The sequence below is a fragment of the Pholcus phalangioides genome, unplaced genomic scaffold (genome assembly GCF_987345545.1).
Source record: "Pholcus phalangioides strain wild (caught in Gottingen) unplaced genomic scaffold, Ppha-v1.0 ptg000009l_1, whole genome shotgun sequence".
Classification (NCBI taxonomy): Eukaryota; Metazoa; Arthropoda; class Arachnida; order Araneae; family Pholcidae; genus Pholcus; species Pholcus phalangioides.
In genome coordinates, this window is record NW_028301602.1 from 3,070,061 (window position 1) to 3,214,239 (window position 144,179).

The 144,179-nt window shown below is 34.1% G+C and overlaps 1 long non-coding RNA gene across 3 annotated transcripts; it reads right to left on the minus strand.

Annotated features, from left to right (window-relative positions):
- Nucleotides 1-17,281: 17,281 nt before the first annotated feature.
- Nucleotides 17,282-108,250, minus strand: LOC149081629 (uncharacterized). 3 transcript variants are annotated; one of them, XR_016193280.1, is made up of 5 exons: nt 107,976-108,250; nt 95,080-95,160; nt 63,711-63,760; nt 27,237-27,293; nt 17,282-17,419 (listed from the first exon to the last, which is right to left on the minus strand). It is a non-coding gene; the product is annotated as an uncharacterized LOC149081629 (long non-coding RNA). The 3 variants fall into 3 exon arrangements; XR_016193279.1 differs by lacking the exon at nt 95,080-95,160; XR_016193281.1 differs by lacking the exons at nt 95,080-95,160; nt 107,976-108,250 and adding an exon at nt 78,945-79,153.
- Between the last annotated feature and the right edge of the window lie 35,929 nt (nt 108,251-144,179).

Genomic DNA, 144,179 nt, shown 5'->3' on the forward strand with positions numbered 1-144,179 from the left:
TATGCCTTGTGCTTAGTTTCAAATTATTGGGCACATTTCCAATAATTAATAAACACTTTTGGAAACTTGCAGCCATGATGATGGTGACAACTGAGAGACACTGACTCTTTTACATCACGGGGGAATTTTCCTGTAAATCACTGAAACTCTTTATAAATCACGGATACAATTTACTGATTCTGAAAATGCATTGATTCGACGTATAAATTTCGAATAATTTAGTAATATATATATATATAGAGATGCAGCGGAAAAGTGATAGAAAAACTAACCTGTTTATTAAGCGCCAAGTTTGGAAAAGATGCACTTCCACAGGACTCCATATGTCATTATGAAAACGTTTTAATATTTTTATATTAATATTTTTTTTACTAATAATATCGACACAGAAACCACGTGTTTTGTGTGAAATACGTGATGCAAAACGCCGCTTTTCAAGCTGATGATAACACGTTTCACATCTTGAAGAAGGATGAAAATATTATGTTTACATTATTTAAGATTCAAACATCGGAATTCATAGCGTGTATTACGAGAAATCAAGTGCTCTAATTTCTATAATTTACTACGTGAGGAGACGATTTTTTCGAAGAGTTCGATTTTGATTCCATTACTCGCAGCATATTAGAATATCGCTGATTACACACTATAAATAAAATATTTTTTCTCATCATATGACCGTATTTCTTGTCCTAACCGCAGTGGCATTTATGCTTTTCAAATTAGTTTTGCATTCTTGCGGTACTTAAACTGATATGTCTCCTACGTCATTTTGGAAAAACAAAATCGACAAGAAATCGGCAATGAGCATTGGTAATCAATTATTAATCCATTAGATTTCATTTCAAATACTCAGAAACTATTCTGAGATTTCAAAAGAAGCATTTTCTCACAAATTTTTGTTTGCAGAATACAAGAAAATTTTAAAGCAACTGACTACGTGCGGAGCACTTTTTCAAAAGCGTGGTTTTCATCTGGCGTGAATTTTAAAAATAAGTAAGTTTTAGAGATGATAGTTTCGACCATAATATTGTATAAAATAAGGAAATCCATTAAAACTTCTGCAACATTTCGAAAGCGTTTTGAGGTATTTTATATTATGTTCTCAAAATTAGCTCATTTTCAGTGCTTACACCAGACATTGTACACCAAAAATTACAGCATATATTTGAATAGTTTTGTTCTGTATATTGCTATGACTGTTATCTGCACAATGAACTGAAAATTTTAAGGTACACCAAATATTCTTGAAAATATGGCAACTTCCGGGAACCAATACGTAAATTTTGACAAAAAATTCAATATTTTGTTTTCAAACTGCTGTTAAATATTAAATTCTGAATATATAGCCAACATCTTAGATAATGGCAAAGCCAATATCACCTGAAACTCGTCTGAGATAATGTATAGAAATTTAGTTTCGTACGCAATAAAGCAGTGTTTCCCAAAGTGGGCAATATCGCCCCCTGGTGGGCGATGGCAGCCTGGGGCGGGGGGGTGGGTGATAGAAGTTACGGATTTAACATGGGATCCTATGGGTTCCCTTGAGTTGGGGCCGATGAGAGAAAAAAATTTCTGATGAAGAGGGTGATGGTATAAAAAGTTTGGGAAACTGCAATAAAGTAATGAAAAAATTATTTTTTCAAAAACGCGTTTTAGAACTGTTTATTGGATTTGAAACCATTGTTTCAAATTATTTAAATCAACCATACCTTTGTTTTTACTTATCGCAGGCATAAGAGTAAAACGGTTTTTGATTCTGTGTAAAAAATTCTTTGAAATCTATATGTATAAAATTTATTTTCTGTCTGTGTGTGTCTGTTCTCTTTACAAATCTACAACTTTAGACCGATCTCTGTAAAAATTTTGTATATAGTACCAAACAGGACCGGAATTGAACGATAAGCCACTTTGAAAGTTTGTCAGAGACGGGGAAATGCCCGAAACGGGCTAAAAACTGTTGGGCAACAATGGTTTATAAGCCTCAACAATTACTTTTCGAATTTTTACTTCTGTTGCCGTGGTTCTCAAACAATGTGTTTCAGACATGTTGCGGCTCTTACATTCGTTTGTAACATCTTCAATGGTCCCAGCATATGCAGAGAACCTCCTGGGCAGCGCAGGGTATTATAGCTAATAAATTTATAAAAACCATTTTCCGACAATTTTCAAAAAATTCGTCATTTGCCTCAATTGTATGAAAGTTAAGTATTTTTCCTGGAAAGTTGCGGCTCTTACGCGTTGAAGAATACTTTTAACTTTTTTTTAATTCGGCGCTTACACCAATAAACATGCACTATAGGAGAGTTTTTTCAACAGATAGCCTTGCTGATTCATTTTGACCGCGATTGTGCCGAGTTCCGTGTGTAACCCAGCAACAAACGACACAAAAGCAAAAGAGATTTCATTGAAAACCAGCTTATTGAATTAACATACAATGAATGCCGAACACACACTTGTTTGAATGAAAGAAATGATTATCAATCACCTTCAGAAAAGACAGATTTCGTAATATTATCTCAATGACTATCTAATTAGCTACACCGCCATGTGCAAAGATACGTATCACACTATTCTCTGTTGACAAAAGTCAATGGACAAAATATGAACCGAATCAAAGAAAAACGGCAATATTAATGAGGATTAAGTGAACTGGATTCTTACCTTAATATTTACATAACCCCAATAGCTCGGTTTGAAAAATCAGCCACGTTGGAAAAAACAAGAACAAAGAAAACCACATAAACATTAGCCAGTCCTGATAAGAAACCATGGCGTACAAATCCATCGAAAAGACATGAGGTAAAGGCGATGTCAGTCGTCACCATTTCTAATAACAGGACAGAAAAAATTGCAAAGAAAACCACCCATGGTCGGCGTTCGTCTCTGGTTCTAGCGGAGACAATTGGCATTGCGTGTCTCTCGAATGCGCACACGGTTTTTCGCGAAGCTCCGTTGTTGCTCACATTGTTGCATTTCTACTCTGCATTAATATGGAAAGGAGGCACACATACACCGGTAATTTCACTCAATCAAATCAGTGAAGATTATATACGGCACACAAGTTTCCCCGAAAAGAAAGCAAGAATAGAAATACGGCGGCTTTCCACTGTTATAACGCATAATTCACTGCCTGCAGCTTTATGCGTACTGACGAGTCTTCTCGCGAAAGATAGAATTACCGTATAAATTACAATATTTGCCTCTACGGATATTCATACACTGTAGAGGACCCCTCCCATAATTTTGCTATCATTCTGTGTGTAATGTGAATATTTTTCTTTTCTGTGTATGTGTACGGGAGAGAAGGCACACCTGCTGTATTTATAGAGTCAATTGTATCGTTTATACCGAGAGAAAAATTGTAGCACTTGGTATGAATGATGCTTCTTCTATTGCAAAAATAGAGGAAATATGCATAGATTATTTTTTTCTTCTTCTTTTCTCTATTTTACTTGCTTTTCAGTGCAATTTGTGTTCTGGAACTGAATAGTTGGGCTATAGAATAAATACTCCCATAAATTGCAATTGTGTTGTGTAATGAAGCTATTTTCGAAAAACGATTGCATTCTACAACGATTGATGTTTTCACTATATATAAACGGCTATATATATTTTTTTTAAATAAACGCGATCGGCACGTATTCCCAAGAGATCTTTACGATCTGTCCAGGGAATTTTTAGTGTTAATAGACATTCATGCCCGAACCCAGACCTACAATGTCAGAAGCTAGCTCCCTAACCACTGGACTGCCAGGCGGAAAGAATAGGTGCGCTATTCCCGAACTTTTTCCTCTCGTAGCACCTCTGCTTAAAGCACTTCTGTGGTGACATAAAATTACCGTGACACACTGATTGGGAATCATACTAACAAATAATATCGATTGACCAGTGAATGATTTTAAAATTGTCTTTTTGTATATAAATCTGGTCATGGGCGAAAATTTCTGACGATACGAAAGACTCGGGTCTCTCTCCTAATCTAATGAAATTCTTATGTTCTGTTCGTGTTAAGATTATTCATAAAAGTTCAAAAAAAAGGAAGTCATTCCGAATTCCTAAAAAATATATATATAAACTCCATCATGGAAATTTTGAAACTTTTTTGTTTAAATGTTCATTTCGTTCGAAGTATTGTTACAGATTGTTAATTATTTTTTATTTAAGATTGTGAATGGGCCGTGAATTTTATAATAATGTTGTGAAGTCCCTCTTTTAAAAATGCAGTTATACTTTAACATCTCGTAATAATAAGTTTAAATGAAATGATTAAGTTAAAATTAATAAATTTAATATTTTTAGGTGTTAACCTTTTAACGGACAATGTTCCCATTGGTTTTATAATCAGGAAAAAATATTTTTTTTTTGTTCAAGAAAGCCATTTTTTTCCCCTGAAAGTTCGAGATTCCAAACTTTAATCCCCAAAGTGTAAGATTTACAACACAAAAAATCCAATGATTTCAACACATATGATATGAATTTAATTTTATAAATCACCTATTTTTAAGGAAATAATAATTTTTTTTTTTAAATTTCAATGATGTTTCTATGGACATGGGCAAGTCCAGAAAACATGCAGGGAATTTTTTTCAATGAATTTTATGATTGGTATGTCTAAACTGAAGGATCAGAAGAGAAAATAAAAGGGAAAAAATTATAAAAAAAATCAATCTAAATCTGAATTCGACCGGTAAAAGTTTAATGAGGAGGTTCATTTTACGCATCTTTTTTGTTTATTTCCAGGAGAATGTTAATAAGATAATTACAGAGAATAAATACCCAAACGTCTTCCCAAATGCTATTCCACTTCATTCTATCTAATGTAAAACTCTCCTTTCATTTTCAGTAAAATCTGCGTAACTACAGCACGTTTCAAGTCAACACTTCACAGAAATTCCTTAGAGAAATAAATGTTTTTTTTCCAAATTAGGACTGTTGTGGGGGGAAAAAGACTGTTTTTTTTTCTCCCGAATATGATCCACGCATTTCGTTTCCTTTGTCGTGATTCGAACCATTTTCTTGGGGTGTTCAAAAACAGAAGCCGATTCCAATTCTTCTTATTTTATTTATTTTTTCTTTACGCGTGATTTCCAGAATCAACCCCAGCGGAAACCCGTGCGGCTACCGTGGCTTGCATTAAAATATACAGGGGTCATGAAACCGCAATTTGAACCGAAACAAAAGCCAACGTGTTATTTATTGCAAGCGCGTTCCGTGCTTTATTCCTTCGTGGAAAATGGATATATTTATTTATCCTGCCGTTAAATACATAAGCCAAATATACTCGTGTGCACTATCACAAGCACCGTAATTGCCAGGATAAAGCGTGTTTTATGTGTGCTACCAAAAAAAAAGGGATAGATAGGAAATACATATATTTGTTTATTGATTTATTTTCCATAAATTAAAAAAATAATAGTAAGTGTTTTAATATCTCATATTATTAAAATGTATAATATTGAAGAATTGAAATTGCCTGAGCAGTGATTTATTAGGCTTTATTGAGTTAATTTTCAGCTCTTTGCGACTGATTCTATATTAGAGGTCTTCAACCTTTTTCCTAGTCGCGAGCACTACCTGGACCCATAATCAAAAGAAGAGCACCCTTGCGGCAAGTTTGTGATAAGTATGCGTGCAACCGGGATGATTTTAATCCTTGAATGCAATTTGTGCAGGTGTTTAATTAGGATGTTGATGTGGTGCTCGCGAGCACGATATTGGACATGAGTGTCGATCACTCTGAATGATTCAGGAAGCACCGCGGTGCTCGCGAGCAACGGGTTGAAGATGCCTGTTCTACACCAGGATTTATATTCAATATGTTTTTGCTGATTTCGAGGGATTCTAATGAAATTGTAAACATTTTACTGTTGATATTTTACTTTGTTTATTGTTTAAATAAATCAAATACACTGATCAGAAAAATGACACGTGTCTGTCACATTCGGAATTTTCCCACGGACGAGCTGGCTTATTTAGTATAACTGTCAATTGGTATGATCTCGTATAATTTCTATTATTACTGAAATTTTGAATTACAGTAGGAACCCGATTGTCCGAGCTAATGTGACCGGACATAACTCCGATAATCCGGACAATAATCCCCAATTTTGGGCGTTAGATGAAATAAATAAAGCCATTAATGGTGTAAATTACGTTTACACAAAAGTGATCTCTCTCAAGCATTTAAGAGTGTTCGATGACAAAATACACTGTAAAAGTATTTTTTGAAGTACCCCCACACATGTGTAATCCTTGAAATGCTGTAAATTGTAAATATATTTTAGTATTCCATATAACAATATACTTGATTCATTTGATCATTATATTGCGCTATACAGTTATTACAACAAAATTAAAACTCCTGATGAATTTTCTTATGCGTCTACTGCATGGAGTCCCAGATCAAGGGGTTAGTGCACCAACCTCTCGGTGAGTATAAAAAAAGCTGCAGTATTCGGAATCGGTAATAAATTGTAGGTTCTGGTCTAATTAGCCTGCGCGTTCAGAAAATGACCGTGATGCGACAAAAATGATTTATAAAAATTTTATACGTTGAAACGGGTGTAATGTCTCTCTTTAAACTCCAGCCTAATTTTCCATCACGTTCGGATTGTAGCGCGCTTCTATTATTAATATCGTTTGAGCATATAACGCTATTTTTTGGTGACATTTTTCACCTTATTCAGAAGAAAAATTAATTTATTTCATCAGAAAAATCTAGTCTGTTTTTATATCTTATTTCATTATAATTACATATGGTTTTTCTTTTTAGTTATTTCCCCATAACTGATTTTTGCGTGGATTTGTGTAGTAAAATATAGATTTCTTCTGAACAATTTTGAAAAAACTTTACGCGTTTGGAAAAAATAAGTATTATTTCCGATACATCAACATTAAAAAAAAAATCAACATCGAGATCAGAAGTATTTACGGAAAAACTCAGAAAACAAGTTGAATTTTTTCCAGACTGTGTAGTAATTTTTATAGGTGGGCAGTGGCGTCGGAGCCGGGATCCCGATATCCATCGTCCACGGAAATTTGTAGAGCGGGTCCGAACACCCCAGAATTGATTCAGAAATCAAAATTTCCTTCACGAAGCTGAAGACGAGCACTCACAGGTTCAAAACACTTTCGACGCCCCTGTGGGTAAGATTTATTTTCTTTTCCAGAAATTCCGATATACCGTGAGGTTGCGCTGACCACTGGGTAGAAGGACATTTTGTGATAGCCATTTGTTTTACGTTCTTCTTGGCATCGTCTTCCCCCCTCCCCTCCGCACCGATAACAAATTGAAGTATTACGGATGTTCTATCTCTTCCCCCCCCCCCTTCATTGTTAAATTTCAAATTGTCAAAAAACTAATTTTTAAAGGGTTTATGAAATTTATCTTTGGAAGAGAAACTTATTATATAACATATAGAGAGCAGCGTTTCTCAATCTTTCTGAAGTCAAAAACCACTATAATGTCTGAAGCAATTCGACTGATAGTTAATAATAACTATCAACATGTTGATTCTAATATTTTTAATACGTTCACTCATTTAAAATGTTATGTATAGGAACATTTAATTTAAAACATCTTATAAAAAAAGTTTCGTCAAATAAATCAAGTTAATAAAAATTTACAAACTTTTTCTGCAAACTTTAATAGAATTTCAAGCCGTTTGATCGAGAGTCAATTAACTCAACTAAAATTTTTATCTGCGATTAACAATTGATCGATTAACCGACCCAATTAATCGATTAATGGAAACAGCCCCAGTGTAAAGTATTTTTAAATTTTTACAGGTGGTCAGAATGGGAGGAAACAAAATGTTGCATTTTAGTCATATGACGCAGGGCCCTCTTAAGAGCATCATAAGCCCCCGGACAAGTGATTTTTCTGATGCCCTACCAGGTAAATTCTTGGGAATTTCGACCAGATCTCCTTTTTGTGACGCCCGGGTGGGCCCATGACTTAAGACGGCACTGATATGACGTTACATTTAATTAGGAAAAAACTATTTACTTTTTAAAACAAAAATTGACGTAACTTTTTCTAGTTTATTTGAATAGTTATGAAAGTTATATGGTGTAAAGCGAATAAAAATTCGACGGTGTCGAGAGGTTTCGACTTTTATAACCAGTTGCGGATGAAATGTCACAAAGGTGGAAACCGATGAAAACGCAAAACTGTCCTCTGTAAACGTAGGGACTCTTGGTTAACATTTCTAAAAGCACAGTATCTACGAAAAATTTGTGAAACTATTCGAAGAAATTGTGATATATGCTTTTTAAATGCAACGAAAGAATCATTTTTGACCCTGGTTATTCTTTGGACACCTGGAACGAATTCGAAGAGATAGGCGGGACTGTTTAATCAAATATCCCCAAACTGACCAGATATAGTGCAATCTCTAGCTTCAATTTATTTCAGTTTCTTTGAAATTCTTTTATATTGAAAACTGTTCTGTGATTTCGGTGTGAATATAAAGCCACATACATTACTGATTTCGAAACAAACCCTTTAATGAGGACAAAATTTCGAATATATCTGAAAGTCAGCTTCAAAGTGCAGAAAAGATCAGAAGACATTTCGAATAATGGTGCTGAAGTCTTAAAACCATTTCCTTCACTTAATAATTCGTAAGAAAATATCAGAACTTTCAGGACGACTCTCAATGTTATTTCGTGTACAGGGTGTCCTGTAAGTGCTAATGCGGCCTTTATCTCATAACCATCCGTCGTAGAGGTAGGATTCCAATTTAAAAAATGCCCAAAAGACGTTCAAAAATTACCCTGTACTAGTTTTGAGAGTGAAAATATAGTGTGTAACAAAATAAGAAATTTAAAATTTTATACGGTCCCCCTGCCCTGTAACTCCCAATCAAAAATTTGTTGCCCTGTCTCTCCTGAGGCCAACAAGAAAAAAAATCCCAAGTTTCTCAGTACAATATTCGCTGAGATATTCGAATTCAAAAATTGGAGTGAAGTTAAGAAAGTACGTCATAAATGGGGGAAAGGAGCGTTGTCCGTTAGTTTTTGCTGTTCTTTCGTAACTTCCGAATGACTTCTGACTTCCGAATTTAAATATCTTAGCGAATATTTCACTCCGGAACATGGGATATTTTCTGTTGGCCACAGGAGATCTAGGGCAACAACTTTCTTACTGGATCTTAGAGGACAGGGAGTTTAAAAAATTTAAACTTCTTTATTTTTGAGACCCACTGTATTTTCATTCTCAAAATTGGTGCAGGACAATTTTTGAACGCCTTTTGAGCATTCCTCAAATTGGAACTATACCTCTACGACGGACGGTTGATGAGATAAAGGCCGCATTAGCACTTGCAGGACACTCTGTACACTCAGCGATGATTGAAACACATCAGAAACATCTTTTTCCCATATATCATTTATTCGTGAATATATATCCTTAAAATTCAAGAAAATTGGTGATTTCTATCATTTGATGGGAAAAATATTATTTTACAAATGAAGTCACGAAACAGAACACCAAAAACAAAAATGTACACAGGGTAACAAAAGAAAACATCATGCCCATGATAAAGCGGTCCCTTTACGGAGACACCAGGCTACTATTCCTTTTCAATCACACATTGTCAAACAAAAGATCTTTTTAAAAAATGTGAAAGAAAAGACAATCCATTCATTTTCCAGATTTCGATCAAAATCGTTTCCCTTTTTTTTTTCTCCTACTTGTCACTTTTTGAAAGATTTCTGTTTGCATTGCATCTCAGCCGTGTAAGATTGATATCATTCGGCAATATTCGAAAGAAAATACTTTCTTTTCTTCTTTTTTTTCCCCATATGAATGTTCAAGACAGAAAATAAAGAAAAATAAAATTATACACGTGTAAAAAAGGAAGTTGAAATAAGAAAATATAAAAATGTGAAAATGTCTAGGTTTTTGTCGCGGCGAATTCTCGGCCGTCTATGACAGTCAGACAGACAGAAAAAGTCGTATTAATTCGGTTGCGCCTATTTTACAGCATAGACATGAAAAATTCATGATGGACGATCCATATCCATCCCTTATAGCATTCTTATTTCTTTTTTGAGCCATTGAGTCGTACGTGACCCACCGATGCCAACGTGTCAACCCATTATTCGGACGAATATGCTTCTTTTTTTTTTCTGCGCATATGTCGTCTCTTTTTCTTTTACCAATATGCTTAATTTTTGTGTTTTTTTTCCCCGAGAGTCCATATGCAAAAAAAAATTGGGCAAGTTGCTAAGGTAACTACGCCTTAACAATAAAACGGGTGTGGATTTTCCTAGAAATGTTCGAGACCTTCATTTTGACCTTTGTCTAGGTTATATATATATATATTTATTTTTTTTTTTAATGTCTGGAAAGTTTTCATACTTAAGTATTATCATGCATACAAATATAAATTTCATGGCTATAAAAATTTCACTGTTTGTAACATACGGTTCGAACAATATTCCGGATCGAATGTATATAAAAAAATATTTTTTCCCGAAAAAAAATTTGACCTTTTTTTTCTTTTTCCCTGTATAAAATATATTCACTATAATATTCAAGATAAATGTAATATTCAAAAACCCATGTGTTGTCTGTCATATTCGTTCCCACGCTGATATTTTCTATGTTCGAGGAGGAATTGTTTCGATTATTTTTGCGCATCTTTTTGGTGTGATTGATGATGTTCTCCAACCTTTGTTTGAAATAATATGGAGGTGTGGCCATCTGTTGAACGATCAAATAATTACCATTCGTAGGAGGTGCGTCGCGTGTAATAGTTTAACTGAGAAAAACACACATGCGTAGAGAATATATTATTGACGAGAGAAATTGATGCAAATGAAATTTATTTTTTCTTATTACTTTTATTTCAAAGCATAATTCAGGTATTTAAACCACGTGTTGATGAGATGTGAGATTCTGCAGAAAGATCTCGTTTTATATTGCAAATTATTTATTTTCAAGATTGGAAATATAGGCCTTTCATAAATATTATTTGGTTATCCCAAATGGATTAACAATTCAGATACAAATATAAAGGCACGCAACAGATAAAACGATCAACGAGGTGGCTGAAAAAAGATGCCCATAAAAAATTATGGTTGTCTTATTCTAAGTATGGATATAGCTTCTCGATTTATCCCAATATGTTTATCGTATTTCTTTTTAAACGTGCCAATCTTGTTAGAATTCACGACCCCCTGGAGGTAAACTATTCTATTTATTTTTCCTAATAAAGAAAAACTCCCTATGATACCACAATCTAGAATTGTCTCTCATTATTCTGTTCCCTCGTCGAAGCAGAACTCATGGTCATCCTGTCGAAAATTTTATGCACTTCAATCATATCTCCTCCCCAGCCCGACACATCTGCGCTCTTCCAATGTGAACATTTCAAAATATCAAGTCTCTCTTCATATCTTAAGCCCCGTGTGACTCCAAGAGCACTCGTAGCTCTTCTCTGCATCCCTTCAACCAATTCCATGTTCCCCTGTAAGTATGGTCTCCAAAACCTGACAATGCACTCCAATCCAGAACAAACTAAGCCCCGGAAAAGTGGAAGGATCATTTTTGAGACCACGAAGAGACTTTTTTCACAATGAAACGATTTCGGTTTTTTGACCACTGCTTAACAATGCTCATAAAACCTACGCCGCTTGTCAATGAGGATTCCCAAATCGATTATCCTCCTAGTTGCATCCGGAATGACACCACCATTCAACTCGTAAGTGAAGCATGGGGTTTTCGAACCAAAGTGAGCGACCATACAACGGTAAACATGATGCTCTATGGAGCATCATGTTTACATCCATGCGTCAATCCTGTTTAAGTTGGTCTGGAAAAACTCCCTATCACTTTGACATCCGACTACCCCCATTAGCTTCACGTCATCTGCGAATTTGTTCCCATTTCCATCGATGCCCTGATCCAGTTTACCGATAAAAAGTGAAAAATAATGGGAACAAGAATACTTCCTTGAGGGACTCCACTTGTGACACCTGTCCAAGCAGAAATTTCCCCGTTCACCATAACTCGCTATGCCTTATCTCGCAACCACGATTCTACCCGATTCAATAAGTTTCCCCCGAGTCCCCGATCCCACATCTCATGTAAATGCTTCAAGAGTTTACCGGGTTGGACACAGTCGAATGTCTTCTGGAAATCAAGATAAACAACATCTACATTTTTGCCCTTACCCAAAGCCTTAGCGTTAGTCGTGTGATCATAGAAGCAAAGGAAGAGTTGGTTGCACGTAACTTCCCCTTCCTGAACCCACGCTGGTTTTACGACAATACGTTACTCTCGGCTATCCATTTGAACAATTGCCTTTTGATAATAATTTCCAAAATTTTTGAGAGGGAGCTCGTCAAACTCGCTGAACCACACGGTTTCTCTACTGATCATTTCTATTCACCGACGTATATAATTCTCCACAAATGCAATTTTTTTTCTGGACACTATCGAAATCTCGTCTCGTTGTGAGATTCGACTAGAGATAAACAAAGTCATCTATGTTGGTTTTGATAGTATTGAGTCAGAGAACGGTTTTCCTCTTAGAGATGGTCAGATGTCTGATCAAAATAGTATATATATATATATATATATATATATATATATATATATATATATAGATAGATGTGATATACATCTTAACCTATCTCATAAAATTTGTTTTTGCTGAATAAAGGGAAATAGGGTTTCAAAGATTAATAGGTTTTCGAAAATATTGGCCCTTTCCCCGTAGTGTGTCAGAAGCATATCTATCATTCACTACAGATCGATACTCGCACCTTTTCCCCCCTATTAGTTTCACTAAACTTTTTTGGCCAATTTCAAGATTTTTTACGATTTCACCCTTCAAGACATTTCAACATTCCGATATTATTCATTCATTCCATTCCGATATTAATACTCGAAGCTGAAATTTTTGTATTTAAACTTTAAAACTTCGTAAAATCATCAAAATATTGATTTACGTGAAGCATCGTCTGCATAGCTTTCAGAAATATTAATGCAAGTTTGAGTAACATAACTTGAATCGATCGACTCAATCAATCCGATTTCAATTTCCTAAACTGAATTATAATATTATGCATCAAATTTTGGAAATTGACTTGATTTACTTGATGATACCGATGAGATGTCCCATTCACAGTATGTATGTATCAATTATGTTCCTATACATAACAGTTTAGTTGAGTAATCACATTTATTTGAAAAATGGGGCATTTTATCGATACACAAGACGACACGCTAAAATAATTGAATCATGATTCAAATGTATTTTAATTAGTTTTTTCAAAACAAAAAAAAACCAGACTGTTTTTAACCAGACTCCTGTGTTTTGTTTAAATTTGCCAAATAGGTGCGTGGAATGAATAAAAAAATTAATTAATGTTCCAAAATTTTCGATTAACGATTTAATTTTTTTGATTAACTCGATAAAAAATTTTACAAGACATTAAAAAAAATTTCGATTGAATTTTTGTTACAAATACAAAGGCCGCAACAGACAAAATGCCCAACGAGGTGGCTGAAAATAGATCCCCATAAAATATATAGCATAACAACATACTCTTTGTGTGTCATAAATAATGCCACACAATTGCCCTTGAAAACTCAAATCAATCAGCATTCAACATAACCAATTTTTATTGCTTCTCATTACTTATAGAAACATCAAATGCCTAAATTTTATTTTTTGGAATTTCGGACATTTCACAAAAATATCCCAAATGCACTCTAATATATGCTGGCATCTCAGTAGATTTTATCTTCCCGTTTCTCTATGAAGTATCCTTTTTAATATAATGTAAAAACGTCACATCAGTAGTTGGAACATGTCCCTACCAAAAACGCATGTTTAATAGTGGAGAAAAAATTCTACAAAAATATAGTCAAGCAAAAGTATAGGCTGCAACGGTTTGAGCCACCAAAATAAAAATTACAAAAAATAACGGATGGCGCATTATAAACTCGTGATTATACACAGTTTATATATCCATTCCATATCCGAAAGTTTCTTATACCAAACCACGTCTAAATACTAATACTTTGCTCTGATCGGTCTCTTTATAATTTCGGACCTCCGGTGACCGATTTTAAATTAATAGCCGTAACAGGAAAAAAATAAGTAAATAAAATATGAGTTATATTTAGCAAAAAAAAAAAAAAAGCGTTTAAGTGAAAAACGGTAACATTAATTGACGAGAAATAAAATTGCCCGTCATTTTTTCCCCTCTATCTTGGATGTAATATTGTGACACGATGGCAATTGGAGAAGAAAAAAGAGAGATGGCAATAGATGTGAGGGTTGTCGTTAGAAATGATGCGTCAAACAGCAGCAGCATCCTGTCATTATGAGGATTGCGCCTTTAGTTTTAGGTGCGTCGAAGCCGTTTCCACAGAAATATCGCCACGCACCACAGGACGCGACTAAAGGGCGACATCGGGATGGACATGGCCCATTCACTGTATTACAGTACTTACCTACCTGCCGAAACTGAAATAATTCTGGCGCCAGTTTTGTACGGATGAAGATCTGTGTTCACGTGAGGGTAACAACGAAGCTTCTTTGCCTCTCCGATAGTATGTGTGTGTTGTTTCATATGTACATATGCAGCGCATACACATTATAATACATGTGAACCCCTCACCAATTTACTCACCACAGCCGACCGCGTCCCCCGGGACCCCTGGTTTCTCACTATTGGGCCGTCGGGATATTTTACACAGACAGTGCGCAGACCGTCACGGTTACGGTCTGAAGAATAACGGCGGGAGACACTTTCTCTTGGATGCGCGTCTTTTTTTTCTATGTATTGTGTGTGGTGTTGCGCTGCGTTCATTTCTTATAATTTCCTTTTGAACTGTTTCTTAATCTTTTGTTTTCTTTGAAAGTGAAACTAATTCTCGAAAAACGCAGAAAAACTTCTTTTTTTCCCTTTTGACTTCTAGCTTTGGTTCGACCATGAAATTGAGATCACGTGCATTTTAGATGCACCGTATTCTTAATGTAATCTCATTAGAAAGGGGGAACACAAACTATTAATAATTATTCCAACCATTTAATTAATTAATTAATTCAAACCAAATTTCTAAGAAAAATGGAGTCCATAAATCTTTTATCCCATGAGTATTTTCTTTACATGCTCTCAAAAAAATGTTTTTGTTATTTTCTTTCAATAAGAACTTCAATTACGATTTAATAAGAATGTAATAAATATTTTCATTAAGAATGTAATTTCGATTGCATTTCCGATTAAAGGTAATTATAATTCTAATAAAAATAAGAAGAATTACAAAATAATTAACAAGAGTATTAATAAAAATTAAATGATAATTTTAATAAGAATGAAAAATTTCAATAACAATGAAATAATAATTTTCATAAGAGTTTCACAGTGATTATATACTGTGAATATTTTGTTTTAATAAAACTTCTAAAAATATTTCATAACAATTATAAAAGAACTTTGAAGGATTTTATTAATAATTTGAATTTGAATTGAAATTTTTAACAGTGAATGAAAATGCCAACAGGATATAATTAGAACTTTGAAGTGAGAGTCAATTTTAATGAGAGTTCTATAAGAAAAAAAACTATTATCAAGAATTTTAATAATTTAATAACTCTTCAAGAATTCAATGAAAGTTTAAAAATAATAAGTTTTAAAAAGAATTTATAAAAAAAAGTTCAATAACAGAAGGGAAAAAGTCAATAAAAATTTTACAAGGATTGAAGGGGAACTTCAAAAATTTTCCGTTTAATTTGGATAAAAAATTGAAAATGGATTGCAGAATTATTTCTTACCACAGTCAATGCCCATGTAAACGAATACCATTATAGCGAAAAAATCTTGTTTTAACAAAAACTTTTCCAATCCCCAGATAAGATTACGTAGAAACATTACGAAAATCTGGAATTCCTTCACAACGAAATTTCGTTATTTAGAAGTGGTTTCTTCGGTCTTTTGTAGTTCGTTATACCGAGATTCGACTGTATTTTCTTTGCTTAATATAAAAGTAGTATTCATAAAAATAAAATAAAAAATTACAATTTATTGTCATTTCCCGTTTTAACGAATACCGTTATTGTGAAAAACCCGTTTTAACAAAAACCTTTCTAATCTCCCAGATAAGATAGGGACAACGTGAAAATCTAGAATTCCTTTATAACGAAATTACGTTATTACGAGGTGGTTTCTCCAGTCTCTTGGAGTTCCTTATAACGGGATTCAACTGCATTTAAAAAAAATTAAAAATTAATCATCTAAATTTATATATATACATATCCTCGTTTTAATTTTTTTGTTTCTTTATAGATTTAAAGAAAGTCATTGTAATGTTTGTTTTTGAAATTCAAAATTTAGCATAATAAAACAACTTCAACTGCAATATTGTGGTTGGACGATTATCTTTGGAGACGAAGAAAAATTACGTGTAGACCAAAGTGAGTCCATTTATATTTATTATTGATGAAAAAATTAAACACGGAAAAAAGTTTTAAATTTTTATACTTTTCCACGGTTTAAACGTTGGCTATTGTGACAAGCATATCGTAATTTGCATTTCGGAAAGAATACGGATAAAAAATTGATGTATTTGAAAGCAATCGCAGAGAATTCATATCTAAGAAATTCATTTAACAATTAAATTACTAAAAATTAATATTTGAAGAATTTCATATCATATAAATACCTAATTAATTATTTTTGTTTCATCAAGCTGAATAAGCGGATTGCAATCAGAAAAATAAATTTTGTAATGATTTCCCTGGTGCAATTATTATTTTTTTAATTTAATGGAAAAGTATAAAAACGATGTGTGTGTGTGTGTGTGTGTGTACAGTATGTTAGAAAGTACACTACATATATACTTTATCCGTAACATAAATGCCGAGGATTAAATCAGTTCAGTTATACAACGACAGATGGCGCGCAGTGACCGCTTAATGTTACGTGAACAGCCTTATAATTTTTTTCTCATTCATCGTACATGTATAAATACATTTAATTATGATAAGGAAAATATTTGAAAATAAAAATAAATATTATAAATTTCCTTTTTTTATTCTTTTTTTGTGAAAATATATTTTTTCTTTTTCTGTGAAAAATGTTTTTTTTTTCTTTCCTGTGAGCCAGTTGTCTAAAATTCTTATACTTTTTCTTGAGTTTATATAGAAACTAGTTTTCTAGCCCAAAAACATAATATGCACATATTGTTTCGTTCGTTTGCAAAATAAAAACAAAATACACTTGAAACAAAAATATTTTATTTACCTAAAGTTCATATAAATACGTAAGAATTCAACTTTTATGAAACATAAAAACAAAATCGAACAGTGTCGTAAAAAGTATGGCGGCCTTGTTTATCCCATAGAAACGAAAGGTGATTGATTTCGTTTAGGACCAATGTATTAATTCAATTCTGAAAAATAAAACAAAATTTTAGTCATTTTACATTTCGAAAAAGAGTGCGATAAGAATTTACCATAGGCAATACCAGGCTTTTTTTAAAATATAGTTGTAAATATCTAGTAAATTATCAAGCTATAGTCATATAATGAGCCAAATAATTTTTGTAAGAAACATGACTCAAAAAAAAAGTGATACCGTTATCTTCAAATAATAATTTATTTACTCGAAGCACAGTTTAAATTTATTTTACTTTCCAGTTTCAGATGTATGATTATAATTGTAATTAACTGTGCGTATTGGATTTTTAAAGAATAATAATTCAAATTAAAATTTATTTGTTCATCTACATGCATTACATAGTGTACACACGTATTGTGATAGTATTCACTTACATAAGAGGACTGTAAATAAGATTGCATATTATGCTGCTAACGATTTTGTTTTTTTGATTCGGCATGAATACCGAATTTGAGCGCATGTTTTACCACTTATTTGAAACTAGAACATGAATAATGAGTAAGCTAATTAAATGTTATTTCTATACGTCATTCGAGATTCTTTGGTGCCAAGAAGAACAATATTTGCCTCAAGATAATTATCGCAGGATAATTATGACCTCGATTGGAAACCATGCAGTTAATAATGTGGTAATACAGTACTCTACATTGTTAATTAATGAAGTATTTTCAGAGATATGCTATATCACATTTGGTCACTTTTAACCTATTGGGTCAGCATTGACCATTATGGCTGAATATCTGTGCACATATAACGAAATATCTTGCAATATTGATAGAAAAGCTTTCGAAATTCTTTTTCGGTCAAAATTTCATCGCTTAGTTCGGTCGGATATCAGTCGGATGTGAAAAAGAAATTGTGGAAAAATAATGGAACCGATAAAGAACTTTAAGCATGTTTTTAATTTACTGTTCAACAAAGTATGATTAAAGTATTTTTCTCATGCTTCATTAAAAAATAGAGTGAAAAATATAATTTTCTGTCATTGCGTGGAAAAATAAACTATCTAATCAATATGCGAATTTCTGTTTCCTACGCATGTAGAAGCAATATTACCCATAGCATTATGAAGATTAGTCACGAAGTCCCAGACCCACAGTGGTAGCCTTACACTGCTTGGCACTTCTTGAAGAACCTTTTTAAATAGGCGAACATCTCCCTTAAGTTTTTTTACATACGGTGCTATTCATATATCTGTGCTTCGTTTTTCTACATCATATGAGTATTTACGGAATTATCTTGCACATATACTTTCAATATTGCATATTATATTATTATTATTATTATTGTTATTATTTTATTTCTATTTATTTATTTTAATTTTATTTATTTTATTTTTATTTATTTATTTATTTTTGAGGATTGAGCTTTTTTATTGAGTTGCAATATGTATATGTATGTAAATATGTGCAATAGCTAAAACTGGCGAATTTTGCTGGTAGAGCCAGGACTATGTACGGTATGAAAGAAATGAAAGAAAAGCACTATAAAGCAGAATTTTTCAGGCAAAATGTAATCAATATTTCCGACACTTTATGGTTTTAATGACTTGGTTGCTAGGCAGATGAGTTTACGGTAAAGTTCATGATAAACTTTCTTGTTTTGTTGATAGAGATCATTTGCTAAAATGTAAAATTGAGAGCCAAATGTTCATCTAAAATCACTTGTTCAGTAGTATTTCTATAAATATTTTATCTGTGATGACATCATAGCGCTTGTACATTCCAGGAGATCGAAAATAGCCCATTCTAATAACCGCAGACCTATCGGTACCGTTTGGCGGTAGTCATAATGTCATGTTTCGCCATCATTCGGAATTATGTAACCGCAAGCACGTATTCTCAAACTTCTGCAATATATCCGGGAATAAGAAATTCTCGTACATTGGTTGAATAGAAGTAAATATTTTTGGAATTTTTTCGGAGAAATTTTCCTATCAATATTTTGTGAATCTCGCCGAGAAATAAGTAATGGGACTGGATTTTTTTTTAGAAAGCATTACATCTCGACGGCTTTATCTCGATAACACTATGATGAATGCGTGATTTTTTAAACCCCCTTCCTTTCATACTAGTTTCAATTGAAAATTATTTGCCAAGTAGATTCGTGATGTAATAATTTGATCAGTTTCCCCTTTTGAATAATCATTTTAAAAATTAAAAGAATGTCGAAACAAATATTGATCATGGGAAAAATTATTTAATTACCTGACATTGTTACATTAAAACTGCAGTTCAAATTTCCAGAGTTTTCTTTCATTGAAGTTTGGTGAAAATTAGTAAAATTCGGTAAAATCTGGCGAAAAATGTTCAATTCGTTTCATGGTTCAACATTTTTCAGTATTATTTGAATTAATGCATTAAATCACATTCAACCTTCACCTACTGACGATACAACCAGGTTAGATAATCTGTCATATAACTGTACAGTCGAGCCCCGTTGTAGCGCCAGCTCCGCTTACCACCACAAATTTTAAGTGAACAAATCTTCTATATAGGGATTATAATGTAAAAAACCCCGTTATAGCGCCAACTCGTTATAACGCCAACTGTTGTTTGGATCTATAGAAAGTATATGTGTCATTTTTCCAAGAAAATATCTGCAACATTTCTTCTCCCGTCATTTTTTTTTCTGAAACAGTTGAGGAATTTTCTATTTCTCATTCCATTGTTATTATCAATCAATATGACAATAGTTTAGAGCAAATGACTTGAAAAATAAAAAATTATGTGTAGTCAGGGGATCTCAAAAATCACATTGAATACCTGAATGCGTGTAGGAACCAAAATAACCAGTGTATTCAACGAAACAGATTTCTTGATGGCGAAAGTACAAAAATTGAAGGTACTGCACAAGTTTTTCCAAAGTTGGTAGGAGAAGTTTTCAACAGTGCATATTTTTACTCACTGGCAGGGCCATAAGTAGGCTAGGACAACCGAGGCTCTGCCTCAGGGCCCTGAGCAGAATGGGGGTGGGGGGCAAAAAATTTACACTTATTTTGCTTAATAACAACACTTTCAAGAAGGGATTCAGGCAAAAGTCTTCCCTGGGGTCCCAAAAAGGCACAATACGGCCCTGCTGGCTGGTCATTACATTTCCTGTACAGTCATCTTTCTTGATTTGCTCTATTCAAATTATGTTGACAGGTGTTGTTCTTTCAATCTCTGAAAAACGGGAAATATGTGATTATTAAGCCAATACGGACTAAAAAAGCAATGCCGCCATTGTTTTCCTTTGTTTATTTTGTTTTTGTACTTATAAAATGCATCGATATATTTATGCAGAATTAAAATAATTTCAGACGTAAGTGTGAAATATGTATCTCTTAAGTTTTAAATCAACAAATATTTAAGTAATCGCACAGTTTTTAAAATTTTACTAATTTTCTCATCTTAAAATGAATGTGTGTAAAATCGGTTATTTTATTTATGGAGTATTACTTTTATTAACACTAATAAGACACTGCGATACAGTAGTAAGACCCGATATGCACCAACTGTGGAGGAAAACACAGTGCAAATTACAGAGGCTGTTTATCGTGCCCCACTAGCAAAGGCAGAATGGCCAGAAATGAAAACACGACAAGACGTCCAGATATACCAAGAAACAGACCAAATATTGGTATGCATAATCGTGAAAATGATAGACAATCCGACAAGTTGAGACCAAGTCACAAATCTCAATATAAATCTCAAGATGACCATGATGATGACTGCTCAAGCGTCAGTTCAGCTAGAGGCTGGCCCAAAGGAAGGAAGGGAAGGTTCAACGAACCTAAAAGGACTTCTTCTGTACCAACGGCCGAGGCAGTGCCAACTCATGATGACGAGAGTGTCGTGGTCCAGCGGTGTACCGACGAGATGGTGCCTTTTGCCAAAATACTGAGGTCCCCTCCTCGACGAAGTGAATCACCGGCAACAGCTGTTAGAGACGTGCGGGTCTCCAAAGCAGCTTCCAATAGCAGTAAAGTAAACTGCAATGTGGTGAAACCAACAGCTTCGAATCAACGATCTGACATGTGTGGTGGCAACCGTGTGGAAAAAGAACCCACGAAAATAGCAAATAACGATATCAATATGAACTCTAATAGCATAATTTTCCCGATTCAACAACTAATATCTATTACGAAGGACTGCTTTCTGAAAATCCTCAGAGCTACTTCAAACGAGGAGAAAATAGAAATCTTCTTCAACTGTTTTCTAACTGCAGCTGAACACTTATTTGCTTCAACACTCACAAATGTCTAGTACACCAAATGTTGTGTTGCATAACATGAAGATCATGGCTTGGAATGCCCAAAGCTTGGTCTCTAGCATGACTGAGTTCAGGGACATCCTTGACACTGAGGGTGTTCACTTGGCACTGGTGGGGGAAACTTGGCTTCGTCCTTATCACACTGCCAAAGTAGCAAATTATGACTGTATCAGACAGGATAGAAGCTTTGGTCCAGGAGGAGGAGTAGCTATATATGTAAAGCGACACATTAATTATGATATTATTCAGCTACCTCCCTCGACACAATGTGAGGTAATAGCAATAGAGATCTACGTAAACAATCAAAAAATTAGGATAGGAGTGTGCTATAAACCTCCGAGAAATGCTATAGACATTCCACTTTTTAACGAATTTTTCAATTGTCAGTACCCAGTGATAATGTGTGGCGACATGAATGCTAAATCCTTTCTGTGGAACTCGTACTCTACAAACACCCAAGGCAGGGTGCTCGAAAATTTTTGTATCAGAAAGAGCATTCAACCTTATGCACCATACACTCCAACTCATTTTCCTGACCAGGCTGGCCAGTCACCAGATATTCTTGACATAGCGCTTGCTAAGAACCTTACATTTACTATGTCGGTTCACGTTCAACCTGTCACGGATTCTGATCACAACCCTATATTTCTGGTAGCGGATTTCAATATTCCTTTTATATGTAAACCAAAGAAAATAGTGATATGGCCATTATTTAAGCGAAAGCTGGCCAGAATCACCTTGCCTTCCTTCACGGGTGGCAATATTGATCAAATTGAATCTGACTTATTGTTTCTCACAGAAACCATCACTAACACTGCTAAGGAATCCACCCGAGATGCTCCCACTAATAATCCACTGGGTATTCCCCGCTGGATTAAGGAACGCATCAAATTAAAAAACAAATTTAGGAGGAAATGGCAAAGAACGTTAAATCCGTACTACCAAGATAGATACAGATCTATAAAAAGAGAAGTATCCAGAGAAATCAAAGAATTTATGAGTGAGCGTTACTTCAGCTTTTTACGTGAGGCAAATTGTGCTGATGGCACGTTATACAAAGTGTATAAAACATGTAAGCCCACTTATTCGAGGATTCCTCCGATTGTCGGCACAAGCGGAACAGTATATAGTGACAGTGATAAAGCGGAAATATTTGCTGACACATATGAGAGACAGTTCTCTCCATGTGATAACACTCCTCCTCAGCTTATTGCTAGTGTTGACAGAGAAGTTCAAGTATTCTTTAGGGATATTCCCCCAGAACAACCCTCTGCTTTATTTCCTACGAACACTGAAGAAGTAACAAACATTATCAAAAACCTCAAAAAGAAAAAAGCACCTGGTCAGGACACCATCACCAACAACACTATCAAGAATCTCCCCGAAAATATGGTTCGCCAGCTGGTCAACATATTCAACGAATTACTTCGTACAAACCACTTTCCGGCAGAATGGAAACTCGCTAAAGTTAAGGTCATCCCCAAAGCTGGACATGACCTACACTACCCACAGAATTGGCGCCCAATCTCACTTCTCAGTTCATTAGGGAAACTTTTTGAGAGAGTGGTAGCCATCAGACTACACAAATTTGTAGAGGACAATAACATCATCGGTCCAGAGCAGCACGGTTTCCGCAGCAAGCACTCGACCACCACTCAATTATTGCGGTTCGTAGAACGAATTCAAGAAGCCAAAATTTATAAAGACACTGCAGCAGTAGCCTTTTTCGATTTAAAGAAATCTTTTGATAAAGTTTGGCACAATGGGCTGCTGTTTAAGATGATTCGCATGGGAATGCCGTATAACATCATAAAATTTGTGAGCAATTATCTCGACTCGCGCTCCTTCCGAGTACAGATAAATGACTCAATATCTAATTCTAGACAGATTCGTTCATCAATAGCTCAGGGAAGTGTGTTAGGTCCTATCCTACACAATTTTCATATGAATGACTTCCCAGTTGCCCCTAAGGGTTTCACCGCTCTTTATGCCGACGATAGTGCCCTTTGTTGCACAGATAGGGACCCTGGCAAGGCCCTTTCAAACTTGCAAGAAATGGTAAGATTGGTCGAGCGCTGGTGTGTGCGAACCCGTGTTGAACTGAATGCAGATAAAACCAAATTCATGTGGTTCACTAACAAGTCCTCATTACCACAACAAGCACACATAGAGGTACAAGGAGTTATAATCAACCCAGTCATTCACAATAAATATTTGGGGGTGATAATGGACAAGAGATTCAGTTTCTCCCGGCAGTGTGTTGATACCATCCGTAGGGCGACCGTGGCCTCGGTCATGCTCAACAGACTAAGCCACAGGCACTCAAGTCTTTCAATTCGAAATAAAATTATTCTGTATAAGATGGCAATTAGACCGATTCTTCTGTATGCTGCGCCTGTCTGGTTGTTCTCGAAGAAAATGAATATCATCGCTCTGGAGAGATTTCAGAACAAGACTCTGAGGAGATACACCGGACTACCTTGGTACGTTAGAAACGTTAATATCAGACGTGATTCCGGAGTGGCTGATGTAACGTCATATGCAAAGAAACTGGCAAAGAACTTATTTGATAAATTGAACGATTCTGAATTTCCACACCTTGCGGAGATTTCATCATACGACAGTAGACACAAAGCACGATTAAAAAGGCCAAAAAATTTTCTACACATGCCTCGACCTGTGTTGCCAGGTCTATGAACATTTGAAAACTTTTGAAAGAAAAAAAAAAAACAAAAAAAACCCCTTGGGTCTCAGGTGAACCTACGTCTTCACCCACCTTATTAGAATCTAACTATCATTGCAAAGCGCACTACTGCACAGGAATTGGCAGAGTCATGATGAAGGGGGTTTGATGGATTATAACTATCCATTGGAACCCCGTTTCACCAATTACGGTTTTCGGTTTTCGGTTTTCGATACAGTAGTTCATAATAAATGTGTGAATTTATGAAAAGAAACCTCTCCGAAACGCTATTCCGACCATGATCCGATATAACACCAAACTCGTTATACCGTACTAACTAATCGCTTTAAAAACATTATTATTTTTGATAATTTAATCCTTTATTTAGCAGCTTTGACTTCAGGCAACACACACACACATGAGCTTCTCTTTTTCTTTTCTTTTTTTTCAAATGAAGTTGTATATTTTGAACTCGTTTCGGCATTGAATCGTCTAAGCAATTTCTAAACATTCAATTTTTACTTGTGAGCTGTTCATGGAGTTTTTATAATTACCAACACAATGGCTCCAAGGTACACGGCTCCTATTTCTTGACAAGCCAAGCAAGAACGCTTTTTTCACCCTTGCATTTTGGAGGGTAAATATCATGTGTGAAAGAGACGTAATGATAGAAAAGTAAGTTGGCAAACAATAAAGTGATATTTTTAAACAACTCAAATCTTTCTATAAATCATATAGTTTGTTCTCTGATATGTGCAACATCCCATATTTTTCTAAATATTGCAACGGAAGACAACACCGGCAAGTATAGTGAAGTGATAGTGTGCGTGTCTCTCATCCCGTGATCTGGTACAAACAAAAATTACGTATTTTTCAAGGAGCATCTGGGTGATTCACCTTGTTCTCTGAAATCGGAAATACGTTTGGTACTAATTTACATATTAGTTTCTGGCACTAAACGATTACTAGAGTACTCAATTGTTCTCTCCCATAACGATTACTTTTACGAATGTTTGAAGAATAATTCAAATATTCCTAAGTACGTATTTCTTTGTTAAGCCTTTAACAAACTGCATGACAATAAATATTTTTGTGATGTAATAGCATTCGGGGTACCTCGTTTGCTTAATATAACCCCTCAAAAGTTTTCTCCTCTGAATATTCCAATGCTTGTTAATTAAATAGTTAAATTACACAATAATTATTTATTACCAATTTCTTCTTATTCTTATTTTCATAATGTGGTAGATGAAAGGTTAATACCAAGAATAGCACTCAAAAATATAAATATACGATTGCTGTACGGTCGAACTCGTTCAATGCAAGCATCATGCTTAATATGTACTAGCATTTTAAAAAACACCTCTAGTTCATTATTTGATTGCATTACGAAAATGATCTGGGGGTCTTCTTCGAGTTACGAATAATCCTTATTTGTTTGTTGTATTGTTATGAATAATCTTTGTCATTCTATAGATGAAACATGACTACCTTGTTCTATTTTTGTAAAAAAAGAGGAAAATATATATATTTTTATATTACCACATATATGGGTCTCCTTCAAGTACAGGGCCTTATATTGCCGCATCTGTCGCACACCCCTGAGTCTCTGGTCAATTTAATCGAATACTAAATATGTATGTTTAATAAACAGCCATGGTGATTTATAGTGCATCTATGGTGCAAAAATAAAATCAAAACAACATAGGGTCCAGAGCCATGTCTGCTCCTCCCCGCCTTGACGTCAGTTCATGACATCCTTGGACAGTCATCGGTCAGCTATACATACATATAGCTGGCCGATATACACATTAGTCCAATGCCTGAGCGAGACGTAAAGCATGTGGAGAAACAAAAATTTCTAATTTTCCTCTGCTTTTCTAACACGGGTTGATCTGAAACAAAATCATTCACGTCTAACGTCATCCGGTCAAAGCAAAGTTAATGCATGGCGAAAGCAATATCTCAGATGAGATCACTTATTTTCGTCTAAATGGGGCTTTAAGGGGGAGGTCGACTTTTTTTCTGATGATAACTAATACTGAGAGTTAGAAAATTTAGAAAGCGCAATACTTTTGAAATTCTCAATGCTCAAAATATCAAAGATTTATAGATTATGTCCTTTGAAATTCACTAGTAAACTTTAAACTATGTTAAAATAGGCATTTATGGCACGAAAATTTCAAAAAAGACGTTTTTACCAAAAACGTTTGAAAATAGGCAAAAAAAAAAAAAAAAAAGAGTCATTTATGGCATTTTGCGTGAACATCCGGGCTCTAATAATAACACGTACTGGTTGGGTTGTAGTGGTTTTCTGAATCTGGCCCGTAGATTGCTCCCTCAGGCAAACAATCGTCAGGGGTCCACGAACTTAGGGAGGGTCCTCGATTCAATAGATGTGTATCAAGAGGATTTTTCAATCAAAGTTATAGTAGTGACAAATTACTGCAATATTATCTTATACGCAATCGGTAAATGTTTTATTATTATGTTTTATGATGCATTTCTAATTCACACACACTCACAGTAGGTTAGTCTCATAAGTGTCCTAATTTTTAATCTTCACCTATATGACTGACTAGTAACGGTTATCACGAGCAAAAGCGTGACTTTTACACCTCTCGTAAGGAGTTCAACTGTCTAGGGGACACAACAGGGACACATTCATGTTGATAAAAAAGGTGGATGAAATGAAAAAAGATTCGTAACTTAAGCATTTACATTTTTAATGCTGTAAACCCGAATTTAAATGAATAAATAGCAAAAAAGGTGAAAAGCAATGATTATTAATGGTTTTTGTATATTGTAAAGTGTTATAAATATTCATTGAATAAATTTATATCAGAGGAAGAAGGAATGGAATTGGACTTACATGAATTGGCATGCTAAAACTTGAGGATAATCTTGAGAAATATTCAAAGGACACTTTCTAAATAGAAAAAGAAGTAATTTTCTATTATGCTGATTTATGAAAAGATTTATGCTGATCTAATGAAAGTTATAAATGAATCAATTTATTTTATCGCAATTAATTTTATTGATAACCTGAAACACACGATTACGACAACATACACGATAATATCATTACATACATCATTCAAATATTGATCATGTGCAGTATAACGCAAATTTTTCTGTAGTTATAATATACATATTGAAATTTGTGAGAAAAGAAACCATGTCTTTTACAAATATTTACATACACTAATTATATATGTTACCGTTAAAGTGTATATTTCAGTTATTTTATAGGATAACTAGTCATTTCATTATTAACTGATCAAGTCGGTTAAAATGTGTAATCATGGCCATAACTGGAAGGGAGAGGACCGGGGGGCAACTGCCCTTACGTGCAGCAGTTTTAGGTGGGAACAAAGAATACGATTACAAAATAATCGAATTTTAAAGCTGTGGTTGCGGCAAAATAATGTTTGCTCCGGGCGGCAAAAATCATAGTTACAGCCCTGTGTGCAATAAAACAATTATTCCGCACTTTAAATAGTTATTCTATAAAAAAACTAATGATAGACAGTCAAAGTGTAAAATAAACAATTTTACTGAATTATACAGCATACAACTTATGTTACGGTCAAAGTCTGAATTCATAAATTCAGTAGGGATGAAAGTTAAAAGAAACAAGTTTACCTTTCAGCACTACTGAAAGCATATGCAAATGTGTTTCTTTCAAAATTTTAACGGAGAGTAGAATATAACGGATTTAATACTTCAACTGTAACACATACACTGATGTTCATAAAAAATGCAACATCAACAGAGACAGTTACTGAATGACTTACTCAATCACTTCAATAAAAACATTTGTTAGCAAGAATATTTTCATGATGTAAGGTATAAACCAGCTTCCCAACCTTTTCGTTCCAATGCCCCCTTTTTCAGAATATTTTTTTTTCTTCTCATTCCCCCCCCCCCCCGAAACATGAGCTAACTCGTAGAATCCTATGATACAGTATACCCATACCATTGCCACCCTGGACGAATTCATTGCCCCGCCAGGAAACGATATTGCCCACTTTGGCAAACACTAGTATGAACGAATTATATTTTAAGGCTATAAAGCCAAAAGGAACATAGTGAGTTTTAAATTTTGTGTCCAGATGACGGTGGTAATGATCAATATAGATTTCGAACAGATCTCCAATGTACCATTTGTACAACATTATTCCATACAGATTGAATGCATAAACCTTCTAGCAATTCTTTTCCAACACAGGTTCGATGGAGAACATATCGGCAGAGGCGGATTTAAAAACGGGCGTGCCTCCGGTGCGAAAAACCGAAACTTCACATTATTTTCTAATTTAAGGGCCCAATATTTCCTTTTGCGCCCGGGGCCTCAACCGACTTTAATCCGCCACTGCATATCGGGCCAAATGCATACGAAGTTTTAATCATCGTTCATGATATAAAATTCCATGCGCCGAAAATTTCTGCTATTACCGATAATTTTTTCTAGTTTTACATTTTCTCTAAACAGCAATGCAGTTACGAGAAGAAGAAAAACCGTTTTCGCGCATAATCTGTGGAAGAGGGAAGCAAAGGGCTCCACTATAAAGAACACTCGATTCATCAACATGTGCATTATTATGCTTAGGGTTGTAAAATATTGTGATGTAGCAGCAATGAGTAGTGCAATGCAAGAAAATATAGTGTTGCACGGAAAAACTAAAAACTTTGCTTTTGAGTTGTTATATTATACACAGATAGTTTCGAATCGCGTTCCCGAACTAGCTGGAAACCAAATGTGTTACGCTTCAAATCTAAGTAAACGAACTGCAAGGAAAAGGCCATTGAAGATAATGTTGCAAACAAAACAAGAGAAAACGGTTTACTAGAATCTGTATTTCAATATATGGATCGGCATATAGTTCGTGAAAAAATTCTCATAAAAAAAAATAGCTGGACGAAAGTGAGCATTTGTACTCGGTTTGGAATAGGTTGACGTGCAATATAGTAATCTCGTTTGCAAGTATGAAATAATGCGTAGAACCTCACTTGACAAATACAATATATCAGCGTTTCTCAACCAATGGTCAGCGAACAAGAGCTGGTTCTTAAAAATGGGACAGGTGGTCCACAAGCAGACATGAAAATTAAATTATGATAAATGAAAAATCTTGAGTTTTATGCTATTGATATACATGATTCACACATAGATCTAAGGAAAAGATCACACTGTCAGTCTGTGCCGCGTCAAATAGTTTCTAGTACGCTGCATCATAGGCCTACTGCATCGAAATAGCATTAATTTTCTTTGAGAGTCAGCGTAGAAATGGGTATGGATCAGTTGCACTTAGGGTTTCTCGAGACAAAATTTTCATCCGCGCAAGGTACCATTTCCTCGCCCCTCTGCAATATATAAACCGAACTAGTAGAACAATCACAAAAAGTCGCAGCTTTATGATGAAATTCATCAAAAAATTTGTTTTTCTATATGAATCATTTCATGTAATATTTTCATAGTTTAAATTTTAGACATAATATTGCTTTCTGAATAATTCTACAATTATGTTTTTTACTTTATCCCTGATTTGGCACTCTCCTGCAGCGATACCCCGTCCGGGTCCCACAGACCTCAAGCAGCACTGATTGCACTGGAAAGTAGAATGAATCAATATGAATGCTAAAACGGAATGAACGAAATGTTCATTCATCAAAAACGGTTAAAATACTTTTAATAAATAGTAATATAACTCCTATTTATAATTTCCATAACAATTACAGCCGAGAAATTGGGGAAAAAATTCAAAACGAATGGAGTTTTATAGATTTTGCAGCGCTCGTAAACACATCACAGGAATCAATGTCACAAGAATGTAAATCGAAGAAAATTTTGTAATTTAAAGGTATTTATAGAGCAAATCCAATCCCACGAACGCTTTTATTTCTCTAGCTCTGAAAATCATATCAAGAGGTGAGTATAAGTAGTAGTACCACATTTGATTTATTTCTTTCCAACACTATCAAATTCACCAGGCAACAATGATTAGTGAAATATTCATTTTCTTCCTCAATTTTACATGTTACAAGTGAATCATACCCAAGGAGGACTGGTCGAAAGACATACTTGACGAAAGCGGTTGTTATGTTTTTCTCAAGCAAGGTCTCTCCCGATTTATACGTAAATGTTTCAATTAACGTTTAGATAAGAGAAAAAACATCCAAACGAGGGAATTATAAAATAGGAAAAAAGTAGTAAAGTGCAAAAAAAGCGACCTTCACCTAATTTAAGGCAAGAGAAATCCTTCAGGCAAAAAGCAACAATTTCTTTTCTTTTGCGTATGAGTGTGTGTCTGACGCTTAATCGTCAAATCGTCGGAAAATTTACAGAAGTGATTGCGCCGTTTTATTTGTTGAATCTTTGGGCGTTTACTTTGTTCTAATGAAAGTATATTGAAAAATAAATAAATAGCAAAAAAGCAAGGCTTTCTCTCTTCTTATAAGAATAAACCCGAACCATCAATTCATTCGTGACGGTAATGCAGAGATTGTTTTTTCTTGTCACAAACCGTCGGCAGAAACAGAAAAAGAGAGGAAACACATCATAGTCATGATAGTGATTGAGATAAAGAAAAGAAGTGCGTCGTAATGTTATATTATTTTATAATGTGCCTGCGGGAGGATATACGCGACTTGATACGTCTCATTTCGGTGCGAACTGTGTGGTAGACTCGTGAATTGTCTTTTTTACGTTATGCCTTCAACAGCCCAAGTCATCATTGAGACAGGTCTGTGGGACATAGGGGGAGGGGTGCTCATTACCAATGCATTTTTCACTATCATTGAATTGTTTAAAATATATACATGCAGATTATGTGATCTATAACTTTGAGGTATCATTGAACATTGTTTAGCGGTGGTCAAAAGAATCGAATAGAATGGTCTGTTTCATTTCGAAAAAGGTCAACGCGTTTTAATAAAGTCATTCTTCCGTTTTTCCGAGGCTTAGTTCGTCCTGGACTGGAGTATGCTGTAAGGTTTTGGAGACTATACCTAAAGAGGGGCATGAACTTGGTTGAAGGGGTGCAAAGTGTTCAAAATTTTCAACGGGATGGATAGTTTACCCCGGGGGTAGTAAATTCTAACACAATTGACACGTTTAAAAAAAAAATACGATAAACATGTTGGGGTAAATCGAGATAATATTTTATCATGTATATATACAGGGAGATTAAAAATTCAACGCGCACAATTTTAGGGGAGGAAGAAAGCACAAAACAGAATATTTTCTTTTTTTTGTGCATAACTGTGGATGGTAAGAACTTTTAGCACTTGTTGTGAAACTTAACGTGCACACGTACTGCATTCGTGTAAAGTATCGCTAAACAGTTTTTCCACCCATTATTGTCTTGTTATTTCTGCATCTTAATTTATCCTCCAGCTGATCAGGTTGGGGTTTCCGGTTATGCATTCCTATGCGATTCTGTTTTGTTTTTGTGCTTTCTACCATTTGATCATTTTTGTCGCACCGTAGTCATTTTCTGCACACGAGGGCTAATTAGACCGGGACCTACAATTTATTGCCGATTCCGAACGGCAGTCAGCCTTTTTTATACTCATCGAAAGGTTGGTGCGCTAACCCCTCGATGGGGGACACCCTGCTGTAGCATCTTTTGCTGTGGTTATGTCGTCGTTTCTGTTGTACCCCTGTGTCAGGAAAGTTTCTGACAAGGAGGACGAACCGTGTATCGAACTAGCGACACCTCTAAACATCCTTTAGTACTTCAGGCGAGTATCTCATCGACCTGGGCTACCACGCCCGTGTTTTTTACCTCCCCTAAAAATTTGTACGTTGAGTTTTGAATCACCCTGTATAGGTTTCGTTTTTATAGTTGCATTTTTAATTGGGGGTTGCTGTATTTTAGGGAAATATATGATATAAATATTTTTTATGAGCATCTTCTTCTCAGACACCTCGTTGGGCATTTTGCCTGTTGTGGTCTTGTATTTGTATCAGTAAACGCAGTAAAATCTACAGGTAAATCCACCTTACATAAGCATATGGAAGAAACAAGTCTTTAGGTCGCAAGTCCTCACCAAAAAGAAGGAAAACCTTAAAAACTCTTTGAAGACTCTTACATACGGCGTACCAAGACTAGACCTTCTGCTAGCCTACCTAAAGAATCGGACACATCTTCGACTTCAATCTTATCAGATTATTCACCGCCTATTACTCGAAGCAAATCCCTACTACGGAATAGACTGACAATGTGAACAGAATTCAATAACCTCTGTATTATTGAGTAGATAATAGTAATGCATTGCATCTCTGATGACTAGCCATGTATGACTGGGTTATCTGATGTAAGCATTTTTGTTTGTATTTCTATCTCTGAAATGTTTGGAAATTATTGAATGTGTATGGGATGCACATAAGTGTGTGTGTATTATTTCATTTTAGACATATTGAAAATAAGTTTCCCGATAATGTCTTTTCCGGTTAGAAATCCCGTAGAATAGGGATCGAGAAATCATACGGTAAATTAATTAGTAAATGCGTGAAGGGATCTTTTTGGCACTACTGGATGCTGCACAATGTCTCACAATCGATATGCATAAAATTGATTTTCTGTCTGTGTGTTATGTTCTCTATACAAATATACAATTTCAGATGTATCATCGACAAATTTTTCATGTGACCCAACTTGAACGATAGGCTACTTTAAATGTTTGTCAGAGCTTGAAGTGGGAAAAAAACTGTCGGTTAACAATGGTTCCTGGGCCTCAACAATCACTTTCGAAATGCTTACTTTGGTTATCGTCGTTCTCTAGCAATGCGTTTCAGACATGCATATTGCATTACAATGGTTTGTCACTTTTTATTCCTCAGTAATTGAAGAAAACCCAGGCAGCGCCGGGTATTATAGCTAGTTTTATTATGAAGTTCAATTTCTACAAGACATGTTACCCTACTTAAAGGAATCTTAATGTTGCGATAAGGACTTTTCAAAACAAATACATAATCATGATTATGTAGAGAGTTTCATCACAAATAGAAAATTGATTTTATTAGAAGCCATTTGGATGATTTTAAAAAATGGGACGGACGTAATTTATCACAGTGTGTTTCATTGTCATAAATTAATATTTTCAGAAATTTTATGGAAATTATTAGAATTTTTTTTGCCTGATATGTACTTACACAGTTTATACAAGGGTTTGATAATTTCATTTTCTTTAAACCAGGGGTTCCCAAACTTTTTCCGACAGCGGTGCCCCTTTCCATAATCAATGCTGATCCACGGTTCTTCAGAGCACACAGTTTAACAAAAGATCACTGCGAGAAATCTTTGTCAGGAGCGTCACGAGTGGCACTCAATTTGAGAACCCGTGCTCTAAACCTGAATACATGACTTATATTTCATTGATCTGAACAGCCTCTTGTTTGTTAACTCGTCGACTAAATTATGTTAAATTGATTCAACTCGATTTGAATGTTTCAAAAATAATACGTATTTTCGGATAAGCAGAGTCGTCTCTTGACGCATGGACATATCTTCGTGCATTGTCGAGATGTGATCGGTCTTGATCACATTTGAATGGTGAAATACATTGCATAACGATGAACGATTGTGGTGAGCTTGCAGGACGCCAGTACATTGCTTAGCCCAGATGCCCCGCGTTCTTCTATTATTCTAGGGATGATGATTAAAAATAGCACATGACATTGCCTAAAATTTTTTTTTTACAAATCTTGATTATGACGAAAAACTTATCTAATATATTCACGTTCAATTAACTACATATGTGCATTTCATCAAAATATTTTATAAAGAATGTACTATGAAATTTGCATTTGTTAGTACAGATACTTTCGAAAATTTCAATTACGTAATCAGCTGTATTATGTTCAACTTCGTCGGTGTTAAACATCATGGTATGCTTCCATGTTCTGAGTAGTAAGTGCAGGTTTTTATTTTTGTCAAACTTTAAAAAAGCAGTTTGGGACTATAGTATTCATCTTTTTCCCTGAGATATTTTTATAAATAATTTTACACGCATATCTCTTCTGGCTCCATGTCAAACATGCATTTTTGTTTTATTTTTTTATCTTAAGGTTCATTCTCTTACCAATCTTGTCTTTTAACACTTCTAAATGAGAATAAGAAATAAAATAAGAAGAAAGCAGAAAAAGATGCTGCATGGTAAAGAGAGATTTCGGAGCAATTATACGACACAACCCCTGGATCCTCCCCTGTTGACACGGGGCAGAAACTTTCTTTTTACTTTTTCGCTGTGTTTTTTAGATTTCTACGAAAGCTGTCTCTCAGTCTGGACATATGATTGCAGGTTAGAGTCCCGACCGAAGGCAATTGTCGTTTATTCGCCCTCTAGGCTATTACATACTGTGCTTCTTCTTTTCTCATTTGCCTCTCATTTCTCGTCTCTCCTGAGAATTTTACTACACCTCTCTCACAGGTTTTCTTCTCTTTATTATTACTATTTTTTTTTTCTACTTTAACAACCTGTAGTGTAGTTTCTATTGCACTATACTACACGACTCTTTTTTCTCTTTTTGTTTTCATTAGTACATAATTTCTTTCTTTTATTTTTCTGTATGACATGAAATTATTTTTCTTCTTATTTTTCTAGGAATCACCAACAATGACGCGTCCTCAAGTGGTTGGGACGGGAGATTCTAATCGCTATTTTTGTAGGACAGGTGAAGAATAGAGAATATGACGAATTTGACAGAAGACGATGACGGTGACGACTGTGACGTGATCTGGGTGATGAAGGAACAACGACGACGAAGAAAAAGAATGGGAAAAGAACATTTTTAAATGAAGATGACTTTTATCATGAGAAAAATCCTAAAGTAGAAAAAAAATCACTTCGTATCGCGTGTGAAAATATTCCAATTTTTTGAGTTTTTAGGGAGGAAAAACGTGACTTCTCTAATAATAATTTAAGTAATAAAAGTAAGCTACAAATAACTAAATTAAAAAGAAAGATCTTATATTTTGTAAATATAAATCGGCAAACTTTCGCCGTTTTTTTAAGGTTTGAAAAATTCAAGGAAATGGGCCTTTGGTGGATACTATGGAGAGATTTGAACTTCTGAGCCGAAATTAAAAAGAAAATCAATTTTAATTTAATTTTAATCTCGAACATTTTTTGGGGATTTATGTTTTACAATTGCTCACCTACCGTGGATGACAGATTTTTTTTCAGCTACAGTAAGCCTAATGCCTCGTTATTTGACGTTCAAATTTGTCAAGACGGCGCATACGCACGTATATGATAATGTTGTCGGATGCCATTTATTATTGGTAATATTATTGGTTTTGAGCTGAGTTTGTGTTGCTTTGCGTCAATTTTCTATTCCGCATTCATCAAAAATTAAAAAATTTTGTTCATCGCTCACAGAATTGTTAAGAAGCAACTGATATTTTCCAGTCGAGATTTATAAATGAATCTAATTACGGAGTAGAGGAGAAGGAAGTAATAATTCAGAAGAGAAGCACAATTTTGTTAGAGCATAGAGAAGAAAAATCATATACGAAAACAGCTGTTTTGTCGTACTATCGTATCAATAGTGTCTGTAAAAAGCTTGGTTTCATTAGAAGAATGACAAGGAATATTCCACGGATTATAATATTATTATTTTGATTTTTAATCTTTATGTCAGATCTATTCTCGAGTATGGATGTGTGATTGGAATCCTTACTATAAAACGATTATTGAGAAGATTGAAAAAGTACAAAATAAATGTTTAAAATGTATATTTCTCAAAGTTCATGGTTCTAATGACCATTTTTCTCATTTATAATTCGGCTTGCTTTCAACGTTTCCACCACTGAATCTAGAAGGAATTTTTTTATTTTTAAATTTTTTTACAAAATTTTGTATGCAGTCAGTTATTAAGTGAACTGATTTTTCATGTACCACATTACATCTTTCTTGCATTGCTTTTCTTAATACAAATATTTAAAAAAAAAAACAGTCTTCAAGTTTGCGGAATCTGCAATAGCATTGATTTAGATATTTTTTCGAATAAAATTAATATTTTTTTAAAAAAATAAAGGGATGATGATTAAAAAATAGCACATGACATTGTCTGAAATTTTTTTTACTAATTTTGATTGTGACGAAAAAATTATCTCACATATTCACGTTCAATTAATTACATATGTGCATTTCATCAAAATATTTTATAAAGAATCTACTATGAAACTTGCATTTGTTACTACAGATACTTCCGAAAATTTCAATTACGTAATCAGATGTATGATTTTTTTCGAATAAAATTAATCTTTTTTTAAAGAAAATATTAATTCTTGTTTATAATTAATGTTTTTTTCCTATTTACTACTTCTTGCGTGTTTTTATCTTTATTATACCAATTTGTCTATGTTTCATTTTTATTTATGTTTGTTGTTTATCTATGTTTGTTTGCGTTATTTCTTGTATGTTTTTGTAATTGACTATGACTGTTTTAACGCTCAATAAAAAAAAATATTTACTTAAAATTGCAATTAACGATGGAACGCAGAACTGCAGATCAATCACGGATGTTTGTGCAGAGTATGGCATTCGTAGGTTAATGGTGAAAAATTCTGCTTGACAATAGATTATGAGTACTACTAAGGTTTTCACTGAGGCAATTAGAGATTTCATACAAAAACTCATCTTCCCATATTAAAAGCATAATAAAGCCACACATCAGCTTTGTTAGAGAAATACATGTGATGAAATATATCCAGTAGGAGGCCTACTACTACACTTCTGAATACACTAAAGGGGAACAACTGTACACACATCTTAACGCAACTTAGTGCAAGTTACGCTTCTCAATGCAACATAGCTGTACAAGTGCTTAGTACATTATTATGCAAACGTACATTTACAGTAACAGATATTTTAACAACAATAAAAGAGCCTAATACGCTAAATCAGAATTGTATCATTTGAATAATCGGTTTCTAATCAGTGCGCCACGAGAGCTATGTAAAAAGGCAGAATTAAAATGAGAAATATATATATGTAATTTAGTTATTACGCCATAATCATTTACAACATTTAAAACAACCAAAACATATGTGCCGCCGAATTTAGTAACATGCTTTGGGACACTGAATTATTACAGCAAATTAAATGTCATATCAAATGCCACATCTAGAAATTAGATTCTATTCCGGTTCTTTTATACGTACGTACTTGAGATCACAGAAATCGAAGTACATAATTACATAAGTAGTGTTTCTTTAAATGTATACGTAAGCTATGGTATATGCATAGAGCATATAATTATTACATACGAGGAAGATAAAATTGCGATTTCAATACGTAATGGGACATTAATTTAATATTATGAGCTAAAAATGACGATTATCTCTATCCTGATGAACATTCATTGGTTGAGAAAAAGTCTATTGATTTTTATAGATGCGAGATACTATTCGGATATCGAACATGTAATCCATCATCATTATGACTTCATTTACCGGATGTTGAACAACCATTAATAACATTTTTATTTCTATTTTCCGGGAGCGGTCATCATCATGTCTTTAGCTCCAAACCATACAGAAGCCGATATGCAACCGAAATACACGCTACGGGAAAAGACTCTTCGAGTAAAGGGCTTGGCCATCCGTCACCACCATCAAAAATCATTTTACACCTTGTTGTGTGTGGAATAAATATTTATAAACGAATTCCTTTTACCATATGAAGTTCCTGATGGTTATGAGAGCCAGAAAGAGGGAGAGAAAGTGGAAATCAACCCACACCCAGTTTTGCAGCGATAATCCAAACGATAGGCAATGGCAATTCGGGCTCAAGCGAATCGGAACCGCCTCGTGTACCATTTATTTGCCAAAGAACACCCCTCATAGGTTGGATACAGCCAAAACCAGGGTGTGGTGTTTTTTTATTATTGAAATAAAGACAAGAAGGTCGGAGGAGGGAAGGTAGATTGTGATAAAGCCTAAATGGTGGGTTTAATTCCGTTTTGGTTTCATGGATTCAGATTTGCAAGGGACGGGAATTATTAGCACTGATGCTCTCTGTACCATGATGATGGTCATGAAAGGTGGCTAGAATCTAGAACCACCATCATCATCATCATCATGGCCACGCAGAGGTAGGAATAATAAAAAAAAATTCACATGGGCTCATTACTAAGCTTGCTACAGCTTCCATTCGAGTCCTCGGACCGGCACAATTAAATGGTAGCGCCAATAACAGATCTCATTCGCTTATTTTCTATGTGTGTCTCTACCCTCCAGTAGTAGCGTAGGGCTGCTATCTCTCCTCCTGTATATTTTTATTCCACCATTGTGATTAGCCGGCGTAAAAATTGCGGCGCCGTGATGGCGGCGCCTAAAAAAAAATAGTACTTTGATTGCTCTGGGAGCAACATTTGAGATTCATGGCACATAACGATGCAATAACAACAACAACAGCAAGAAGATCAAGAAGAAGGCCGTGGAAAGAAAAGTAAAAAGAATAAGAAATGGTGAGACGTGATCGTGGAAGAGCTGCCAATAGAGGAAACAACAAAAAAAATGTATATCATATATATATGTACAGAAAGAAGCTGGAAAATTGCGGCATTTGTGGCCATTCTGCACGACCTCGTGTACTTACTTGTGCTGGAGAGAGAGCGACCCAAAGTCGAGAAAAAAAGAGACGACGAAAAGAAATGGACGGCAAGAAACGTGCAAGAACTTTAATGTCCCCAGAAAAATAATTGAGGGATATATTCATTCTTTTCTTTTCTTCCTTTTTTCCAAGCTTTTCTTTAAAAGCAATGCGGCATTTGCCTTTATTCTTCTTCTTTTTTTTCTTATTCACCTTATTATAAACCAAGGCTGTGTTGATATGCAATTCGAGTCCCAGACATCGGATGGAACTGTGTAATGGTGCATTTGGTTCTAATGTGCTAGACATGTTTTTAGGACCTTGGACAAATTCAGAAATCTAGCTCTGAAACTCGACTTTAACATGCGGCACCATACCATGGTGTCATTTGTGGAATAAAAATTCGCGTGTGTATCATGTAACGAGGGGATATATTGGCTTACGATATTTATGTCTCTCATTAAATATCATAATATTTATTGAATCACGTGATCAAAGTGATGAAAGGTGGCTCCATCTCTTGACGAATTTTTTTTAATTACATTAGAACTCGCTTATTACACTTTAAAAAAAAAACCGTCATGGGAAAACGTTTCAAATGGGAAGTTTCAACGAGTGTTAGTGAAAGTTGGGATCACAAAAATAAGTCGTACTGAGTAGGAAAACGTTCTAAGTGGGAACGTTACAAGCGGGATCCACTGTGTGCATTTCCTTTCTTTTTTTAAGAATTTACTAAGGAATACACGGAAAAAATTGAAATTAGATGGAATATTTTCAATAACACTTCAGGGAACCCATAACCAATTTCATTGTAAGGCTTCTCTATTATAACCTTCCATATTGTGACAACAATATAGAATTTGGAATAATTATATTCCAGGACAATATGGAAGAACTGAAGGATTAACTGAAATCGAAAGAAATTGTTGTCACAATATGGAAACAATAAAATTTCTTTCGATTTCAGTGAACGGGCCGTAATAGCCGCCATTATCCATATGTGCCTCTTCTTTTGCAATTTATTTCCTATAGTGAAGCCATGTGTAAGAAAAAAAAAGTTCCTTTGTTCAGTCCATGGTGAGTTTCTTTCAACCGACTACAGTCACAGCTCCTCGGCCGAAAGACTTTCACAAGGGAATGGAAAAGAAAAGTACCGTATATAATTTGTAATGCACATCAAACAATTCCATTCTACCTCCTCATAATTTCTGAGTGAAAAAAAAAACTTTTTACCTTAAAGGGAAAATAATCCTGTTTTAGCACAATTGGAAGAAAAAATATATACGATTTAACATGTTGAAAACTTCTTAAAACTTGTTTTGAAAACATGCTATTATTAATATAAACGTCATTCAATAATAAACGCTAATATTCGTGCCGGCACTATTTAATAAATGGCTCTTAAAGCAGATTAATGTCAGCATTACTAAACAGACTGATAATAGGCCTATAGGGCATGAGCGGAGATACGGGGAGCATGGGGGGCAATACCCCATCCCCCCATCGTCAAAGGTGGATTCGACTAATATAATGTAGATGTGCATATATTAGTTGACATCATCATCATCATCATCATGCCCCCCCCCCAGCAATAATGACCGCGCCCCGCCCCTGACTTCCCAGTCTATCACCGTCTATAGTATGGGGCAAAGCTGCACAAATCGCAAGAAAATCTAGGTGCCAGAATAATTTAGGCGCTAAAAAAAATTTTTGCCAGAAGAAAAGGTAAAAAAATAATGCTTCTCTCTCTCTCTCTTTTGACTTTTTCAAAAAGCTTAGTAACCCTCTTTCATGTTGGAAAATATGCTGCTATACATTCCAAACATTTTGTGCTGCTCTCAGCCTACAATTTAGTACCTAAACAACAACAAAAACATTTTAGCACCAATACCAATCGCCATGGTGACCCGGCACCTGGGATTTGTCCAACCCTGCTGTATATAGAGATAGGGATGTGCAACCTCCATCCCGCTGGCTAAATACAAATCCACAAAGGGGGTTCTATCCGGCCATTAAAGGATTTTCCAGTAATGTACCAATTCTTGCAAGACGATAAAAGCCTAGGCAAACCATATAAAAAGTACGGTAAATCGGGATTCATACATTATATCACCAATTATCGCAAAGAAAAAAATTCAATTAAAGTTCTAAAGAAACAGCCAAAAAAAAAGTTTCGAAGGCAAAGTAAAGGTGCCAGCTATCTCTAAAATTTTTGGGAATTACCAATGGCGGGGGATGATGTAAGTCGTAATGGGTGGAAATGTAATTCATCAAATAAATAAAAAGTATATGTTGTTGTTGACAAGCATGTGAGATGAATATATTTATATGTGTGACCACAATTAATTATGATAGTTATAATTACCATAATATAATTTATAAGTCACAAAAATAATTGTAATTCTCGATTTCAAAAATTCAACTGAGCCTCGTTGAAAATAAGAGAAAAAACCGGATATTTCATCAAAAGTTGGGATGGCTAAAATTACGGGAATATCCAGTAAAATGCAGGTCATATGGTCACCCTACCCATACAAGTTTCTGGCCCGCGAGCAGCAGAAATGCTGTATATCTTGCCCGCGGACAAAAAAGATTATGTATCCTTGGTATAAGTGTATTGGCTCCATGCTCTGAATTCAGTAAAACCTGCCTATAACGGTACTGTAGGGAACTAGAAAAAATATTGTTATAGACAGGTAACGTTGTAGACAGTTTGAGCATCTGCGCTATTTCCTATTGAATAGAAATTCCACCGGGGCGAAAGAAAATATCGTTATTTATCATTAGACTGAGGTTTCACTGTACATTACAATGGCTATAGGTTTAGAGCAGGGAATATTTATTATTCAATTATATCATTCAAACACATAGTTACCTGGTTTTCGAAACTTAATTTAAATTAGTAAATGCAAACGCAAAGGCCACAAAAAATATGGATGTCAAATATAACCAAAATAGAGAGGGTAATAACGGGTACGTCCATTATGAGCAGTACCCATGATACTTTAACAATTTGCAAAATTAAAAATATACATGGGTGTGTGGTTTTCACGTTCCGTCATTTGTCATGTCAATAAGAAAACTAATTTCTTGTCCTCTTTTTTTTTTTTTTTGACATGCAAAATTCCACTGCGTATAAAAAACCGAAGTTGAATCGTGCGGGGTGTGTTATACAGTTCATAATCACGCGATTTATCGCTTAATAACTTACTGTAAGATTTTAATAAAAAATCTACCTTTTTGCCTAAAACAAATAATATAGTGGATCCCGCTTATGACGTTCTCGCTTAGAGTGTTCTCCCGCTAAATACAACTTATTTTCTTGGTCCGAACTTTAGAAAATACACAACGAGATTTCCCGTTTCAATCTTTTTCCAGTTCGCAACGTTTTTTATGGCGTTTTTTTTTTTTTTTTTTTTTTTTTTTTTGTGTGTGTTTGTTTGTTTGAAAAACGTTATAAGCGGGATTCACTGTTTATTTCGCATGTTAGTAAATATGTTTTATGTATAAGGAAATAAACATTCGATTTGTAATTCGATAACTTATTTTATGAGATTATTTAAAATTATATACTAAAAATTTCCGAGATTCGTAAATTAAAAAAATCCGTCAACAGAATATTATTACTTGTTGTTTTTCTGTATCTCAATTATCTTTTGGTTACTTTAATTTTGGAACTTTAATGGGAATATGACGGGAAGTATCATGGGGTATAGTGTGTGCGCGCGTCCGTGCGCGTCTCTATACATTATTTCTCTCAAAATAACGAGTTTTATAAAAAAAAATATACATGTATCTTCTATATGAATTTTATAATTTTTATTTCTAACACATATTATAATTGAGTCATACATCCTACAGCGTGTTATAATATAATTATATATTTGTCGAAATTGCTTCTCACGGGCCGGATAAAATTTTCGTTATAGACCAGATTGACGGCCCGGCCCAATTTTGAGCACCCATGCAATAATTGATCGACTGATCATTTATCTCAAAAATTTATTCAATATTATGAATTTTTTTTCATTTTAACATGGGATATTAATTTCTCTCAACGTTTTGGAAGAAATTTAACTCTACAAATAAGAACCAGATGGATTTAACGATAATTTTTCAAGTTTATTATGACGTTATATGTTGGCGAAATATATGTACTTAATATTTTATTTAATTTTACTATATGATTCAACCAACATCAGTAGCTGACCTATGAGTTCAAACATAATGTAGGTCTATACATTTGATGTTGTTTCCCGCTATTCATCCTGGAATGAAAATAGTGGTTAAGAATAGTAATAACTCTTAAATTTCTATTTTCTCCGTTTTATGGAGGAAATCGGTTACGTACATTCATCATTTTCCTCATTTTATTTTTTATTGCCTTTTGTAAAATTTCGTACCTAAATTGGTACAATGATGGACATCCGTCAGTCATGTGCGGGCAATGAAACTGCTGAAAATCCCATTGGTGGCATTCATGGTGCTTTGAAATCTTTCACAATCTAACTTCTTATCCTAATTTTTCAATTTTGAAGATATTTGTTTTTGTAAGGAAAAAAAATCCTAAACGCGTTGTGAAATTATAATACTGATATTTATTCTTTTTGTGAACAGTGTGATTTTCCATCACGGTCATGTTAATTGCATTACAAGCTATCAATTAATGGAATCGTCAAATGTCTTCGGTTGCATTTAATCGCGTATTCGTAGCTCGCGTTTATGAGTTTATTTATTTATAAAATATTGCTTGGCTGTAGCCTATACAAGAGCATGCGGTAGTGAAATATGACAGAGTATAGAGATGATGGTGAATGTCAGAAATAAAATCGGAAACTGTTGTGCAATCAAACAATGTTTGATGCACAACATGATGGGAAGTTGTTGCAATCGGTTATTGTTCGAGGGAAGAAACTAGATTTGTATGAAACAAGCTCTGTGTGTGTGTGTGTGTGTGTGTGTGTGGATTCAAAGATGGGTTTCAATTTTTGGGAATGATTAATTCTAAAATGAAATTTGTAAAATAATTAATTCTAAAATGAAATTTGTAAAATAATTAATTCTAAAATAAAATTTGTAAAATAATTAATTATAAAATGAAATTTGTAAAATAATTAATTCAAAAATTAAATTTGTAAAATAATTAATTCGAAAATAAAATTTTTGGAAATGCTCTATGGCAGTGTGTGTGGTCTTCAACCTTTTTCCAGTCTCGCGAGTACTACCTGTACCCATCTTCAGAAGAAGAGCACCCTTACGGCATTGCGTGAAATGACGATGATTTCAATCCTTGAATTAAATTCCTCCATGGTATTTAATTGGAACGTTGATCAAGTGCTCGCGAGCACGAAATCGGACTCGAGCGTCGAGTAATCTGGGTACTTCAGGGGAGAACCGTGGCGCTCGCGAAAAGGAAAGAAATGTTCCTTTTTGAAAATAAGGTTCTCAACTTGTTAGTTAAATAATAAATCCTATCAACGTGAAAATCGCTATCGTGTTATACCTGAAACGTCATCTTCACCGGCTTCTTATGGATAACGGAATATGCAAATGAAACGGGTCAATTTTTCCAATGACCCAAGATTTTGCCTGATTGAAAAGTTAAGTAGTAGTTTGCAATTACAATGAATCAAGGTTTATACGTTTATGACATCATCGTTCTTGTCATCAATATCTCGTACATTAATTTAACAATAATGACTTTCAATGTAGAAGTGATCGAAACAATAATATGAACACCATGATCGAATAAAAAAATATCACATTGCCTGCAGAGAACTTGGCTATTCGATTTTGAAAAAAAAAGTAAGCTTTCACAGTGATAAATTTGTTGCTTGAGAGTTAAACAACCCTGGTTTAAATCATGTCTAACGATGATTTGCTTCAACCCAGTATTCCAAGGGGATGATGTCGTCTCTTTAATGGCAGGACGATAAAACCTGCAAATATAACATAAGATCCTATTTGTTGCTGCAGAGCAATTTTTCTGAAAGGGGGACAATGAGACATGATATGATGTGAACAGATTCACCCCGTATTTGTCGTAATCACATGAAATGATAAATTGAGTCATGAGAATCCATTCAGGGTTTTCGAAATAAAATCTTCTAATTAGAAATATAGGATAATAATTTGAAATTTATATAGCGATGTGGATCGTCCATTTTTTGCCGTCATAATGACGACGGACGGTGAGACGGAACAGTTTTTAGGACTCTGATTTTAACGGATTGTAGTGAGAGACATTCGTTAAACGGGATGATGTTCAATTTTTCCTTTCAAATTTTTAAGGGTAGTTTTTTTTAATTCATATTAGACGGAAAAAATACAGAAAATAAAACATATGAAGAGAATAAAAACCAAGCAGACCGAAGAACACATATTATGTAGAGAGATATAGATGGCTTCTTTCTCAGACAGAGATATCAAGGAAACAGTTATTTTCCGGATATTATGCTGAGGTGAGCTCGGAAAGAAAAGTCATCACGTCTCCGCCGGGACTCGAACCCATGCCTCTTGCATACCGGGCAAGCATGCTACCATCTACACCACTGGAGACACATGAATCGGCCTTCCTAATTTCACGCACTGTGTCGGGACTTTTCTTTCCGAGCTCGCCTCAGCATAATATCCGGAAAATAACTGTTTCCTTGATATCTCTGGCTGAGAAAGAAGCCATCCATATCTCTCTAAACCGTCCCACCCGGGTTCCATTTCCTGAAGTTAAGAGAGGCTACTAATGCCTCTACTTCAGCGCCTCACGACACAGTGCGTGAAATTAGGAAGGCAGATTCATGTGTCTCCAGTGGTGTAGATGGTAGCATGCTTGCCCGGTATGCAAGAGGCCTGGGTTCGAGTCCCGGTGGAGACGTGATGACTTTTCTTTCCGAGCTCACCTCAGCATAATATCCGGAAAATAACTGTTTCCTTGACATACTATGTAGTTGTTACAATAAAAGTTACTACAGGTATTAAAACGCCACAACGCCTGTTGTGGCGTTGTATTTGTATTTGTAAAATAATTTCGATGTAAAATAAGACTTATTAATCAAAATTAAATGAAATCAAAGTTACATACAACAGTTGTTACTAATAAAACAAATGTTAATGAGGGAAAAATTAATTAAATTAATAAATAAATACACAAAGAAAAATGAATAAAAAGAAAAGGAGAAAAAATGACAAGACAGAAAATAAAAATATAATTTAAAATAATTTGCTTTGCCTTTAAAGCGTTCCCGTTTCTCAAATAGATTGAATAATATATAGTCACAATACCACTTACTAGCAAAACTCTTCTGAAGAAGCATTTTAATTATCTCATCCCAAACTCTTTACCACCTGATATTCTTTTATTGCTAATTTATTATCTTTCAGAAGACACGTGAAGCAATATCTTTTTTCAATCAGTGGCATCGAGAATTTCTTTTGATTTGTTCTATGCTCCTTAATCAGTAAAATTATGAATATATTTGATCTTACGCATTGCAACGTTATATTGATTTTTATTATTTGCACTGATCCGAAAATCATGCAATGTATCTATATATATAACATTGATTTTTTTTTTCTGTTTGTGTTTGTGTGTGTTCTCTATACAAATTTACAATTTTAAATCTATCGCCACCAAATTTTGCATATATACCAAATGGGACCTGACTTGAACGATAGGCTACTTCCTCTCAGTAACTAAAAAAAACCCTGGCAGTGCCGGGTATTATACCTAGTATTTCATATAGTTGCACTCCCCTGCTGTTGCCAAAAATACTATAAATCATGCGAAGCTTTTGTTTTGAGATTTCATTTATTTTTCTCTTATTAACCCTGTTTCCCAACCTTTTTTGTCCTATCAACCTATTCTTCCCAAATTTTTTCTCTCATCGCCTCCCAACGCAATCTAACCCATAGGATCCCATATTATACCCGTAGCTTCTATTGCCCCCCTGGAACTTTAAACAGGACAAGAAACAGCAGCAACTCTTTAATGACCAAAAATTCGAGTTGATGGGAGCGTTGGCTCATTTCATTAACATATTCCGGTATATCTTAAAAAGATGATTAGTAAGGTGGCTTAGCATGATGGTACCGAATTTTAAATTTGGATTGGAGACCAATCTTATAACTTCTTGGAGCTCATACTGAAATGAGATAGTTTTGTATAACGGAAATTGTCATGAACATTATTTGAGCACTGTTTGTGTTGCATTTTATGGCAAGTTTTTCGTTTTATAGCACCACCTGTGAGTTAAAAAAAATTGAACCACCTGTGAGTTAAAAATTGAATTTTTTTTAAATTTTTCACACAACAACAGAAAAATAAGTAAACTCCAGACAGCATCTTTTTATGTCGATTGGTTGAATTGTTATTGATTTTTAAAATGTATCTAGGACTTCTCGTCCAGCCCTGATTAGCACGTGAAAAAGTGACGAGACTATATTGAGATTTATTGATTTATGAATTTATTATTTTTCCTTACTTTACTTTAATTTCAGCATCAACCAATTTCCATTCCTTTTAGAGGCTCTTCATTGAGCACCCGGTATATCTAACCTATCGAAGTACAGTAAATGTCCGCTGTAATGAGTACGGCTTACAACGAGAATCTCACTATAACGAGTGATTTGCAAGTGATTGTCAAATAGCTAATGTTTAAGGTACAAAAATATTCGGTTAAAGCGAGTTGAAAATTAAGAAGCATTAGTTATAACGTCAAAAGAATATTCTATCTTTTGAGAGAATTCTTTTGACTGTGCTATAGTCTTTTCCTTCTCTCCCCTTCGAGAATAAACATGAAAACTCTAATCATGACATGTGCTCCTCGTAAAAGTTTCTGAGGTACTTCTAATAAAGGAAATAGATACATAAAATTCATTATATATGATTTTACCTTTCTACCAATTCTGTGTTTCCATGCTGTACACATGGAATATGGGCTTACCGTATTTTATTCAACTTTTGTCTCTCCCAGTGACAGAAAATACAGGACCAGAACGCAGTTTGAAGTTGTTTTGAAAAGACCGGAAAATCGTATCAAAAAAATAACTTTCTGATTAGTGAAAAAAATTTGACTTGTTCAAGAAGCCATAGAAGTGAGCAGTGATATAATAATTCAGGTTTTCGACTTCAGTTAATAATTCAGTTAGCCGACTGAATCACTTTGATAATACGAAATTCTACGCACAAATGCCTCGGAAAATCAACTGCTGTGCAACTAAGAATCAATATCCTAACTAGAGAGTTCTGTTCATTCGTTAATATTAGAAAGGAATGATCTAAAGACATTTTAATGAAGTATCAATTTTATAACCAGACAGAGCAAAAATTGAAATTCGCTCATATTCTAGAAATCAGTTACAACAACAATTTTTCTTGTGATCTTGTGTGAACTGTCGTTATAACGGACTTTTACTGTAGTGTGTCCATTCAAAAAAGAATAGTGTTATGGTTCAGTGAGGAGCTCATTTTAGTGAATAATTGGTTTCACCAGCTCTATAATCAAGAACTCACTCAACCAAAAAAACTCCCTTTGTTAATTAAATTGAAGTATTTTTTTGCGAAATCTAAAGATATTATTGGGAAATATTCGTGTTAAGCCACATTTGGTTGAGTGGCTATTGGCAAAACGATAAAGGTAGTTCCAAACAAACAAATAAACTGTACATTCTATGAATAAAATAATTTTCCCAAATGCACCCAAAAGATTCTATTAAAATTAATGACAACTATAGTCCGTTTCAGGTAACTTTGCAGTGGAGAGAAAGGTAGAGAGTGTATTCCTTCGCCGCAAAATAAAGTTCCCATAAATCGTAGTTTTATGATGATCATTTATACAGAATATTTCAATTTTTTTAATGATTTCGAAAAATAATGAAAAAATATCGTTTTGAACCGATGTTTCTTCGTTTGAAATTTTTAAACTAGAAAAAAATATTTTTTACCATTATTCAAAAATCTATAGCAACCACAATGACATTTTGGTGCGATACCCTAGAAATCGTCCATACCTTACCGAGGCAGCGCATCGATACATTGGTTAAAAGGCTTTTGTTGCCATAGCAACGAGTGATGAGGTTCTCTCGTAGCTTCCTCTTCACTGCAAAGTTAACTTGAAACGAACTATAAATCTCATACACTTACATAAAGTGAGTATGTGCAATATAGCTATCAACAGCATTCAATTGTTTTTAACATCATTCCAATTCACATCAACCTCTAAAAAAAATTATGATAATAGCTGTGCTTGTAATCTAAAGCACTCTGAGAGAGCAGACGGAAAATAAGGGAACTTTATTGTTCCATTTTTCAAAAAAACGTGAACAACAAATTTTTGTAAGTGGGGAAACTCTTTAAACGGGAAAATTCGAAGGAGTGGTTCTCAACCAAGAGCCATATTGCGGTATACTGGAATGTTCTAAGGGGGCTACTGTAGAGCTTTCGTGAAAAAACTTAGATGTAAATAAATGAATATTTGAAGTTAAATATGGTGGGAAAAGCTTGTGATTGTTTTCAGAATCCATGAGAATTCCCCCATAGAACCCAGCCCATCTTACCACATGGGCCATGGGCATCATCTCCATAGGAGGCCTACCTGATGAGATCTGGTACTATCAAAGGATGCAAATATATAAGCTGTCCCTTATATCTGAGTATGAGGCTCCCAGAAAACTTTTTTTACACGGGGACCCACGATTTTGCAACGACCAACATGGGAACCTCCTCCCTCACCACTAGAGGGAGGTCCAACGATATTTTGCCCAGGGGCTGATGGATCGACTTCATAAAATTTTTGTTCACTATAAATATACTGAAAAGTCAATTCAATAAGCAGAAAGTTTCTCGTTTCTGGATGATGGGATAGGGGGACGTAAAAGTTTTGGGGGGTTGCACGGGAAAAAACAAGAAAAAAACAAGAAAAAAAAAAGTTGAGAAACACTAAGGACCACAAAAATAAGTCTACCAAGCGGGAAAACGTTTTAAGTGGGAGCAATATAAGCTGGATCAGCTGTAGTTTTACACATTTGGCATCGATATTTTCATGAGCATCTTTTTTTCAGCCATCTCGTTGGGCATTTTGCCTGTTGTGGCCTTTGTGTTTGTATTCGTATTTATACAGTAGTATTATGTGCTATGTAATTATGGTTTCCCATGAAACGCATATAGGGTGTCCAAAAGATTTTTTTTTTTTTTTCATTTTTACCGTTAATTTTAGAGCAGGTGTCTTCAAACCATGTCCCGCCATATTGACGTTGAAAAGAAATCGTGTGAGATGCTTTTCAATTCATCGGTAACGCTGCACATTAGCACCGAGTTCAGGACAACGGGAGGCACAACCATTTTATTTATTGATTTTTTGGGGAGTTGGGGCTCCTGATTTCGTACATTTCGGGACGGAAAAGCCAACACCCAAAAAATTTTAATAACTTCATGGTTTCCAGAAATTCTGAAGGAAAAAGACATCAATGAGAGAAATTTTTTTCAGAATTATTGAGAACATTATAATTTCCGAATTAATGAAAAAATGTGATTCAAGAAACGATTTAAATTAAAATTCATATATACAAATACAAATACAAATACAACGCCACAACAGGCAAATTGCCCAACGAGGTGGCTGACTTAAGAACATCATGGATCCCCGAGCCCCTACCTACTACACCACACCTGCACCCCCCCCCGCGGAACCCCCCAACGAATCGGTACATGCGGGGATGTGCGTGTACGTGTAGTGCAACCTGACGTAAAATTTGTTTCTGTGTAATGCTTGTTATGTGTAGTGCTGTCATCTGCCCCCAGTTTTACTAACTATGAGTGAAGTGTTATGGTTGAATGATTTACTGTTGTAGGACTGTTGCTCTCTGTGGCGAGACTTTTTAACGGGGAGATCGGCTCGCATTTGCGCCTTGAAGTTGGGAACCACAGAAAACCAACTTCAGCCGACCACCACTGTGGGGTTCGAACCCGGATCCTCGCATCACGAGTCCGGCATATGGGCAATGAAAGAAATAATTTTACAATCGATGAAAACTTGTAATTGCTGAAAAAAATGATTGCAGAATTACTGAAAAAAAAATGATTTTAGAATTAAAGAAAAAAATAATTCCAGAAATAATAAAAAATAATTCCAGAAATAATAAAAAATAATTCCAGAAATAATAAAAAATAATTCCAGTATTAATGAAGCAATTATTTCAGAATTAATGAAGCAATTATTTCAGAATTAATGAAGCAATTATTTCAGAATTAATGAAGCAATTATTTCAGAATTAATGAAAAAAATTATTTCAGAATTAATGAAAAAAATTATTTCAGAATTAATCGGAATTAATGTAAAAATAATCCCAAAAGAAATAGTCCCAGAATTATTGAAAATTAATATTCGATAAAAGAAATAAGTTAAGAATAAATCATAAGTTCAGAATATATAAATAAGTATTCAATAATTTAGGGCTTCTATTCAACCCGTGGCCCGTAGATCGTTAGTTAAGACGCCGAGGCGCATTACATCAAGTCCTTTGAATACCATCGCGTACAATTCTAAATACCATAGTAAAATTTGGTGGCCCGCAGGCCTAATGGAAGATTCAATTTCGCCCGTGTTTGTGAAAATTTGAAGACCCTCATCTTAAAATAAACTTTCAATTGCGAAGAATGTTTCAAATATTATTTGATAAATTATCCGAGAAGCCATGTAATTAGAAAATATACATAGAGCGAAATCTAGCCTATGTGTTTTTAGGAAATCTTATCATTATTATATCCTCTGGTCCTCTCTCTCTATTCGTCATATCTATTAAAATTATTCACTTGCGATCGATCGACATTGGCTGTGTAATGAAACGTTGAATTTTTTTCATTTCAGGCAAATTCAGGAGCATACGCAATGTAATATTGATGAATATTTTTTAAGCAATATCATTAGTTAAATAATTAAGTTTGCTTAGAAATTTTATCATTTGTTGTTTTTGTTATGTAAAATAGTATAAGTAAAATGAGGTAAAGAAAACCCAATATTTAATATAACTTATATTTCATAGATAGCAGCAAAGAATCCAATGTACTTATATTATTAATGGTCGAGTGGTCAGAAATTGTGAAACTTGGACATGAGGACGCATGCACGCGCATTTTCGGCTATGTTCCTTACTTATGTTTACAACAGATGGCGCCACCACACCAATCGTGAACAACAATGGATTTTTTTTCACCAAAACAAAACCAATTTAAATATGTAACAGTTTTCATGACGGCTTTAATGGGATGCTTATCAACGGAGGATACAATGGAACCTCCCTAACGAGTACACTCTCTCTCTCTCTCTCTCCATTTGCGGACACCTACTGTTAATGGATACTTTTTTAAATTATGTCGACGGGCCTCAATGCAGTATACTATTAACGGGCACTCTTCGTTGGTGGAAAAAATTGTCGGTGTCCCATGGGCTCCGTTATTGAAAGAAGTTCCACTTTCAGTCATTGAGCATTTTGTGCTCTACCCATTTTATTTATATCCGAATTGAAGAAGGAAGAAATCTTGTGATACTTTGATAAATTACCACAGGGCCGTCTTATATATAACGCATGTGGCCCCGTCAGCGGCCGAGAATGCCCAGTGCATACGGGAGCAGGTGTTATGATAAACAGCAAGTGTCGTTTGAGCAAATGCCTCATTTTTCCACGCGAGAATTCGTGGAATACTTTCTCGGTTATTGACAAAAGCCACATAATTTCAGGAACATCTGATTCGGGCTTGTCCACATTGTATCCTTGCCCACACCCCCGGAGGCGGACTTGGTTTTTCCACCTGCAGGTTATACAAATTTTGCTGTCCTTCACCCATTCTATTCTAGTTTTGTCCAACACTCATTTCTCCAAACCGCTCTGGGCTATAATAGTTCACTTAGTTCCCCTCCTAACTATAAATACATGTCTGAGTCACTCTTTTGGTCGTTCACATGGTTTCACACAATCTAGTCATTGCTTTGGTCCCTCACTCAACAGATAGATCATTACTTATCACTCATACACTTGCACACTGTTTCGGCCGCTGAATGATCCTCTGGTTGGTGGGCGCTCGGGAGAGCTCGTGGTCGCACTGGGGTGTTTGTATTGGCGGGCAGGAGTGGAGTCCTTTGTTTGCGTGTGCGATTGATCTTGGGACCAACGCGGGGAAAGATATCATAACCCGGTGACCTTTCAGTTAGAAATTCCTTGGAATATAGACTGGGTCACCATTTGGTCAGGATGTTAGGATGATGTTTCGGCCACTCACATGCTTGCACACTCACTAGGTCAGGGGTTTCCAATAAAAGACGTCTCACGGAACCCTTGATGATAATACAGCTGTTCCTCGTGCCATGTCCGAGTGGAGCTCGTGTGTTAAGACCCTCGATGTCCCGTAAAATTTTGCTCGTAAATTCTGCAGTTCAAGAATCTTCGCTATCAAGCATATTAACTAGTGGATGAAAATTTCCAAAAAATACCGTTTTTACAACTTATAAGTCCTTGATGAAATGAAAAACGACATTAATGAACTTCCGGGTGCTTCTGGTTCGAAAATTCGATGTGAAAAAATGTATTGTCTCTATTTCTAAGGTATCCCTCTAAGTTGAAAATACTATTTTCAAAGAAAGTATCGGCTTTTATGTTTTATGAAAGCCCTACTCTTTGAAATTCCAAAATTCAAATACAACGCCACAACAAGCAAAATGCCCAACGAGGTGGCTGAGAAAAAGATGCCCATAACAAAAAAACATGGATGTCATATATTTCAAAAATTCAGCAACCCAATTAAAAACAATAAACAATATATACAAATGATAAAATATTATACTGTACAATACTCATAAAGAATATTATGGTTGTCTTATTCTAACAACCATAATATTCTTTATGGGTATTGTTTTGTGTTTGTTTTGGCCTGTTTTGGCAAAATAGGCCTTGTTTTTTTTATATAACGCCCAGAACCTAAGTTACGTTCACTTTAATGTTGCGATTTTACATACAAGTAATGCAGAATAAAAACTTTGAACGTGTTTTAAGACTGCTATTTTTAACATTTTACTTGAGTTTGTGATATGATTTCTACAAATCTATTCATTGTATCATTACGAAATTTTAATTTGATATTTTTCTATATATATTGTTGAGATTATGAACCAAAGTCTAAGGTTTATCACACATATTTTTTGAATTACAGTGTTTTATAGACGAAATGTAGAATGAAATTTCGAAAAATTGATTCGTACAACAACCTGAATGTGACTTATCAGCATATCGTGCAATCCTTTAATTTTGATTCATAACCTGAAACATTACTTGCTGAATGTACTGTAAAAATCACAAAACATTTCATTCACAAAATTTTTTGCAATCGCGTTTCGAATATTATGTGAATTTTGCCTAAAATATGACATAAAAATGACCTTTCTCATAGGAAATTACACAGGTAGACCAAAATTTATCACTGTTTTCATCATTTCAATACACGTTCTATCACAAAAATGCTATTAAAGTTCACTCCAGCACCATTTTATAGAAAAGTGCCTTCGAACGTGGTCGGATACCTTAAGTTGTTAGTCATATCCAAGTGGTCTGGATTATTTTTTAAACGACACATATTTCTTATATGATTTCTGAACTTTCATCAATTCAGGAATTATTTCTTTCATTTTTTTTCATTATTTCTTTCATTTTTTTCATTCTTTCTTTTTTTCATTTCTTTCTTTTTTTTCATCATTCCTTTCTTTTTCGTTCATCCATATTTTTTATGGACATAATTTTTTCAGCCATCTCGTTGGACAATTCGCCTATTTTGACATTTGTATTTGTTCTGGATTTTCATTAATTCTGAAAATATTTATTTCATTAATTCTGAAAATATTTATTTCATTAATTCTGAAAATATTTATTTCATTAATTCTGAAAATATTTCTTTCATTAATTCTGAAAATATTTCTTTCATTAATTCCGAAAATATTTCTTTCATTAGTTCTGAAAATATTTCTTTCATTAATTCTGAAAATATTTCTTTCATTAATTCTGAAAATAATTCTTTCATTAATTCTGAAAATATTTCTTTCATTAATTCTGAAAATATTTCTTTCATTAATTCTAGAACTATTTCTTTCATCTGTTCTGGATTTTCATTGATATGCTGAAATTATTTTTTCAGTTAATTGTGAATTTTCATTTATTCTGGAATTATTTCTTTCAGTTATGTTAAATTCGTCAGTTTCTAGATATTTAATTAGTTTCTGGAATTGTTTCTCTCGTTAGTTTAAAAATTAACCTCAGTGCTGAAATTTTCATCAATTTTTGTCGAATTTACATTTAATTTTTTTTTATGGATAATTGGCATTATATTGATCATTCCTATATAATCTGAAATTATACATGCCGATTCTCCCCTACAAAATATATGAAATCGGGGCAAGGGGGGGTCCTAAACATTTTCCGGTGCACCGAAATTGTTGAGATACACCTGTCCCCAATATTATTTTCGCCCCTGGCAACGTGTCTGTTAAGGGCGGCCTTGTGTTTAGGTGTCTTATATTAGCAGCAAATGTTATATGCCAAAATGTTTAAACTTTTTATGGAAAAAATATTCTAATTAAATCCCATATCTTCATCTAAACTTTTTTTTACTTTTTTGCTCATAACGTGCCGTGAATCGATGACAGCTCATGTCATCAAATATTTCACGTCAATGTCTAGAAAATACGAAAAAAATAATAATAATATTTGAAAAAACAATGGCATCGTATATTTTTTCCCCAAAGGAAACAATGACGTCGATACAAAAAATACTCGGAACATCTGCGGTGAGTAATGCATATTTTGAAGAAAAATTATTTTACCAGACACGTGTGTGTTTGTTTCTTCTTCTTTTTTTTTTTTTTTGAAAATATTCATCTGCAAAATCTGTTACGACTTCCTCATTTTTTTTAGAAACAAAAGATTTTTATATTTTTATGGTAAGCAAATGTTCTTAAAATCAGAATTTCCTCTATTTCACGCACACAAAAACCTCAAAACTAAAAAAATATGTGGCAGGAAATCTTGTTGCAGGTGTTTTGAATATGAAAATATAAAATCTACGTGTTTCTCTACTGGCTTATAGGAATACCCTTCGATCCCCGAACAATGCATATTTATTTATTTATTGCTATTTTTTTCGTATATTTTTTCCTCATTTTAATTTCCCATTGTATTTTGATTTCATCACATACTCAAAGAAAGAGAGAGAAAATTACACAGAACGCTGTGTATGGTGATACTGGTGTAATTTAAAACTAGTTATTATCAAGGAGCGCAATCTTAAGAATAAAAATAAAAAGTTTTTATTTTTATTTTTGCCATAAATTGACTTTGATTTGTTTCTATTGTCCTAACGACAGAGATTGATAAGACTAATTGATTTTTAATTACGATTTGAAGTTAAAATTTAAAAATTGCGAACTGAATATTCAATTGAGCATAAAATATTGCATGTTATATCTCATCGACGAGACGCAAAACAACTCGAATTGAAATGTGTTGAATCAGTTTGCTTGCGAAAGCGTATTCAAGTGCAGTGGGTCCAGTGTTATTCGAAAAGAATAATTTTGAAGAGTAATTTCACCCCCACAAAAATTTTAAGTGGTAGTTTTGTAAAATGAGGAGTATTTTTTTTTAAGGAAAAAAACAAATAACTGCATATTAAAAAATTATCTTGAAAGATTATATCAAAACTTGAAAAATTCTTTTCAAACTTCAATTAAATTTAGAGTATGATCGAAATTTTGATGCGTGAATCACGCATCTAGACGATCTAGACGTATATCAATCAGAAGACTGACAGGCAAAATACGAAAAAGCTGAAATCATAAAATCATGGATAACGTTATCAGTCAGGTATTGTTATCATTTTTCCGGAAAACGTAGCAATACCATAACATGGGGAAAAATTCGGTTATAGTTATCGGGACTTTGGATAATGTTATAAACAATTTCCCATCGAAATTTTTTTTTACACATTTTGAATGTGTAACCAAACTAATTTTCCCCCCGTAAGTTAGTTACCGTTATCAGTCTGCAAGACTATGTAGGAGATAAGAAGTTCTCTCCCATTCCCCTTGTTGACAAACATTTCAGTAGTTGATGTCGTAATCAGTTCGTAGTATTCACTGAGATCCATATACGTGTAGAGCTGCTTTTACAATGTCGTTCCTATAAGGGAGGCAAATGTATGGCGAAAAAAAAAATTCCTTCAGTTCTTGATCAGTTTCTTTCAGTTGATCAGGTTAAATTTCTTTTCACGAGAGACTTTTTCTCAAGGAATCTATGAAACGCATTGCACATTAAAAAAGTACCGTAACTCATGATATGCATTAGACTGTTAACGCATCAAAATGACTGTGTGAATAAAAAAATGCACGATTTTAGCTTTTAAAGGAAGGAAAGAAAAAAATAATAATAACAATTGAACAAATTGCAACCAATTGTAGGTGTGACCAACCATTTGACTTTAATATTTAATTTTTGAAAAAGCATTTGTAGAAGTATAAAAATTAAACATTTATTTACAAAAAAAGCGAAAAAAAGCCGGCATAAATGTATATGTTACTAACGGGTAAATATTTTCACTGCATGATCTTCAAGCAAATGGATTCTTATGCTCTTTTTCTAATTGTATATGTCTATTTTAAATACATTCCAATTTCTCTGATTTCAGGGATTCAAAGGAAAATCCACTGCCCAAAAATATTAATTGAATTTAGATAATGCTTTAAAGTATTTCTCACTTTGCTTATTTTATTTTTGTGGGGGGAAATCCTAGTAAGAAATATATTCATTGAATTAAAATTCCTCCAATGATGAATAATTTGGGTGAAATTCATCGATTTGGGTCAACCTGATATTAGAAAAAAAATCAAATAAATGAACCACTCATCATCATATGATTTTAACTTAAAATCGGATAAATTGTCACGCTCTACATCAAAATAAGATGTAAATCAAGCAAATCAACAGCTCATACTAACTAGAGCAAATATTGATTAGTAAAGTATCAATCATTTGATAAAGCCGTTACGATTTTCGAAATGAACAAATGAATGATTGAAATAAAGTTGTCATTAAATTTCAAAAACCAAAAACACATAAATTTCGAGCACTAAAGTCTCAAATGAAACTTAGAATATTTAAAATAAAAAATAATTATTTTTTAATCAACTCAAGTTCAATCAATGGAGTAATTTCTAAGTAGGAGAATCTGAAAGAAAATCAACCGAAGAAAAATTAATATATTTTTAATTTATACATTTTTTCCGCTTTTTTACGTTCAAAATTTAAAAAAAAAATCCGGGCACACAATTGAATCCATTAAAATGCTGTTTTATAAATATGCTTAAGATACTTAAAACAAATTCGGTCAGACAGAGAAAATTTTATTGTATTTTTCTTATCATATGTGTTTTTTATACTAATAATGAAAATGGAAGAAGTTATTTTCGAATTTATTTTTATTTTTGAAATCAAATAAGATCTCTAATCCACTAAAATCGAATTCTACATGCAACGATGAATTCCTTTTTAAGTCGAGCAAAAAAAAGAAACAAAAAACACCCTGAAAAATATTCACATTCACGCATGATATGTCTTGCAATTCATTGGCCATTTCCAAAGGTATAAAACTTTAAAAAAAAGCAAAATGGAAAAAGTTCGATAAGCTGCGGGAAATATCGCACGTTTCATAGACCATATCTCCATTAATAGGATGAAGAGAGACGGCTTGAAAATATTTCGCTTTTTTTTCATGTTTTTATAATAGCGATTTCAACTACAAACAGTTCAGTAAAAGCAATTTTTCGTTTGAAAAACAAATTCAAGTGATACCCTATTCTAGCATTTTCATTACATCAAATACAACATATTATCGAACCATTATATCTAATGGTACATCAACTTTCTGTGTTATCTGTAAATCCTCTAATGTCTCTGAATAAACAGCCATCAAGTGGATAACGTTCTGTTGAATTTTATCTCCTCGCTATTGCAATTATTCAAACTTCTCCAATCTAGGTATCAATTCTTTTTTTTTAATCTGTGGTATTTACAGACTTTATATTCATAAAAAAAATTATAAAATGTTTTTTTTTAAACAGCTCCGTTACAGACAATTTTTCTAAACAATAAGCCTAATCTAAATTAGAGGTTTTCAAATTATGAGACGTAACTCCCTAAATAGTTACCAAAATTTCAAAAAATTTCAAATTCTTGAAATTTTTTGAAAAAAAATTCATTATCACTTCTTTTTTAAGTACCACCTCGATAGAAATACTCAATGGAGGAAATATTTTAAAGCTTACAGACGCCATTACAGAGTTAAGTTTCAAAGCCCCTGCTCTAAATCACAAAATGTGTTTTATGTTCACCTGGGATGATCAGTTTTGTTTCCTTGCGGGTATGCATGTTTCATTTCTTGTTAAACAAGTAATAAAAGAAAAATAAATAATGTAAATGGTTTTATCAAGTTATTTTCAAGATACAGTAGGCCTACATATATATGTAGTTTATTGTTTTGTGCTTTTTTTCAATTAATTTTTTTTTTTTTGTTCTAGGAATGTAGAACGCACATATTTTTTTTATTGATGAAATTTTTCATTTATCAAATTTATTCATCAACAAATATTTCACCCAGATCTGATGATATATAAATATTTGTTGATATACCATATTAGTTTGCATATCGGTGGTAGAAATATTCTATAATTTTAATGCCAACTGAGATAGAATATTAAAAACGAAAGCTTTGTCCTTTATATCCGGCATTATGAAAAGTAGAATAAGAAGAAAATTATAATAAATTCAAATAAAAGTATAAATGTAATGATAATAATAAATATTTATGATGTAAACTATTTGGTAGGTCATTTTAGCTCTAATTAAAGACAAAAAGCAATGTTTTTGAAACAATTAATTAGTTCAAAATAAATTCTTTAACCTGATACTTTAAAGCAGTGTTTCTCAACCTGGGGCCATATGGCTCCCTTGCGGTCCTGAGATATTCTAAGGAGGCCACGAGTGAAAATCAGATAAAAGGGGGAGTCATGACAAGTGAAGGGGGCCCGCAGAGAGATATGAAGAAATTATTACAATTATACATTATATACAAATTTTCAAGTGAAATATGTTGGTGGAAAAAGATTGACTAAACTTTCAGAATCCAGCAAAGCTGTCCATGAAGCAGGAGCCATCTAAACCTATGTGGGCAGGGCTTGGGATGCTCATGGAGTCCCTTCATGGTCACATATGGTACAATAATTTTTGAGTGTAAATATGAAAGCTGTTTCGATTACGTAAAGGGGCGCCCCAGAATATAATTTTGCCCGAGGAATCATTAGTGAGACGACCATGCATAGAACCCCCAGAAGAAGGAAGTTCACGGAACTTCAGCCCACGGTAAGGTGCAGACCCTTAATATGTGTCGGTAGAGGCGATTTATTGTGTAGGTTCGTTGGATCGTCCAGCATTTCGCACATAACTATTATTCCCATATAATTTGTCCCTTAAAAAAGGTGGCAATCTCCCCTTCCCCCCACTTAAATTGATCTTATCTATAAAATTTTTGTTCATTATAAATTTAGTTTGGACTAAACTTAATTCCGTAAGTATAAAGTGTTTCGTTCTTTCATGAGGGTGGGGCCCTAGGTAAGACGAGGGAGGCCACGAGAAAAAAATGTGGTTCAAAGTGGGCCATAAGCTAGAAAAGGTTGAGAACCACTGCTTTAAAGTACCGTCAGGTTAAGGACAAAAATGATATCTGAATTTCCTAAATTAACTATGATGTTTTTCGTAATTTCTTTCTTTTTTTCACTATTATTATCGAAATTTAGTCTTTTGTTCGTAAAATTATATTTTTAAAAAATTAATTTTTTTCTACTATTAGCATTAAATCAATATAAATGAAACTCCGTGCTTCATTTGATTCTAAGCCATCCCGATCAGATTGAATTTACACAATTTGAGTAAGAACATGTGTCACATGAAGCTTCAAATAACTTTATAGCAGGGATTCCCAAACTTTATTAACATCCTACGGAAAAATATAGGAGTTTAAAATATCTTGCAGCACACTCTGAATGATCTCGTATCATTAAACCACAGTAGAACAGGTGGTTTTTTTTACCTCGGGAACACGGACCACTTTGGAGAGATTTTAGAGGGGGTCTGTGTGTGTGTTGAATGTGAAAAGAATGAACTTATTGTTTTTCCACAGCTAAATATTGAATATTATTTTATAAAGGTGTCCGTGGACTTCATTTTATTGCCAAAGAAGGGGGACCGTGGATTTCGTGTTATTTTCATAAAGCAGAGGTCTTCAACTTTTTTCCAGTCGCGAGCACTTCCTGTACTCATCATCAAAAGAAGAGCACCCTTACGGCAAGTTCGGCATACGAATACATGAAATCAGGATGATTTCAATCCTCGAATGCAATTTGTGTGGCAGGTTTTTGAACGCTGATAAAGTGCTCAAGAGCATGATATCGGACATGAGCACCGAGCATTCTGGGTGCTTCTGGGATCACCATGGTGCTCGCGGGAAACGAGTCGAAAATGCCTGCCATAAAGGGTTGGCGGAACACACAAGATTAAGAACGCCTTCGCTAGGGTGCTGCGGTGCACCGTTCGGGAGTTACTATGTTATAGGCTGCATAAAAAAATATAGAGGTAGGCTATTTTTTCTCGCATTAATGAAATACATAAAGGGTAGGACCTACTTGTATTTACAGATGCACGAAAATCCTTATTTGCATGTGAAATCAAATTACGGATTTTTTTCTCTGATTTTTCTATTTTCAATTTTTTTTTATGAAGATGATATTTACTCATTCAATCCAAATACAGGTGCGACATATTTTAGGGCTAAGCTAGTTGTGAGCCCCCATGATAATTATTATATGTATTCCAGTATAAATAACAACGAGAAAAATAAAATAAAAAAGAATACACGCAGCATATAATATAATTACATGGAAACCGGTGACAGTAGAAATGGAATTAATTATTTTCAAAACAAAATCGCACCATCTAGCGACATACGCAAAATGCGAGAATCGTATTCCAATAAAATTTTATGAATAACGATACTTGAATTACAACAGAAAATACATTTATGTCAACATCCGAGACATTATATTAAAATCCTATCAATATTCTCTATGAAAGGAATTATTTAGTATGTTAGTGTATTCATTTATTTTTTTAATTCCACTTATTAAATCATATCTGGAAAAAAAAACTACAGAATAGCCTGTAGGTCAATAAACTATTGAAAATGATGCCTCGAAGAGATTTTCTCTAATTTTATCAACTATTTATATCCGTTTAGAGTTAATAAATCACTAATGGACATTATGAACATTAAGGGGTGGTGAAGTCGCATACAGACACACTGAATGTGCAGTTTTTATTTTTCTATACCTGTATCTTGCATCTACTGTTGATAAAATTCAATTTATTTTTTTTGTCACTGACAATATCATCTGCTAATCTGCATTCAATTTTTTTTTTAGCATTCCTTGTCGCTTTCTTTATCTTTCCTTTTTTACCGATAGAAGCTGACGAATCTCCTCTACCATTCTTAGAAAATTTCCAAGTACATTTTTTCAAAAAACTGAAATTATTTGACATCTAATAACTACGTTCGAATTATTCAAATCTGTTATGCAACTAGTATTTTCACAGCGGAGACTTTCAAGAAAATAACATAATTCATTTTTCCAGTTTATAATTAATAAGAATGTGTATGAATGCGAGTTATTTCTGGCATAAAAACAGTGTATATGATCAAGAATTCTAGTCACATTCTTTGATTCCCCTCCTATGAACCTTTTAAATGAACTAGAAGAATCATGAATTCATGATACGTCAAATTTGTCATATATCCGTGTGTAATAGTGTTCATATACGGACGCAACGAGAAACATGTATTATGCCAAAAATATATGTTTTGTATATATAAACCTCGCTAATCCTATTAATACATCTTAATTTATATTTTCATGCTCTCTGGAGTCTTGAGAGAAGCTCTCTTCGAGAAATTACATTATTTTGGCACATCATGTAATTCGAGCACGTCTCATCGACGAAAACGCACACACGCAGAAAAATATTATAAAGAAAGCCAAGTTAATGGCTGCCATTATTAATGCTCCGTGCCGTTACTATAGGCAACATCACCCAATCAGCGAATGTTTTGCTCGTATTATAAATATTAAAAAAAAGGGGGAAAAAGAGAAATTGTGAAAAGAAAAAGATCATTTATCATGGCGTCACTATTCCTAGGGCCTACACAGTGATGCCCGGCCCAGTCTGCCTGCGGTAAACCAACTAGCGTTGAGATACGCGGCTACCGGTTTTACCTTTACAGGATGAGGAGGCGTCTCCGACCAGGTGTAACGCACCACTCACATAGTGGCAGGTATCACCGTGGGCGGAATTTTCCGACAGGGCCATTTGCTGATTCGCAACCCCCTTCCTTGATGGCAACAGGAATTCATCCAATCTTCTACTATATGGGGAGGAAATAAAACAAAATATATCAAATATGATGGAGATGGTTTCGTTTGTTCGACCCACCCGAATCGATTTTTTTTTTCTCTGGTGGAAACGCATATTTTTTGAACGGTATGCGAGACCCACTGCGAAAATTGAATCTTGAGATAGCCTTAAAAAATTTTAATAAAAGACTACTTACGTGAATTTTTTTCTCACCGGTCCGTGACTATGTATTGGTTCTCAAGTGACCTGTAGACAGAAACATACAAATACTTAATATCACGAACCCGTACTGCATCAAACCAACATCCGAAACCTTTTATATTCAGTAAAATAAAAATAATTGCTTTACATTTTTTACGCATATTTAGAAATATGTTTGGGATACCAAGGTGTATTTGAACTTAGTGACCAAAGAATTAATGAAAATAATAAGTGAACTATGTACTTCTCTCAGATTTATGTGGAACAGTAAAAGAGAAGCCAGTAAATATTTAAACAATTTTTAACTATGTATATATAAAAAATATATCAAATATGATGGAGATGGGTTCTTTTGTTCTAGACCCGAATCGAACTCTTTTTGGTGGAAACGCATGTTTTTTGAACGGTAGGCGAAACCCACTGCAAAAATTAAATCTTTAGATAGCCCTAAAATTTTATAAAAGACTGCTTAGGTGAATTTTTTTCTCCTCTGGTGGATTTCTTATGTTCCCTTCATGACTATGCAAGTTTTATTTTCTCAAGTGATCAGAAGAAAGAAATATATAAATATTTATTATATTTATAACATTGAAATGCACTGTAGGCCTATAGTAAAATATTCTGCATCGAACAAACACGAAACCTTCTGCTGTACATAACGGAATAATCAGAATATTTCTTATTCGTGTGTATATTTAAAGACACTTAAGAGAGTGCAGGTGAATTCGGTGAACGAAATAATTACTGCAAATAAGAGGATGAACTACATGATAAATATATGAAATTTTAGGATAATTTGTTATGTGTTAACTAATTGTTTGAAAAACACTTTTTTGTCTTTAATTACAACTAAAATGACCTATTCAAATAATCTACATGATAATTATTTATATATATATTACATTTTTATTTTTATTTATGATCATTTTCCCTCTTATATGCATATAAAAAATTTATTTAGATAATGTCAAATGTATAATAAAGCAAAAAAATTTAAACAATTTATTTGTATGTAGTCCTAGCGCAGTAATTGTATTCTGATATTTTCCCGTTTAAAATAACCACTTCTAAGCATAAATACGCATACAAATCAATATCTCCAGCTCGCCGCGACGCCCTTAGGAGCCACGACACACACTTTGAGAAATATTGGCCTAGTGTATTGGATTTAAAGCTTCTAAACCTTTTACAACTGTACGAAGGAATTCACACACATTCAATGTTTTTTGTATCTAAAATTGGTTCAATCCCCCCTTTTATTTTGAATGAGGAAGTTTCTACTGAAGCCTACATATCTACAAGGTGATAATTACCTTATAGCAGTGTTTCCCCAACCTTTCTGAATACAAGGACCAGTAAAATGCATGAAAAAATTTGACGGACCATTTGTGACCCGTATTACAGGACATTCCTATAATTTTCGTTGTAAGGTATGATTTTATTTATACATTTGTTCCATTTTTCAAAAGACACTTATTTGAATTTGTAATTTTTACTAAAGTCGCATTACACACGCATCTTTTGTTTTTAATTTCTGAACTGTAAGGAGGTTGCATGATTTCACTTGGCATTTACATATCGACGGTCTAGTTAATTCAGATAATTTCATTTTTGAATTATGCACACAATGAGAATGATGGAAAAAGCCTCCGCATACCTAAACAGCAACAATTCCCAACTCTACTCTTCCCTAATGTAATTAAATCTGAGTTGATTCCCAACCAGTTCCATACAAAGTGAATCTTTAAAATGCAGGTATCTGAAAACCTAGAATTTTGAATATTTGATTTTTTGAATTAAGCCATCGATATTACGTTTCAGTTTTGAAAAGATTGTGACAACACATGTTCAGAAAGCGTCGTGAACTGGTAAAAATCTCACTTTCGCAGGGTTCACTCTGAGGCAGTTTAAAGAAAAAGTCTTCTTTACTTGCTGTGAAATGTGGATTGAAACAATGGGGTCATTGCATATCATCTGAGGGGAGATAGTTTGAAAAAAGAATAAATTATTTTTTGCTGTACCTATATATCTTGATTTTTTTTATATGATTTTACTCTGAATTCTGATGGGATGTACCTTGAAAGAAATGTGTTTGTTATTAGGTATATAAAAAAACATAAACTCATTTCTTTTTTTTCCCCCCTTCATATATTAAAAATATGAATATCGGCGTTAAAAATAATCTGAAACGTAGCTCCAACAAATAAAACTAACTGAATAATTTGCGTTGTAGGAGTCACAAAAATTTCATTCTCTCGTGAAGATTTCTGAGTTATATTCCATGGAATTATTCAAATCTTTCCAAGATTTTAGAAGATTCATTTCTTTTTTTCTTTTTTTTTTTTAATGTCTCGAAAACAGATTCACCAATCGTGTATACATCTATCTTGTTATATTGTAGGGGAAATCTCAAATTTGAATTAGTTTCTCTTTCAATCTTCTACACTTTAATGCTAACTAAATGAAGCTGATCAAAACTTCATGTTAACTGCCTACACCTTTACGTCTCTGAGACGTAGATTTAGTATTCTAGGGTTAAAATGTCAGTGACGTACGGTCAACACGCAATTTATTTACTGGTATTCTGCAGGGAACTTCTTGGGCCTTTAACAAATTTAAAAGCCAATTATCATGATTCCGTCTTTGTGACGACAAATTTATGTTTGTCTTCTTCTATAACACACACAGACACTAGTCATCTCTTATTTCACCAATCTTCGAGGTATTCATTAAAAGATTATTTATTGTTTGGTTGAAAGCCATTCCATAACTTATCGTAAGGTAATCCCGTATGTGACATTTTTCAACTCTGCCCCTTTAGTGCAGGAACCTTGACTATATTGTTTAGTAATAATTACGAGGAAACTGCTGTTTTTCTAAGATTCGGTCATTGTCGGCACATGCAGATGGAGACAATCGAGCCACCGAGTCAACTTGATAGAGAGAAAAAAAATTGCATAATAATAAGAGAAGAAAAATCTGAAACGTGTCAGAATCATCAAGCTTATCTTATCAGGATAAGCGAAATCGTCGGATTCGACATGTCTGAGGAGTTCGTAATGGAATTTTTTCCGTTCAACTTGATGGTTTGGCAGAACGAGCCTTTTTACGTCATATGTGCTATTGATAACTGGTGATGATAGTTGTTAGTGAAGAAAAACTTGTCAAATACGAAAAAGTTCAAGCGGTGATTCAAAAGTGAAGGTCTTGGAGTCCTTGGGATGTATTGAGTTGATTCCCATTACAAAAATCCTTAAATTACGTTTGTGTATATTGTTTTCGTTCTAAAATACGTGGTTAAGCTGCAATTTTCTCATTGCATCATCGCGTCTGTCTGGCCCGATCACAGCAAAAGTAAAAATTTCTTTTCTTTACCCTTTTTTAAACATGGCGTAATTCCCGTCGTGACCAAATCGGATTCACATTTGTAGACATATATAATAGTCTTTTTCTGGCTAAACTACCTACAAAATTTTCACTTTTTTTCGCATATCATCGAGGAAAGTGTCAGCAATGCGATAATTATGCTTGCCTGTAAACGTTGATAAAATAATGATCACGAATGGATGAATACTTGCGAGGTGATTCAAAATTTCAAGAGAGAAACAAATGTTACGTCATGTTCAAGAAATTTCCAATAATTTCCCAGAAAGTGGAAGAAAACCAGGGTATAAAAAAAATCCATTGAAAAAAATTGGATGAATGGCACAAGATTTATAAGAAAATTCTATACAAGAGTTCATAAAAAAATTACATGTAATAATTTTTCAGAAAAAATTATAAGTTTGTTTAACATTCTTTTTCAATATGGCAGCTGACTGTTAGTTGTAAAACGTAACCTAACTGCTTATGTTTGCATCTATTTGTTAATCACACAAAGGCACACATATATATGCATGCAATATCTTTATAAAACAGTGGGTCCCGCTTGAAATGTATTTCAAAAAACCGTCATGAAAAAACGTTGTAAGCGGGAAAACGCTTTAAACTAGAAATCGTAATGAGAATTACTTAGTCGGGACGCTCGAAAATATGTCGTACTAAGCGGGAAAACGTTCCAAAAGGAACCTTATAAGCGGAATCGACTGTAAATATTGTATAAAAATGAAAAAATTTTCAAAGGAAATAAAAAGATAAAAAGAAAGGAGTCATCTCTCAGCATAATTTCACCTACCATTTCCTACGGACACTGAAAAGATTATTTTTAATGTCTAAAAATACGTTCTTTCTAAATCATTATTGAAATGATTATTTAAATTTCATTGTTATTTAAATGTATTTGTAAGTATGTATTTTAAGTATATTTGAAATTTATTTATTTTTTTCCAACCGCGAATTATAAGAACTTTTTGTGTGCCATAGCTTTGTCAAATACCAGCAGCATTCATTGACAAAAAAAATTGTTGTGGATTTGAATTCTTGAAATTATATATTATTTTATTTTAAATCTCAAGAAAAACAAGATCACAAACTTTAATTTATCTTCCAAAATGTTATGGGAATTTATTTAATTGTACAATTTTTAATTTATAAACCATTCAAAAATATGAAACAAATAAGCAATGAACACAAATTTCGTACGCAAGAGGGTTTCGTACCCCCTTCCATTGAGCCAAGACTTTTGTGATTTTTTTTCATTAAAAAAACGATTTTTTTTTTTTCATATTTGTTTAATGGGAAACAAGAATTTATGAAAAAGAGTTGTTTAACGTAAGTCATGTACTTGTATCTATGAAAAATAATAAATCGCCAAGACACCAAACTATTCGATGCAGGGGCGTATGCAGGAATGACCTTTGAAGGGGCACAAAAGGCTTGGGGGAAGCGCACAAAAATTTTCTACCTGTGAAATTTTCATTTACAACCCTTCAAAAACATTTAAATTAACAGAAATTAGTTAGTATAGCATATAAAGGGTATTTTCTTTCGATATTTTAATTTTTTCACCGAAACATTATTATTTTTTCTTAATTTTTGGTCGGCTTTAGAACTACGTCAAAGCAGAGACGTACGCCCCTGATTCGTATGGATTATGTGCCACCCCCCCCCCAACCCCCCATGCGATGCCATAATTCAATCTTGATTCTACTAACGTAAAATAAAGTAGTTTTAAGGCGGATTGGGAACATTTACTGCTGATATGAAATAAAATATCCTAATGTATTTAATTTAAGTATTTAATATGTATTTTCCAATATAGCTTTGAACCTAAAATAATTCCCAAATACTTAAAGGTGTTTACTCTACTGACAACTGTGCACATGCAATCTGATATGATACGAGAGTATGACGGATGGTCACATCTCAGATATGACAGCCGTCATACTATGCTATTTCAAGACACCAAAATCATTTAGAGAACCAGAACCAAATAACATAAATTTAGTTTCACCTACATTTAATTTTTATTTATTATTTTTAATAAATTAAAATTGAATGTGTTTAGCGCGCGTGAAAATGCAGCCCTCGTGTATAAGGAAGGCCCTGATTTTTCGGGCTCGAAATTTGGAAAAACATTTTCATCAAAGATAATTTTTTTAAGATACAAAGAAAAAGAGACATTTCTTATATTCATCATAGAAACCGTGAAATTCCTCATCACTCTCTCATCTGATGCATCACGATCAGCTACATAAACTAGTTCATTATCACCATCAGGGTCACTATCATCGTAAATTGCAAGGAATTGAGTAATTTATTAATATCTGTAATACCATTCATTGCATAAGGAAACCCCCCACCTCCATACACTTTAAATACGATATTTATCCGGCATAATTTTCGTTATCACTACTGAAAAAGTTTCTGGAAACTGGAAAAATATTTATTTATATATTATTTATTTATACAATATTGCAGGCCGAGGCCTAAAGTAGGCTATATATGAAACCTATAGCCGACAGTAGGCCTATATAATAGAAAATATGAAATGTAATATGAGACCTATTATGACAAAAATTTAAAAAAATGTATGAGACGTGTTGTAGTAATATGAATTTTTCATAAATATTAATGAACTCTAGACTAAAATATTAACTTATCATTTCTGAGGGTGGTATTTTTAACGTTTATTAAGGGCTAGAGCGGTTTGTACTAAAATGTTCATAATAAAATTTTTGTTTGACTTAAATAGACTTAATCAATCCTATTAAAAATCGTTTGTTCATTTTTAAAGCGTTTGTATTATATGTGTTTATATTTCTGCAATTATAGGTTTGTATTTATGTAATGGAAAAAAAAAATTAATTGAGAAAGACATTGTGTCGCTTTTTTAATACTGTTCTCTATGTACGCCCTAATACTGTAGTTTACTCGTACATAGACAACAAGTTTCCAAAAAAAAAACTATGAATTGGAGCAGAAGTTCTTAAACTTCTGGGTCCGAACCCAGTTTGGATCACTACCCAATGTGTTTCTCTATTTAACTTTTTTTTTCCATTACACAAATACAAACCCATAATGCAGAAATATATACCCAAACTAGGGTCGAAAGGGCCTGTCGATATGGGTCGTTCAAATCCACTAACAGTCGGGGGGGGGGGGGGGCTTTTGAGCTATGTGTCCTGACACAAACTTGATTCGCAGGAGCTTCTGAGATGTGTAGGTCGTACAAATCCACTTATACATATATATACTCATGTAGGATTCGCAGAGGCTGCCTAGATGAGTCGTACGAATTTACTTACAATCAGCAACAAATGCACTTATTGCGTCACTAGTTTTACTGATTTCGAAAAACGAACCGTCCTATTTGTCGCGAAACTGATCTTGTTGATTTTGAAATCTCGGCTGAAAAAGGTTAAGAACCCCCCGAATGAGTTTGAGGAGTACAGATTCTTAGAAGATGACGCATAAGCAGGGACGTGCACAACGGTCACGTTTGATAGTCAAATTTGTTACACAAAGTGATTCAGAAAAGATGGGAAAGACTAAGAAGTGATAGTACGTACCACAATACAAACAACTGCCATCACAGAATGCATGGTCCAACATGAAACTCAAACGCGCTAGCGCGTTTCGAAACGACCGCTTCGCAAACGTTAAAACGGCATTCCTGTTTAAATTTATCGGAAGAAAAAGGAAAGAACACCATGCATGCAAATTAAACCTGGAGAAGAAACCGTATGCAAATCTGTGTCACAGTGAATAAAAAACGCAATTGCCAGCCCTGTGAAGTTGTTCCAGAGTGCAACCGTTCTAACAGTTGTAACGTACGGGATAGTGGCACACTTTAGTAATACTGAAAAAGCAGACATGCATTTCAGTATGGAAATACTTAGCGTATTTACCCAGGTTACATTTGCATGCATGGTGTTCTTTTTCTCCCGATAAATTTCAACAGTTTTTTTTAACGTTTGCGAAGCGGCCGTTTCGAAACGCGCTAGTGCGTTTGCGTTTCATGTTACATCATGCATTCTGTGATGACAATTGTTTATATAGGTGTGTACTATCACCTCTTAAAGTTTTTCCCATCTCTTCTGAATCACCTTGTATTTTCACGGCCTTTCGATTCCGAAACTAGTGTCGTCGAGACAAATTCACACTCTTATAATTTTTCAATTAAACTTTTCTTCACGGGAAAACAAACCCCTAAATTGCTTTTCCCCTCGTCTGCCTATGAAATTATTCAATTTCTTTCACCAGTATGCAGTTGCCAAAAAATTAAACACTGGTATATCTCATTGGATTGCTTCTAAGGGACGGCCATAACTCACTGTCCCGTGTATATTTGAATACACGTAGTATATCCATGGTAAGAAAAAAAATTATTATATACCAATTTCTTTTCTCAATTTTTTTGGTATTTTAGAAAGTACACATCTTTAAGCATCATTTCGGTATAGAATACGGTTAAATATGTAGAATGAAAAGTTTGCCACAAAGAGTTGATTCCCTTGTCGGTGTCATTTTTGAGAGCTGCTGAAATTTTACGTGTTCAGAGATGTATAAAATCGCACCCGATTGAGGGAATCGGAAATAAAACTCAAGTGAAAAACTATTTTAAACTTTGATGAATAATTTATATGATTATTGATAATAAATACAAATACAACGCCACAACAGGCAAAATTCCCAACGAGGTGGCTGAGAAAAAGATGCCCATAAAAATATAAATATAAATAAATATAGATGTAAAAAATATAGGCAAGAAATATATTTTTCCTTAATTAACCACTTTAGTTAACTAAAAAAATGTAAGCTCTAATTAATTAAATTGCTGTTTTGATGCATTTTTTCGATTAGAAGTACCGTAACAGCATCAATATACATCTGTTTTTGAATTTTTTTAAAATACGTTTTTATGGGAGGGGGAACCATAGAGAATAAATTTCTTTATCTAATCAGGTAGGCCTATTTGTTTACATTTGAAAGATGCGTGCGTAAACTGAGAATCGAAGAAATCACTACTTTGAATCATTACTGGTAATCATAATTTATCTCAAATATTGTTTATAAATTTTAACATAATTATTCAATTGATTCATTGTTGACATTAGTATTTATTAATTAGTGCATAATTAACTAGAATTTTTTTATTTATCAAGTAAAAATTTTGATCGATTATCTCATCACTCGTAATATTTTTTAAAATAAACGTTAAATCGTATCATTTTTTTAACATTTCAGAAAACATACTGGTAATGACTAGAATTAGGAAGATGAGGCATTAAAAATGGTCAAAATACGCAGCAAAAAGTCCCTAAAGTAGATACTATAAAAGGCATTTATAATCAATGGAAAAAAGGAAAAGCAATTAAAAGCTACGATATTAAGGGTCCGAAATCTGGCTAAAAAAACTGACTGCACTCACTGAATCTACTGTTTTAATAATAGATTATAATAATTTCATTATCAGCAAATTTGTTATCATAATGCCAAAAAAAAAATGTTTGTGGTCTTTCGAGGTTAGGCTGGACTTCGATTTAGTCGAACATTTAAAGTGTAATTTTCTGATATGCAAAATAATGCTGTAATTCAAGAATACTTATCTAAGAAATATAACGTTTCCATATAGAATTATTTAAAATATTTCCATAATATCATATTTTTCTCAAAAATTTTGAACATAGTAGGTTTGTGATCGGTATGCAACGATATGAAAAAAGATCTCAACGATTCTGGAGATGATTTTTGCATGTCTAAAAATTGACCTTGGGTGAATAATGTATTTTATTGAAACAGGAACATTGTATTTTAAAATACAAAGTGCACAATGAAATTGAAGCGATGATAGATGAGGCATGTTGATTGTATATAAATATGAGAGAATGAAGAGAGAGATGGAGAAGATCTTTTAAATCTCTCAAAGGGAACCGAAGCTTGACGAGAAAGTAACTAAAAAATAATCTTGATAGCGAAGGAAACATTTGAAAACCGGAAAATGTCATATTTGCGTGCCGAGTTGTCACAACCGTTGTTGGCCGACCGACCTTTCACTATCGGAAAATGTAAAGGTATAGAATTATGACTGTCAAAGACATGAGTGGGTTGTTTGTATAAGTGATAGTTTTCGCACATTTCTAGGTGTCACTGACATTTATAACTATGGGTCTGCTTGATTTAGTTGAGCGCCTACGATGACATATACACACAAATGCATAGTTTCGGCCGTCCTATTATGGATATGGATGGACAGAAGCTGCCTTTAAACACAAACATTCAAAAATTATATGTATAAATATTTTTCTTATCTTGACTTCATTTCCATTTATAAAAGAGTTACAAAGAGTGCATCTAATCACGATATTTCTCGTTAGATTCACAAAATATGATAAGAAGACACATCAGTGGAATGTATCTCACCTATCAAGATAAGTTCAGGAAATACATTTAAATGTGGCAAAGTTTTATAAAAATATTTCGATTATGATTATGATCATCCATGGCAGGGTCTTATTCGCGAGCACTGTCAATAACTAACATCAGAAGACAAGCACTTACATGATATCCTTGACATAAGCTCGAGCTGCTAACAGTTTTATACTAAACTTCTTCAATGGATTGTTTGATTAGGATATCGGCTAAATCAGGGAGAAACATGGAATACTTTTGGACCCTCAGAGTAGGCAAATTGGTCATCAAGACGACTAGAAATCTAGAAAATAAATATACAGTCGATCACGCCTACAACGTTTTTGAAAAACCATCAAGAAAAAATGTTGTAAGCGGGAAAACGCTTTAAACAGAAAATTTCGATGAGTATTAGAAGAGTTGGGACTAAGAAAAATGAGTCGTACTAAGCGGGAAAATGTTATGAGCGAAAACGTTACAAGCGAGATCCATTGTCTATTACTTCAATTTATGTGATCAAGTACGTACACAGAAACGAGAGATTGAAGCTTAATCTATAGAGTCGAACAGAGATTCGATTAAGGTAATCCAAATGTGATACATTTAAAAACGAAACTAGTTTATAGTCAAGAATATTTTCAATTTTTTTTTCGGAAAAATAGCTTTAAAAAGATTGCTAAATCTGGACGGGCCTTTCTCCTTGCTTCGTTCCTATCAGAAAATATATATACAGTCGATCTCGCTTATAACGGTCTCACTTAGAACGTTTTTCAAATTAGTGCGACATATATTCAAAGTCCTGACTCCAACTAATTCTCATTACGATATCCCGTTTAAAGCGTTCACCCGCTCAAAATGTTTTTTCATGACGGTTTTTTAAAAAACATCACAAACGGGACCCAACTCTCACCAATACCAGTGCCATAGATAGCTGTAATATGCATAGTAGTGAAAAAACATTGTAAAAAAAATATCATTTTTTGACATATCATGAACATATCATTCAAATGATATTTTTACAACGTTTATATATTATATATATATTGTTAAAGTTCCATTTTTATATTTGAAAAACTGAAAACAAATTAGTTATATGAACTAGAAAGAGAAAGCCAATGAAAGAAATATGAACATTTAAAATTTCAAAAAGAAATTGATCGAAGAATTCAAAAATGAAAAAAAGTCATAGCCAATATCTAGGGCTCTCATCGGGGGGGGGGGGGGGAACACCAGAGCATCTATTTAGGCTATGGGGGGCAAGAAATGCTCTCAGATACGTTCTGTGTCAAGTCAATGTGAGGGTGTTCCCCCCTGATGAGAGCCCTAGACATTGGGTATGACTTTTTTATTTTTGAATTCGTCGATCAATTTCTTTTTGAAATTTTAAATGTTCATATTTTTTTGCTTTCTCTTTCCAGTTCACATAATTAATTTGTTTTCGGTTTTTCATGCATAAAAAAATGGAACTTCAACAATGTTTTTTCACTACACTGCATATTACAGCTGCCTATGGCGCTGGTATTGGTGAGTTTCGACAAAAATTAATATATATATGTATGTGTGTGTGTGTGTGCGATTTTTTACCCTCTACCCTAAATCATACCAAGAAGAATGGGCTGACGGTCGTTTTGCATCCACTGTTGACAAAATTCAAAAATGCTTCTTTTTTGTCAGCGCCAATATTATCTGCAAATCTGCATCAAATTTTTTTTAGCATCTCTTATCGCTTTCTTAACCTTTTCGTTTTTTTATCAAAAGAGCGAAGCTGACGCATCTCCTCTACCTTTCTCAGATTATTTCTATGTAAATTTTCAAGAAAATGAAATTCCTCAAGTAGGAATTTATCACTCTATGCTCACGGTCCTCGTGATCAATCAATCTAAAAATAAAAGTATAACGCACACATTCACTGATTTCTTTAACAGGTTCTCCAAGAGAAAAATGAAGATATAAATAGAAGCGTATTGAATAATCAAAAAAGCTGTTTTTTAAATTTAATGAAATATGTACATTTTGTAGTTCAAGATGTTTTGATTATGATTATGATGAAAATTTCTGTATACACGATTGATACATGAGATTCTTTATATATCTTTTACATTTTCATACGGCAGAAAATCTAATTGAAAACAAAATCTACAGTATTAAGATTCCTTCTTAACAAATCTTGACAGAATGTTCTTTTATATCCGATCGAATATTACGTCAACTAGCTGCTCTTAAATTCAGTTTTAATTCGAAATTGTACTGGACCGTAATAAATTCATTTTTGTCATTTTATTAAAATTTGGATGTTAAGAAAATTTTACCATTTTACAGAGATTTGATAAATATTTGTAATCACATAGTCATCGTTGATTTTCTCTCTTGAAAAATGTTTGTGGGTGAATCAAAATATTTGTGCAACAGAGAATTTGACGAGGCGGTTAGATATTTTCAAATACAGTAGAACCTTATCTAATATCCAGCCCTCTTTAAAAAAAATCCTCATCTTTCCTGAAATCTGCTTTTATTTTTCAAATAAGTTTTGTTTTGTTTGACGAAAACAAAAAACAAAAAAAACATGTTCAGTAAATTGGAAGTTTTTTTTGTAACCTTTCAAATTTAAAAATGTTTTAAATTTAATTGTAAAATTAAAATATTTTACAATTGTATGATTATTTCGGTGTTCGAAAATTTGTATTTCTTTTGAGGATCTTGAAATGTAATTAATTTTTCCTGTAATTTTTAATAATCACGGACGAAAATATTTAGAAACACTAAAATAAAATAAAAGTGCAGTCAAATATGAAAGGGGTCAAACATCAGATTCATGATGAATCAGTTGAAATGATCGTGCGTATAATTTTTCGAATAAGAATGCATGTAATACGATGAAACCCCCTTAACCGTCACCCCTCTTGTTATGGCCAAAAAATAATTGTGTTTTTTTACTCTTCAATAACTACCCTCCGGATGAGTTCACCCCTCTTTCACGGAATTTTTTTTTTTTTTTGTCCCTCCGGTGTCCGCAAAAGAGGAGTTTCACTGTATCTTGACTCTCTAATGGCTATGTTCGATAATTGAGAACCATAAAAAAATCAAAATCTCTTACTCAAACCATACTAGTGCCTTACATTCAGTATAGTCAGGACAGTATATTTCTTACATTTTAACATGATAAATGAACCAGCACTATTTAAAAATAAATAGAAAAAAATGGGATATCTGACATATGAAAATGTCTCAAACCTTACGAATACTGCATTATTCGGTAGGCTTTTTATATTAAAATGTTCTTGATCAAACGTTTTGAATTTAGTTCGGTTGCGACCCTTATAATTAAATACGTTCACATTTCGTTCGAAACACATTTATTTCCTCATGCAATCAATTATTTTTTACCATACTTCAACACTAATTCACAATATAAATTAAGGATAAATTTATAGACTGCACATTTATTTATCTTATCTCTTCACAAAAGGGAGGCTGATGGGCTTCTGCCCACGTATCTAGAGTTTTATTTCCTTAAATACAAGTACAAATGCCGCAACAGGCAAGTTGGTCAACGAGGTTTACTGAAAAAAAATAATTATGTTTATTTTATTTTGCCAAATAAAAATTCAAATCAGTTCAGTAAGTTTAAATGCTCACTTTACACTCTAGAACAGGCTTCTTCAACCTACTTCTAGCGAGCACCCAATGCTCACTGAATCACCCCTATATTTGATATTTTAACTTTTTTGAGGTGTTGAACAATTATATTATATTGAATTCCTTATTCTAGAAACAATAAAAAATCACCATTACGCTGATTTCAGTTTAAGCGCATGTTAGAGTTGTCGTGAGTCCTCTTCTTGTTCTGAGCGGTGCAGTCGGTCACCACTCAAAAAAGATGAAAGATCCCTGTTCAAGAAAATATTCCCCCCCCCCCCCACCCAAATGACGGGCCTGGTTTAAAGCATTTTCTTCCAGGCGTTTCGCCGACGCCTTTCTTGCTTCTTGCAGAAACCTACGTGCGTTTAGCCTCAGTAGATGCCCGGCATAGATGTGGGCGAAACGTCAAGAAGAAAATGCTTTAGACCAACGTTTCTCAACCTATGGTCCACGACGATGGTAGAGGTGGTCCGAAAGAAGGCATGATCATGATGAAACTAAATTTCCATAAAACTAAATTCCAACTGAATCAAAAATTATTAAACGTTTGTAATTGATGTTACCTTTTTTTACACAAATGGGTTCAAATAAAAATTATACATTCATACTTGGGTTCAACATACATCACTGTGTATAATCGTGGGAATTTTGATCCTACGGGATGCGATAAATACGGGGGTGTCACTAAATTTTAGTCAAAAAATGCAATTTATAGCCTCAAACACAATTTGCTAAGTGATGCAGGATTGGGGGACTGCTACTAATTGTAGTAAGTAAAAATGATTTCTTGGGGGAAAATATTCACATGATCAGGTGACGATATTTCATTGTGAAAAATACATAAGCTGGGATAAAAGAGGAAAATATGGGACATCACCAATTGTCATCAAAAACGTTGCCAAAAATAGGCACGATCACCAATTGTTATTGAAATTGCGAAAAAAAAAATATCGAACCTGAAAACTATGTGAGGTGAATATTTATAGCCATAATTACCATAACATAATTTATACATGATGAAAACTGCGTGTATTGATGATGTTAATAAATATTACAAATTCAATATTTATTGTATAAAAAATCGGAACAACCGAAATCAAAGGAATGACCCTTAATTCGGGACACAAGTGGTCCGTCTAATTGTGTTAGACATTCTACTGTTCCTTGGGTTCAGACCGGCTGAAAAACTTTGCCTTAGATCAGAGGTCTTCAAACTTTTTCAAGTCCCGAGCACTGCCTGCGGCTATCATCAAAAGAAGAGCACCCCTTACGGCACGTTTGACATACGAATGCGTGAAATCAAGATGATTTCAATCATTGAAGGAAATTTGCACTAAGTGTTCAATTGAAACGTTGATCAAGTGCACGAGAGTACGAAATAGGACATGAGCTTCGATCACTTTGAGTACTTCAGGGAGCACCATGGTGCTCGATGACTGCCTTAGACCATGACTTAACAGTCCGGGAACCATTTGTAACTCAATGAAAGTTAATTGTTTAATGGATATATGTTTTTAATGCAATTATACAATGCACATATTACATCTACATAGCATAATGATTATTATACATACACATGCGTATTACATCAAAAAACAACTATCATAAAACCCTAAATTTCCGACATGGAGACGTCGGAAAGGTGGGTAGTGATTGGAATTTGAGGTAAAAAGGGGGAATTGAACGAGAAAATAAAAAAGAAAACCACAAATTTGACGTAAATAGAGTATACACACACACAACACAGAGAGAGACAGACATAACGAAAGAAAATTTTAGGAAAATGAGCCGAACCTACCTAGAAATATGGAGCCGGCGGCAGTGGTAAATCCAGGATACGGTAAGGAAAAGAGAAGAAACCCCTTAACAACCATATACTTTCAATTTCAGAGCAACTTGTACGTATTTCTACCACCGCATCGAAATTAGCGGGAGAAGAAGAATTAAATAAAGAAAAGGACTGACCGCATCTGTCGGCAACTGGACTGACCATCATCATTGCGGGTTACGGTGGAAACCGTTGTTTTGTGTTTGAGGGTGTTTTTTTAAGCCCCTAATATTCTGGGCACAGTTTCCGGTTCATCCCCCTCCCCCCATCATCAGCCAAACCTCCCATAAAAAAATATATCCAACCCCTAAATTTACCTTTCAGGCAATTTTGGGAGTGGAAAAACCGAAATTTTGGCCAAAAATAGGAAAAGAAAGCGATTGTGGTGGGGGGAAAACAAACACATCAAAGGTACAGAATAGAGACGAAGTACAAGGGATACTGCAGGAGAAACGTCAAAAGCGTGATGAGAACGAGACAATCGCATGTTTACGTGCTTAGAGAACCTTGGTTGCACCGGTAGCAGCAGCAGCAGAGGGTCATTATCATGTAGTCTTTTTTTTTTTTTTTTTTTCCAGGGATGATGACTGTGGTGAAGGAGATGGTAACAGGACTCTGGGACTGTCATTTGCAAGGCGTTGGGGATGATCAGATGATGAGGATCCTCTATGTCTTCCGGCCTGCTGGCTGGCCAACCATTGCTGGCGCCATTCGAAACTGCTACTTGATGCGACCGAGGAATATGACGGGACTACTTTTTGTCCATTATATTCTCTATTATCCAGTTCTGGTCCATCATCTCTAGTTTGAGTAAATTAGTTTGATGCTACTGGTGGCAGGTGTAGCCGCCTTAATATCTTTGATCACGGAATACTGCTCGCTGAATTTCACACTGGATGATTAATTTTCTCTTTGTATTACTTGATCTCATTAGTCCAGATTATCTTAAGATTCAGAAAAATGTTCTGTAAATTCAGATTTCATTTTTTACATTTGTTATAAAAAAGTGATAATTGTTTTTCTATCTCCATTGTGTTATTTCTTTCATCACATACGAACTCTCCTAGTTCTGAATTTTCTTTTAATTTTTATTCAGCGCGTTCAAATTTTCGGGTACATATTTTTCAGCATTTTGCAATAATGCTATGCCTTTTTCAATGTCGATTTCTCCTCAAAAATTATGTAAACTGTAAATAAAACGATGGCTCGAGGGAATGTAAAATATATATGAATCCTACGTTACCGAAATCGTTAAGAATCCTCTGAAATCAGTGGCACAACAAACAAATATAACCGGATTTTATGAGGACTAGTGTGATCCACCTTAGGAGCTCTTGAGACCCCAGTTTGGGTCGTTCCTTAGTTAAGAACCCTTGCATTAGTATGATCGATTGAAGTATTCGGACATGAGGAGAGAAGCAATCTCCTCACGATACATTTAGAATAATGTTTTCAGAATTGTGAAAATTCCATTTATTAATTTAATTAAATTTGGTGGGATTTCATGCTGCTAAGATACAATTTTTATGTAATTTTTTTCTCCTAAATCAGTGAATCTACTATCTGATCTGCTTATTATAAAATCGGGAAGAATTCTAGAACTTCAAAGCATTTAGTAGCATTGTGGATACTGTAAATTCTTAAGAAAAAAGTAGTCTTTGATTTTTATTCCCCGGTAAACTTAAATTTATATTCTCCCATATCTTAAAATAAAATATATAAAAAACACATATGTATATATATATATATATATAATCAATAATGCGTATAATGAAATTATTTTTAGATTGCACCCCTCTAAAACATCTTCCTCCAACCCCGGATATTGCTTATACGTCTGGTTGAGAGTTACTACTTTAAAGCAACTGACTACGAGCGGGACACTTTTTTGAAAACACAGTGATTTTCACAAAACAAGTGGGGTTTAAATATGTATGAAATACAGAAATCCAGTGAAATTTCTGAAATATCTCTAAAACTTATTCTAAATTATGTCCTCAAAATTGGCCCATTTTCAGTACTTACGCCAAACATTGTACACTAAAAACCACACAATATACTTGAATAATTTTGATCATGTATGTTTCTGTGACTATTGTCTGTGCAATGAACTAAAAGTTTTAAGATACATAAGATATATTCTCTGAGATATGGCAGTTTTCGTGAAATAATACGTGAATTTTCACAAAAGCAATTCAATTTTTTTCATTCAAACAGCTGTAAAATATTTAATTCTAAACATATGACCAAGATCCTAGTTCATTGCACAGCTAACATTATCTGGAACACTGTTGAATAATTTCACGAGAATATCTTGCATAGTGTTTGAGAAATATGTTTCGCGTGAAATAAAGTAACAAAAAAAAATGAATCCTCAAAAAACGCGTTTGAATATTGTTTGTTGCCTTCGAAACCATTGTTCTAGATGATTTGAATCAACCATAACTTTGTTGCTACTTATTGCATGTGCAAGAATAAAATAGTTTTGGATTCTGTGTAAAACATTCCTTCAAATGAATTTATAAAACCATTTTCGACAATTTTCGAAAAAATCGTCATTTCAACGTAGTCAGTTGCCTTAAAACACGCACACGTACAGGGGCGTACGCAAGGGAAGGGACGATCTAACAGAGCCCACCCCTTCCCATCCTAAAGATAATCAAATATTGTAAAAATTTTTAAATAATAAACATTTATTTGCGGTTTTAACTAGTTTACATTGATTTAGAATGACTTTTGAACGTCGATTAACTCACAATTTCTGTGGAAGAGATTCCCTGTTCCCCCATTCCTTTAAACTTCCAATTCAACAGTGTGCCCTACCCCCCGTCCTCGCTCCAAATAGGTGCTGTGCACACCCCTGCATACGTATAATAATAGATATCTGCTGTATGTGGCGGTCATTTTTCAGTTACTAACCTTCAAAAAGCATTTAAATTAGCAGAAACTTGTTAAAATTTCTCTTTAGTTTGGTGTATTTAAATAAATAAGTAAAATAATATATAGAGGTATATTTTTTTCTCTTTCGAAATTTTCATTTTTTACAAAGGAATTCAAAGTATTTTTAATATTTGATCGTCTTGGGGGAGAGGACGGCCCTTACGTACGCCTCTGTAGTAGTGAGAACTGTTTATGACCAGCACCAGAAGACCATCCATATGGTAACTCTGACATACGTATGAACACTTTCACATACATATGAACTAAGAGCAACATAAAGTGATTTTTTGAATGGGATTGGTGGGTCAATTGAGCGATTGGTTTGATTAACGAGGTGTGGATCAAGATCTTCGCGAGTACGAAATCGGGCACATTCTTGGATCCTTTGTTGAGTACTACCAGGGCCGCAACTAGGGGCAGGAAGACCAGGAAGGGTGCCGAAAGAGTTTACTCTTTTTCTTTCAAACTGAAGCACTATCTTTCAAATAAAATTTTCGGGGGGGGAATAGGTACTGGCTCCAGATGAAAGAATTAGTTTGCGTTCCTAGTTGTGGCCCTGATCCCAGCAGTGCATACGACTGTTGAAGATGCCCTGAACTGTTTGCCCTGTTTGAAACTAAAAAAATATATATTTATTCAATTTCCAAAGTATTTCGTGAAATTCCAGCATTAAAAACATTCCTCACCAATTAATTAAATCTCGAAATGCGGAAATGCACTCTTTGGAGATGTATAGAGCTAAATACAATAGAATTCAGATGTCAGTGAATTCAATTTAAACAAAAAATCCTCTCTCTATACATGTACAACAAATGTGAAGATTCGGCAAGACAAAATATTTTTAGCCATAGGGCAATACAATTTCCATCCGTTCAAAACCTCAGACAGTCATTATACTCATTTGACTGCACCAAAGGCGACGCAAATCACTGTAATCGGAACGTCGTCGTCGGAGATACAGAAAAAAAAAGAAATGCTACCGCGTACGGTTTCCCACGTTTACATGCGCCAAACATGCGTACGTGTCGGATTTTCTTTTTTTTTTTTCTTTACATGCTAGTATGCACGTAATAGTTTTTCGGTCTCGTTCAGTAAAAGTCTGAAATACTCCAGAAGAAAAGTTGAAATAAATAAATATGCTCTCAAGAAAAAAATGACAATCTATTTGGACTTATGACCCTGTTGGATTAATAATAATAATGAAAAAAAAAGAATACAAAATGAAATATATAATTGCCTCTCTTTTACCTTATATACTTACACGCGTATTCATATAAGAAATGATTAGTACCACACGATTATCCCGTATACTCGGCGTAATGTATATCGATCACGCGATGGGTCTGGTGGAAAGAAAGACTGTGTGTATGTGTGTCCTTATACCTATTAACAATCATTATCTGCAGGCTGAATACTACTGTTGTTGTTGTCTTCGTAGATCAGGCTAAACGTTCCGACCATCGGTGCATATAATTATAATTGGTCCTTTTCAGTGGCGTACCTCGTGGTAAAAAAAGGATTATATAGATGTATAAGCGACGAGAGATCTGATTGGACTAGAATTCAGCAATTAGAGAAAACGGTAATGAGATAATGATTAGTTTCTGAATGCTTGTCTCTGATAAGAAGAGACACTTCACAAACTGATGATAACTCTGGTTAAGACTATGGTTGGCTGAACTCGAACCCTTTTTTCGGCTAGAATTTTTCAGAGGTTTTTCTTTTCTATTTGATGATGAGTCAGTGTCTGAGTTGTTTTTTTTTCAAATAAAATAGTGATCGATCACTAATCATTAAGTTACTAATGATAATTATGGTCGAAGGATGAAGTGAGTCTTTTACCACCATCAGCGTAAATGAAAGAAGATAATGTTTCATGAACTTTTGATATTCACCGGTGTTGTAATGAGATGAAAAACTTAAATAATAATTGTCAGAGTTCATAGAACGGAAAACAGTTTTCTTGAATTTTCTTGAATTGATGACCTTAAGACGAAATTGCGTCTGTCATATATATATATATATATATATATATATTAATTTTCAATATGAGACGAATAAATACACCCGAAGCGAAATTCGTGTTGTCCTCTCACGTGTTTAATAATAATGGATATATGGCGTAACTTACTAGTTTGTTATTTTCTTCAGATCATTGATCATATAAACCGTAATGAAACCTGTTTTTCGTATCGATGAGTCATTAATGAATCAGACCCCAATGAACATGATTCTAAGAAATCTATAGGTTGGGCTCTTGTTCTTTGCAAAACAAAGATAAAACGAGATATCTCGTGTCTAATTTTGAAAACTTTGACTTTATCGGTTGAAGATTATTTCAACCACATATATGGATCGAAGATAGGTCATTTGGTCATTCGGTCAATAAGGTAACTTTCTTGACTAGATGGATAATCATCAAAATTATGTTTTTCATAATAATATATCATGTACCCGCCTACATATAAAACTTTGACTGTACAGTGATGTAGAAAAACTAGTAATGCTTCATACATAAATTGGAACTGCAGAAATTTTTGTGTTGAACATCACCGACATTTTTTATAACTTGACCTGATCAAAATATATGATAGTAATTTGTATAACTGATTAATAAATAAACCCTGGTCGCAGCTAAAATCCCGAGTTTCCTACATCCCGACCAATATTTCGACCTTGCCGAGAGCCTAATAAGAGATCAATACCCTGGCATATATTTACTTACTCCTTTTTATCCAATGTATACAGCTTTCTAAAAGTTAAACCCGTCAAGCAGATTCGTAAATATCGAAATTATTCGTGATTTTCATTAGGTGAAATTTTGATGAAAAAGTGATGGCAATATACGAGAACACCACGTTCCGATATCGTGCTGTATTCCCCCGCATTAGCCGGCATGCCGCTAAACTAGAGAAGGACACCAGATTTTTTTTTAAATGTTGGAGTTTATTATTTGCCGGGTCTGGTCTGTTTCCCGCAAAATGAGGTTTAGTATCACATATGCCTTTAGAAGTTCCTCAGGAATACTAACGTGAGAGCCCATTTGGTTTATACAAATACAAAATACAAATACAACGCCACAACAGGCAAAATGCCTAGCGAGGTGGCTGAGAAAAAGATGCCCATAAAAATATGGATGTCATATGTTTCAAAAATACAGCAACCCCATTAAAAATGCAATTAACACAAATTATAAACAATATATACACATGATAAAATATTATACAATGCCCATAAAGAATACTTATGGTTGTCTTATTCTAAGAATGGATAGCTTCTCGATTTACCCCAACATGTTTATCGTATTTCTTTTTAAACGTGTCAATTGTGTTACAATTTACTACCTCCGGGGTAAAGCTATTCCATTTATTAACAATCTTATTAGAGGAAAATTCCCATAGCCTTGCATTGTCCCTCACCAATTGATACTGGTGTCCCCTTGTAAAAGCAGTCGATTTGCGGTGTACTAAAAGTTCATGGTCCATCTTATCCATCCCATTGAAAATTTTGAACACTTCAATCATATCTCCTCGACACCTGCGTTCATCCAATGTAAACATATTGAAAAAATGAAGTTTTTCATTTTTTGAATGAATTGAAGTTTAATAAAGTATCACATGTGTGCAAAAGATCACAGTATGCATGCAGCCAATTCAATGGATTTTTCTAATAGATGTTTAAGAATTTTCTAGAATCTGTGATTCAAATTTCCTGGCATGTCAGGAAATACGGGGCATGCTGTCTTTCCTCGATGTTTCCCGGCATGCCAACTGATGTGGGGGATTACGGTACATTAATTTTTGCATAGAAATCACATACGCCATTTGACACTCGCAGATCACCATTACCTTTTTCATACAACTTCCACCAAATTAAATGCATGAATACCTACCTTTCTCTGCGCCATTTAAACAACAAAATTCAATCCAATACCCTCACCATTTGTGAATTTGCACCTCGCACGTGTCTTTTAGAAAAGAGCTTAGGCCTGGGGAAACGGGTTGCTGGGATTTTTACTTGTCGGAATTTTGGTGACGTAGGGATATCGATTTTTTTGGGATTGTAACTTGATCTGATAAAAAAAAAATCTGTGGGGCGAAAAATTGTTAAAGGTAGGCTACGCATGATTTTTTTTTGTTTTTGTTTGCTGTTGGCATTAGAATAAGTAAAACTGACTACGACTAACTAGTTAGCATGTGTGTTTTGACATCTGAAGAAACTGCCATTACTGCCCTTCATATCAAGGGAGTACAACCTTCAGCCCGCGGCCCGCGAAAGGTATTTCGGCTGAAAAGTATCAATACACATACTCCGATATATTCTGTATGTAGGCTGGCTTCTTTCATACAAATACGGGAAATTGAATCGTTGTTCATACGAGGCATCGCAAATTATCGCCAAAAAAACCAAAGGAAAAACATTATCAAAGGCAAGTAAAAATATGTCAATTACAGCCGAAAAAAACCGTCAAAAGCAAGTAAAATTGCCAATTACAGTAAAAAAAACTGTCAGAAGTTTGTCAAGTAACCAACCATTGCTAAAATTGCTGAAAAATCACTAATGATGGGAAATAGAGGGTGCGACTACTGCAAGTCGTAATGGACTAAAATGTAATTCACAAAAAAGCGTACAAGTTTGACAAATGTGTGACACTATGTGGTCTAATTATCATAATATAATCCATAAGTCATGAAAATAATCTTAATTCTTGATTTCAGTAACGAACAAAAATTCAAACAAGCCTCGTTGAAAATACATAGGCACTTTATGAAAAGCTTTGGACGGTCGAAATCATGGGAATGTCCTGTAAAATAGGATCTTGTAATCACTCCCATATATACCAGTTTCTGACCCACGAGCGGCAAAAATACCGCAAATCTGGCGGTAGAAAAATGTTGTGCAACCCTGTTTTATGTTCTCAATTTATTAGGTACGTAAAATGTGATTTTGTCATGTTAGTATGTAATTTTTCTGTGAAGGAATATCACAATTTTTCTATGGATAGAATATTGATGGAAGCTTTCAAGGTGTAATCTATAATGAAGAGCATTCTCTGCCAAACAATATGGTGACTTTAGAATTCAACTATATATTAGGGTATTAGTATCTATGAGCGATTCACACAGAAAGTATGCATATGCTAAGAATACACATACAAGTCTGATGTGAGTTCTATCATTCTCAATGAAATAAAATTTTGAAGTAAAGATAGCAAAAGCCGAAAAGCTACGAAATCACTGGGAAAGGACTTTCTATAAACTCCATCGAAAATCCGATTCTTCCAATCAGGGCCTGAACTAGAGGGGAGTAGGGGCGGGGGGTGGCAAGTGCCCCGAACAGCAAAATTTAAGGGGTGACAATTTTAGGTGGGAACAAAGAACACCGTTATAAAATGATCGGATTTTAAAGCTGTGGTTGTGGGAAAAATCCTAGTTACGGTCCTGCTTTCAATTAGTTCGATAAAGTGATGAAAAGTCCATTTGCTGAGCCTGTGAATTATCCTATGATGAATATTGCGCTCAGTGTGGGATTTGTAAGAAGCAGTAGTACTAAGAATACTCTAGTTGAGAAAGTTGGTTGCACTAAGAATAGCTTACTAAAGAAACGTAAGTACGTGGACATTCTTTCGGAACTACTATTAAATTTTTGGGTGCGTATTTTTACCCGACAAGGTGGAAAAGACTGCGTATTCGCTAATTTTTTCAATAAAACTATAACTCATTTGTTCGCAAGGCTACTGCTTTCATTTCTTGCAAAATTATGCCATATTTAATAAGATTTAATATACTATGTTTAGAAAAATATTTTTGAGACTTTTTTTCTCTTTTCAAGTTGTGTTCTTATAATGAAAGATCTACTAACTGCGTACTCTTACTCTCATTTCCCCAATATAGTAAAGGCGAGTGCAATTGCAATGGGACGATAACCAAAAAGACTGAAAAGAGCTATAGGAAAAATTAGTTATGGAGCAAAAAATCTCTTGACACGAAATTTTTTGCTGTGTTTACATGATTTCAATTTCGTTTAACGTGATTGGTTAATCATTCCGAACTTTTCTTGTGTTCTGTTTGCATTCGATATTTTGAGAGTGTCAAATTTACTACATATATTTAAAAATGGTGTTATGAGTATAAAAAATGTGAAACAAACCAACTGGATACGTAAAATCGGGTTCTTTAGAATGGGAAAAATTGCGTTCAAAATTCTTATGACTAAAATTGAAGATCATATTATGGGGAAAAAATATTCATAATATTTCTGCTCTGATCATATTCACTTTAAAACAAATTGGTAAAACATCTGAACGTTATTTTTGAAACCAACTGCAATTTAGTGTGAGGAGAGGAATAAATTATTGAAATAAATGCTCTGAAAACTGCAATATGAAGAACCACTCACGTGTATGGATATTACCTGTTGCTATTATATAAACTAGAAATTAAAGTTGAAATTTACCGATAATTTTATCGTTTAAAAATTTGGTTTTATTTTCTGTTGTATCTCTGTATCAATATTTCTTCAATTTCTGCAACAAATTAATTTACCATCAATCATCATAGTATTTTTTATGAGGGTTCTTAGTTCCAAAGGAATCCATTCGATATTGTACAATGTCATGAATGATTTGTTTGAAAAAAATTCCGTGTGTTTAATGGTGTTTTCAGAGAAAATGGTATTCAAAAGCTTTTGGGTTTCTTTTTATTTTGAGATATCAGGCTATTAGGAATTTGGCTCAAACTCTGTTATGTCGGGGATCCATGATGTTCTTAAGTCAGCCACCTCGTTGGGCAATTTGCCTGTTGTGGTGTCGTATTTGTATTTGTTTGTATTTGTATTTGAATTACGCTGATGATCGGATATTTTATTAGTGCACCAAAAATAGAATATTTCGATTAAACTAACTAATTTACTAAAATAAATTAAGTTTATTACTTAGCCAAAATGTTAAACTTCTGTGGAAAATTTCAAAGGGTTTTAAATTCATAACTTCAAAAGGTAAATGATCAAAACTGTAGATATTACTGAAAATTAATGTAAGGCTGCATATATACTGTATATACAAGCGTCTGACTAATCGCAAGAAAATGTAGACGCCAGATTCCAAATATTTTTTTCGTCAACATGAAATTTGCCTCTTTTAATGACGAATTCGCATCTTTACAAACCCGATGTCACAAGGGAAATATTTTCATCAGTGCAGATGTTCAAAGCTAAATATATATCCTTTCCTTTGTAAAAGGTGAACCGTGAAAGCACTGAAAGCACACAAACCGAATATCACGATACGTTTCATGTGGGGAATTTTACTCCTACCATGAAAACTCCATATTTTATTGATGAGTGAGGAGTTGCCAAATCGTCTCTCATCAATTCCTCCGCCTACTTTTTTGTCCAGTCAGCCTGCACAGGTGAGTTATGCGAAGGCGGTCAGTAGTAGAAATGTATGAGCTTCTCTGTGTCTGCCTACCATTGGTCAGAAACTGGAACATCCAGGAAATATTACACGCAACCAATCCATTATGATCATTTCACCGAAATTCCCACCCAGAAAATGCCTCCTGCGCTCTCCATCCTACTACTATCTCCACCTTCACTTTTCATTCTGCCTTCTATCTCACTCATGCCTCATACTTCATTTTATTTATTTTTTCTTTTGCATTGCTGGTATAGGAGGGTATTGTTCCACTCACCCTTCACCTAAACACACACGCAGGTATCCAATCATAGTGTTTCTCATAATTTTCCATTCCTTTCAGATATTTTCCACCTGAGCGACGAAAAAGGCTCCACGCTTATAAATGCTGAACAGAAAGAAAAATCTAACATGTGAAACTATTTGAGTCTAAACGGTTTGCCCTTACACTGTTGAGTGGCTACAAAAAAACTAGTTATAAACAACTTTTCATTATCAACTTTTTCATTATTTCCAAACTGTTCTAAACTGTGTTTATCGATAACGCCATATTCCAAAGAAACATTATTTACACGCTATTTTACTTTTTCAGTTGTGATGAGCAAGCACGAAGATGTTTGAATCTAACATTGGATGTACAATCTAAAAATAGAATTTTTTTTAGCATGTTTAGCTCATGCCAATTGTATGTGGCTTACTAAAAATATAATGAAAAGTGCTCAATAGATATATTTTGCGAATTCAAACTTTCGAAACAAAAAGATCTAAAAATTTCAAAAAATATTACTCTATAATTAATAAAGACCAAAATCACACTTTTTTTACTTGCATACATTGAAGTAAATGGGCCTATAAAATTATATCAATGCACTTTTTCTGTGCGCTTTCTAAAGCTATTATTACATACGTATCACAAACGCAAATTAATTTCAAGCGTAGTATGTATAAAGTATGTAGAATAGCCTAGTTATGTAGAGATTTATACTATATACGCGTACTAAATTTCTAAACATTACCAAGTACTTTAGAAATAATTTAAACAAATATTGTGGTAGCTGAGAGAACTCAGCTTAAGTTGTCCAACTACATTGAATGCCATTTGAAAATGCCATTTTGAAAGAAAATATAGATTTTTTTTAATACATATTTTAATTATTTATGAAAGCCCTATTAAAACTTTGAATGTATTTTTACATAAACTAAGAATAAAACTTTGAATGCGTTTTTACGAAGATTTCTATTTCTGACGCATTTTACTTGAGTTTGAAACATGATTTCTAAAAATCTGTTCATTTTATCACTACTAATTTATTTACAAATTTTGCTATATATTTTTAAGGTATTGTACTAGAATCTATATGTATTTGTCTGATTGCAGAGTTTTATACACACGATGCGTGTATGGAATGAAATTTCAAAAAATTCACATGTACGGCAACAGATTTGGGTGTAATTTATAAGCGCACCTTTAAATTTTAGTTCATCACCTGCATCATTACTGGCTAAATATAGGCTACTATGAATATAGCAAAACATTTCATTCATATAATTTTTTTTTTGCAAGCGTATTTCGAATATTACGGAAATTTTCTAAAATTTAACAAAAAAATAACTTTTTCATAAAAAATGACATTAGGTAGTCGAAAATTTATTATTGTTTACATCGTTTTGGGACACTTTCTATCGAAAAATGTTATTAAAACGTTCTCTCTACAACCCTTTCATAGAAAAGTGCTAAGAAAGGTAGTCGGATACCTCAAGTTTGGTGTTATCATCGAATGATGGATGCTTTTCTTTATTTACGCAGGTTCTATTTCCAGGGACCCCGCACGCTGGAGTAAGGTTTTACGTGAGAAATTTTACGGAGAATTCGCCATCAGAAATATTTAGGTTAGGACAGGATTTCTGGTGTCACCTTTATGCGACACATTGGGTAATTTTTGAGTAAATATGTTGTGTAAAAATGAAGAAATTTGAGAATTTATTTGCAGGTTTAATGACTAGATACCTCATTTAATTGATGGAGCCATGTTTATTGCCTCTTATTTTGTTACGAAATTTCTTTATCAGGTAAACAAGAATATTATTTGTATATAATTATATATTATTTCATTATTGAGAAGGGCGCCCCGCGCATGACAGCTGGAAACATTAATAACTCAAACTATAGAAATGGGCCAACGTGTGCGTTCTTAAAAAAAATTATTCTGGCCCAGTTCGGTTGATAATTAATTGTTATAATGATAAAGCCGTAGTTTCATATATATATATATTGTCAGATGAAAAAATAAAGACTACTTGGGAGAAAAATTAAAAGGTGTAATGAGTGCCATAGTATTTTTTTTTTAATTTGTTTACAAAGAAATTTCATTTTTATCATATATATATGACTTTTCGAAATGAAACTTTTGGAAAGTTCATCCTTATTTTCCATCTGGATTATTTTTTGGATTATTTTTTGACCATGAATAAAAATAATTAAAAAAAATTGGTTTTATCTTCAACTTTTTGTCACAGGGTAAATGAGGTTTCTCAAAATCATAATTATTAATTATTTTGATCAAATTAAGTAAATTCATTTATATTTATTGAAAAGTTAATTAATTAGAAATCGACGTAAATTGTAAAGACAAGCATGCTAAATTAGTGACCAATTTTTTGGAACTTCTCAAATATGTTAGTTAAGTAACCAGTTATAATATAGAAAAAAATTGCGTAATTTGGTCATAAATTGGAGGAGCGGCCAAAAATGGTTTTTAACATGTTGACCTTTTAAACATGATCAATATAGTCTCTAATACTATGGTGTAGTAGAAATATCATTAAAATATTAATTAACCATTGATTTATTTAAAATTTGATACACATATAACTGATTGTGTGTGTGCTATGCTGACGAAATACATAACATATTTTTAGGCATATAATATGTTAGATATTTCACCTATAAAATTAATTAAAGTAGAAAACTACTACTACTTATAAAATTAAGTAGAACTTAATTTTTAAGTAAAAAAATTAATTTTTACTAATTTTCTTACACAAGGGAAAAAAATTGGTAGAATTCTTTTTTTTAATCATTAACACCTTATACGCACGATAAAATAGCGGACATTATAAATTAGTAATCGAATAAAAATTGATTTAAAATAAAGAAAAATTTTCAATTCATAAAATGATATTAAAGACAAATTCCACTAACAATCTTATTCATCAAATCAAATCAAATTTGTTCATTTTCGCACAAACAGAAAGATTTAACATTAATTTTTGTAAAACATATTTACCATCCAGAAACTAATTAAAAATTAAAAAATATATATGTGTATTTATTTTATATAAATAAATTATTTATGAATAAATCTCATGTATTTTGCCTCATTTTTATAAACTGAGCAGTTTCCTTCATTTTGAACCCAATTTTTATCCAGTCACATTGATTTCATCTTATTTTATCAGCGCTCAAGTTATTAATAATGCATTTTCTTTCTTAATGTCCGAAAATTTGGAAAAAATATATATATATTAATAATATGTTAAATATTTTGTGTTTGAAAAGCGTATAGCATATACAGTTTATATAGTTTTAGAATATAGTTTTACCGCATTTATGATAAAAGGTCAATTAATATTTTTAATGATATTTCTATTACAGAAAAATTATTTGAGGATTTTTTACCCCGTTGGAAAGTATGAGACTCCTTAACGAACGGACATGCCTAACATGACTTACCCTTGGTGCATGAGGAACTGGCAGCATTGAAATTCAACTAAAATCAATTGTGGAAGCTATCAATTGTTGTAATGCCCTCCTGGCAATGCACAGCTTTGCCGGAACCCATTTGGTTGTTAGGATAGGATGCTGATGTGCCTGAGTCAATACCATTGGTAATGTGAGGGCTAACCAATGACACTTGAAGTAATCAGATTCATCTCTTCTCTAGTATCAATGCAGTGCGATCTGGAAAAATAACTTTGAAGAGTAATTTTACCCCTCTCAGAAATTTTCGAGAGGTAGTTCCGTAAAAATGGAGTGGAGGGGATGCATTATTATTTTATTATTATCATTATTGAAAAACAGATAAATAACTCTACTGAACAAAAAAACTAAAACTTGAACTTTTTCCTTTCTCAACGAAATTTGGAGGAGTAAAAAATGAATTTTAATGATTGAATCATACATCTGAATGCGTATTGACGAACACTGTATCCATGCACATTTGAAACTTTACTGTGAACATGCAGAAATATGTATATAGATATTTTAATATAATACAGAAATTTCTCAATAAGGTGGCCTACGTGATAACTTTATCGGTATGATATACTGTCTGAATGAATATGAAGATCTTATAGAATGCGTCTCAAATATTCATTTTTGTTCAAAAAATCAAAAAATCAATTATTTCACGTGATTTTTTTCAATACTAATTTATTTAAAATTAAAAATATGTTAATATCGAAAATCATGAATGAATTTCAACTACATTTTAATGAAATATGGATTAGAATCATATCAGTTTGATCTCACAAGAAAATCATTTAGTTTTTGTTTTTTCATCTTCAGTCTAGCATTACAAATCTGAGCTTGGATTATTTTAGAATTTTTTCAAAAAAAAAATTCTGTCTAGTCTGGTGGAAGGATTAGCATTTCCAAAAATATTTGAGAAAAATTTTTAAAAAAAAAATTTAAGATGCTCTTAGCAAGTTTTTTTTCATTTATTATTATTTTTTTCAAAAATACTTTCCTATAGACTAATCCTCTTAACAGGATGTCAGAAAGTTTAAATTACCCGAAATCTTAGTCATGTATATAAGATCTAAAGATCTTCTTTTCTTTATTTCTATATATATATTGCCTCACGCAAAATATAAGAAAAAAAGAAGCACAATTGTGTGTGCTTCGGCATTTCTTATTTTCTTTTTGCACTAGGAAAAATTCTGCATCGTCTCAAGCAAATCGTGACGTCGATTAAGCTCCAACTTGATGCCAGGTTGGCTGCGTACGGCTTTAGTGGGCGGTCCGAAATATCTTTTGCTGGTCGGTGAAGATCCGGGTACTCAAGGACGATCCACCAATTCCACAGACATACGAACAATAATAAAAAAACATCATAATGAAAAAAAAAAAGAGATGATTTTGGAGAAATGATTGCACGATGTCCAGAATGAGATCTTATAATTAACTGCGATACTACGCCTGCACTATACATTTTTTTGCTTCTCCTTTCCTAGACGTAAAGCCGTTAGGAAACTATAATAAAACCCTATCTCGAGATTCTAAAGTCGTGATAATTTTTTTTTCTCCTCCGAAATACCTTTTGGGAAAAAAAATGCTAATTTTTACCGCTTTGACACGAATCGCATTGCATGTACCGTGGCCCAATCAAGAGCTTTTACCACGGACCGTGCTATAACTAATTATGCTTATCGAAGTAGCGAACCCAGAGCCGAATGGTCTCTTCTTTAGCAGGTTTTATAAATGATTGCTTTATCACGATTTGATTCGAACTCTGAACTGTATACGATTCCCTCACGGCAAAATATCATTACAAAGAAATTAAATAAAAAAACTAAATTTAAACTGAATTTTAAAGAAAATTATTTTAGCGCGTGTTACGATACAGGTATTAACATGTTTATACCCGCACCTTGATGCGCTTTAAATTCCATTTCTATATTGGGATATTTTGTTGAAATTATGCACCAATTAAGAATATTCCAAGAGATTTTTTATAAGGGGTCTCATACCTTTTAACATAGTGAAAGCTATGCTCTAGTACAGCGATCTTCAACCTGTTACTCGCGAACACCATGGTGCTCCTCGAAGCACTGAAACATGATTAATTTTAATTATATATGAAATATCAAAGATAAAAAAACATCAGAAACATTCAGAACTAACAGTAAGCATGGCCCTACTTTTATGTCACACCGCATGCTTCTGATATGTCCACAACGCCTTCCATGCCATCGCCAGTAAACGCATAATACCATCTTTAAATGCCAACTTTCAACGTTTATTTAAGTTTTATACTGCTCTTATAGCATTGCAATAAACAATATTTGTGGTGCTGCCGTTTAATATTTCATTTTAATCGTAGCCGTGTCTTCTTAATGCGCTTAGTAACATTTTTTTCAAGAGCACACTTAGAAAGGTCTGAATGTTAAATCTCTATGGTTACCCCTTATAAAAACACATTGAATTCATTTTTATTGAATTCATTTTTTTCATGTAAATTGAGGCTTTTAGCATAATTTACATTTTTCATTTTAATTGAAACAATACATCAGCGCGAAAAAATTAATTAGAGTGGATTTTGTAATTACTTAAAATGCTTAATTAAGGGTAAAATATAGTTTGCCTTGATTTTAATGTTATCTAATAAGAAGAAAAGATTGCTTTGTTGCTTGTTGAATAGTTGTTGCCATAGACTTAAGATATAAATAGTGGTAAGATATAAATACTATAAATAGTATTATTACTCTGTGGTTGTTGCCTTGAATTTTATTTCAAATTGTCTCAATTTGGTGCGATTTTATAAATCTTTGAACACGTAAAATTTCACTAACTCTCATAAGTGACACCGACAGGAAATCAACTCTTTGTAGTAAAATTATTTTTTGTACTTATGAATAACCGTATTTATACTAAAATGACGCTGTAAAAGATGTACCTTCTAAAATACTGTTAAGGGTTATGATCTAAAGGCTGGGATCCAAGGGTTAAGTTTCATTTGCATGCATCTGGAGGGGCACGGTCATAGTGACAGTTACTTTTGACTACCCTGTATATATAGCTTTAGGATATTTTTGTTTTTGGTTTAAATTTTAAAATTTTTCGATAACTCGTGGAAAATGAAGAACAAAGAGAGAAAAGTTGTGTTCATTTAACCCTCTATCTACCAGATTATGAAAATTTGAATAAGAAAATGATAATAAGTATAAATATAATGATAGTATAATAAATAATTACTTTTATGCAAATTTTTTCGGCATATCATTTTAGTTCTTGTTAAAAATAATAATAGAAAAATACCGTCTTTCATACAATTAGTAGCCTACATAACAAATCATTTAACTTGGTACTCCAAGGTACCGTCGGCAGATGAAGCGTTAACATAGAAAAGAGTCACCTTACTTGAAATTTAACGTCAAACTGCTGAAAAATGACAACTAATGAGGCCTAATAAATAGCAAAGCAATTAAATTATTCCTGATTCAAGACGAATAGTAAAACGTCTCCCGTATAGATTGCCTTGATTTTTTTTTTCACGTGCGATTTTGCATATACATTTAAATTTGAACTAAATTAACGCTTTTTGTGCGTTTCAAAAAAATGAGCATAACTTGTCCTTTGTTGTTATTTTTCATCATTAATCGAAGAAGATTTAGAATTTCACCATTTTACACATCTCTACGTGATTATTTTTACATTTTTCACTTGTTTGAATACGAAAAGTGCACCCCACTTCAGAAACTAGGCTTATCTAATATCTATCTGGTATAATTGTCTTCTCATTCGCATATAAATTGATAGATAAAGATTTCGCTAATCGTCCTACAAAAAAATATCTTTTGAATGTATCGAGGTATAAATTAGTGATAAGAGGAAAAAGAAAATAATAAAAAAAGGTGAAAATAAAAATTCCCATTTAACTCGAAATTGTGAAATAACTGAATTTACTTATTACGACCACAATTGATGAGAAAGCGTGCAGTCGTTTCCTTGAGTGCTTTCATTATCAAAATTTCTAAAAACAATGAAAGGCACTTTGTCCTTTTGAATTTTTGAAGAAAAAAATCATTTTAAAATTGAGGTAATAAATAAAATTTCAACAACATGCCTAAGAAAATACTAGAAATACAATCGACCCCTTTTCATATTAGTGTGATATGCAAGTATATATTTTAGAAGTAGTAGAAATACTGCATATATATACGGGGTGATTATAAAAAAACTATGCCGACATATGGGCCCCTAACTATCATACCATTCACAGAAACTGAATGAAATTTTGGCATAAGGTATTTTGAGGTATGCGCTCAAGAATGATATGGAAAACAACAGTGTCACTCTAACAGTTACGGTTACAGTGAGAAAATTTCGAAAATATCAAATGGCAACACCAAGTTTTTTGTATTGGAATGCGATCTCCATACTGAAAAACACTAAATAGCGTTGGAATGGCACCTTTAGCACGAAAATCCCCGGAGCTAGGCAAGGAAAAAGTGAAAAGGACTTTGCCGTGCACCAGAGCATTAATGTTCGTTTCATTCGTCACACCGTTTCTTCGATCCCAGCCTGATTAGTCCTCCACAAGGTCATGTGGAAAATTTGTGAAACACAATAAGATGCTTTATTTTATGCTGCTTCTCTGTCCTTATTGGTTGTCCTCACTTTTAGCCTATCTACCGCCGGTGATTTTCATGCTACAGTTGCCGTTCGAACGCTATTTAGGGTTTTTCACAATGGAGATCACATTCCAATACAAAAAACTTGGCGTTGCCATTTGATATTTTCGAAATTTTCTCACTGTAACCGTAACTGTTAGAGTGACACTTGTTTTCCATATCATTCTTGAGCGCATACATCAAAATACCTTATGCCAAAATTTCATTCAGTTTCTGTGAATAGTATGATAGTTAGGGGCCCATATGTCGGGATAGTTTTTTTATAATCACCCTGTATATATATATATTGTACGTGTATTTTTTTCTTTTAAGATAATTTTCAAGCAAGAGTTATGAATCATAATTGAAGATAACAGTGACAACTGCAAGTTGACATCGGTCCTTTTGAACATGAATGGCCAATATAATTCACATACGGTTCGATGAATTTGTGCTCTTGGATGTTATACCCAATGGCACAAGGTGGATGCTTGAAACCACTCAATATCAAACGCATTTTCTCATTTACACACCGGAATGATCATATCTTATCATCCAATCAGGGGATTTACAAAAGTGACCCTGTCTAAAAGAAAATTTTCTTCGGTTCAATGCTATTTTATATGCTTATCCAGGTAATAGCAGCTACATGCAGTAAGCATGTTAATACACATAAGCATAAGCACCGACATGAAGAAACCATTGGAAGGATGGACTGAAAGTTGCTGATCGTCCCGTATATACAGGACTCAGCACGTACGCAGGAAAGGGAGGATGCATTGCATTGGTTTTCAGAAAGGATTGAGGGGCTCAGCTCCCTACCAAATTTATTGGAGTGGGGGGGGGGGCTCAAATAGCCTCAGCACCTCGGTTCTGGCACCTATGCACATAAGTATGCCACTGATATGCCTCTTTCGATTTATTTTTTCACCGCACACAAAACTTATGTTTGCATTAATGCCAATAAAAATTTAAGGACCACAACAGGCGAAATGCCCAAAAAGGTGAGTGGGTGAGAAGGAAATATATATACAAATAAACAGACAAATGCCCATAAAAATATGAATGTCAAATTTATTGAAAACACAGCAACCCCTATAAGTAAAAGCACAATGATGATTAATTAGGAATGTTCGGGATGGGCAGGGGAACCAAGTTTCCTCGAAATGGTATAAAGAATGAAAGTGAAATATAAAATCGTTTCTAAGCAACAAAAGGTACATTATTGGATTAAAAATTTACTTTTTACATAAAAGGTATCATCATTAATTTCACCTTCTAAGTTTGCAGATTATGTGGTTTAGAACTTCAACAAAAAACATTTTTTGCTTTGAAAAATTTGCAATACAGTGAAAATTCTACAAAAAGATACACTCTATATAACAATAACTGCCTATACACATAAAATGGTAATACTCTTTGGTTGCGATGCCCTTTTCACAGTGTTGATATATTCCATCTATATCGATAACTCCTTTATAGCAATACGTTTCTCCGGTCCTTTGAGTATCATTATATAGACGTTTTACTGTATTGTTTGAGTAACTGTATTATCACTGTACACTGTATTATCATCGCTCATCGAAAAAAATCATTTTCATTTTCATTCTTTGACAGGTTTTATTAAAAACCGAATGTGCTAATGGGTATCCAAGTTGCAGGTTATATTGTAGGCTTATGTGACATGGTTTTTCGATTGGCCCTTACACGAGACCCCCCCTCTTTGTCAAACATCGGTGTGAACCAGGTATCCACGGTGCTATTACATAGTAAAAGCAGGCCAGTTGTTTTCGGAGTTGTCATAGAAGTTAGATTATCTAAAAATCCCTGCTCATTTTATTAGGTTTAACAAGGGTTATTGAATGGTATGTGTTCTGTAATTATTTCACACCATTCTATGTCACAGATAGGAAATTTGTCAAACATCATTCTCAAGAAAGTTTCAACTGTTTTAGGGTATTTTTGGGCCGATAATTTTTCAAAACTTTGCAAGATATTGGCTTTGGTTTTGGAAATAATTAATTGCTCACTTTTCAATGTAGTATTACTATTGAAATTTAATTTATGTCAAAAACTAGAGCCAATCCGACAAAACCAATGCCATATTCGGATTCAGTGCCCTAAAATCACTGAAATATTTTTGCCAATGATTTACTGTATTTATTTATCATGCACAACTTCAATGTGATTTTTTATGACGCTTATGCATTACCATAGAAATTTAATTGTCACTTTATCTCAAAAACTAGAGCCAATCTTACAAAACCAATGCCAGATTCGAAATCAGTGCCCCAAAATCACTGAAATATCTTTGAGAGCAAAATAAATGTTGAGTAGTGATTATTAAAGAGAATAAATACTTCTCTAATTATTTATGAATTCCTTGCAGCAAATGTATAATTCTGAGAATACAAGTATATATTGAATCAAGTAATCACTCATTTTTAGCGCATCCATTCATCAGAATAAAAGGGAAAATGTGGAAAATATCAATTTGCGTTATTGGGCGGAATCTCTCGTCACTTCTGAAAGTAAACATGGATTTTTTTTTCCCCCTTTCTCTCATGATGATTGTGTGAGTACAGATTGAAACGCTTAATATTCATGAGCGTCGCATTTTGAACGCGGGGCGTGGCACAAACAAAACAACCGATTTCCACTCAACACCTCTCTGGGAAATTTATTAATGCGACCGAAGAGAGATCATGACTAGAAGCAATTAGCATGCTACATTGATTTCTTGTCTTTTTCCTTCGTGTGAGAAAATTACTGTTCCCCTGACCTCCCAATGAGTATTGCTGATGCTTATCGAACCGCGAACTCAATAATGGAAGATAACCACTTCAATTTTATGTTTACCTGAGCTTTTGTTTTAAGAAGAAGAAAAATATAAAAACAATTTACAAAACCTTCTCCTGATATATTGTAGCCAGAAGATGGAAGAAAGAAAAGTGAATCGAATTTTTACGTCTCAAAGGACCAATCACAGGCGTTGCTTCTCTTTTCTTTTGTTGATCTTCAAGATTGTAATAAAAAATAAAATGAAGGCATTGTTCATATATGATCTGTACGATCAGTATAAGTAAGTAAAAATAGACTCTGGGAGCGATCGTGGTTTCATATACAGGGGGTTCTGAAGTAATAAAAAGTTTAAGGTGATAGAGACACCAAACAAACATTTTTTTGCCAGTAAATGCATGGACGCTAGAGAAGAATTTAAGCTGTAGTGGCTGTTTCAGGCACCATTGAGTTGGAGTGCTATTGAGTAGAAAGCGCAACCAAGAATTTCAACTGCGTCTTTTTACGGTTGTATATATTATGGACTTTTTTTCCTCGATGTTATTTCTTTATATGCGTTGCGGACAAGTCCAAAGTCTAACTTGTTTGCGAAGTTGCCCAGACTTCAGACCACTTCACCAAGTGACCGACAATTTGCTGCTAGCCATCTTTGCGCTAGACATCAGGCATCGACCGTAATCCATAGCACACATATGCACAATAAAACTATACAGTTGATCCCTAAAACTATTACCTAAAACGTTGTAAGCGGGAAACGCTTTAAACGGGGAATATTAATGAGAATTAGTTGGAGATGTGAAACCATGTAAGTCGCACTGAGCGGAAAACGTTATAATACGTTTTCCCGCTTAGTGCGACTTTCATGGTTTCACATCTCCAACTAATTCTCATTAATATTCCCCGTTTAAAGCGTTTTTCCGCTTACAACGTTTTTTATGCCGTTTTTTAAGAAACAAAAGTTTTAGCATGATCCACTGTAAACAGTCAAATTTTAATTAGTCTAATAAGCAGCAGCCACTGGAAAAACTATAAGTATTTATATTTTTTAAAGAAACTTTTCCTCCCAAAAATATTTTTTTTCCAGCCACCTTTTTATGTAATTTGTTTGTTGTGGCCTTAAATTTTGTATTCAAATATTTGTATTTAAAATACCTTATTCACAATTTTTTGTTTACTATTCCGCTTTTTCTCACTGCTTATCTTTGCATGCTTGAGAATGGCGCATCTAATTTCTCAGTATTCTTAAATACGTCCAACTTGTGCAAAATCATAATCTCTAATGACCGGATGGGGAATTCACAAACTGATATTTCTTTTGACTTTACGGCAATTCAGTAGTACCCAAACTGCCACGACACATTTCTTGGGAACTCTATAGCCCTGCCCCTACTTTAATTATAATTCCACAGCACTCTTGAACAATCTCAAGGCACCCCGCCCCCGTAGGATGCCGCGACACATATAGTCTTTGGAGGTATTAACCTGGGTTCTAGCATTTCAAGACAAAAAAAATTCTCTTTAACGTTGCAAAAATCACACATTATAAATAATGAACTTCTTTAATAAATGCTGTAAATGAGAGATTTTAAGCAATGTTCATAAAGAATTTGTTGAAGTTCAAATATTGTTTTCATATTTCTAACTCAATAGAGACTAAACAACTAAGAGACTAAACAGAGTCAATATCCAATCTACAGAACCTAAACGCACTAATTGCGTCCGTGCACTCCTTGACAAAACATGTTTGGAATTTAGTGGGCTTTATCAACAATTAAAGTTTGTGCCATAAAATCAGAATTACCCTCTATGATATTTCTTCTATAATTGAGATAATTCAGGGGATTATAAACTAAACTAATCAGTTAGTCATTTTTCCCCCAATTATAAAACGTGGAATATAGTTCTTTTAAACTCGTTCATAGAATCATCCCGGTTTCATTAATTCTGCGTGAAAAAATTCCTCAAAAACTAACATTTCAAAAGACAAGTAAAAAATTCTGTAGTTGGTTGACAAGATATAGGGTGTCCTGTAAGTCCTAATGCGGCCTTTTTCTCATCAACTGCTCGTCGTATAGGTATGGTTTCTGTTTAGAAAGTGCTCAAAATGTGTTCAAAAATCACCCTGTAGAAGTTTTGAGAGTGGAAATACAGCACGTCATAAAGAAATCTAAATTTTTATACGGAAACGCGGTCCTGAAAAACCCGATTAGAAAGTTGTTGTCCTGTCTCTCCTGAGTCCAACAAAAAAATTTTATATTTCCAAGTATTCATTAATGCGAATATTCGCTGAGATATTTAAATAAAAAAGTCGGAGGAAGGTTGGGAAAGAACGCCATAAAGTACCGGACAATGCTTCTTTTTCTCAATTTTGTGGTGTTTGGTTAGAAAATAACTATAAAATCACATTTTTGAGATATAAGCATTTTCATTGTCATTTAGAAACCAAAAATAAAGCATACACACAAATACAAATGAAAATAATCATAAATCAGCATGTTGTTTAGCCATGCGTACGTATTTGTGCATTTATCTCTCTTATAATTAGTTATAATTAGCAAGACTTACTTTTAGATTAAAAAGCCATTTTTTTGGAGATATCATGTTCTGACGAAACACCTCAGAATTTCCCTTCGATTTTTGAATACAAATATCTCCACTAATATTACTCTTAAAAGCATGGAGTTCTTTTTTCGGCCTTAGAAGAGATAGGGCAGCAACTTTCTAATTGTGTATTTTAGGACAGAGTGTCCATATAAAAATTTAGGTTTTTCATTTTGTGACAGTGTATTTCCACTCTCAAAACTGAAACAAGGTGAATTTTGAAGACATTTTGAGCATTTTCTAAATTGAAACCACACCTCTTCGAATAACGGTTATTTTGATAACAGCCGCATTAGGACTTACAGGACAACCGATATATTTTAATCAGTATTGATGAATGCAAGGTGATTTTTAAGTGTTATTATTTCTTGATATGGTGTATAAATGTGGTGTATATATGGTGTATCTTGAAATTGTGTATTAAACGAGTAAATTAATTTAACAAGTTCTATATTATGGCAGAGGTATTTCGAGTTACAAAATTACTTAGAAGACTGTTGAAATGTATTTGTAAAAATATATTTTTAATGCAAATATATACAATTTATGTGCATGAAACATTCCCGAATTTTTCTTGAAAATTCGATTTTTAAGAAAAAACACAAGATTTTTTAATGCATGAAAATTCGGAAAGTTTTAAGCAATTCAATTCTACAGCAGCTACCGTACTGCAGCACTGTGTACCGTATTAACCCTGTAATAAAAACCAATATCATTCTGAATGAAATTATACACTGTCCAGTAGGCTACCATCCCAATTGCTTTTCATACTAGTGTTAAAATTGTTGAGATATGGGACAAATTAAAGAGTTTTCCATTTAAATTAAATTTATTAATTTAAATGGAAAATTTACTTGAGAAAAACCACTGTATGATGCAAAAACAGGGGAGCAATTCATTAATTTCTAGGGTTTTATTTTTATTTACAAATAAGAAGAAATTTCATTCAAATACATACATCACCAAAAAAAAGTTACTATAGATAGAATACCGTATAATATATTTTTGGTTCTGGTTTTAAATCTCGTGTAATGATTTCACAATGCTGTATACGTATAATGGGATTTCATTTTCCGTACTTTCAAGATTTAGCGCAATAGACTTGAATTCTATAATTTAGTGTATTGAAAATATACAGTATATACAGTTTTTGACTCATTCTATTTTTATAAAAAAATTTGAATATGTATTCGTTGCTGTATTTTAATTTCTTCCTATAAATTTACGCTTTGAAGTTATACTCAACATCGGAGAATTTCCCGTTTTTTAAATCAGTAGTATCTTTATGTACTGTAGATTAGAACAATTTCGGAAACTTTTTAATGGGATTTTTCTATTAAGAAATATTGATGTTCTCTTCTATAAAGTAATCAATCAATTACTTGAAAAACTTGTAAACTTCCTTTTCTTTGCAAAAAGCCAAACATCGTGAGTAGATTTTCATCAAGTAAATCCATAGAGAAATTTAATAAAATAGGTGTTTTAATTTTTTATTAATTACGAAGAAAATAATGTGCATTCTTTTAGGCAAACTTATCAGTTACGAGTACAAGTACAAAATTTAAGGCTACAGCAAAACAATTACACGACAAGGTGGCTAAGACAAAAACTAATATTCTGTATATATAAAAGTATTTAAGTACATAAATAAAAAATAACTATAGTAAATAAATAATGGCATAATAAATATAGATGTTTGTAGAATCTGAATACAACGACCAAAATTAACGAAAAATCTATATATCGACTGTATTTGTTATTTAATAAGATTATTTCTAGATTACTTTTGATTCAATAATTGTCTAAACAGATGCTACAAGTGATAAACATTCACGCGTGATGTAGTTTATAATAACAGCAAAAACACACAAAAAATTTGTGCTCATGATTCTCGTAAACTGAAAAGATCAAATTTTATTTTATTTTTACCCGATCTCTATCAAATTTTGAATATGTGGTCAGCAGGGCAACCAATATTTCGTTTATGTGGTTTTCATCATCCCTTCAAATTTACAAATAAAATTTCATCAAAAAGTCAATTGTTCATGGGATTTCGTGGGTAGAAAAAACACATTTTTATGCTCCTATTATCATTGTTATTAAATTTTGCGCGTTAACATTTTTTTTGCTTCCGCATGCTTGACTATGGAATCTTACAAATGATATTGCGATGAGATTCTAACATTCAACTTTGCAACTTTGATGTAACTTAGATTTGAAGTTATGATAGAAGAAATACATTAGCTTTTTACCATATTCTTCTGCTCAAGGAAGTAACAAAATATTGAAATAGGGGTTCACATTATAGCTTTTTTGAAAAACGCATTGTTTCGAAAGTCACTGTTAAAAACTCATTGTTAAAAAACGCAATGTTTCGAAAGTTGTTGTTGAAGCATAAAACTAGAAACACACACACACACACTTCTCCTCGGAAATTTTTTCTCTGAAAAAAGCTGGAAATTCTTTGGCTTCTGACAATCGTTCGTTTCTGGTCCTGTTTGGTTTATTTGCAAAATTTGGCGAATGTTGAACAAGAATTACAGATTTCTATTGAGAAAATACACATAGACTCAGAAAAGCAATTTCATATCTACAGATTCATTGCTGTGTTAGAAAGTAAGCCTATTCATAACTTTTATTCATGGTATCTAAATGCATATTTCTCCTGTAATTCCCAAATGATAGTAAAATTAACATTTGAATCGTTTATTATCATTATTTGAATATTGGGTTTGGTGGATGCAAAAATGTAGATGCATGTTTCGCTCCTGTGACCTCAAAACACAAGCCCACAAATTACCCCAAAACTGTAATTAATGTTATAGATGTAGGTTATCATGTCATTGACCATAATTTATTAACCGCATATTTTGTAGGAATGATTAAACTTTCCTATGCATCATGTAGCTAATAACTGTAATAAATTGATAATCAAATTTTACAATTAATTTTTATCAAAAAGTGTAGACATAATCAAATGTTTATCCGAATTTTTTAAAAAAAGGTAAATTGTCATAATAAAAGCAAGAATAAAAATTAACATAACCTTTCATAGTTCACCCGCATAAAAACGTATTGAATTTTTTTTTTTCACAATTTAAAATTTTTCTGATGTAAACAGGTGCTGTTAGCATATTTTTAATCGAAATAATAAACCATCAGAGAAATTTAATTAATCAGAGTGGATTTTTTCATTAATTGTAATGGCCAATTAAGCGTAAAATACAGTGGATCCCACTTTCAAAAAAAAACGGTCATGAAAGAAGGTTGTAAGCGGGAAAACGTTTTAAACGGGAAATCTTAATGCGAATCATTTAGAGCGGGGAAACGGAAATAAGTCGTACTAGGTGGGAAAACGTTATAAATGGGAATCGCCTGTATACAGTTTTCCTTCATTTTACTGTTATCTATATATACTGAGTTCTTTCTTAGCAAAATTGAATATGTTTGTGACTGAATTTTATTTCCCTCAATTTGGTAAAATTTTATAAATCTCTCCACACGCGAAATTTCAGCAGCTCTCAAAAAATGAAACCGACATACATCAAACTCCATCTAGATAAAAAAATATTGCACTTATATGGCCGTATTTTATACTAGAATGGCACTAAAAGATGCGATTTCTAAAATACCAAAAGAAATTGGTATAATGGGTTTTTTGACCATGTGTTTGCCATGTATATTCAAATATATACTAGACCAGGACCATACAGGGTTAACATAGTAAGATTTGAATTTCAAAATAAAAAATCGCGCGTGAATACAAAATATGATAAATAATTTCATCTCTCACTCGATGAGTAGAAAACATTTTTAATATTGGGTAGAAATGTTTGAATGCCCTTCAGTTGAATTTTCTCAAGGTCGAACATTTTTGTATTCATTGAATTTCAAAATACTGAGCTAATGTCGGGAAAAAAATGTTCAACCTTGAAAAAGTTCAATTGCAAGGCATTTAAACATTTCTATCCAATAATAAAAATGATTTTTATTCATCGAGTGAGAGATGAAATTGTTAATTATGCTTTTTATGTACGAATTTTTATTTAAATTTTTTTTTTCCACTACATTTCACATTTTTCTATTTCATTTTTGAATAGCTCAGTATTGGCAATTTGGGTTATCTCTTTAAATTCAGTAATGACTAAATATCGTTAACGAAACTATTTTTTTAACAAACGGGAAAAGAATGCAATATCACTGATACGGTAAATGTGATAAGTCGGTTATTATACATAATAACAGCTCATTATGAATGTTTACCAATCGTTTTGGTGAGTTTGATAAATTTATCACTTTTACCGGCGAATATACATAATATCCTAATGTAATTGGTGAAATTGATAAATATGAAAAATATTCCAAATGAGTCTCTAGTATGTGTGATGAATACAGTCGGACCCCGATATAATGATAACAAATTTTACGATCATACCCCGATATAATGATAACAAATTTTACGATCATACCCCAATATAATGATAACAAATTTTACGATCATACCCCAATATAATGATAACAAATTTTACGATCATACCCCGATACATTAATGCAATACATGTATGAACTATCATGTTTACCAAGGATACGACGCTTGGGTGTTATGCATAATCACCGGCAAAAGCGATGGTTTTTTCCGGCATTCTAACATTTTTATTCCAATATTCTAATATTTTTATACTCTATATTTTTCTGTTTCTGATATTTTTAGTTGCTGTGAGTTCTACTTCGAATATTTAACTGAAAATGGGTAAATTAGAGATTCCAAAATGTGATTCGTATTAGTTTTATCTCAAAAATATACAGTTCTCATAACCCTAATGTGAAATGAATCATTACGAAATGGGACTCACCTCTTTTAGCGGCTTTTCTTGAAATTGATGAACGCGAGAGAGGAGATTGCGCATCGCGCAATATAAGCGAAAACAAGCCGAGATGCGAGCACCGCAACTTCCCGTCGATCACAAAGGCCTACGTGAGATTGAAACCTACGGTCCGAAAAGGGCCTGAAAAGAATGTCTCACCGGAAATAGATTTAAATGAAAAAGAAGGTGTTGTGTGTGTGTGAGTGTAAAAGAATGGATACGGAAAATAAAAAAAAAAGTTTATACGGAAATTAAACCCAGAGAAAAACTAAAATTTAAAAGCGAGTTAATACTAATAATTTTGCGTTTTTTTTCATCCCACAAAAGGAATACTTTTTATAATACCGGTCTGTGCCGGATTAGACAGACCGTAACACCGTTGACGCCTACAACAATGCTTTGTTGCCAAACGTTGTAATTTTTGCTTTCGTTGTTATTATTATTTTCTTCTCTATATATTATCGTAGGGCCAGGGAACTACAATGGGAAAGAAAGACCAATGCCCTCGTGTGGATGGTCAATCTTTTTTTAAGACCTGCTGTTCATAAAATATACGACCTGAATTCCAAATAATTACCGAGTACGTAGATTCGTTTTGAGATATTGAAATGCAGTCTATATACATATGCGTGGCTTAGATACAACTTACCTACATACATACATTGAATGGTAAGATAACATGAGTAAGTGTGGAAATGAGTTTTGTATTCATTTCAATTCCGGCTTTTGTCGTCCTGATGTTAAAAAAAAAGAAACTGAATATTGAATCTGGAAATGGTTTTCAAAGATTTTAGTAGATAAATAAGTTGAGCTTCGAAAATAGAAATTTATGAAAAATTGTTATTCTGGTGGTAGGATAACCGAAGTCATTCTTTATTCTAGAAAGAAAATTAAAAAAAAAATGAAAATAATGCAATAATACGAATTATACAATCGTCTCGGATTGCGGGTTTATATTTTCAGTTAAAATCACATTTATACTGGTTATATAAGAGCGTAATATTGCTTCGAAGGCAAATACGAACGGGAAAAAATTATGAGATCAATTTAAACATACCTTTTTTTCATATGCTAAATTCAAAATGCGTTCCATAAGAGCTTAAAGTAAAATCATGAAAAATCGAGAAGTATAGGTAGGCCTACGGCAAAAAAAATTCCAAATCAGAAATTTCTCATTTGTTCGCAAAAATAAAAATTTCCAAGTTAAGAATTTTTACATTCATCCCGATACAAAGAAAAATTCAGATCGAAAATTATGCATTCATTCGAAAAATTATTTTTTCAAATCAAAAATTTTGCATTCATTCGTAAAAATTCGAATTTTTACAGTATAATTGCAGGGGGTCAAGTATCAAATTATTATACTCATAGTTGAAATTTCTGGAATTCAAGTGCTAAGCAAAATTACTACCTATTCTTGCTTCAAGAAGTGTAAATTATCAAGAGTTTGCGCAAAAGTGGTCAAAATCAAATTTTCTTCAAAAATGGCCAATTCCGCATTTATTGCCTCTGTTTCTTGAATACGAAAATTACTTATCCCTAATTATAGGCCTATGCAGGTATTACACATTATGTGTTTCAGTTTTGAAAAGCTTGTGACAACACGTACCGAGAGTGAGTCGTGAACTGGTAGAAATTTCAGTTGTGCAGGTTTCGCTTTCTGAGGCAGCTTCCAGAAAAAGCCTTCTCTGCGTGCAGTGGATTGAACAATGGGACCATTGCACATCATCTGAGGGAGAATACTTCGAAAAAGAATAAATTATTTTTAATGTTTTACCTATATTTCTTGATTTTTTTGTGATTTTTTCTGATTATTTTTAAGTTCTTATGGAACGCACCTTGCACTGAAATGCCAGCAAACATTGGTGAGCAATTATGGAATATTCTATCAACACAACACTGAGAAAATTTTCTTTGCATTGCGAACATGAATTGATTAATGATTGAATAGATTTTGCAGATTATGTTCAAAGAAAGATAATGCGAGTTTAATTGATCTATAATTACATTTCCATGATTCAGCTGTAAATTTCTTTGGCAGTATGAGATACTTTATAATCTATCAATGTTGGTTTTGGAATCTCGAAATTCATGAAGATTAGCAATCAGATTAGAAATAAAGCAATGCTGCTAGACTTTATACTTGTGCAAGAACAAAGTTGGATAATTGGCATCTCTCAGAGAATAACATCAACTGATTCTTTCGTTTCAGCATTCATAAATTGCCCAAAACCCCCAATATTTACATGGTCGTGTTAGAGTATAGGCTTACTTACAAATATAAAATTTTGTTATAAATATTATATTTTGCATTAACGTCTGTAATTTACAGCACTTCATAAAATGCAGTTATTTAAAAAATAAAAACATCAATCATTGTTATCATTGAAAGTTTTAGGGGAGAAGACTTGATGTTATCTAAATAAACCGTTTTGCTTTGATAATCGGCTATCTTTAACCCTCTGTGGTTCACCCCCATCGAAACGTATTGAATTTTTTTTACAAAAACGGATGCAAATTGGTGCTGTGTTTGCATATTTTAAATTGGAACAATACATAAACAAAGCAATTCAATTAACTAAAGAGGAGTTTTTTAATTAGCTAAAACGATTAAAATCAAGGGGAAAATATACCTTTTGCTTTCATTTTATTGTTATCTATAAACTGATATCTTGTGCTTGGCGACGTTTAGTAGTTGTTTCCTCGAATTTTATTCCCTCAATTTGGTTCCATTTTATAAATCTCTAAACTTGTGTAAAATTTCAGCAACTCTCAAAAAATGACACTGCCAAGGAATCAACTCAAGTGGAAAAGTATATAAAACTTGAATTTCCGTATATTTGATTTAGATCCCCATAAGAGATCTGCTTTCTAAAATACTAAAAAAATGAGAAAAGAAATTAGTATAAAAGATATACCAATAAACTACATAGTCAAAAACATTTTTTCACTATGTATTTACAGTACCATGTATAGTCAATGCACTTGTTATAGCGAACCCTATCGTTCTATGGGAAACGGATGTTATATTTGAAGATCGTTATATCGAAAGAAAACATTTAGGATAGTCGTTATATGAAAACATTTGAGACGTACCCTACCTGCGATGTAATGGAATGGCCCTTATATCGTGCGGTCATTATAACGAGCGTCGACTGTATATTCAAATATACACTGGACAATACAGCCATAGAGGGTAATTTGATTTGGCATTTTGTATGTTTTTATGCAAACTACTATTGAAAAAAACTAGCGCGAACATGAGATAGAAATTGTTCATCAAGTGAAGAGAAAACTATTTTGTTATAAAAAGTATAAATATGGATTTTTATGATATTTATTTTTATTTTCCTCATTAATTGGTTTAGTTTCTAATGTCAAAGTGATGCAGCCCAGAGTTTAACCGAAAAGCATAATTACTTTGTTTTTCTTTTGAAATTTTTTCTCGATAGTACATGTAGTTTATTTGATTTCATTCTCATTATTCTTATTGCATTTTTGTGATTTAATTCACTTTTCTCTATAAATGATGTGACCTGATTTATTTATAATTTTTGCATTGCATTTTATCTGAATTTGATATTCAGTTTTATAATGAGATTTTTGATTTTTGAATTTCTTTTATTATGTATTGTTCCACCGTATACTGTATTCTTTCTTATCTAAAGAACTCATGCTAACTCTAACAAGCTTCTATGGCGTAATGTTTGATATCAGTTCATAAGACTAATTATGCCTGATTTAGTCGAAAACAATAGGACCCATTTTGTTACTCTAATCACAAGAAAGGGATCTCCTTTCACGTTAGCAATTTATTTAATTACGAATTTTTCCATTGATTAGTTTTAACGTCCTTCTCGTTGATTAGTTTTACTTCTCTTCGTCTCTATTCTTCACTCTCTCTCTCTCTCCCCTCTTTCTTTTTATTCCTACGTAGCCTACATATTTACAGTATTCAAAACAGAATATTATGTTTCTACAAGATATACAGAAGACTGGATGTTGTGAAGATATTTATTATTTTAGATGTTAATTTTTTTTAAGGAAGGAAAAAACTCATCTCTGCCTCGAGTCGAACCCGGGTCCCTCGATTGTCGGACGAGTGCTCTGACCACTAAGCTACAGAGGAGATAGAGTTTTTCCTTCGCTAGAGCGTATATATGCCGAACGGAACCGTGCAATGGACGGTGAAACCGATCAGCTAATAGCTCATGGACGACGAGCCACCAGATGGCTATATATATGACATGAATGTCGCTCTCCACTTGTTAATACAAGATATACAGAAGACTGGATGTCATATATATAGCCATCTGGTGGCTCGTCGTCCATGAGCTATTAGCTGATCGGTTTCACCGTCCATTGCACGGTTCCGTTCGGCATATATACGCTCTAGCGAAGGAAAATCTCTATCTCCTCTGTAGCTTAGTGGTCAGAGCACTCGTCCGGCAATCGAGGGACCCGGGTTCGACTCCCGGTAGAGGCAGAGATGAGTTTTTTCCTTCCTTAAAAAATTAACATCTAAAATAATAAATATCTTCACAACATCCAGTCTTCTGTATATCTTGTATTAACAAGTGGAGAGCGACATTCATGTCATATATTATGTTTCATTAATGTATCATTGCATACTGAAAGTATTTAAGAAAAATATCACTAGGATTTTTAGGAGTAAAAAATTATTTGCGATAATCCCACATTTCTCTATAAAACCAAAACCAGCACATTCTGTCCATACTGAGGCCAACGATATTATAGATCCTATGTATCTCACCATAATTTAACATAATTTTCTGATACTTATCAAAGTAAAACCATCACTTATTTCAACTCTTTGATCACTTCCATTTTAATTGGAATTACTCTTAATCTGCATTTATTTTTAATTTAGTTTAGATCAGCATTTCTTAACCTTTTGGTTGTTTCGAACTTTTAAATGATGTACAACGTTCTATGGATCCCTGGAAATATTGTCTGCGTTACAGGGGAACCTTAGGCATTATGCCCATGTTATGAGAAACTATCTACAGAGTAATGTTAAGTGTTATCCAAAACTTAATTGGATATACAGTATTTAGTAAGGGTTTGATGAATCGATGAATCTCGTCGTTTTATCTATCAGGTATATTAATCACAGTTAAAAATTCTAGTTTAGTTATTCAACTCGATCAATCCGAGTAAACTACGATTGAAATGTTCAAAACCTAACTTTTTTGACGAAACCGATTAGATGTCTTGAATTATGCTCTTATAGCCTACATAAAATTTTTTATGAGTGATCATGTTTGAAAATTTGATGAAACAAATCTTTCTTGGTGGCGAAATACAACACGAAAGAAAATTGGTGATGCTATAACTTCAGTTTCAAATCTAGTTTGATGAGAGTTTTGGAAGAAAAGAGCGAAATTTATTGTCTCTATTGTAAATGGCGGATTTCATTTTGGGAAAGTATCACCCCCCCCCCCCACCCGCCCACAGTTTCGAAATCAATAACTTCTACCTAGAATAATTGATTTTCTAAAAAATTAACGGAATCCAATTTAAGAAATTCTCAGATTTGGAAAATATGTTCAACATATTAAATTGCTTCCCGTTTGAAGCAATTTAATATTAACTGCTGCCTTAATTTCTTTACCCATTCCTATATTTGTCCACATCTGGCGAATAGGTGCACGAAATTAATTAAAACATATTTTTATAGCATCAATTAACACTATATATTTTCCAATACGTTTGTTATGAATGGTGAAAATATTCAATTAAAATTCAATTTATCAGTCAATTAGTTGATTGAAACATTTGTGATTTACCCAATTAAAAATTTTAATAGATTAATAGCCCCCAGTATTTTCTATATCGTAATATTTCTCGCGAAACCTCCTAGTGATACTTCAGAGAATCCCGGCTCAGAAAAGCTAATTTATATTGTGAGATAGTTCTGATCAACTCTTCGATATTCGTAGAAATTCAAAGCAAAATGTAGAGAACATCCAATAAACGAGTATTCCTATCAACTAAACGGAAAATTGGCTAACGACCTCCAAACAACTCACATACAGAACATAACACCAATTATTGTTTTGCATAAAACAGTAACGTTTATTTCTCATCGGTATACATTGGTTATTTGGTTTTCTCCTAATTTATTACCCACGTGTAATGGGATATAAATGATACAATGTAATATAACTCAATAAGAAACATTAGCCAAATTATTTGGAAAAACATCTATAAAATAGGAACATTCATTACAACTTGGAGATACACCAAAAATATGAATTTCTCCAATATTATTATCAGAAACTTCTCGATATAGAATAAAAGATACATGGATATGGTACGTTTGTTTCTACGCCAAGTGTATCTACCAAAAAGTGCAGTGCTTCTATTTTCTTACAATTTTCTGTTTGCAGGTTCATAGATAATAATCGATGCATTAGAGAAATGCCGAAAATTAGTTCTGATATTTTCTCATTGGTTTCGTGACTTTACATCAAATGGGAAATGATACAAAGAATTGTTTTACGCTTCGTGTCAAAATACTTCCGATGGAGAAAAACTAATAGAAACAACGGTTTTTTCATGAGAAAAATATATAAAATAGTCACCTATCGATCAAAGTTTAATAGAACTCTGAAGGTTATACGTGTGCGAAAAATAAAAACACCATTTTTTGCCATGTACGTATCAGACACAATATAACTAACTGCGTGTGCAGGAATCGGTTCCGATACTATTAATACTCGAGTGCACGATAATGGCTAACTGTCAAAAGAATGTCGTCATTAGGCACGATTCGATCGGTCCTTAGGTGTTAACATGACATTCGATGGGCGTAACTGATATGCATTTCATTCGCACGAAAACCTATATCAAAAGAAACCGTTCCCATACAGCAATATTTTAATTTCTATAGATCGTTCTTTTTATACCCAGATGATGGAGAAAAAATTTTTTTAGTCGGACGCAAATGCAAATCACAAAAATGCTTCATTTCAGAAACACTATTTTTCGTTAAAGAAAAGAACATCCATTTTAGTAATGAGACGCAAAAAGAAACACATCGGAAAAAATGAACTCATTACACATTTGTATAGTTATAATACCCCTATCATTTGAGACATGCTTATTTCATAATTTTTTATGTATACAATCGGTTTCGGAATAATGTCATACAATCTCTATAGACTTGTTTCCTAAATCGGATTGTTTATCAATGGCTATCAACTGTTTTTTGAAGTTTACGTGCAAAAATTACATCAAACTCTCAAACAAAATTAGTCTTTTCACTGTTCTTTGCTTTTTCACTATTTTGTTTGTTTTGTGAAACTCATCATTTCGTTGATATGCTCAAACGAAATAACTCACAACATACCAACCCTTTTACACTCGCAGCAACCTTGGAACCGGAATAAGAATTCTAAATACAGTCCACGCTGCTTAATGTGATCACACGGGGACTCGGAGTTTCTGATAACAATAACCAAATGATAACTATATTCGTACGATGAACATACATCCTATTTGGTCGAACGGGATGGTTTGGTGGTAAATGGGTATTGCTAAAATGGGACAACCTGATTTTCTTTCCCACATAATTGGGGCCTAATTGGTTGCAAAATGTTAATCGTTTCCTTTTTTTTACATATTCTGAAAAACGGGACCTTTTTTTTCCCTTCTAGTATCGGTTCCGATACTATTAATACTCGAGTGCACGATAATGGCAAATCGGTCCGTTCCTTCTTCTAAAATTCTGCACTTTTGTTACTCAGCCATTGTGAGGCGTTAGAATGGAACTGTCTAATGTTTATCACAAATACGTTTCTTAGATCACTTGAGAAAGACTCTCGGAAAAATATATTTAAATCTGGTCAACTGAAAGAAACTGATCAAGAACTGAAGGATAGTTTTTTTTTTTAGGTAAAATTTAACTTCACAATGGTATACAGTGAATACTATGGACTGATTACGATATAAAGTACGGAAATGATTGTCAACAAAGGAGGTGGAGAGAACGCCTTGTAGCCTCCTACATAATCTTGCAGCCTGATAACGATAACTTACAGAAAAAAAAATTAAATTTGGTTAAGTCTCATTCAGAATGCGCAAGACAAACTTTCGACTGAAAAAAAATGGTAGCATTATTCAAATTCGCGATAGCTACAAACGATTTTTTTCCCATAATATGCAATAATATCGGTCCGTTCCTTTCCTTGAAAAAGTGATAACAATACACAATTGATAACATTATACGTGATCCTAATAAGTGGAGTCTACTGTACCTTACGGCAAGGATCTTCAAACTTTCAGACACAGTGAGCCAAATTTTAAATTCCCACGAAGCTCGCAGGTCACCAACTCATATTATTTAGTGACATCTCAATAGAAGGGCCAATAGGACCCCACACACAAGCTAAACAAAAACAAAAATAATTGAAGACTTTTATGTATTCTTTTATTAATTATGAATTTTGATTAGTTCAAAAATAATTTTTTCACTAATTCTGAAAAAGTTTTTGATTAATTACTAATTAAATTAATTAGATCTGAGAATAATTTTAATCTACAATCACTTCAAATGATTCTTAAATTATTTATTTCGGTAATACTGAAAAATTGTTTTCCTTTCAATCATGTTTTTTTCAATAATTATGAAAATATTCTTTTATTGACTGTGGAAAATAATTTCTATCAGAAATTGTGAAAATGTTTCTAGTATTGATTTATATGTTATTTTTTCACTAATTCTGAAGTTATTTGTTTTGAAAATTCTAAAAATATTTCTTTCAGTAATTCTTTTCTTCAAGCTGTTTCGGAATTTATTTTTTTCATTTACTCTAGAGAATTAATTCTTTCATCGATCCCGAAATTATTCCTTTCATTTATTCTATAATTGATTGTTTTTAAATGTTTTGACGCATTTTCTGAAAATGATCGGAGGGCCACGACAAAAAGCTACAAGGACCAAATGTGGCCCGTGGGCCATGCGTTGAAGATCCCTGGCTTTACGACAACTCTGAACAGAATTTAAGGAAGCCATTCTTCCGATTTCTACTTTAAATGTTATTTTATCTCCGAAATACCTCACGACACCAAAGTATTGCGACACACAGCTTGGGAAACAATGCTCTAAATGTCTAAATTATGTGTTTTGCGGTAAATGCGATAAATCAGTAAGTATGCCTAAATCGCTGGATATTATTTAAAATCACCAATGGTCTCAGTAATATTGATAAATTTCACTTCACTGCATTTATCACTTTTACTGGCATTATGCATAATTCTCAGGTGAAGTTAATAAGTTTGATAAATGTGGAAGAAATCATATGGAAATATCGCTTTCCTTAAACCAACTTCTCCGTACGCGATGCGTACACCACACGTAATTAATTCTTGCATCGAAAATTTAATTAAACTAAGTATGATGGATAGGATAGAAAAATTAAATTTTTCGTCGGTCAGTATTGGCTTTAATCATATTTATTAACATATTCAAACATGTTCGATTCATCATGCTCGACTGAAGTTTATGTAAAATGTCCGATAAATTTTAAAGTAATTTATCTTATTTACGAATACGAGCTGGGAATTACACATAATCACTTGTAAATGGGATAAATCAGCAATATTCATAACCACCGAATTTATCATGTCTTACGGTAACACATATATGTACAGTTTTTTCCTTTCCCTTTCTTTTTTTTCTGAAATAAATAAAAAATTTTCTATGAAATATAAAGTGAAATAAATAAAGGGCCCAAGAATATCAAATCAGTCGAAAATAATAGAATATAACCGCGTATATTTTTCGTAGATCCTCAGAATTGTATTTCATGAAACAAACTGCATTTTTTTTAATATTTTAAATGTACGAATGTCCTTTGAAGAGCTTAAAAATGTTTTTCAAAGATTATATAATATAAATTTATGGCGAGAAATAGATTCGTAAATTAATAAATTTTTTTTCAAAACAACATCAGCGATCATGCCACAAATAAAAGTTTCAGCCATCAAATACTTACGATACCTTCGTTATGTACTGTATTTTTCTTTTTTAAAAGAAATTCTTCATTTTAAAAGTTGTGTGTTTAGGCGTTTAGGGTATTTCAATCTCAAAGATGAAATATTCATAAATGGTTATTTTCAACAGTCACAGATATAAAGTGTAGAGAATAAAATTGCTCCTCATTTCATATGGTAGACTTCAAACCTAACGATATAACTAAAGCAGTTACACAATCTGAATACAATAAAATGCTCATTTTTACGAACTCGAACAGACTTGAACAATCAGTTCGTAACTGGGAAAGGTATCGTAATGCCGTATTGTTCTGGACTACGACTCGTTTTTACGAACTAGTCGGTTCGTAAATTGGAGGTTTACAAAATCGAGTGATGACTGTATTATAAATACATATATAATTCGTTGCGAGAATTAAGTAATACATAGAAATACTGAGAAATTGAATTTTTTTGGATGATATGCCGAAACTGATATTTGGAAAGAAAAGTGATTTGTTTCCTCCGGGAATCGAACCTGGGTCCCCTCGCATACCGGGCAAGTACAAGAAACACTGTTGGTACAGGTGCCATATTTTTTCTCAGTGTCAATTTAATATAAACATAAATTTAAAATCTATAATGCGGATAGATTTATTCCATTAATTTCGATATTTTTTTTGGGTTTCCGATAAGTTTTATTCCTTAGTTTAGAATATGTAGGCTATTTTAACTTCACTCATGATAATCGCTCATAGTCAATATTTATTGAATAAATACTATACAGAATTGATGATAATTTTAGAAATTTTCGAATGGAAATTTTTAAATAGATTTTATATCACGATAATGTTCTTATATCTCGGCCGCGGTTATAATCCTGACAATTCAAAATCCCGACAGTCGCAAGCAATGTATAGCCTTATACATTGAAATTATGAAGTTATGTTGTCGAAATTTTTTCTTGTGTAGAGGTAGGCTTTACACTGCTTGCGGCTGTCATGATTTTGAACTCCGAGGATTATAACCGTGACCGAGATATAAGAGTATTATCGTAATATAAACGTTGATTTCAAATTTTATCTATTCAAAAAAAAAATACTCTTAAACTCATTTGCCATTTTGAATGCTATACAAAGCCATAATATTCTTACTATCGTGCTAAATTATCCCTCTCTCATAATAGAAATATGTAAACCCTGCGAATGTAAATGTAGACATTTTTTTTTAATTAATTGGTTATCAATAATTTTTCATGAACAATTGATACTCCATTATTTTGGTTAAAAATTTATATTTGCAATAAATTCATAATACAGTACATAAATTTCAATTGTTATTTATATTACCATTTCATTTCTTATCTATCATATCATTTCATTTGTTATTTATCTTATCGTTTCATTTGTTATTTTATCTTTTCATTTCATTATATTATATATAGTTCTTATGTTTTATAATTGCATTTTTAATAAGAGAGGTTGCTGCATTTTAGAAATATATGACATCCATATTTTTTATGGGCATAATTTTCTCAGCCACCTCGTTGGGCATTTCGCCTGATGTGGCCTTGTATTTGTATTTGTTATCTAATCATTTCATTTGTTATTTATCTTATTATTTCATTTGTTATTTATCTTATCATTTCATTTGTTGTTTATCTTATCATTTCATTTGTTAATCATTTTATTTCTCATTATCGATTTGTTTCCGAAACTTTTATTTGGGCCGCCAAAATGAAAAAAATCAATTTCCAACCGTAACCGTTATACTTCTTCGACGTAACTAACAGTTAGAATTTTTTTTTTTTTTGAATCATATACTAGCATTAACTATAATATCTGTTTTCGTGTCTCATCGTGATGAGAGTGACCCCCGTAGTAATCTTATTCCTCCGGTGGAACAGATAACCAAATAAGCAGTTCGAAGTGTGAGAGTTCGGAACATTGCCTACATTTAAACACTAGTTGTAAAAAAAATATCCGAATCGTGAACTTGACCAATTTAAAACTCATTATCCCTAGCAATTGAGAAAAAAAAATTGCCGCCAATATATTTCTTTTGTTCATCTTTTCTATACGAAGAATATATTTTTTGGGGAATGGTAAGGAAATTGGTATTGAGAGATGTTTTGCCCCTCCTTTCTGAAGAATTCCCGTTCAAAAATATATTTAAGGTATGGTCTCTTCTTCTCTAGTTTATGTTGCTTCTTTAATATCCGGAATAGGCGGATACAGTTTGAGGGGATACGCCAAGCAATTCGGGCTCCTTATCCTCCCTCGTGTTCCCATTTGCCCCTCCCTATGCCATGGTGAAAAACATACCTCTAGCATAGAATTTGCCAATGGAAACTCCTTCACTTTCCATCCACCCTCTTCCAAGACGTTCCCATGCCTTCTTCTATTTATTACGAGCTGCTTATTGCGTAAAATTTCCATCCTTTCCTTAGTCCCAGAGACTCTTCCAACGTCTTGAAATTAGGCCCGACTCGGTCAAATACTAGTAATTTCATCTCCGGAGGGGTCAGGGCCAATCACCTTTCTGGAAATTCTTCTATTACTTTTCCGATTCGCTGTATAACTGCTATTTTTTTACTTCTTTTTTCAGTTGCTTTTGGGATTGCCGATCGTTAAAAAATTACCTCTTCTTTCCTACTTATTTCTTGGAGAAGATGGTGCTTCCTATTGGCCTCCTACACCTCCCACATTGCCCTCGATTCTAATGTCCGAGATGTAGCCTGAGGATGGATGTTACGTCGTCATATCTTGTTGTTCACTTCGCCTTTGAACTCACCTTCGCTACGTAGAATCTTGATGCGGATGATGGGTTTTTGAAGAGCCAAGAATTGCTCAATCGAGAAGAGAAATTACTCCGATAAGGCGATATCATAACGGGTTAGTCAAATGTCAGTTCATCCCTTTCAAGATGATAAAAAAACAACTCTATTTTCCCATGTTTTGATAGATCTATCGATAGACACATTTCACGAATAATGGTCCATTATAAAGTCATTAAAGCTATAAAAATTCTTTTTGGAAATCCAAAAAAATATTATCTCTTGGCTTTTCGATAGTCGAATTTTTTTTTAATGGTTTCCCCTGTTGTAAACTGAAAAAGGATGGTTTTCGTGCCATTAACAGAGCTATATACATTGGGAGAGAAGAACATTTTAAGTGCTTATTGCTTAACTCGGAAACTTAATGATGTCGAGAAACAGCGGAATATTTCTTTTGATGTGATTTCAACTCGGTAAAATTTAATGTCTCTCGTGGCCCCTAGAAATTTTCGCACGTATACATGCGGCACGGGCGTTCAATTACATGGGATAAGCCCCATAAAAAATGCCCCGTTTCCTTCCCCTCTTCACCCTTATGGACTCCATAGCACATTGCTACATAATTTATCATGGCCCCTGTGAGACCGACGTTCAAAAAAATAAGAGAGAGAGAAATCGTTGCACGTGAGCAATAAATCGGTCATTCATCGTTTCTAAATTCATTGACTTTTCGAGGATAATAGTCTGACGGTCATTCACTTTTACATGAAACCATGGGAATCTTTGCATATTTAGATTTTTTTTTTATTAGCTTTCTTTCCATGCTGAGCATCATGTCGAACTCACGAGATCTGATTTTGAATCGGAAAATGCCGATGCCGCTGTTGCTTGAGGTACTGAGACTACTATGCGTCCCAGTTGCCGCTGTGGGGGCTGCGAGCGCATTGTGCTGGACTCTCATCGTGCATGTTCGAACCCCACTGTGAGAATGGGAACCAGTCTCCCATTTGAAAAAGACTCTCCGCAGAGAGCAGGCAGACCCTCTACGTGATACTTATATTACATGAAAATTCAAGCATTCACTAGCTTCACTTCAAAACATGGGAGATAGATGGCAGCGCCAGCAAGAACACGAGGGGACACATACACACACAACAACAAGCATAACTCTGACAACATTAATTCGTTAGGGGTCACGCCTACCATGTTCCGGCATGTAACCAATTGGTTAGAAATCCCGCAGAGAAATGTGTACGAGGTGCAAGGACGAGGGTAAAGTCAGTGTTAAAAGCTTATACTTTGCTGCTAGTGATGGCCGGTGATGAAATTTTAATGTCCAATAAATTATTTTTTCTAAAAATAGTTTATTTATTAAATTATTACTATATTTATTATTACTATTATTTATTAAATAGTTTTAGTTCTTACTAGTTCTGAGGATCTAGTTGAACATGTTTCGGTGGGGGAAGAGTTTTCTTCCAGTGATCATCGTATCGTCAGATTTCACTGTAACTTTTCCTCGGGTAAGGTTGATAACAAAAGACTGGTTCCTTGTTTTCGGAGAACTAACTTTGATGTTTTGAGAGGAAGGTTAGCGGAAGTTTTCAAAGACCGGTTGGAATCAGTAGGGGTGGTAAGTCAATGGGAAGAATTTAGTACGAAGCTGTCCTCTGTTTTGCACGACGTCATACCCTTTGTTCGAAAAAAGCGTGTTTGTACATCACACCCTCTATGGTTCACGGATAGCGTGCGGAACCTTTATCTTGAAAAGAAAAGAGCATTCAGAGAGTATAAAAGTGGACGTGGTGACCTATCATTGTTTACTGATAAAAGAAGACTGTTGAAGAAAGCGATAAGGGATAGTAAAAAGGAAGTTGAATCTAGGTTGGCAGATAACATTGGCTCTGACCCAAAATCATTTTTTCGATACGTCAATAATGGATGTAAGGGGACAGTTGGTCCCCTCTCGATAGGAGGCTCTAAGGTAGAGAGCAATGTAGGCATGTGTAGTGCTTTCAATGACTTTTTCGCGTCGGTTTTTAATGGAGATAATGATATTCGATATACGGGTGTTGCATGGGGTAATAGAACCCTCAACGATATTCAAGTAGAAGACGTGGAGGTCCTAAATCTTCTAAGAAATGTATGTGCAAGCAAAGCACCAGGACCAGATGATATCTATCCCAGGGTTCTCAGGGAAGGTGCTAATGAATTGTTGGGGCCAGTCGCACAGATATACAGGAGTAGTGTTGCTGAGGGTATCGTCCCGAGAGATTGGAAACTGGCTAACGTTGTTCCGATATTTAAGAAGGGTAGTAGAGAAGTGGTGTCTAATTATCGTCCAGTGAGTTTGACGAGCTCCCTCTCGAAAATTTTGGAAATTATCATCAAAAGGCAGTTTGTGAAGTGGATAGACGAGAATAATGTATTGTCGGATAACCAGCATGGGTTCAGGAAGGGGAAGTCATGTGTAACTAACCTCCTTTGCTTCTATGATTACGTGACTAAGGCTTTGGGTAAGAGCAAAAATGTCGACGTTGTTTACCTTGATTTCCAGAAGGCATTCGATCGGGTACAACATGGCAAACTCTTGAAGCGTTTACACGAGATTGGAATAGGGGGCAACTTGCTGAATTGGATAGAATCGTGGTTAAGAGATAGGTCGCAACGAGTTATGGTGAACGGGGAATTCTCTGGTTGGACAGACGTCACAAGTGGAGTTCCTCAGGGAAGTGTCCTTGGCCCCATACTTTTTTCACTTTTTATCGACAAACTCGATCAGGGTATCGATGGAATTACTAGCAAATTCGCAGATGACGTGAAGCTAATGGGGGTAATCGGGAATGAAAGCGATAGGGAGTTGCTCCAGACCAACTTAGACAAGATTGCAGCATGGGCAAATGAATGGAGCATGACGTTTAGCGTAGATAAGTGCATGGTCGCTCATTTTGGTTCGAACAACCCACGGTTCTCTTACGAGTTGAATGGTGTCACTATCCCGGATGCAACTAGAGTCACCGATTTGGGAATTCTCATTGACGAGCGACTTAAGTTTTCTGAACATTGTTCAGCGGTTGTCAAAAAAGCGAATAGAATGCTTGGTCTCATTTTCAAAAAGGTCTCTTCGCGTTCTCCTAAAGTCATTCTTCCGCTTTTTCGAGGCTTAGTTCGTCCTGGACTGGAGTATGCTGTAAGGTTTTGGAGACCATACCTACAGAGGGACATAGACTTGATTGAAGGGGTGCAGAGAAGAGCTACGCGTGTCCTTATTGGCACACAGGGCTTGAGTTATGAAGAGAGACTTCATTTTTTGAATATGTTTACATTGGATGAACGCAGGTGTCGAGGAGATATGATCGAAGTGTTCAAAATTTTCAATGGGATGGATAGGATGGACCATGAACTTTTAGTACACCGCCAATCAACCGCTTTTACAAGGGGACACCAGTATCGATTGGTGAGGGACAATGCAAGGTTATGCTGTCGCAGGGAATTTTTCTCTAATAGGGTTGTTAATAAATGGAATAGCTTACCCCCGGAGGTAGTAAATTGTAACACAATTGACACGTTTAAAAAGAAATACGATAAACATGTTGGGGTAAATCGAGAAGCTATCCATTCTTAGAATAAGACAACCATAAGTATTCTTTATGGGCATTGTATAATATTTTATCATGTGTATATATTGTTTATAATTTGTGTTAATTGCATTTTTAATGGGGTTGCTGTATTTTTGAAACATATGACATCCATATTTTTATGGGCATCTTTTTATCAGCCACCTCGTTGGGCATTTTGCCTGTTGTGGCGTTGTATTTGTATTTGTATTTGTATTTGTATTTCGAAACTGTGGGCGGGTGGGGGGGGGGTGATACTTTCCCAAAACGAAATCCGCACCATCAGGTGCACGCGGGTGCATCAGTCATTGAAGAAAAATTTTCAGAAGGCCAAATTCCGAACTGTTACCAAAATTCTTGCTGTTAGCTTAGATACCCTGAAATAATCTGCTGGCGGTGGTGGTATTGATTGAAGGTGATAAAATTTAAAAAATAACTAATCCATTGTTATGGATGAGCTAGATTATCACACGATGACGTACGAACAATACTATATGGTATGCATTTTTTTTTCAGTTTGCCGTAATTAGCATACAAAGAGTTAGTATAAAACAATGATAAAAATTTAAAATTTTGAATCTCGTTTCATTCCACTATTTCAAGAACTGATGATCATTTGATGATGCTAATTAACCCATTAACGCTGGTTTGGTAAGAAAATTTGCCATTCTAAATTTTAAGTTTTTTCTTTGCCAATAAATGGTGGAAGGGGTTCCACTCATTATTTTTTGTTTTTAAAAAAATCAAAGTCGTTGTTAAAATGGGTTAATAACTACTAGTATGGGAAGAACTTCAAAAATGGAACCTGGATCCTTATTTCCACCCGAAATAATTTGGTTCCGAGTGTTTCTCTCTTTTGATTTTTAGAAGACAAAAGTCACTTGAGACTACTTTTATCGAATATAAACCTTCATTCGCCCACCCCAGAATTTTAAGTTAATTTTCGGACATTTTCAAATCCGAGGATGGTGTCACAAAGGCCGTCGTAAGAGCATAATGGACCCCAGGGCCATTGGCCGGTGGGCCCATGCCTTAAGACTGCACTGGATGTCACTGTCCGCTATCCATAGGAAGGTTTTTAACAGCTTAAATGCGAAGGAAAGAGAGGAAAAATTCAACAGCTGGTAAAAATATATTTTCTCTTCCGATGTTTTTATTATTATTTTTAATATTTTTTGCATCAAAAGAAATAAATTTTTATCGTCTGAGAGGTGCATGGGGGGGGGCCCTCTTGTCCTCCCCACCCCCCTCTCCGTGCACGTCTCTCATGTTGATTAGGAGGTTGGGGGCAGAAATGACGAAATTTTGCTGATGGGGGGCAACAATGGCTAAAAAACTGCTGACGTAATACTTGGAAGACCCCAAAGACATTTTTTTCCCAAAAAAAAGACAAGAATTCATTAAAGATGTATTTGTTACTTTAACGAACATTTTTTTTTTTTACGTTGGTCTTATCGTTTGATCTGTGAAGTTTTTGGCGACAAATGAGCAAAAAATGTGATAAATTGTTTGAAAATTCCTAAACCATGACTTATTACTCAAAAATGCTGAAAATATGACAAATAGCTCGAAAATGAAATGGTTTGTCATAAAAAAATATGTCAAAAATCGGAGCCCTATATATATATATATTTATTTATTTATTTATTTATTTTATTTGTTTTTTTTTTAATTGCAAAATAACACACACAAATACAAATAACATAAAATAAGACAAAACAAAACATACACTCTATAGCTCTTAGGGACCGAATCGGTCCGTCCCAGAGCTTAATTTTTTCTATAATCAGAAACCAACAGTAATTATATTATGATTAACACTAAATACATTTCAGATTTTTTTTTTTCGTTTTCATTAAATATTATTATTTAATTTCATTCAAAAAGCTTGTCTTCAGCACTTATTTTATACTTTCAACGAATGTTTCGAAATTTGAGATAGAATTTGCAAATTTAAAAATTTCTTCCTTGAGATGTTTACTAAGTGTAAGGTAATTATGTGTTTTTGGTGTTGAATAAAAGAAACTACGATGTACTATATATATTTATAACGATGTTTTTTTTTCATTCACTTTTAATGAAACTAAAAACTGAAAATTAGTATCCAGAAAATAAAATAGAACGCGAGGAATTTGTCTCCTTCCATAAAAATGAGCATCACAATTACATTAAAACTATTTTTCAGAAAAGGTTCATTTTACTCACCAGTTAATGCCTTAGTTAAAGCTTCATAAAATGGTAACTAACTATACCACTCACAAATAATTACAAACAAAAGAGATTAGGCCTACTGTAGAAAGCAGCATTTCTCAACATATGGTCCGCGCACCAGAGCGTGAAATTAAAATAAGTAGTCCGCAGGCAGACTTGAAAATTTTATTTTGATTAAATGAGAATTATTTGAACTAATATCATTGATATTCAAGTGGGTGTGAATGCCCACGCACAGTAAGTTAGTGGGCAGTGAAATTTTTTTCTTGGAAATTTTACTGGTCCCTGGCTTTGGGAAGTTTGAGGAAAAGCTCTATAGTGTAGGCTTAATACAGAATACGAAAAGTTTACTTATTATTACAGTGTATTTATTATTATTATTACTCTGATAGTGCTCGTATAAATTATTCTGGGAATCGTGCTAGTTGTTCACTTATGCAACTCGAGCACCCATAGATGATGATGAAGATGATGATGAGAATATGTATCCGAGAACACTCTTCGTGACTCCACCAATAATCTCGAGAGCTAAATTATGTAAAAGGAAGGAAGGACGTCAAAACTAGTAGGTAGTATCACCGAAAGAAAAAAAATTACTTTTATAAATGTAATGTGGTACGTATACGCACACAAGCCGACGAACAGTAGCTTTAACGCTAAACGGACATTAAGCCGAATATAATTACTTTCCGAGAACCGAATGCAGTCCGGGTGGAGCCAACGTGATACGTGGTCGGATCAAGTGGCAAATAGACGTCCAGAAATAGGACCTACGTGCCCGGAATCCACAATCAAAGCCAAAATTTCTCAGTATTGTGTATATATAAGTGGGAACTATTTAAAAATATATTTTTTTCTGTGGAATGCGTTGGCAGTGCAGTACCCGTATTGAAATAATTTTCTAGTTCTCCGCCCTGCGGTCGTTCTATGAGTATGAGTGCTTATTAGATGGGTAATCGCCTATCTTGAATGATGGCGTTGTACGATGCACAAATTGTTCAGATCTGCCTAACCGTAAACGCGTGCCTTAATACAGTAAAGCGAATACACTTAAGCGAAGTACCATCAGTTTCAATGTGCAATATTGCAAAAATCGTATAAACTCAAAGTGATATAAAATTTATTAAAATAGAAATTAAAATCACAATATATTAACAAAATTTATAGATTAAAAAAGAAAGAAAAACAGAATTTTCAACTTTTTTGAGCTTTTAGTATTTAAAATTACTTGTGGTAAAATACACTGGTACACAAAAACACACACTTATGATTTATACTAGTTATTTCCAATTTAGACTAATCAGAGCAACTGTCAGAACAGTTAGCCTTTCTCTACAACAGAACTACATGTATTGCACATTCATTTTGCATACACATGTTATTTAATTTCAGTGATTTGAATTCTTCATCAGTAGTTCATGATGCAACTACAAGGTAATCTCGAATATCGGGCCTCAATTTAGACTTGAGGGAAAACCCTGGGCGAGGAAAAGCAGACACCTGCATTGACGTATTTGAGCCAAGATTATAGTGTTATTTTGCAGGAAAAAAAGTAAACCCCCTCCCTCAGAAGGGAAAAAAATCTGAAACCCCCCTCGAGAAAATTCTGCGTAAGGCCTATGTCAGAAGGCCTCAACTTGCGGTAAAATGCCTGGTTCTTCAACAAAGGTATTTTGTTTAAATTTGAGGCCCCAAATTAGTGGGGCCCACGCAGAAAGCAGGTCCAGTTCAAACAGTCCCTAACGTTTCAATAACTTTTGTTTCTTAAGCCAGGTTTTCCTAGAAGCAGGTTTCTACAGCGCACGCAGCGTGAAAACGCTGATTGGTCAAAAAACTTGTATTTCAGGTTTTTAACCAATCAGTGTTTTCACGCTGCACACGGCGCAAAAGTTCTACTCCTAGGAAAACCCGGCTTTAGTTGACAAACTGACTTCCTCAGCGTATCTTTCGTTATTTCAGCTGTTTTGAATTGCCACATAAGGCTTCTATGGTTACTTTTGGACCTATGACAGTGTTGTTAGCAAGCTCTTTCTTTAAAAGGAACCATATAAATAATATATTCCTCTGTGTCTCAAACTTTTCTATAGCGACGAGTTTACTCGAAATGAGCGACGAGACGAGGAAACGAAGGTTTATGAACATAGTTATCAATGAAAGCTGGACGGAACCGAAGAAAACGACAACTTACCGCAATGACGGCGTGTTAGGGTGATCACTTAACGAGGAAGAAGAGGGAGAAACGTGTATTTTGACCTAATTTCACAACAATATTGGAATCTATTTCATTTTCCAGAGGTGTCCGCAAGGCCTCCTCCCACCCACCGCCAACAAAAAATTTAATTTTTTAAATATTTTCTTAAAAAATAATTTATATATGTATATGCATCAAAAGAAAATACTTTTTATATGCTAAATATTTTAATCTATTTCTGTTCATTTAAATGTTTTTGAAAGTTGATAACTCGAAATTTCTCTCGAAGAATTCCCCCGATCCTATTGTGGTTCCTCCAAAGGTCGATCTTGCGTTCGCTCCTGCCAAAGGCAGCTCTAAGGCCGTGCGACCGCAAAGGACGTCACTAAAGGAGGGGCACCAAATAACTTGTGAACATATTGGATGAAGAGAAAATTGTAATTTTTTGATGCATACGCACGGCGTATACAAATCTGCGAGTGTCCTAGGTCATTTTACTGACGCGGCTTATACGCTGGAAGAGAACCGAAAATATGTCTTGCATGGGTGAAACATTTCACACCCTGGTTCCCAACCTTTTAGTTTGTGATGGTACTTTAATCCCGAAGATTACTGGAATGGTCCATGGAACACGAACAAGCATGAATATTTCTCTAATAGGCCTACAGATATTTTTAGTGTAACAACGAAAAAAGTTGGCAATTTTTGATGACGGGAGACTGCAAAAAAGTTCTAACGGAACCGTAAAATTCCACGGAGCACAAATTTAATGGCTTCACTTACGTGAACGAGTAAACTCGTCCTAAGTTATTTAGAAGAATTAATAATTTCCATTCTGTAGCAACCGCAAAGTCAGGTTTGACCGAAATATATATATTTTTTATTCATCTTAGTAACCCCTCTTTTTCTTCTTAAGCCGGGATTATAGTATAGAAGTTTTATAAAAGAAAATTTATGAACCATTATGAAACTTTCCATTCGAGCGAATATAACCAATAAACTTTTTGGTTGTTGTTGTTTTTTTCAAGTTTTATAGCAGAATTTTTGTGAAGCTTTTATAGTGTAATACTGGCTTAAAACTTTTAGAAAAGTTCTTTTATAAAACTTTAACATGTAGATCATTAGTTGCATTTGTTCGAATATAACCGATCAAGTTTTGTAAAAGTGCTTTTACAAAACTTGTATAGCGTAATCCAGGCTATAGAGACTTTTTGCTGGTGTTTCAATTATAAAAAAAATCTAGAAGTAAAGGGGTTAAACCTATGTTTTAGACAAAGATATCAGCGTTCTAGGTTCACGCTGACAGTTGCGAGACTGTTCTACGGAACCCAATAAATACCGGATGGACCAAAAGTCACTTGACGTTTTTTTTTTAATCAAACAGATTCTTGAAAATCCATATCCGAAACGGAGATAAGATGACCGCACAGAATGCATTGTCACCATTAGAAACTATTGAGGAGTTATCGTGCCAACGTCGGCGAGACATGGAATTTTTTTTTTTTTTTTTTTCTCGTTCGGAGTCGGCAATAAACTGTAGATCCCGGTCTAATTAACTCTCGTGGAGGAGAAAATTGCAGTGGTGTGACAAAAGCGATAAACTCTGACCAAACTTTCCCATATATAAGCTCGGATTTTATTTGCCCACAAAAGTAATGTTCCGAATTTCACCGAAAGGTGGCATTAGCTTTTCCATCCTATTATTGTATTTTATAATATCACTTTAATATGTATGAGACGTCTCTGAAAAATAATCTTCAGAATATTAATAGCATTAATGAGTGAAAGAGAGTGAAGAAGAAAAGTGAGCAATATAAGAGAGATTGACATATTGAAAAATTATGCTCAATCCTGCCTAGCTATCGGGAATTCCTTTCATCTTCTGAATTGAAAGTTTGAGTTCTTATCGCAAATTCGTGCTTCAATCGACTGCTTGTGGATAATGGATGAAATTCGCGATGGATGCTTCGCCAAAGATGTCTTTTTGACAGACAAACCGGATTTCTTACTTTTCTTTTGGGATTAGATACGGTTCTACAGGTTACGTATAACCTTATAAGGCTGCTTGTACGGAGATGCAGTGGCGGCATTGTTCATGAAATAATGATGAAATGATCATCAAAGATCACAAACCATTACGAGAGGATGTGCTTTTTTCAATTAGCTTGGATCTGGCTTAAGCATCTCCCTCGACATACGAAACCTTCACTTTCATGTACAGGGTTTGCCCCATAGATTTGTAAAAAGTTTAAAAATCCATAAAAATTGAAGGAATTGTACTTCAAGTCGTTTTGGGAATAAATTATTCTCATGAAGGTGAATTTTTTTTTTACAAAAGAGAAAATGAGTTCAGATTTTTGTTTGTAGAGGACACTGCACGAAAGCAAATCACTGAAAATAAGCCAATCAGAGTCCAATAAAATTCATGGTGCATGATTTTCAGCTCATTCTGAATCTTCCTGTTCCTGGCGCTTATATAATATATGGAAGGTTTTATATCATGATGTTGTTAATTGGTGGCTAAGCACTGTTGGTGAAGTTGTTTTACCTCAGCTACAAATTACCCGCTGAAGCTTTACAAACGTTTCAGACACAGAAGGGCCATGAGGAAAGGTTCAGGTTCATCACTCCTTCCGGAGTGGTTTTCCTTTGCCTCTATCGACAAAAATTTGAAGTTGATTTTTTTTTTTTTTAAATCTCCCTTCGTGAGAATAACTTTTTTTTTGCAAACCGCATACACCGATTCCTTCAATTTTTATGAATTTTTAAATTATTTACGAATTTATGGTTCATGCTATGCAAATGAGTCTGAATAAAGAAATAACAAGGGAAATTTCACTGAATTTACAGTTAAGACGACTGTGTTTTACTAAACTATGGTTTTTACTCGGATCCTCTAACAGTAAAGTTAATTAAAGTAAAGTGTGTAATTTTGGACATCGCGGTTCCGTTAAAATCTGTTAAAGTTGGAGAAGCGTCCAAGATGTAGAGGTGCAGTAGTGTGGACTTCTGTGTTATAGGATTATTTCCGGTTCCATTCGAAACCGTCCAATGTAGGGAAGTGTCAATTTTCCTGAACACCGAATTGTTCAGGTTTTTAGTGTACATGTAATTTTTATAAGATATATTGGATAGTATTTGTATTAATATTGTTTTGCACACGATTATAAACACTTAGTGGTTTGCCGACTATTAGCCCTGATAAGATTCCAATTTTTCTTGATGAAAAATAAAATAAAAAAAATTCACCTGCTTAGCTTTTTTTGTTTGTTTCTGATGCTGCGGAGGTTTGCTTATGATTGCTGGTTTAATGTAAACATATAATGTGCATTTAATGATTTAGTCGCATTTATTCACATTCATTGGCGTATTCAAGAGGGAATTATAATTCCCCCGAGCCGAGGTTATAACGTAATTTTGCAGAAGAAAAGAAAAAGAAAAAAGTACTTTCCCCCCCCCCCCCCACGAGAAAATCCTGCGTACGCCTATGTCAATTTCAAATTTTCAAATTTTATTCATAGAAAGAAAATACATTACGGGATAAAAATTGCTAAGAAGCCGAGACATGGCTCTTACTCGCAATCACAATTTTTTTGGAATTTTAGACATTAGTTGTAAGGATTTGATTCAGAATTAGATAAGATAATAATAAATGAGAGAAGACAAAAAAAAAACCAAGAGAAAACAAAAAGAAAAAAGGGGGACTCGAAAATTACAAAAAAATATATACGTATTTAGTGGTGGCAATTGTGATGCAGCAACAATATACAGTAGTAATCGAAAAGAAATTGTTTGATCTGTTTTCCCATCATTAAATTCAGACATTTTGTTGAATTTAACTTAGTTAAAATGTCAAAAGAAAAATAAAAAATATATTTAAAATAATTTGAAAGGGCTACGAAGGGAAAAGGTTGCGAAGGTAGTCAAAAAAAAAAATTGAGAGGTAACCCGTGGCAAATGGAAAGTAGCAGGATTAAGAAAAACGGTTAGTGATTACAAATTGTTTTAAAAGAAATGTTCAATGCTGGTGATAGTAAAAGTACCAAGATTTTCTTAAAAGTGGGTATAGATGCTGTACTATTAATAATTTCATTTGGTAAATTATTGTAAAAAATTGAAATCCCATAGGTGAAATGTTTTTTAGCAACTGTTTTATTAATTTTTGGAACAAATTAAAAATGATTTAATCTTGGGGAAGATCTAAAGCTATTAATTGGTAAAGAAAATTAGTTTGTTTTTTATTTCAAAATAAGAATAGATTTCAGAAAGTATAAATACCGCAAAAAGGGAGGATATTTAATGAAAGAAAAAGCTGATGTGACGATGAACTATTGTTGTTAGTGATCAGTTTGATTAGTCTTTTTTGAATACGGTGTAGATTAGTATAATGTATTCAGATCCCCAAATTGATAGTCCGTAAAGCAGATGAGAATGACAAAAGGCGTAGTATAATACAAAAAGAAATCAGCAGTTGTTATATAATTTGAGGTAGTAGAATCTAAATTAGATATCGAAGTTTAGAATGAATATGCTGTATATGTGATTTCCATTTTATGTTCAAATCAATTAAAACGACTAAGTATTTAATGGCATTAATCTGTTGAAGATGACACAGTCACAAAGGGTACGGAGACACAGTGCCGTCTTAACGCATGGGCCCACCCGGGCACGGCCCGGGGGCCAGAAGAGGGGCCTCACAAAAATGTGATGCGGTTGAAATTCTCTTGGATTTATCAGGTAGGGCCTCCGAAAAACCACTTGGCCCGGGGGCCCACGATACTCTTAAGACGGCCCTGCGGAGACAGTCAAATTTGTGAAAGATAAGATTAAAGCTTTGTTAAACATCTGACAACATTGCAAAGAAAAATTAATGAATTTGGTTTTGGAAATATTTCATTCGAGGCAACTAGCAGAAAACTAACTCCTGATTTTAATTAAGTCACTGCTAATAATGTCAGTCAGTGAATGGTAGTCTTTTGCCTTATAAATTAAAACTGTGTCATCGGCAAATGTTATAATCTTGCCAGTTGGAATTGAGCTCACAGAGATCATTGATGAAAACCAGAAAAAGTAAAGGGCCAAGATCGAGGTACACCATGGTGGATTTTTATTGACTTACTAACTGCATTACATCATACAAAACAGGAGTTTAATTTTATCGCATTTCATTTATTGACATTTAATCACATTTTCTCAATACTGTATAATATTTTCTTATGGAATTAGGTTATTATTATTTCTAATTACCAAATGAGACCCTGGTTGGGCTCGTGTTGATTACCAGCATTTCTTTTAGGGAAAAGAAAAGGCCTTAAGCATATTAGGTGAACCCCCACATAATGCCTGCGATATCCTTATTACAGTGTTTCTCAAAGTGTGTGCATCGCGGCTCCTGGGGGCGTCATCACTTTTGGCAGGGCCGCCGCGGCGACTTGGAGGTATTGATTTGTTTGTCTTTTTGCTTTGAGAGAAGTGGTTCTCTTAAAAGGGAAAATTCTGGGGAGACGCAGGTTAACCACGAACTGGGCAAGACAGCCGCAGATGACAAAATTTTAAGAACCACTGCCTTATAGCAAAGCGCACTACTGCACTTGAATCGGCAGAGTAATGATGAAGGGGATTTGATGGGACCCCAGTATCACTAATTATGGTTTGCAGGTATTCATATTAATAATTGCAACATTATGCTTAATCAGCCCTTCATCTTCAGATCAAGTGCGTTTGAGAGAAGAAAATGACCTGAAAATCAGACTTTTCCGTGGAGTAAAAAAATCCAATTCCCTACATTTTACTATTTCTTGCTTTGTAAAAAAGAAAAGAATCAAGAAATCTCGAAGTAAAATGGTTCCAACTTGTGGGAAAGTTGACTTTTTTTTTCTTATATTCTCGTACTAGCAACTATTACGAGGGCCAACCAATATCATGTGAGTGAGTGTCGCTTCTTCGTTTCCCTTGTCATTAGGCAAGGCGCCAGCAAGGAGGTAGTGTTCTTCAAAAAAATGGCAATCTCTCCATAGAATAGAAGGTGACTTGTGGATGAATGGACAGGTGTGTTCGTATGTGGTCTTCCAAAAAAGAACTGAATTAGTATAAGTTCGGGGAAGGGGGGACCACAGAAAACAAAAAAAAAGGAAAGGAAGTACCTAAGTCGTGGTGAAGAGTATATTATAGTATGTTACGGTCGTGGCGGCGAGATGATGTCTAGCAAATCTCAAGAGTTTTTCAAATAGTGATTAGCATGTCTACTCTCGGGTATCACGTCATCACCAGGGCACAAATTTTGGGCTTATTCCGGGGTAATTTTCAAAGAAATCCGGTTCGAGACGGAAACAACGGCTATCCCTTGTGGTCTATAGACGGACGGGTACACAAAGGGCCTCACAAAAAAAAAAACCTTGGCCTTTGTCTAATTTTTTTTACTAGCCTTATTGAAGTGTTGTAAACAACTAATTACGTGGCCATCGGTTTGGATCCAAAAGAAAAGAAACGCTGAGCAAAAATGCCGATTAAAGGTTAAAAGAATGCAAATAGATTTCGAAAAGAAAGTACGGATCCGATACGATATTTTTTACTGTGTTAGGGTTGAATTGTGTTTGTGTTTCACGGTAATACTCTGATAATTTCAGGAATAATTCAGTTTTTCACGTGCACTTTTTCTTTTGAAGTTAAAAAAAAATGTTAGTTCAACAATTCAAATCGATTTCAGTTAAAAATTAATAATTATTACCTTTAAATATAATTTAAAATGCTTAAAGACACACAATTTTGAAGTAAACAAAAGATTTAGAATTATTCAGAAGCAGTATAAAGTTTTTATTAAGTTTTTTGAGAAAAGAAAGACTCGTAATGTGTAAACTGAGCTTCGAGAAAGCTCCATAAAAGTATTATATGAAGATAAATAAGCAAATACTCTCAAAACCTTCATGTTTGTGGCATCTTTTGAAATAAGGTTAAAAATTTTGAATATTTCAAGGCGACAGCGTTAAACCCTAAATTTAGTAGGGAATCCCTATCAGGAGCCCTATCGTCGCTTTGCGTTATTTTATTTCCAAAATATCTCACTGACCGAGCTCACGAGGCAAACCGCTCGAGATTCACTGAAAACGACAACGACAAATATAGTGTTGAGAGGGACGCATAAATGAACTATATAAATGTTATAATGATACTAGGAAAAAAGAAGAAATTCAGCTCTACTGTGATTGGAAACCGAAAATTCACGAAAGACCTGCCACGAAATTGGTCAGGGATTCCCCGAGATATTGCGGGTCTAAAATTATATTGAACATATTGAAAATGAGACTGTGTCTTCTAATCAGGGTTTCCCGGCATTTTAATGTATCACTATTGATTGATATCTTAGATATATTATCCAAAAGCATATATTGCGGTATTTAGATTGTAAGATGGTTACAATTTTAAATACACACAGAACAATAAATACCTAGGCTCACCATATTTTCCTTCATGAAAATACGGGAAACAGAAAATCGGGATCCATACGGGATAGCACAAGTCATCACCAAAAATCATCACCATTCAAATGCTAGTCAAGTTGCTAAATGCTGTACATCCAAAAAAAAAAATTCCAAGGCAATCAAAGTTGCCAATTAACTGTACAGCCAAAAATTGTCAAAGACAAGTGAAGTTACCAACTACCGCTAAAATTGCTGAAAAATCGCCGATGACGGGAAGTAGGGAGCTTCCACAAGACGGAAGGCGTCACCAAACAAAACGTATATATTTGACAAATATGTGAGATGAATATGTGTGTGTGTTTATATGACAAAATCATTTATGATATAAATTATATTGCGATAATTATGACTAGGTCATGAAAAAAACCCTAATTATTGATTTCAAAAGTCAAGTATGCCTTATCTATATATATAAAATTGATTTTCTGTGTGTGTGTGTGTGTGTGTGTGTGTGTGTGTGTGTGTGTGTGTGTGTGTGTGTGTGTGTGTGTGTGTGTGTGTTCTCTATACAAATCTACAATTTTAGATCGATCGTCGCCAAATTTTGCATATATACCAAATGGGACCCGACTTGAACGATAGGCTACTTCAAAATTTCGTCAGAGCAGGGCAAATGCCCCAAATGGGCAAAAAACCGTAGGGCAACAATGGTTTTTGGGCCTCAACAATCACTTTCCGAACGTTTACTTTGGTTACCGTGGTTCCCTAGCAATGCGTTTAAGACGTGCATATGCCTTTACAATGGATTTTAATTTCTTCAACGCTGTCAGTATATGTATAATATTTATGCCTTTTTAAAGGTGTGCCACATTTTCAATACTCCCAGTAATGAGGTTTTTTTTGTATGACGTCATAATCATCAGCATCACTTTGAGGGTCAGGAAAAGGATGATCCTCATAGAAATCAGTGTTAAAATTGCCGATTTTAATGTAGAAATGCGGAAATTTGGTGGGGTTTTTTGCGAAGCCCGGAAAATTATGTATGAAGTAATTTGCCGGGCCTACTTTCGAGTTAGATATCCATGTAATAACACACATTGATTTCAACTTTTTATTTATATCTTCTCAAGCATGAACATTAATGTCTCCGTATTGTCTTTTAATATCAACTCCATAAATTCATATACACTCATGTCCATAAATTAAGGATAACGCCAGCTCCGGCAAATAAAGGTTCAGAAACAAAACAAACGTTACTTGTTCATAAAGCCCATTTATTAAACAAAAAATAAAGAACAAAAACGATGGTGTATGTATGATACCATCCATAAAAACTACGAATTTTGCTCCCTGGAGCAATTGTAAAAAATATCTCCTTTACAAAAACTTACTATTACATGGTTGGTAGGGGCGCGGTAGCCCGGTCGATAAGATGCTCGCCTAAAGTACCAAAGAATGTTTAGAGGTGTCGCGAGTTCGATACCCATTATCGGCTATTATAGTCCAGTTCGTCCTTGTCAGAAAACTTTCCTGATACAGGGGTACAACAAAAAACGGCGACTTGACCGCAGCAAAAATTGCTACCACAGGGAGTCCCCCATCGAGGGGTTAGCACACCAACCTCTCGAAGAGTATGAAAAGCAAGCCTGCCGTTCGGAATCGGCAATAAATTGTAGGTCCCGGTCTAATTAGCCCTCGTGTGCAGAAAATGACGGTGGTGCGACAAAAATGATCAAATGATCATGGTTGGTATGATGGTTAATACATTGTATGTCTCCCATGCGATGAAATACAGTCCGTACAACGCCTAGGCATGCTGAGTATCAAATTATCGATCTGATCTTGGGGAAGATCACTTCACTCAGCAAGCAATGCTCTCCGAAGTTCCGGTACACATGTAGGAGGTGGTTGACGGGCTGCAACTCGTCGGCCAAGCATGTCCCACACATGCTCTATCGGATTCAAGTCAGGTGAGAATGTTGGCCATTCCATACGAGTTATATCCTCAGATTCAAGGCCTTCGTTTATGATGTTTGCTCGGTGAGGACGAGGAAACATCGTAATTCTGCGCCCATGGCACCCCTAAACAAACGTACATGTTGTTCCAGAATGATGTCCCGATAAATTTGGGCTTTCATGGTTCCGGTTTGAACATGCAGGTCTGTTCTGGAACCCAGTATAATTCCACTCCAATGCTGCACCACCGTAACGGTGTCGTTCAATGATGTTGTCTTGGTGGTAATGGATACCTGGCGTTCCCCATATGAAAGTCCGACGTGAATCAGACTGCAAGTTAAACCTGGACTCGTCGGAAAACATCACATAAGCCCACTGTGACGATGTCCACATTGCATGTTCTCTACTCCAGGCTAATCGCTGCCGACAGTGAGTTGCCGTGAGCGGAACACGTCTGACAGGCCTGCGAGCATATAGACCAATATATCCCAAACGTGTGTACACGGTTTGCCTTGAAACTGTGGTACCCGTGGATGCAGATAGCTGACGAGACAGGTCGGATGCTGTGCTCCGTCTGCTTCTTTTGGCAGTTACTGCCAAATACCGGTCTTCATTCGGCGTTGTAACTCGGGGGCGACCTGTACTGTAACGTCTACTGACATTTCCGTTATCTTGGAATCGTTGTCAAAGCCTAGAGATGACACTTTGGGCAATTTCCAGTTCCTTGGATACTTCCATCTGAGTAAGCCCACATTCCAGGCGGCCGATAATTCTACCACATAAAAAATCCTCCACATGCGTCCTCTGTGTCATAACTATTCGCTTATGGCACTGAGCGCCTTACAGAACTCTTGTGAACAATTTCACTTCTTTGCCACCATTCCTTATATACCCCCTCTTACACTCTCGTCATTGTGACGTACTATCGGCATCATGTGTGTGATAATTCTACAGGTGAAATTTTTACTTTAGATTTCGATTTCCGTGTGATTCTGAATTATCCTTAATTTATGGACATGAGTGTAGTTTAGGATGTTTTAAAATTAATTATGGGCCCGTAAAAAGTACATCGAAAAAATTCCACAGTTTTAACTAAGCATTTTTGAAGCAGAAGTTCAAAGGGAGGGGGATCGAAATACCTAACACCCTTTTTTAAATAAAGAAAAAAAATAAATATATATATATATTTTAACTTAGACAATATTATACCTAGCACCCATCAAAAAAATTCATTTCTACGTTCCTTCAAATCTAGATTTGTTTCTTTCATGAGTCGCGCAGGAAGTCGCCATATTCGTGAACTTAGACACGGTTTGCATGTCCCTCAAAGAAAGAGGGAGATATCACGTGATCCAAAAAAGCCCCATTGAAGAAAACCCGGGCAACGCCGGGTATTATAGCTAGTCTTATATATAAATGTGAAAGTATGTCTGTCTGTTCTTTATACAAATCTACAGTTTTAGATCGATCGTCGCCAAATTTTGCAAAAACACCAAACAGGACCAGGACTGAACCGCTGGCTACTTTAAAAGTTCGTCAGAGCTGGGCAAATGCCCGAAATGAACGAAAAACCGTCTGGCAACAATAGTTCGTGGGCTCCAACAATCACTTTCGGAATGTTTGCTTCTGTTACCGTAGTTCCCTAACAATGCGTTTCAGACATGCACATGCCTTTACTATGGTTTGCCACTTCTTTCATCCTGCCAGTATTGCAGTTTATTCCCTTATAATGGTTTGTCACTTTTTCAATCCTTCCAGTAATTGAAGAAATCCCGGGCAGTGCCGAGTATTATGGCTAGTTACAAATAAGAGAAAAAACAGGTAATTTTTAAAAAAAGTTGGGACATCCGAAATTACGGAAATGTCCCGTAAAATATAGGTTACATATGGTCACACTATACATGCAAGTTTCTGACCGCGAGTGACAGAAATATAGCATATTTGGTCCGCGGACCGAAAAGTTTGCCTATCACTGTACATTCATAAGAACTTGATACAGTATAATATAATAATGTCTCAACTGTTGGACCCCTTCGGTCCACGTTAAGGGCTTTGAGTCAAACAAAAGTCCTTAAATTATTGAAGAATTACTTTCGTTCTAGAATTACTTTTTTCAATATTAAATCATTTCTTTTAATGATTTTTTATTGATTCTGGAATCGCATCGCTTTTTTCCGTGAATTTCGGATTAATTTTTTTTCATAAATTTTGAAAATATGTTTTCATCATATTTAAAATTTCTAACATTAATTTTGAAACTATTTCTAACATTAATTTTGAAACTATTTCTAACATTAATTTTGAAATGATTTCTTTCATCAATTCTGGATTTTTTTTTGTTAATTAGGGATTTTTATTCAATGATGAAATTATTATTATTTTTCATTTCTTGAAATTATTTCTTTCATTAAAGGTATTTTTAAGCATTTCTGTAATTGAGTGTGCTTTTCGTCGGCAAAAAGCTGTGGTGGTCTAGTCCGGGGGCCATGCGTTGAACATACCTGCTTTAATCTAATTCCCAGGGCTCCTGACCCTTAATATATTTAAATCTTACCGAATTTATAATATTCTGATAGGCGCATGGCTGCATGCAATAAAATCACTCACTTACCAATCCTTAAATCCTCTTTATCAGATTCTTCTCAGATTTTAATGTACAGTATTTATATCCTTGCATTTGATACACGAAAAATTGGGCCCTATTGTAAATTTTCGACATACTTTTATTCTCAGTTTTCGAATAAAGAAAAATATTAAAAAAATAAGTAGAGTGAAACCTCGCTACAACAATACTCGAGATAGCGATAAATCCCACTACACCGAGTCTTGTTTAGAAATTTCTACACTCTAATGTTAAACTGTTGTCTCTCGATATAACGATAATCCCTCTACATCAGTATTTTTTCTTCGTCCGCAGATTATCGTTATATCAAGGTTTTTCACTGTATTTTAAATTAAAATTCCTTATCCTTTTATTATTCCATGTGCGTATTTTTATATGTTCACAGTTGTGAATTCTGCCACGAAGCTGCGCTGGTAGAAATCTTGACAAAGGGTAAGTCCGAAGGCGAGTTCTGACGTTCATTCATCCAGTTGTGATTAATTTTAACCAATGACGTTCATAAGGTTATATGTACTATATTATGTTATGTTCATTCAAACAGCCAATAACTATTAATATCCATCGTTCAAGACTTATAGAAATCCTTCAAAACTAGATTATTATTATGATTATTATTTTCATAGCGTATTGAAAGTTATAGAACCATTGGACTGTATTCCTTTATCAGAACTTGAAACGGAATAGTCTTTCAATAATACCAAATAAATGGGAAAAATGAGTCTGACCGTATCCATCACAATACGGTTAATTCTTCAAAGCTTCCCGAAAAAGTGGGTACGCCCTTTTGCACAGGCGTAAATACCGTATTTTAGAGTCCATGAAATATCCCCCGAGTATAAAACTAAATGAAAACCAGACCCTCCATTTAATACCTCAGAATTGTGGAAATCTCCGAATTCTTCAGAGAATGAACCTCGTCAAACTCAATAGATTGAATTCTGATTGGGTCTATTGAGAGTTTAGAGTCGGAATTCCTCTCCCACGTGCTTCGTATCCCAGATATGATGTCCCGGAAAGCACTTTCTCCTCCTCCTCCTCCCTGGTAATATTAGAGATGGGTGATATCGGTCCTTGATCTCTCTTTTCCACCCGACGATGCACAAAGATCGCAATTCAATGTCCACGGGATTCTGCTGCAGAATAGCTTTTAACGAGAACTTGATGAAGTGCAATCAGCGCGTGTGTTAGTGTGAAATCCGCTTCATATAGCAAGAAGCCGGGAATTCCTGGGATACTAGTCGAGTGTATACATTCGAGTGTGTGTTTGAAAACTCGATCATAACTTGGGACGAAGATGTAGCAAATAGGTAGAGTTGGCGTGGAGGGGTCGTTCGAAAGATGTTGCCACGTTCCGATCAACGTATGGAATTCGGTTTCCAATATGTTTCCAATTTAACTCTGCGAGTGATCGATTGAAATAGTTTCAGAATAGGTCGCCGGGAATATCGTATCATTGGAGGTCGAAGGGATTTGGAACTAAATCACATTTAATTGTTTCACGGAGACCACGGAATCGTCTTGCGTCAAAAATTAGGTGAGGAATTTCTAGGAATCGCAATACAATGGAATTTCAACATATACCGATCTCGGTGAATCTAAGTAAAAGGCGTTGCGAGGGAATGGATATCATATATTGAACTGATTGGATAGGTTCAAATAGTTCAATTCATAGGTTCCTAATGAATTGATATTCGTCCCTTGCACAGTGATGGGAGAATTATGGCTTTTTTTAAGGATCCGTCAAAATCGGAAGTGAATATTCAGAATTTTAAAATATATTTTTCCTTACTTGTTTTAAAGGAGCTCTTTGTGTTGACTGAGCTCAAGTAATGAATTGACACACACACACATTGATATTTTTCGCTAAAGATATATCAGATATTTTCAAGCCACTTGCAAAAACTAATGCATGTGTGTTTAAGTGAGAAACTCTGTATAAACTGCTATTTGTGATTAATTCACATCCATAACGAATGAAATACTAGTCTCAAAATTAATCTATCCTGAGACTGCACTGGCCCATCCAACCCATGGTCTAAAATTTATAGAAAACCAGATGATTCGTTCACGAGGAAGCAATATCTTCAGTGACTGACAGTAATCGCACGCGCATAAATGACGAATAATATTATTGTGAAAATGTGTTTTTCTCAATTATAATAATAATTTCCAACTATAATTTCACAATTTATAATGAGAAAAAATGTCAATGTCTCTCTCTCTCTGATTTTACATGGTGAGTGTCGCAAAGAATATCATATCACAGTGATATGATAATATCACATGCGAAATTCCCAACCAGGAGGCTGAATAAAGATACCCATAAAATATAAGACTTCAAACATTTCAGTCCAGCTAAAAATGGCTTTATAAGCCGAAGCATAGATATAGGTAATTTTACCATTCACTGCCTCACAAGCTCAGAATCTGCAATGAAAGTTCAAAATTTTTCCAGGATTGAGGTGGAACCTCCAGAAATCGGTGGCCGATAAACTACACTGCTCAAAACAATTAGGGGAGCAAGCAAAAAAGTGAAGAAAACCGTGCGAGACAGCCACGTATTGGCATACAATGGATAGTACACGCGTATCAATGCGCAATACAGAAAAAAGACGTAAACAAATTTGGAATTAAGCTTTAATTCTTTGAAAATATGGAAAAAACATGAAAAGATGATTTAGGCCAACAATTTGGTTACATGTAAACGATAAAAAAAAGTACTGTTTAGACATGATGCATGAGTTTTAATAGGGCGTGTGGTCTCCTCCAACAGCTAAGACTGCCGCACACCTGTTTGCCATGGATGCGATGAGGTTATCGATCAGACTTTGGGGAATACTGTTCCACTCCTCAAGAAGTGCAATCTGCAAGTCTCGGACAGTAACAGGCGTCCTTGGTCGCACAGGAATGCGTCGTCAGCGGATTCAGGTCAGGAGAGCACGCTGGCCATTCCATACGCTGTATTGTTTCAGCTTCAAGCATGTTCTCCAACAGACGAGCTCTATGCGGTCGGGCATTATCATCCTGGAAAACAAAGGAATCTCCAATGGCTCCAGCGTAAGGGATGACATGAGGTCGCAGTATCTCGTCTGCATACCTTCGGGCCGTCAAAGTGTCATTCCGAATGATATGCAGGTCCGTACGTCCGCCTATGCTGATTCCACCCCATAACCATCCAACCAGCTCGTCTGTATTGTGACCTTTCACGAACGAATGCGGGATTATTTCGAGTGCCCCTGTCCCTCCATACCAGAACACGTCGGGTGTCACACTCCAGACTGAATCGGGACTCGTCTGTAAACAGCACTTGGCTCCAATCATGTTGCTCCCAATCTCGATGTTCAGCAGCCCATCTTCTTCGGGCCGCACGGTGGCGTGGGGTCAACGGAGTGCAGACCATT